Source organism: Odontesthes bonariensis, chromosome 15, assembly GCF_027942865.1.
Source record: "Odontesthes bonariensis isolate fOdoBon6 chromosome 15, fOdoBon6.hap1, whole genome shotgun sequence".
Lineage (NCBI taxonomy): Eukaryota > Metazoa > Chordata > Actinopteri > Atheriniformes > Atherinopsidae > Odontesthes > Odontesthes bonariensis.
The window spans coordinates 16,505,431-16,646,573 of record NC_134520.1 but is presented as its reverse complement, the minus strand read 5'-3'; the positions used below and the strand labels follow the sequence as shown (position 1 = coordinate 16,646,573).

The window sequence follows — 141,143 nt, the reverse complement described above, 5'->3', positions numbered from 1 at the left end:
TTCAGGGCCATGGGGAACATGATGCTGTCCTGACACTCAGTTAAACTAAACACATAGCGTGTAAATGATTGTGAGTTATTTGTTTCGAATATTTGTCATGAATATTTTGTGTTTGTTCGTTTGTATCACTGGTCTTCTAGCATCCATCCATCAACTCCGCTCACATCTTGTCGCTGTCGCTGTCTGAGTTGAGGAAGCAGCTGCAGGAAGGCTCACTGAGCACCGAGGACGTGTTTTACACTTTCATGGAAAAGGTGCAGTCTCCAGAGGATTTGTGCATCCTCGCTTCTGCAGATCAATTAATTTAACCAGCTTTTTTTAACGTGTGCTTTTGCACTTATACGTGTCTGAGTGCAGAAAAGTACGTCCTGTAAGAATAAAATGGCCACACAGAATCCCCTCATTCTTCGAGTCTCACTAAAAGAAGCCTTTTAAAAAGAAACCTGAACCTGTCTGTGCTGTCTTTTCATGTCGACAGACGCTGGCTGTGCACAAGAAGCTGAACTGCTGCACTGAAGTTTTGCTCGAGAGTTTTGACCAGCTGAAAACAGTTGGCGCCAACAAGGATGGTCTCCTGTATGGCGTTCCAGTCAGCATCAAAGACAATGTATCATACAAGGTGTTTGTGGTTAACTGACAGAGAAATGTGAATGTCCGTGTGAAACTGTTGCAGCTCTTTTGACGTTGCACGGGTGTGACGACACTGTCGTCTTTTCTTTTTTTTCGTTTTTACAACAAAGGACCATGACTGTACCTGTGGTGTAATCATTAATCTGGACCAGCCTGCCCAGAAGGACAGTGTGCTCGTTGAAGTTCTAAAGAGACAAGGAGCTATTCCCTTTGTGAAAACCAACCTGCCCCAAGCGCTGTTAAAGTAACGTTAAACTTGGGCCATCGTTGTCCTGGTGAAAACCGTGTGTTCTCTAATGTGTATATTTCTACTTATGTGTTTGTCTGCTCTTCCTCCTCCTCAGTTTTGACTGCAGCAACCCCATCTATGGGCAGACCTTGAACCCCTATAATCCCCAGAAGACTCCTGGAGGTTCATCCGGAGGGGAGGGGGCTCTCATCGGGGGAGGGGGCTCCCTCCTTGGTATAGGCACTGATGTAGGGGGGAGTATCCGCATTCCCTGCTCATTCTGTGGAATCTGTGGCTTTAAGCCGACAGCGGGTAGGCTGAGGTGTGTCTCCTTTTATGAAATTTTTATGGATGTTATTGCACAATCATTTCTTTGAATTTTATACGAGTACAGCTCGTCTTTATGTCAGTTCACAGGGTCTGGTTCCCATTTATCGAGGGCAAAAGTCTGGTAAGGCAGCATGAATATGTTCCACTGACATGTACACTAAAAGCAAAGTTGCATGTCACAAGCTTCATCTGGGACACTTGGTTGAATGTGTTATGTCTTGCTGTATTAGTGCTGTCATCTGCTGGGCCCATGGGAAAGGATGTGGACAGTCTGGCTCTGTGCATGCAGGCTCTCCTCTGTGATCATATGTTTTCCCTGGACCCCACTGTGCCACCATTACCGTTCAATACACAGGTGTGTCGTATGTGGTCAGATATGTGACATCTCACCGTTAGGTTTTTTTGCTTGTATGTAACGTGTTGCTGTCTTATAAGTGTGAAAAGGACAAGTGAAGACAAGTTCCAGGAATTAGTCTGGTACACAACACGCATGAAATTGTAATTTTTCATTTTGTGGTTTTTGTTGACAAATTCATTAATTTTCTTTGCCCACTTAATCCTGTTCAGGGCTGCAGTGAGTTCAAATTCAAGAATAGATGGATAGAGTTGGAGCTGTAGAAAACTATACCTACAGTGAAAATGAGTACACCCCTGTTGAAAAGTAACATTTTGAACAATATTTTAATACACACACAAGTTATTCCCAAAACGTGCATAGAGTAAGTTTAATACAACATCTGTTGAGCTTACAACAGAAAAGAAAGGTCAATAATATAACTTAAATGACATATTTGTCCATTTTTGTGAAATTATGCTGGTGCAAAAGTGAGTACACCCCTATGTTAAACTCCCTGAGAATGGGCCGCGTTGGCCCGAAATGTCATGAAATGAAAAGGCATTAAAAGGGAGGTCATCGTTGTGCGTTTCATCCTTGCCTTACATTGAAATTTTACATTTTGAGTCTGCACCAGGCTAAAAGAGACGTGTGTGAGATTTGACTGAAATCCTATGGAGAGTATCATGATCTGCTTCAGTAGTCACAGTACATGTTGACAAGCATGTTTCTTTTGGTGAAATTCAGCTTCCTACTGTTGATGGCATCCATACAGCCCCAAACCATGTCACTCCCACTACTATGCTTGACTTTAAGCATGGGGCACTTTTCTTTGTACAAATCACTTTTTACCACCACACAGGCTTGACACCATCTAAAGCAAATTTGTTCATCTTGGTGTCATCAGATCACAGGACATGGTTCCAGCAATCCATATCCTTAGTTTGTTTGTCTCTGATGAGACAATGATAAACAAATTTGCTTTCGATGGTGTCAAGCATGTGTGGTGGTAAAAAGTGATTTGTACAAAGAAAAGTGCCCCATGCTTAAAGTCAAGCATAGTAGTGGGAGTGACATGGTTTGGGGCTGTATGGATGCCATCAACAGTAGGAAGCTGAATTTCACCAAAAGAAACATGCTTGTCAACATGTACTGTGACTACTGAAGCAGATCATGATACTCTCCATAGGATTTCAGTCAAATCTCACACACGTCTCTTTTAGCCTGGTGCAGACTCAAAATGTAAAATTTCAATGTAAGGCAAGGATGAAACGCACAACGATGACCTCCCTTTTAATGCCTTTTCATTTCATGACATTTCGGGCCAACACGGCCCATTCTCAGGGAGTTTAACATAGGGGTGTACTCACTTTTGCACCAGCATAATTTCACAAAAATGGACAAATATGTCATTTAAGTTATATTATTGACCTTTCTTTTCTGTTGTAAGCTCAACAGATGTTGTTGTAGGAGCCATACATTGATTTTGAGTTGTTTTATTTTGTATTATTCTATTTTTTGTTTGCACATGCATGACGTCAGCAGGAGGCTGTCGCCGGTGTCTGTGGGTGGCACTTTGGGTGTGTTTTTCCTTTAAATGAGCAGGTGAGCTCAGCTGTGGGGGGATGAGCTTGGATCATGGCGGCTGGGTGAGCTTGGGGAAAAACTTTTTGTTGACCGTAACCGTAAACGTAAGCATAATATTAACTGCACTGTCAGAGGCATCCTTGCACAGCTCGTGAAATGCATCAAAAGGAAGTAAGTGTCTGTCTTTTATGTACAAGCTCGTGAGATGGAGCAATAAATAACACCATCGTGTGCAATAGTTCTGCGTGACGCGTCTTCAGTAGTAAAACCCCATGTCTTAGCCGGCCGCGGCGTTTGTATTGGTTTTTAAGTTTATACGCCGCAATATTTGTATTAAACTTACTCTATGCACGTTTTGGGAATAACTTGTGTGTGTATTAAAATATTGTTCAAAATGTTACTTTTCAACAGGGGTGTACTCATTTTCACTGTGCACTGTACATCCTCCTTTGTATCTGTTTTCTGTTAGATGCAAACATGGCATGGGTTTGTCAAGTAGTCAAGGGAGGAAATGTCCTAAGCTTGGTTAAAAACTCACTCATTGACTGTTTGTATCGCAGATATGTTTTCTTTGAGGGAACAGACAGATCTCAGCTGTGATGACGGTAGTAAGATTATTAACAGAAGACGCACGAGAGATAGATGATCATTTTCAAGGTTGTTACTGATTGAATTTAATGGTTTAAGAATAAATAAATAATTAAGACACCTGTAACAAATTTACAGGGGGGTTGTTTTCTTAACCAAGACAATTTTATGTGACTACTACAGTATGAGCAGATCGGGTTACCGCATGTTTAAACCAACAGGTTTTGTTCATTCTATTGGTTTATTTCTCTGTTTTACCTTGATGAACGTCCTAGAATAAGCAATAAAGGCCTTCATTTCTGCTCATAAATATCAGTTCTGAATAAAAAAGGAATCTGTTGGAGTGTACTTCTGCTGAAAAAAATCTCATAAAATAAAAACATCTCTCCTCCAGATTTATGAGAGTTCCAAACCTCTTAGGATTGGTTTCCTAGAAAGCGATGGCTACGCACACCCCGCTCCGAGCATGGTGCGCTGCATCCGAGAGGTTAAAGCTCTGTTAGAGCAAGCAGGGCACACTGTAAGACTGCACCACACACACAAAGAACTACCGTGTAGAATCACAGCCACCTAAGGTATGTGACGGATGCGTCTAAATGTGGCCCTTTTTGATTTTAGTTGGTGCCTTTCAGTCCTCTGAGGTTAGACGATGCCATCCCTGAGCTCGTGATAAAGGGTATATTTGCGGATGGAACTGCCAGCATGCTACAAAAACTGTAAGTTGTTCTTACCGACGCAAGTAATATTTAAGCAGTGACTTAACATGAAGCGTCAGGGCTCAGAGTGATACTCTGAAATATGGCACCGAGCAAAAGTCTTAAACTTTACATTTCCAGAAAAATGACTAGGACATGCTGTGATTCATTGAGACATGCGTACGCATCTCTATAAATGCTTGTGACTACTACAGAATGAGCAGTTTGTTCAGTTCTAACAGGCTTGAAAGTCGATATTTGGTCTGAGCACCATTTCTTTAAGTCGTCCTCAGGAATAGTTCTCCAGTTCTCTTCCTTGGATGTTTGCTGCCTTTGGTCCCGTTCTCCGTCGAGCTGATCCCACACTGCTTCAATAATGTTGGGGTCTGGGCTCTGAGGAGGATTCACCACTCTATAAGACCTGTTGCTACTTATTTTCAGTCCCCTTTTTTGAGTCATTTGGCATATCTCAGTCTTTTAGTCTTTAAGAATTTCTTCATAGCCACTGTTCCGTCCATCCATTTTCTGACCTTTATCCAGCTGTGGGGGCAACAGAGATCCCCAAGGACTCTGTCTTCTGGGGGTAGACCAAAGCTTCACCAAGCCAGCTGAAACCTGTAGGTTTTCCTACATGTTGAGTCTTGGATCTGAGCTTATGGGAGGGTTGGAACATAGATCGACTTAAATCAACCCTTAATCATTCAAGCCCTCTTTATGCTTGATTGATTCATAGGTTATTGTTAAGTTGCTTAAAAAAAGACAAAGAAACCTAAATATATTTAAGCACAAGGACTTAACCTATTGTTAACTCTTAAAATGATGTTGTGCCTACATGCAGCCACTCAGGGTTGCAATCGAAGTGTAAACGATGGCCTGAAACTGCTCTGAAACTATTGCACTATAATGATGCCTCATTGTTTCTGTTTTAGGGAGGGTGGGCCCGTGGACCCTTGTCTCAGGGCTCAGATTTTTTTGTACAAGCTTCCCAAGTGGTTGAAGAAAACCCTATTTTTCATCCTCAAACCCTTTGTGAGTTTTTCTGCCTCTGTGGCATACACGTATCAATAAAGATTAGAAACAAAGCGATTACTGAATTTGATGTTGGTTTGAAACTGATCTCAGCAGCTATTTGATAAACCCATTAATTGTGTGATTTCTGGAATGAAACATTGTGTATTCACTTTCATGTATTTTGCAGTCCCCTCGTATACCTGTCTGCCTCAGAGCCCTCTGTGGCATTGGGTGAGAAAGTATTCTTTAAGTTGATCATTTGTGCTTGATGGCTTTTTAATTTGTAAGTCCTCCTATGTGATGAACAAAATGCCACCAACTCTTTCTTTCCTTATTTTTAGATCTGTTCCAGATTTGTGGAAACATCATGGTGCTGTTGAGGTAAACTAGCTGTAAGCTAGTGATACTTGCACATATATACGAATGCATAACGGGGAAATGGAACTCTTGAGTTTTGTTTTTTTCTTTTTTTTTTTTTTTTCAGGACTACATATGTGAGACGATAGCAGAATGGAAGCGCTACAACATAGATGTGGTGCTGTGCCCTTCTATTGCACCAGCCTTCAACTTCCTCTACTGCGGCAAGCTTACAAGTACGCTATAGTGAGCAGCTATGTTGGCAACATTAGAGGGGATGTTGCGAATGATCAGAAAAGTAGAAGCCGTCTTCACCATTATTTTTTGTTAAGTTTGCATATACGTTTGGGTAATTTTTTTTATTTTCTTTTTTTTTATTTTAGCAAGGCTTTGTAAAGTCTGTAAAGTACTTTTAGAGTTGGTGTCTCGCTGCAGTAGACGGCAGTCAGAATGCTCTGTTTGTAGGAGAATCTGTTTTCTGACAGATTGATGTCAATCAGATTCTAACTATTGATGTTAACAGCGTGTTAAGGGTTGCATTGTGGACGATTAATGCGTCTTTTCTTTCTTTTCAGGTACTACCAGTAACACCATGATTTACAATCTCCTCAACTTTCCTGCCGGTGTTGTCCCCGTTTCCACGGCAACGGCAGAGGATGAGGAGGAACTTAAGCACTACAAGGGGATTCACCATGACACCTGGGACAAGCTCTTCCAACAGGTGATGGAGGGTTTGGGGAAAAAATAACGAGCACACAATGATATCATGCAACAGTTCTTCTCTACAACCTTCAGTAGTACCACCATTTGTTTGTGGAAGTCATATCATGTGTTTTTTCATGTTGTGTCAGAGGCATTAACTTGACCAGTATTTTCATTAAGTGACCCAGAGGAGGCAGCATCAAGCATAAAGCGTTTCAGCCTTTGTGTAATGTATAAACAGACGGGTGAAAACACGTTGTAATACTTCAGAGATGCATCATGCAACTTTTGATTTGTATCTTAACTGAAGCGCTCATGCAACAGTTTATTCATCAATTAATTAATTAAGGCAGCTTTTGTTTGTGTAAAAAATAAATAAATAAATAAATAAATAAAAAATTCAGCAAATAGTAAGGAAATAAACAAAATTTCAAGTTCGAGCCATCAGCTTCAAACTTGATATTACCTTCCACGCTTAAAAAAGCTCGGACACAGTGTAAAATGTGTATTAAAAAAACCCGCTTGCAGTGATTTGTAATTTGTTAAATTGTTTCTATTTGATACCTGCAATTTCTTGTGGCCACCACTCTGTCCACTCTCTCATCATTCGGTCTTTAGCGTCTCATTCGTAAAACACAAGTTCCACTTTTGGTCAGCAGATGGAGGCAGGTGACTGCAAAGCATTTAGTGACAGGAGTCTGTGTCTGTGTTCAGGCTGTTGCTGGAAGCGAGGGTCTGCCATTGGCGGTGCAGTGTGTGGCCTTGCCGTGGCACGATGAGCTCTGCCTGCGCTTCATGAAGGAGGTGGAACAACTAGTCAAGCAGAACAGAAAGTAGAGCCGTGTGCTGGTTCCCCAGAGGCGGGGCTGCCTCAGTTGGCTAACGGGCCTCAGGTAAATGTGAGGGCGCACAAACTTTTTTGACGAAGGTGCCTTTTTTTAGTTGGGAGTACAACAAAATAATTGCTAAGCTATTAGTCACTTTAACAAATGAATTATGCTTGATCAAAAGCTGTTAAATATTTGGAAATTTGTGAAATGAACTGAGACATTGTCTTTGCTCGTTGGGTTTTCAGAATCACAAACTTACCACTACTACTACTGAAAGAAATATTAACCAATTTTTGTGATGTCCATCTGCTTTATTTCACTCACAATCATTTTTAAAATTGGATTTTTTTTTTTTTAGGTAAAGTAAATCATACAAGTGTATTGATCATTTTAGACTAAGAGTCTAATTCTCTTCATGTTGTGACATTTTGGTTCCAGTTCGGATTTGCACTAGTATATATGAAATAAGTCTCAGTTTTGTTTTTCCTTCATCAGATATGTTTGATATTTTACACGGTACATAATGAACAGGATCTAAATCAAACCAAATCAATGTCTCTCTCTGGCACTGCAGCCTCATGCGGGAAAATTATACAAATTATGAATTTCATGATGTCATTGTGAATAACAAAATAATGTCTTCTTCACAGTGTTTGCTTTTTACAAGTGCTTTCTGTGATCTAATGAATGAGAATAAAAGTGACAACTGTCCCTGAGTAACAGTTGCTTTTATTCCCCCACATAAGATGATATTTCATAGCCATTCTAATGTGACACGCATGCAATAAACGCTGTGCTGAGACTCCTCCCCCCCTCTGTGCCATCTCTTGATTTTGTGTTTTCTAGCGCTGTAAACAATGCTCCTGAATTAAATTTCTAATGAACTCATTTCGCTTGGAGGTGTACATTTTCAAGAGGGGCCCAAAACCACCTCCTTTGCCTGTCGCCTCCACCTTCCTCAGAGGTGCCACAGATGAGCGCAGATCATTTTCATTCTTATTCAGAGTGATTGTTGCATTGACGCCATGGCAGGAAACAGAAAAAGAGATAAAGGAGGCTAATGACACATGGCGCCTTCATCTACAAGGCCAGTGCACCATGTCGTCATATTGTGATTACCCCGTGCTATTGTAAATATGTGTTTCTGTTGGGTTTACATAAATTTACATACGTTTGAAAACTTTCCTGGAATGGGAAACCATTAGAGACAACGTTAGTGTTTGCCATTACAGTCCTTCGCGTTTTTTTTTTTTTTTTTCTTTTCTTTTTTTTTCACTGACTGGAAATGGCCATGTGCATGCAGTGGAGGAAGGAGGGCACATTAGGCGAGCAGGAGAGCTGGAATTGAGAGGTTGTTCTTAGCATTATCAGCGGCACATAGAGAGAGAGTGTGGCTCTCGCTGTGCCACTCAGTCAGGGAGCATTAAGCCTTAAGAGGCAGTGAAGAGACTCGGGTCTTCAGAGAGAACTTGACATTGTTCATAAATCCCTCAGGATCTGAGACAGAGGTAATGACAAACTCACATAAATGCTCCATCACAGCTTACCCTCATTAAATAATTCAACAATTTGGTAGCAATATGTTTTATATTAAAATCCATATATAGATCATTCATACAGTGCAATACGATCACAGAGCTAAATAAGATAGTTGTCTTAAATTGAAAGTAAATCCCTTTTGGAAAATGTAACGTGGCACATGTTTATGCTTTATGGTAAGATTGGGGGGGGGGGCAGATGAAAATGTACTCTTTCTTTAAAAGTTGTTACAGATAATGAACATTGTAAGTGTATGTTGAGTAATTCAAATTATCTTTGATAGACAGGATATTAGATATTGATTGCAGCAGCCCAAATCTTTACCTGAATCAGTCTTTAATTGAGAAGTTGTTGTCAGCAACACCACCATGTTGAATCACCACTTCTTTTAACTACAGTGTTCTGAAACTTTGGAGAGAAATTTAAACAGGTTTTTTTCAGCTGTTTCCTTTGGGAGTTTTCTTTTTTCTTTTTTCTTTTTTTTTTTTTACAAAAGAGCAAATGTTTTTAGAAGGTGGCAGGTCTGGACTGCAGGCAGGCCGGTTTAACATCTGGACTCTGACCACTGAGCCATGCTATTGTAATATGTGCAGAATGTGGTTTAACATTGTCTTGCGGAAAAAAATAAAAGGCCTCCTCAGGAAAAAGATGCCATAATGGTGGCATGTATTGCTCAAAAGCCCGTGTACATAATTTAGCTTTTGATGGTGCCTTCGCAGACCTTATTGATTCCATGCGCACTAATGTTCCCTCATAGCATCACAGATGCTGACTTTTAGAACTGTGTGCTGATGGTCCCTTTCTTCTGTCGCTTGGAGGATACAGTGTATATTAATTCAACAAAGAATTTGTTTCATTTTCATTACAATTTCATTTGCCAGTTTTCAGCTTTATTTCAGTCCATCTGTATCCATTAGAATCTGAGGCGCCCTCAAAATATTAACAGATTTACACTCAAATCTTGCATCAAGTCCTAACAGCCTAAATCAGTCAGGCCCCAGAGAAGGTGGCATTCCTGCCACCTCTTTGTATATTGATCTTATTTAGTATGCTAGTATCAACTTGGAATATTTTAATGTAACAAAAAGCTTTTTCACTGGCACTAGTTTCCAAAGGGTTCCCAAATCAATGTGATGACTTTCCCCCACAGGATTTCATGTTTTACCTGACCCATATAATTCAATATGAACAAATGTAAAGAAAACAAAAATGTAATTTGTCGTTTTCAACATTATTCGCTATGTTGCAGCTATTTTCGCTTAAGGCCCTGTCACACTGTTGCGTATGAGAGAAGCGTATGAGTTGCGTATGAAAATTAATAATATAATTTTCATACGCACGAAAAGTCCTTGAAAATAAAGAATGACTAGCGTATGAGTAGCATATGAACTGCGCATGCCCAGCGTACGTTTCAACGCGCCTTTTGAGAATGAGGAGTCACGTGACTCCAGTCGGCCATGTTGGCAGAAGACGCTATTGGTTGCCAGGGGCAACGCCATTAACTCAGCAGCCTTTCCACATTGCTCCATTAGTGCAGTAGACGACGCGCTATCAACATCTCTCGAGACATTCATCTCGATCATGCCTCCCAAGAAGCAATCGTCGTTTGCCCGGGCCCTGGGCCGAGGAAAAGGCAAAAAAACACAAGAATCATTCTCACCCAAACCTGCTGAAATGCCTGATGCACCTGCGGCTGATGAGTTACATGCTTCTGAGCGATCAAGATCCCCAACTCCTCCTCCTGACCGCTCCCGTGAATCGTCGGTTGCCTGCCGCCTCCATCTCCGCCCATCTGGCGGAGATGGAGGCGGCAGACGGGCGGAGGCTATAAATACGCTAGCTGTACGGTACACCTTCATGCCAACATATGGCAATTTATGTCCAGCGTTCTCGACCTATCAGTAACGTACCTATATCGTACCTCTAGCGTATTCAGCGTATGCCAAGCGTATGCTTAGCGTATTAACCATACGCACAAAAGTTTTGAGCATGTTCAAAAATTTATTTCTGCCTCAGGGTATGCCAACGTATGCCAGCGTGCTTGAAACGTATACAACCTATGCCTAACGTTCCCCTGGCGTATGTCAGCGTATACCAGCGTATGAGTGATAATTTTCATACGCTCGTGCCATACGCAACAGTGTGACAGGGCCATCAGATCAGAAGATACAAGGTTTAATTTGATTTGCCAGTCACTGCAATATAACTTATTTAATTGTAGTATATAATGCACAATTGTTACAGTGCATGTTGTCTGATTATAGTGACTTTCATTATTTCTAAGTCACATTGGATAAAAGCCTCTGCTATATGACTACATTTAAATATTTTGGAGACAGTTAAGCAAAACAGAAGAATTATTCCTACTGTTATTAGCTGCCCCTGATACAGTGACAGGGTTTCCTTCGAGGATGACCTATTAAACATCCAGACAAAAGCATTCCAACACATGTGGACAGTTAGTACAAGAGAAATAAAAAAATGCACACTCAGGGTGCATAAAAAAAAAAAGCTAACCGTAAACAATACTTAAATTGGAGACCAAAATTGTTTGTGATTAGAATTATTCATGAACTATGAAAGCTTTAAAGCCAGCAAGAGTTTTGCCTACTTTGCTCCTTAAAATTTGAAGTCGTCACTTGTTACGTCAGTCCTATGACCCTGCTGAAGAGCATTATGCTGCTTATTTTAAGAAATCTTTCTTACTATTTTCTAATAGTATTTTATGTAAAAAATAATAGTTCAAACAGTATCATGTTGGAAATTTTTGCCATTATGTTTTCATGATGGGACGAATATTACTGAACCAGGATTAACCCTTCAACTCCTGATGAAACATTTGTGTGCTTCTGTGCCAGTGTGTTCAGTGGGCGCCAATGGTTTTGGTGGATGAATGCAAAAACTTGCAAAAGAAAGTACGCAACAGAGTTGGAGAAGTTAGCTGTTGAGAGCTTTCAGGGAAGCTGAGCCTGTTGTAATCATACAGCCGAGGCATTCAGCTGGCCGAGGTATTTTTCTCATGTAACGTCTCATTGATAAGAGCAGCAAACACCTCATTTACAGGAACCTTAGGCCATAAGATCAGGTACTTTAAAAGCCATCCAAACACATTCAGACCCTGCCTGTGTGCCAGCAAATAAAACACCTTGATATCACCACAACTAAACTAGGATGATTCTGTCTTAATGTCCCATTTCAGGGACCAAGGAGCCCATAGTCTTTATGGCTCTGTAGAATTGCAGCAAGTAATGTTAGACACAGCAGGGTGCCTACCTTTCAGACACAAAGTGACAAGTTCCCTCTGCAACCAGAGCCACTTACAGGCGACATCAAGAAGCAGCAAGATTGGCAGCTTTCACGTCTTTGGTCCATTTCATCAGCCATTACTATCAGCAGAGGCGACATGCTGTGGAGGAGTAGTGGGAGGAGGAGAAGGCAGATTAACAGACAGCTGATATAGGTGTACAGCCTGTATCAGAAAGCAGCCCTGTCAATACAGCAGGCTCCAGATTTCTTCAGATGGGGCTGGGATCCCCAAAGTGTGCACACTGATTTTACTATGACGGGATTAACTTGGAGCTCCGTATGATTTCCTCAGATTCTGTGACTCAACAATTCAGTGATCCACGTTCTATCGGCTTTAAAGGCCCCTATCCCAAGTTTCAAAAGCTTACTCTTCGGACAAGGTACATTCTTTTCTCCCATGCGGTTCCGCTTTTCCTTTTTTGCTGCATTCAGTTGTTCGCCAACCCCCACGTCCTCACCAACTCTCCCATCCTCCTTTCTCTGCACATCTGCTAGGTTTGAGTTTTCCTTTCTTCCCTCCAGCGCCTTGCTTGGCCCAAGGCCCTTATAGCCAAATTGGTTTACATTGGAGAGATAAATGCTCTGCAAATGCGCTTAAACACGTACAGAAAAAAATGCAGACAGTGCGTGTCAGGATTATCACCCAAGTCAGGGGGAGAAAGGAGAGCGTCTCTGTGGCACAAAGCTGGGGAGCCAGAGTGAAGCCTGCAGATACAGTCCGTCTCATCCACTTCTCAGGAGAAAGAGAAGAGGATTTAGCATTTGCATGCTACTCTGTAATTCCCAGCATTATATAACTTGTCGCCAGCAATCAAACTCCTGTGGTATTGTGAAAGTATTGTTTTACATGGGTGAGCAAAGTGTTGAGTTACACTTTGGGGGAAGGTGTTTCGGTGGCGCTGCCTGGTCCAAGATGGCAGAGACCACCCCACTGAAAAAAGGTATTCTGCAGAACAACGCTAGGCCCAGACCGGGAAGAGTCTTTGAAATAGTTCAAAATGCATATGCAAGATACACACTTTAGCATGCATTTTGTTGTTTTCTATTTACAAGTATTTATGTTGAAACTGGGAAATTCAATAGAAAAATATTTCCTCCTTTTGAATTTGATGCCAGCCGCATGTTAGGAACACAAGGGAATTTTTGGAAAAGTTGTGCAATGTTTAAAAACAAAAGCATTTTCCAAAAACTGATGAATATCTTAATACCTGAAGAACATCCCAGAGATGATGAATCTTGAAGAAGTAAAGATCAGGGGAGGTTTGCCACTCTCCGAAATAGTTCAAAAGGGTAATAGATTTGTGGTATTTACCATCATTAAAAGACTCAGATTATTCTGTGCATGGGCCAAGGCTGAAGACAAATATTGAATGGCACTGCATTAAAAACAGACTGGTGGAGACCACTGCATGGGCCCAGGAACACTTCTGAAATTTGTCCTCAGTGAGCACAGTTTGTCACTCCAGCCACAAAAAGACAGTTAGAGCTCGACCAAAGAAAAAAAAAATAAACAGCTCTAATATATGCTGTGGCCTTCTCTGCACCCAGCCTTATTAAAGATGGATTGAGACAAAGTGTAAAACTGTCTTGGGGTTTGACAATGTCTGATATTGTTTTCAGGGGTCATGGACACCTTGGTGAAGGACTATCCAGCTTATCGGTCCACAGTGCAAACGCTTTCATGCAGCATTTTATCAGAGTTTTAGTGCACCGTGATAAAATCTTGAATGAAATGCAGTTTTCAACATATGCTGCCATCCAGGTAATGTCCTCTTCAGAGAAGGCCTTGCTAGTCTCAGCAAGAGAATGCTAAACCATGCTCTACTTGTATTACAATGGCATGGGTCCAGGTGCCAAAGTGGCAGGCCTGCAGTTTGGAAATGTCCAATGGAAACACTTGTAGCACTGTGAAAAACATATAAATGAGCTGAAGTCCTATATCAAGCAAGACATCTCTGCCAACGGAAGCTCATCTGTGACCCTTAGCGCCCAGTTTCCTGACGAATCACATCAAAAGTGTTAGAAAAAGAAATGAGTCAAGATATAACCAAGTTTCATTGGAAATATGAGATGAATCGTATGTAAAGTGCAGTGCCTTTGAGGGAACACAGAGGAGTCATTTACCACGAATCAAGTTCTGGCCTTGAAACTAATTTAGTTAATGAGTTGTTATTAGTTGTGGATTTTTTTATATCATTTGTTGACAGTAAATGGTTTCACAAGAATTAGGGCTTAGTAAAAACTAAGCTAGTTGCTACACCGAGGTACTATTAGACTGAGAAGAGTCTACAAGTGTACATGAGACCCTCCCACATTTCAAAGTAGCTGTTCCATCACAAGGTGAGAGAAGCCTCACTTAGTGCAGACAGGCAGGGCTTATCCAAAGTGAATCCTGAAGAAACAGCTTTCTTCCTTCCCACCTGCTGCTGCTGTCGTCCCCTGGGGGCACCAAACTTTTGTCGCTGTCCACCAGCATCAGTGTAAAAAACCCTCCACATGCTCTTCAATATGGATTTGGATGTTACACCCCACCCCCTCCAAAAAAAAAAGGAAAAGAAAAAAGACCACAGTCATCCTCCAAACCGCCTCCGAAAGGTCCCCCTTTTTTTTTCATCCCCTCAACTCACCCCTTCCTCCAAATCAACGCAGTCCCCCTCAGACCTCCCAACACAAAGCCCCCAGAGCAAACCCAGCACAGAAATCATAGCTCACCATTCAATCATTGTTTTTTCGCCTCTCTCACCCCTTTTATGCTCCCACTAAAAGGTTTTAACAGGGCAGAGAAGGAGGGCTGTCACTGAGGAAACCTTAGCCCATTGATGAAGTGACAGGAGCTGCCAGAATATGATCCTAATCCTGTTTCTAGCATTCTTTTAGCCTGCTGGCATCGCAATTCCTCCACACATTCTCTGAGCTGTCAACTAGGAAAATCCCTCTAATAGCGCATTGCCCAGATACACATCAAAGAGCTCCTGGAAACCTTCAGCAGCTTAGCTGCCATAGACACACTCACACACTAACACACCATTCCCATTAACTCACACCCATATGAGCTTTGCAACCACACAAAACCCAGATTTTTCTCGACAAATTGACCACACATTTAAGGAGTACGTCTGAAATTAACCTAAGAGTTATAGGTAGGAATTATCATTGCTCCCCACAAATGATTTTTTTAGGGCCAATTTTCAACCACCTAGACCTCTCATCTAACTTTCTCCGTTTAGAAGTAATTTCATTTTTATGGGCATGGATTGAGGAAGCAAGACTGAGCAGAGAAGGAAGATGAAAAAAAAAAAACAGGTGTCTGAACTTTGCTGACTCCAGAAACCCTTTCAGTCCCATTTTATCTCATTCTATTCTTACTTAATCCATCGATATCCCAACCAAAGGTAATCTTCTTATGGCGAGGCATTCTGTTTCGGTGCAGCCAAACCTCAGCTGACAGGGTGGGGGAGGACGAGGGGAGCAGGGAGTGTGTGAGGAGTGGGCGGGTGCGTCGGAGACTCTTTAGAGCCTGACACTTTGCTTCAGTCATTTCATGTAGGATTAGTTCTTCAGCTCTGGGTGAACAAGTGGCAGGTTCACCCCTATGTGGTGTGTAAACCTCACCACTGTGGATGGTAGACCCCCTGTGTCTGAATTATTTACGGATCATCAAGGTGCCTTTAGTGGAACACAGAGACTAGAATTCAAGTTTTCACCACAAAAGCTTTCAATTCAATGTTTAGTTTTATTTTGACGGACTGAGAAAGGATGAGCTGGATTCTGCCACTGTCTTATCTAATCTCCTTGTTTTGCCGCTAAAGTTTTGAGGATAATTCTGGACACTCTGTGCGTGTTTGTAGGTTGGTTCAATTTCCCGCCAATGCGATCTTTTCTGGTTTAGAATGGGAATTTTCTGGCCCTCCTCTGACAAAAAGGAGCAGAAATCCACCAAAAAAAGAAAGAAGATTCCTCCACCTTTTATCTAAACATAAAGGAAGTTGATTGTTTTTTTTTTTAATCCATTCCTTTATCTGTGTTGCCTTCCCTCTGTGTGACGATGACTCAACTCATCATTAAATGATTTGCTTTAGAAAACTACATAGTGTGCAAGTACACAACCCAACCAATGACACAGTGACAAAGAGTCTTTCTCAAGTGTGATTTATTGTCTTGCATTGAACAGATAAATTACTCACATTTAAAACAACTGAGAAATACATGTCTTTAATCTACAGTGATATAATACATTGAGATTGGGCCTGTGCGTTTTTCTGCCGAAGACACTGGCTTGCGTTGAGCTCAGTCTGACTCCGGAGTTGAGTAAATATATGTCAGCCGGGCTCATATTTAATTGTCATCTGCAGATTCTCCCCCTCTTCTGTTTCCGTTTTTAGGTCCATTGCATGAAGCCCCAGATGCTAAATGAAATTGAACGCTTCCTCTCAAATCCTTTGCACAAAAGGAGACGTGGAGTTGCTCTGGAACCAGGCAGATGGTGGCGAACACGGAGGGATATTTACAATGATCCATGGATTCTTGCAGGCTGACATGAGAACTGTAACTTTAAACAAAGAGCCATCTCTCGCCTGCAAAAACATGTTTGACTGTTGGCTGATAAGACCTTTATTTGTGATATTGGGTCTTTTTTTTTTCTGTTGCCACTGCCATGACAGCTGCGTTGTCGTGCAACAGCATGCCTCAGAAGGGCACATGCATGCATAGTTCACGGTCAGAGGTTCTGGCAGGACTATAGGATGTGTCAGTATCTAATATCTATGTTTGAGGGAGTCAGCCTGAAGATGTTGACCAGGGGGAGTGAAATACAAGCAGCATCCAGAGGTGAACAGTACTGTTTAGTCACATCTGCAGTCCAGGTCTGTTCACCTATTGAGTCATAATCTTGTTCCGGTTAAGTCAAACAAGCAGAGGTGTTCTCTGTGTTTTTTGTGCTCCAATCAGCAAGGTGCAAGCCCATAATGACAAAGAGGCAACGGGGACTGTGGGTTTTAACAATCCTTACTGAGGTAGAGTCACAGTCGGTCATTCATTTATCTATTCATTTATTTTCACTTCAAGTAAGCTAATAAATCCTATACTGCTTAGAACTGCTCTGGTCTTTAAATTGGGTATATTTGAAATCTACAAAATTGAAAAAAAAACATTTCCAGTGGGTCAGTGGAATTATATATGAGCAAAATGTGGACAGATATTGAAGTCCCGACTTTAGAAGTCATCACGGCAGTCTTTTGAGCAGCGAAAATATTTAGATATTTCTGAAAGCTTTTGTTTTTTGAGTTGTGTCTGAATTCTGCATGGATACACAAAGTTGTTGTGAGAGGTCACGAGGAAGCTGGTGGGGGAGTCACTACGGCTTCTTGATTGGAAGCCAGACACGTAGGGCTGAGCGGCCTGGAGTCTCAGTTGGGGAGCGTGTCTAAACCCAGAGAGGCCGCATGCTGCTTGGCCCTCATACGGAGGTTTTCGATGCTGGTGGTCTTGCTGTTTAGGCTTCCCGGAAGGCTGCCTGGTGCTGCCTGCAGCAGCGGGCTGTTCCACACCTGCTGGGCCTGCGACAGGGTCTGGTAGTAGGACTGGCAAGGCAGCGAGCCCAGCGGGGAAGGCATATTGACATTCATGCCCAGGTAGGGCAGGGAGGACGGCGTGCTCATGTCGAAGGATGGATAGTGCACCATGTTGTTGGTGGCTGCCATGTGCTGCCGAAACTGCTCCTGCAGCCGGAAGAGGCTGAGGGGGGACGAGGCGTAGGAGTTGCTCTGCGCCAAACCGCTGGTTATGGTGCTGGAAGTCGGCAAGGCAGGGGAGCTCAACGGAGAGTCTGACACACAGGAAGAGAGGAGGTGGACATTAGTATGATTTGACACATGGATCTGTCTCACGGGGATGTAGTTTTTATCATTTCAATCTGAACCGAGTGTGCTAACATTTTTACCTGAAGTGGGGCTGAGTCGTTTGCAAGATGGAGAGCTGCTCCCCGCCTGTGCTGCCCCCTCCTCCTGCGCCTCCTCCCTGAGTTTCACCCTCGACTCCCCTCTCATTTCATCCTCCTCTCTGTCAGCATTATCCTCTGCTGCTGACTCGCTGTCCGACAGCTCTGGGGAGGTGACGTTTACTTCCACGCTCATCTCGCCTGGCTGGGGCCGTGCTGCAGCCAGCCGCTCTGACTCTGAGTGACAGGAGGAAGACGAGGAGGGAGGAGGAGGAGTGCGGGCATCGGGACCCACTGTCGTGGTGGTGGTGGTGGTGGTGGTGGTGGTGAGGTCAGGTTTGGAGTCGTCTGTGGAGCCCTCTGCAGATCCAGATGCTTCCTTCTGTTTCTGGAGCTGCTCCTTCTGGAGGCTGCGCTGCTTCTTACGAAACTTGGCCCGTCGGTTCTTGAACCAGACCTGGCAGAGGGATCGACAGATGAGACGACTTCAAGCCACAGCACATTTATATCACTTTAGCACATTTTTAGCCTTTAAGATGACCGATTTAGAGTGTAACAGGCAGGAGCTATTTTTACCTGCACGCGGGCCTCAGGCAGGTTGGTGCACATGGCCAGGCGTTCGCGCATCACCACATCAGGGTAGTGGGTCTTCTGGAAGGTTTTCTCCAGAGCCTCCAGCTGCTGAGCGGTGAAGGCTGTCCGACTGCGCCGCTGTTTTCGGTGCTGGGAGCCATACCGGGCCTCAAGGATAATGTCTTGAAATGTGCAACCGTTGAGAAACAAGAAACATGTTTAATTTGAGGACCAAGACAAAGACACGATGCACGAGCGAGCATTCAAAGTTTTAAAAAGCAGCTGTTGTGAGCGAGATGCTGGAAGCGTGGAAGTTGGAGTTGGACTGAAAATGAGCAACTGATTCTTACCAGCAAGTCTTTCTGCCAGAGTGAGCGCGTGCACCGAGGGCCTGTAGTCAGGCGCGTGCTGTGCCTGCTGCGCCGCCTGCTGGTGGAGGTTGTACATGGCGCTCAGTGAGTTCATGGCGTGGAGAGAGTAGCCGTTCACCCCGTAGTGCTGCATGACCGGCGAGCTGTGTGCAGAGAGGCCGAGCCGCTGCGAGTGATGGGCCTGTTTCACTGAACAGCTCCGTCTGTTTCCAGCATGCAGAGCTGTTACAAAACAACAACAACAACAAAAAACATGAAACATTTTCTTTCCTAATGAAGTCTCTGCTCCAGCCGGGAAACTGAAATGGCAACAGGTAAAGTGCAGCCATCAGAAACTGCGCTTCTGATTTCTTTCATTTGATCACAGAGTGGCAAAGTTATATATTTTTTTAAACTATTTCATTTTGACTAAGATTTGAGGTGAAAATTTTCGTGAGGGCTGTAAATCTGCTCAAAAAAACCCCAAAACCAAACAGAAAATGTACAGTAGATTTCAACAGCGCCTCAACATATAAAAAGCACACACACACACACACATACACACACATATATATAATCTGTAAACTGTTTAAATAAAAATGTATAAATCTCTCAGGGACAAAAAAAATCATGTTTGATGTTTTAAACAAGTTAACAAGATTTAATTGGCTATTTCAGTGAACATTCTACCGACACAAATATTTTGTCAATCAGATCCAACAGTTACGTTGTTTCTTTCATTTCAAACTAAATCTATATTTGATTATAAACGCAAATATATTTATTTTAGCCTGCAACACAAATTTAAAAGTTAATTGTCTTAGTTTCTTTTTTTTTTCTACTCAGCTGTTTTTTTAATATTACGGCATTATTTTGCCACCATCTGCTCGTCATTTTAACGTTCAATTTTTTTTATCGTTAAATTGGTCCACATTTGTGTGTGACCCGCGTTAGATGATAATAGTAATAATAATAATAGTAATCCTAATAAAAGGAATGCAACATCTGCCATTTCTTATTTTACCGCCTGCAGTAAAAAGAAAAAAAAAGAAGATTTTCAGTTTTTCATGTGAAACTCGTTGATCACAAGGTGCGAGGGACACATTCATTTGGGAGAGAGTTTGGCTGGTCTGGATGAGGGCGTTTATTTCAATCTACGGCGGGTCCCAGGTCACTTTCAGACGCCTGGAGGCTGACGGGGACGTGTGACAGATCGACAGTGAAATATGCACAGGATCCCCAGTTGGGCTTCTTTTTTCTTTTTTTTTTAATGTGGCTGCAAATAGGTTTCAACTCTACGAGGCTATTAATTTATCATCAGGCCTGACATGTGAAAGGTGGGCCACCGTGCGCGCGCCTGTGTGACTTGAGTTTGCGGAACGATAGGCTATAGGTTATATTTATCATGTGACTGCATTATTTTCTACCAAATAAGCCTCTGAATATATCCTGTAATCTGTTTGGTTTTCTTTCAGCTCATTTGCAGCTTAGAAAAAAAAAAAATCAACATAATGCTCCTCTTTCCGGACGATGTCACGATGCCTCCGGCCCCGATTTAAGCCTAATTATGCAAATTGCCGTGGATTTATGAGTTATACAGCATTTAGTAAAGACTGCCCCGGAGCTATGGCGTTCATGCGTCGCTTCGGCACCATTACCAAACTCAAATGGTTCAAAAAATGAACCGGAGTAATTGCTAAATGATAACAAAACAACAAAGAAATCTCCTGCAAACTAAGACTTCTGTGTAATCTGCAGCCTGTTAGCGGCGCGAGATGAACATTTTGGAGTTGGAGACTACTTTTAGTTTAACTTGAGGAAGAAACCTCGCTTTGTCAACCAGCTTGTTTTGTTTCTAAAGGAGACCTCGGGCGGTCGCCGGTCAGCACTTTGGGACAGTTTTATTTCCCTCTCATCGAGTTTAGAAGCGAGCAAAGCTCCGTGCGCGCGAACACAAAACACGCAAGTTCGCGCTAAACACGTCAGAGTTTGAAAAATAAACCACGGCTTACTGGTGCAAACATCACTGCAAAGTTCCAGCCTTCAATCAGCAAAGTTCTTACCACTTCCCGCTGTGTGGGTCAGTAAATTCTTCCAACAGTCGCCGAATGTTCGCTTCTCAATTGGCTTCTTCTTTAAAATCCGCGGGGCGGTTGTTCATCTTTTCTCCACTTCAGCCGTGATTTCCGTGAGTTATCCTGAGAATATTCCGCTGGTGTCCGCTCCACTGGCAGGCTCTCGTCACTGTGGGTGTGGGAGGATGCAGAGCTGCCATCTATCGGCCTTTAAAGCGCTCCGGGTGGGGTCACCGGGACGCGCTAACGGAGCGTCTCTGCGCCAATCACGTCGCTGTCCTCAATCTCCTCCTCAGCCCCCCCTCCCCTGTACTCCTCATTTTGTGCACCTTTATGGATGAATGCCGCATCCCAGCCGCCGTTACACTTATATCGGAACGTATACAGACATGTGTTTTACCAAGTAACGATTATCATTGCACCATCAAACTTATGATTGTTGCCTTTAGAGAACATAACTGTCCCAGGTCGTTGTTTATACCGAGGAGGCGGACTTTTTACGCAAATCTCAACATAAAAAAGCTCTTCAAATTATTAATTATGTTGACATATGACATGCAGGTTTATTTGAGCTGAAGTGGCTAAATATTGATCATGATAAACCTCAAAGTTAAAGACGGGTTCATGGAAGAAAAATGTTCTTATTTTTTGCCTCGAAATCCCCCGTTACCTTTAATTAAAGTAGTTTAGACTTGCTTTAACGGGTTGTCATTAAATTGCTGATGGACACTAGAATCGGTATAAGTTATACAACACTTTCTGGATTGATTTAAGAGTAGAGCAAATGCTAAGTTTTAACAGTAAACCCCTTCTATGGCTTCATCTTGTAACTCACTGAACGGTCGAATTCAGCCAGAAAGGGCCCTTCACACAGTTAAATTAAACGATATGCAAATGTGTCGGGGCTAAGCGCATGGCCTTTATACTCCTTTTTGCAGTGAATGCATTGCGGCGACTTTTGGGTTAATTCCGCGCTTTAATTTTATTTTGCTGCTGCCTCGGTGTGAGCGCAGCTTCTGTGGGAATGCAGCTGAGATGGAGAGATGCAGGCTGGGCTGCTCTGCCTCCAGCAGCTCCCCGGCCCCGAGGGATTTAGGTTAGGATTGGGTAGACAAGACGCCATTTCACCCTCCAAAAAATGTCTTTAAAATGACTGCTGGTAAGAGGATTAAAACAATAATGCCCCTCTCTTCTTCTTCAAGGTTTTTAGAAAAGATTTCTTCTTGCGAAGAAAAACCGTTTAGGCTGGAATTAAGGGCAGCGAGAGTAGCCTTTTAATGTAAAGCTTGCATATTTTGGTTGAATTTTCGTCGAGAGAGAAAGGGAGAAAGAGGAAGGTGGGGTGGCGGGGTTAAACTCCTAAATTTGATCTTTGGTCACATTCAGACCCAAAACTTTAGACTCCTAAAAGCTCTCTCTCTGTGTGTGTGTGTGTGTGTGTGTGTGTGTGTGTGTGTGTGTGTGTGTGTGTGTGTGTGTGCGTGTGAAAAGAAAACGTGATCCATGCGGCTTTAGCGCGTTTAAGCAAATTAAATTTCATATCGTTTGAGTGTTGCCGTGTTTCATTTTTCAAGTTGAGATGGGTTCCAAATGGTCGGGGAAATCCAAACTATAAGAGCAACAGTGTCGTATGATTGTAGCAACAAGTGGTTGTCAGCGCCTAAACAATTGTGTGTTTTTAAAAGAAAAAAATAAATTAAATAACATAATGTCACAGTTAGGCTATTCATTATCCCCCCTCATCTCTTCCAACCTGATGTTTTCTCCTCTTTTTATTGTCTGTTTAGCTGCGAAGCATTTTGGGCCTAAAGGAGAGAAGAAGAAAAAAAACGGATTAACTTGTGAACCGATAGAAATAAGAACTTAAACTGGAGGTAAATCTGGCCAGTGTCTCTTTGTGGGAACCGTTTCTAAAGCAATTAAAGCGAGAAGGAATTCCTCTCAGCTGCTTTCCCCTCAAATCAGCTTTTTTTTTACGCAACGTAATGCGGGCTAATGTCCAGCTTGGCCGAGGGCTTTAATGCAGGTGTCAAGAGGCCCTGCTATTAGAATGATATTAGGGGCCAGTGCTGGAGCAGCAGCCCCTCCTGACCGTGCAGCAGAGGAGTGGAGGATAAACTCACCTTGACAAGGTTTGCAATGCTTTTTAGTGTCCATGCACAGTCCTGTGGGAAAGTTTTAGCCACTCAAAGCGTAACTGATTATTATTTTTTTTTTATAAAAATCCCAGGACTTGTTTATTTTATTATAAATTAAATCTCAGGAAAGTTTGCAGTAAACTAAAATGAATAAATAGATAAATGTCGAATCAAATTTTTGCTTGGACCACAGTCACTAATCTTCCCATGATGCACCTGCCCACATTGCAGGTGTGTTGACTGCATCATTTATGCTGCGGACTGTGGATGTCTGTGTGTTTGGTCTCTTCATGCGACCCCACATTGACTCCACGACTATGAGATGTGAGGGTGATACCATCTGTTGCAGAAACCCTTGGTCTTTTTTTTTCTCCAGAAAATAGTGAATTCATTTCCCAGGCAAAATTCTTAGTAAAAATCTCTTTAAAAAGTTTCATATAAATCATTTAGATCCAAGCTTACCTTCACTGACAGCATGGCTATTTTGTTGTAAAGTTGTAAATGATCATTCTCACACAAAGACAAGTAAATACATCCAATGGAGGTATTGTAGGATATTTCATAAAATCCAAGGGAAATATTTACTATTTAAAAAAAAAAAAAAATTAATGCATTACTGCAAAGCTGAGATGAAGAAATGTGATTCTTTACATTTGTACTGTTCACCTGAATCCTTCAATAGAGCCAAAACAAGTGGTTTCAATTACCACAGATGGAGCCCCTGCTATGATCGAGAACATTATACTTATCTGCAGTCATACATACATGTTCAGTTCTATATTACGTGACAATAAATATTGTCAAAACGTTTTTGAATTGTACTGAATTCGGTTGATTTTTACCGTCAGGTATTGATTACATGCAGATGTTGATACAACTACATGGCTACTTAAATATAGATCACACTAAACTTAAATATATATCACACTAAACTTAAATATATATCACACTAAATAGTTAGACATGATCTTCCGGACCTTTGCTTCAAGAAATTTTAGTTGAATACCCCTGCCTTAGTGGATTATTGTGCCTCAGGGCTCTCTTCTGATGTGATGTCTGACTGGAGCAACGAATAACTATCATTGTCATGATCAACGAGTCTGATAATTATTATCTTAATCAATGTGTGCTCTCTTAATCGTCTAAAAACTGTGAAATCTTTGAAGGTGTCTTCAGTGATGTTGGTCTAATACTGAGTCAAAAATCCAAAGACTGTCAATTTGCAACAAGAGTTCATTCAGTCAGACTTTGGCAAATCATTGCTTTCATCTGACTTTGAAAGAAACAAACAGTACAATTCGTTTCTGCCGAGCTGCACTGGCCGTTTTGTACCCTAATCGTTCTGATTATCCTAAATAGAGGCCTTTCATCTTTATTTACCACTTTCACACCCTCAGGATGCCAGCACTGCTTGCTACAGCATAACTCTCCGAACTCCAAATTCATCTCAGATTTCTGTGGATTTCATTGGCACGCTCATTGTTCTCTGCACTCTGGCTACATCAGAGCTTTATCGTGTTAAAGCCCCTCCTCTGATGTGAGTTAACGTCTTTGCTCTCAATCAACCTCCTGCCTCAGAACTTCTATCCCTGAATCAGGACTTTGGCAGCCTGAATCAGCGCTCAGCCGAAGAAGCCGTAGAGATTTATAAATCATCTGCGGTTTTTAATCAGGTTTTTAACGCGTGAATGTTTGTAATTTTACCCCTCAAAACGCTCCCAGTCTTTCCAAGTGGAATTTTACATAAACTCCAGTAGAAAGTTGACGCATCCAGCCTTCAGAGCCCATTAACTTTTATCATTAGGTTGTGTTTAACTTCATGAATATATTAGGTTTCAAACCAGCTGCTGTGGCCGGCACATGCACATAGTCAAGGTTAGCTTGTGCTCATTTGGGTAAAATTAATCATTTTGATGCATGGTTCAGAATTGACTGCTTCCATGGGACTTGTGTGACTGGAGTAACAAAGCAACTTGCCATTAACAGTCCTCTGGCTGTGTATTAGTTGGGCATTCACCTTTAAGGCTGTCCCCATGCGTGCTGGAATGCCTGATTTTAAATGGACAAAATCTCCAATCGCACAGTCTTTTCCTTTCCTCAGATTTTACCCATCTTCACCCAGTTGGAGGCTTTCACTTTCATGCTCTGACGTTTTTATGTGATTAAAACACAAGACTATAATGACAAACGGCACTCTGTGTGACAAAAAAAAAAGAAGTCCATTACCGTAGCGATGACACAAGCATTTATAAATCCCTCAAAGTATTAAAGCTACTGCAGCTCAACCTCATGCACAGTTATGGTAACAATCTTGGTAAAAAACACCAATAACATTCAGTGAGTAAAACATCACATTTACGATATATTCGATCTGTCCACATTCTGACAGTTTGATCAGTTTTAGGCACAAAACTGGTGCTGTATGTCCTTCACGATGTTAGCAAACAGATGCATGCCTCACACCAGGCGGTTTGGAGTGGTCCCTTTGATCTCTGTTTTGGTTTCCACCAACTCCAGAGAAAAATGTGTCTCTTCTAAACGGTCCATTATATTCACCAGCTGTTTGCTAATCTTTAATCTAAGCATTTGGTTGGCAAATTTTAGATTATGAAAGCAACTGAATTAGATGATCGTAGCAACAGGTGGTTATCAATGATGGCGCCACAAATCCCATTTCCACAAAAGTTGGGAAGTTTTCTAAAAATGCAACGAAAACTTAAGTCTGTAGTTTGTCCGTTTGTTTGAACCTTTATTTAACGGGCAGAGGAACAAATTTAGTTATTTCCAGTGTCTTCACTGACCGGCCTTATTGTGATTAGAAAGTATGAAAACATCTAGAATTTGATGCCAACGACGCAATTAAAAGAAAGAGTGGATTGAAGCCCGTTTACCATTGTGTTGCATCAAGCTTCCTTTTAATCACACTTTTTAATAATTTGGGAGTTTTGAAAGAGGAATCTGTATCCATTCTTGCTGCTCCACAGTCTGGTTGGCATGTTCTGATTCTCCATTCTCAGTAGAAGACTGGACATGGACCACAGAACATGTCCGCTGTCTCTGTCCATCGGAGACGAGCTTGTGTGCAGTGAGCTCAGCGGCGTTTCAACATAGAGTTGATACATGGCTTTATCTTTGTGTGACACCGTTGGAGCTCATATTTTTGGATACAGTGGCGAACTTTGTTGAATGTAAAGGGTTTTCCAAGGTAATCCTAAGGTCATGAGGCTATATTGATCACAATGGCATGTACGTCTCTGATGCAGTGCCGCCAGAGGGCTCAGAGGTCATGCACACCCAACAGAGGTTTCCGTCCTCTGTTTTTATACGCTGAGATTTCCTCAGACTCCCTGAATCTTTTTACAATGTCCTACACAGTTACTGTAGAAAGTTTCTTTGCAATTTATTTAAAACATGGTCAAAGAAGCAGGTCAGTGAAAGCAATGAAAATCCTTTCCTTTGTGTCTTTATCTGTTAAACAAAGGTATAAATTAATAGACAAACTAGATACTTAAGTTTTTGTTGCATTATTTTGAAACTTCATACATTTTCCAGAAATCAGGTTTGAGGATCTAGCACAGTAAAATCGCAAATTATTGACCGTGGTGTTGGAATTAGGATTGGCTTCTTTAGATTTACTCATCCCTCTCCTGCAAACCTGTCTCAAGTAACAGATTCAGTACTCTTTTTGATTTCTGTATCCTTACCCGTGTGAAACTTTACTTTTAAATGATATCATGCCGTGTTACGGGACATTTGATTTGAAATGTTGATGAGAGGTTTACACTGTAAACCTCTCATCAAATGCTTTGATAGAATGACATATGGAAGAATAAACCTACTGAGGTAAAGATACAGTTACTGTCCAGATGTGAGGTTGACCACGAGTTGTTCCCTCTACTCTCTACCCCTGTACGATCCTGCAGAGGCAGCACCCAGAGCTGCTCCTCTGAGCGGTTTCTCAAGCAGACTTGACATATCAAGGTTGGCAGGTTTGTTTCCTCCCTCTTTCTCAGAGCTGGTCTTTGGTTGTGCCCCTCAGGCTGTGGCCTAGCACAAGGGTTCCTATTGTCAGGGCCTAATCCAGGGGCTACACAGCTTTAGCAACATGGTGGGATAAAAGCCCATCAAACCACTGCTTTATGGAGGCAAATCTTTCCTAATCCCTCGCTTTATCTAAACAAAAGGAGAGAAACAAGAGGATAGAAAGAAATTGTGCAGACACAGGGCAAGACTGGGAGCTACGATGCAAAGAAGTAGTCTCACTGGAGAAGCTAACCATTTTTGACAGGCTTTCACTAAAGGACTGACAAAAAACGGACACCAGGATTCCAGAAAGGGCTGTACAGGGTCTTTTTTTCCTTTTCTAAAGTTAAGCTTAAAGATCCTTAAGGGATATGTCAAAATTAGCAAGATTAAATTAAAAAACCCGAACTAAGAGTACTTGGCAACCGTCAGTTCAAGACACATTAAAGAGAGGGTTCTTGGTTTGGTCGGTTGATGTAAACAAGGAGCAACAATGTGATCTTAAAATCTATTCTTTGCTCTTTTCTCATACTGGGAAAAGGGAGTATGGGAATTTCTCCTTCCCACCTCGCACTTCTTAGAAAACCTGCTCCATCGCACCGACTGGGTGACCCAATCTTGTTTTCAAAGCACGAGGCGTTTGCTTTTAAGAAAACACAAATCACAGAGAATCTGCTTAATTTCATGTGTGGAGACTTTTCAAAAGACACAGAATGACAGCGACAAATTACACTCCTTGAACAGACCACCCTTGTTAATCAGGAGTTCCTCAAACTCACATGTTCTGTGTGGATGCACAAGTGAGTGTGTGCCAGTGTTGTGTGTGTCAGGGGCAAATCCCCTGACCCCATTTCATGTCTGCTGCCAGTTCCAATTTCTATCTTTACGCTGTGGCAACTCGCTTCGAATCCCAAGCGTCGCATCTGCAAATGACTCTGTGAGTTAGAGACTCCATTTTCTGCCACAGCCCAGTTGCTCCACAAGAGGACCGTTTTCAGCCCGGCGGTCAGAAAGCCGAGCAGAGATTGAGAGAGAGCCTGTTCTGGCGCTATGTACATAAACCACCACAGCTGGGGGGCCTCGCAGGTATGCGGACACGGTGACATACATAATTCACCACGTGACGGTAGCTACATTACCTTCATCCACACACAGAACAAAAGCTTCCACTTAGATTTTATGCACATCATGGAGCACAAACTGATTTCAGTCACCTGCATTTCTTTCTTTTTAACTGTACGCCCCCTGCTGGTCTGCGTTGCTGCCACTTGAGTGGGGTAATTAAGAGATAATAGGCTGGGGATGTTCATCAGGGACTGAGTGATCAGTCATTCATTACATGAGCTTAGATTTAGGAAGAAAAGAGCAGGGAAGTGGTAGGTGGGTGGGTTGGGTGGGAATGCTCGAACAGCCTGACAAATTGCCACTGGATTTATCCAGGGTAATTAACTATCACCCTGGGAAAGGGCTAGCACCGGGGATATCAGTAACCCACAATGGAGTCCCACAGCCAACACACAGTCGCACTCACTTTTGATTTAGGGAGCTGTATGAAGCACGGCTGAACAAAATGTCAAGTATTTATGCTGCATTTTGTCTTAAAACAATAAGAACAGTAATTTACAAACATCTTTCGTGTAGAATGTTGTCATCAGAAGATGAAATACTGTACAAGTTGTGACTTCATTGCATTCTGACTTATTGAGGGTTCTTTCAGTGGAGAAATTGGTGTCCTTGCAGTATATATTTTTTAATATAATTTTTAGCACAACAAGCCTCCTCTTGCACAAGTGCATTGGACGGTTTCATGTAAGCCTAAAGAAACACGGGGGCAAAAATATTAGCATCATCAATACTGAATATAAGATGTAAAATATATCATCTCCACTGAACAATAACTTTGATTTTCTTCGCAGACCCACACAGTTCCAATTAGAACTTTTTAAAGCTAAGTAAAATACAGTAGGCGGCACTCTATCATGCGGGGCAGTGTTCACTTCTACATTAGAAATGTAGACTGCTACAGTCACCATTGATACATTAGGGTAAATATGTAGTAGAACAGTTTAAACTATGAAATTCAGTGCCATTAGCCTTTTAAGGATCTTTGCATGGCAAAGACAAATGGCTTCCACCCACTATTTGACTGTCATGATCCTGTAAAGTAGGAACGTCTATATTCCCATCTTCGTAGATCTTCCAAAGCCAGCCTCCCATCCAGGAGTAATCCTCTCTGGTTCATATCAGCCTCACAAAGCACTGCACGCTTACATGGAGAAGTTGATTTTCTCTGTCTGTTTTATCTGATTTGGAAGCACTTAGAAACAGCTCTAAGTCTTTTGCAGATTAAAGGGACGAGAGGGGGAAAAAAAAAGTCAGTCGGTGTGATAACCACTTCCCATACGCTAGCTACCTCTCAACATCTGTCTATTGTTGTTAAATCTGCTTTAAAGCATCTGTGGGTCATCTGGATTCAAACATTTAGTGAATTGAGGCTCATCTCTTGAGCTTAAGTCACTCTTGAGTTGCTCTCCTCTCGTCTTTACCAACAAGAGCCTGTCTGAACTTCTCATTAGAATAACTGCTGTGTTTTCAAACACTTCTGAAAGTGATGCTTTCCCTGCCTGCTCTCTGATAAATAAGCAATATGAGGTAATAATTGGTTCTGCATATGTACACATCACAATATTAATACCACTTATTCATGCAGCTAAACGTCAATTTAATCCATTATAAACTCTTCTCTTGTCAGCCTGCGTCTCCGTGAGGTCATGCTGAACTTGTTAAGTCAAGCTCTACCCCCATAAGCTTTATTATACAGTGTTCTATGAAATGAGCATAAGGGATGGTTTTATTGTTGTTTGCTAATCTGGGTTTATACCTTGTTCTGCAAAAAGCCTTCTTTAAAAGGCTTTGGCTGGCTGTCGGGGCACAGCTGCATCTGGCTTTAAGCTACTGACCATTGTAACGCCAACCCAACGTGACCACTGCAACAGCAGCCAACAACTATTTAGCTAAAAGAAACCAAATGTTGTAGCTAGTCCACGTGCTTATGAGTTTACCCTTTTATTGCCGTTTTCACACATTAACTCATTGATGAGTCCTTACATTCAGAGAAACAATGGTCGGAGTCATCCTATCCCACATGTAGCACACAACAGCAGATGTGTTCTTACCAATGTTGGCAGGTTCACATTCAAAAGACATTTCATGAGCTACTGATCCATGTTATATGATTCTAAAGGTTTTTGTAAATGGGGACATGAAAATATTAAATGTACTGTATATACGAGTAACCTCACAACAATCACACTGTATTTTGTAAAATTGTCATAAAAGGAGTGTTATTATTTTCAACAGGAAAAAAAAAGCCCATGTTTGGAGGGTATGGCCTGCTTTATGAACTTTCATTGAAAAATAGCTGAAACCTGCCTGAAACGTTGCTTCATGCTAGCATATGAATGGCATCATCACATTGCGCTTTAATTCTGCCTAGTTTCAGCTGATATTGATTCTTCACATCATCTTGTCCTCAGACCCTTACTGACTTAGAGACGTATCATCAAACACATCAAACACAACTCTAATGCTGCCTCTGTACTTTCATAAATATGTCTGATGGGCAATGAAGGTGCATTGGCATTGGATCTGGTGTGAAAGTCCTATGTGTAAAAGACTTCTGTTTTCATGTCTCCTGTATTTTCAAACAGACGGATACTTCAAATAGATTTTAAAGAAAAATGTTAATCTGTAACACTACACAACATCATCTGTCAAAATCACATACATGTAAGTTACATCATTAAGTTAAAGTATAAGCTATTGACGAGTATATATATTTGAAGAGGAAGTTGTGATTTTTTTCACACTTACTGTTTTGATAAATGTAGTCATTTAAAAACTACTTGGTAAAAGGTTTGCAAAACACAATGTTTTGCCTTAAAACAGACTCGACATCGACCACATGCTTAAAAATCTCATTTTCCTGCCCTGCCAAATCCACAAAAACACACAAATGTGTTCCGAGCATGAAAGAAACCTCCAACTGCGATGTAATTCTTTGAAAGTTGTGTTGGATGCACAATTTGTCTTCATCTGCACCAGCAAAAAGATTTTTCTGTCAGAACCATTTAGAAATTTACCATGGCACCGGGCTTGTTTAGGCAAAAGGTGTTGCTGGGATAAAGAGTGCATGAGGTAAGACGTGATGAAGAAAGTATGTTGCAGTAACGTGGCTAAATTTAAAAATTATAATTATCAATTTAGCCTACAATCCTTACTGTCATCTCTCGGATTAGACATGTCTGTCTTTGCAGCCTTTGGATGTTTGTGTTGTTAAAAGTTTTCAAGCCATTAGAGAAATGTCAACAACAGGCAAAAACATTTTGCCACATTTTTGCAATTTGATTCAGTAGATTTTTTGTCAAATCATTTTTTTTTTTTTAAGTATATATTCTGTGTCTGCAGCATTCTGTGCAACTCATTGAAATTTATCTTGGACAAATTACACTAACCTTAATTATTGTGTGATAACAATGAGCGGCAAAGTTGAAACCGTATACTTTAGTGTTACCTCCAGATCAGCAGGTCTGCTCCCAGCCATTTGTCTCTAATTACAGTCTGGTGGAGGCCTCAGCAGAGACAGCCAGCTAGTGTGGAAATAAGTGCTTAAGAAATTACAGTTTTAGAAAAGGCCTAAAGGCTTTTGGATATCTCTAGGGTATCTGCAGCGGACCACTTAACCTAGATACCTGCGCACACATATCCCACCAATCAGAGACAAATGAAGAACTTCTTCCGATGTTTGAATAAAAAAGTAGTGTTCACATGAGCAGTTTGGCTGTCTAAAGTAACAATATTCCTTAAACTAACCCTACAAATTACAGATTGATGGGTGGACATGTGGACAGAAAAGAGTCTGAAGAAGAAGAAAAAGGGGTCTTGCTGGGCCCAACTGGCCATGTATGAGTCAAGCCGTCTTGCTTTTCAGATCTGGCTAAGAGACCCCAAGAGTGAGAGCTGCGGTCCTCTTGTTGGATAATCCCTCCAGCACACATTGGCAGCAGGAGGGGCAGCGAGAGTGTGTTAAAAAGAGGTGTGGATATCTGTATGTGTTTATCTGGTCCTAATGGGTGCTGATTAGCTGTTCACTGAGGTGGCACGTTGGCATGAGAAAACAAAAATGCAGGGCGAAAAAACACGACTCAGGATAGGAAATTATGCCCTTCTTTCCTCTCTTTATGCAGATGTATTTAAATACCTCAAAATCCTTTGTCACGTTTTCTATTTTAGAAACATAGCGTTGAATACCTCATGCTGAGGCTGGCTGTGGTAGTTTACCTACGTGTGCGTGTGTTTTGACTGTTCTGCCTCAGGGTCCTGCCGTGCACCCACACAGGAGCCCTTTGGCAGAGATCTGACTCGACATGAATATGAATGAGGGAGTTACACACAGAGGGAGCTGGGGAATCTGATGACAGTGCAGGAAAGGACCAGAGTATCTAAGGGGATATATGACTTCTCAGCCCTGCCACTGATATGATAAAGTGGTTGAATTTGAATAAATGTGTGTGTGTGGGGGGGGGTGGGTGGTTGTGTGTGTGTATGTGTGGGTGGGTGTGCTTGCCAAGGAGTGTGTCCCATCAGATGGATATGAATAATGTATTTATAGCCATCCCCCTGTGGTAGTCCATACAATCTCGCCTGTGAGTGTTGTGTTTAGCCTGCCCAGCTGGCAGGGCCACAGGGGATGCACACACATTATGTCACAGTCCCGGGAGAGGTGTGGGTGCATGTTCCCTTTTCATCATCAATCAACAGAGCAAACTGTTTAACAACAACAAAGAGGCAGTTAAGAGGCCCCTCAGTTCATGCCAGAAGTGGTGATAATTACCTAAACATGAAGTTGTCAGACCTCTCGCTGCATCTGCCTCTTTTGATTGTGTGCCGAGTCAGCCATGTCTCACTCCCAAACTGAGACAGACAGTAATTGGTGAGATTGATTTATTTATTTTTTTTAAAAGCTTAATCATTTGACCCATCTCGAGTCCATATGGATCGTTTTTATTAGGCCTGATAAACGCCTCGAAAAGGTTGTCTGATTCTTTCAATTTGGTGAGTTAATTCCCTGCACTTGCGTGTAAATTCCCAGAGTTAGCTGTTATTTCTGCAGTCACCCGTTTCAGCAGAAAGGGATGGCCAACCACACCTCCTGACAAAGGTTGTTTAAAGATGTCACATACTTACTCTGCAAGATTTGTCCACACTTGCATGATTTCTGGTATCCCCGCAACTTAAAATCCATGACTAAAAGGTTGCCAACATTAAATTCAATGCTTTTCTACGGCATTTGAGCAAATGAATACAAAGGACAAGTCAAAGGTGAGAAACTAAATCACAAAAAAATCCTGAAACATTTTAGCAAAACAACTTTGTGCCCACATTGGTAATTGATTATTAAGGTTTCAATAGGCACGTTTACCCGTTCAAAAGAGTTTGTGTAATGATCATGTTTTTTTTTCTTTTACCATGCAAGTTATATAGATTTATATTCATGATTAACGTCTGCAAGGTTACAAAGTCCTCATCAAGTGCTCCTGAAGAGCCTGGTATGTCTTGTTTGTTATCCAATCTTGACTTCCTTTACCTAATGGCATCACTGTGAAACATATTCACATAATTCCTGTCTAATCAGTAAAACAAAGAAAGAGCAGCAATCTTACGCACCATCACTTTTGAGCAATCACCTGACCTGTCAGAGCAGACCGAGCCTTTTAGAAAAGGAGATGCGAGCTTAAAATGGAGTTTTTCAGGGAAACAGACAGCGTCAATCTGCACACAACCAAACTAACAACACTGTCAGCACTCAGCTGATTTTGCAATACTGGCTCGATGTGTGTAAGCACACACCGATGCCTCTGTCCGCCATGTGTGAATCACCAAAGAGGAGCAGCGGCGGGTTAAGAAGGTCGTCTTTTCTTTGTTGACAAGCCGCAAGCAATATGTAGAGAGGGGTGATTTAACATGTATGTCAATACATTAGTTGTTCGAATTTTTGGAACAACTCTAATAATATAGTGGTTGTAATGAGCTGCTTTGCCTGCACATTGAGGGGAAGACAACAATGATGAGATCATTTATCAGTTCTTTTAGAAAAGTTGAACATCAAAAGTGTTTTACCCGTGTTCGTATGCACTTAGCCTTAGTCATGATTTTTGGACACCTTTTAAAGATAAGTTTAACAATTTGTTGGCATTTTCTCTGGTGTCTCTTTTTGGGAGAAATATATATACGGCTCATTAGTTTGGGTTTTTTAATTTGGCTGACAATTAATACTGCTGAGAGAATGGGTTGATCAGAACATTAAGAGACAACCAAAATCTTCAATAATGAAAGAAAAATAAGATAAGATATTTGTATAGGGCTTTTCAAAAACCTACACACTGTGGGTACATATATACATTTTTGGGAGTACAGCGAGCAAAGTTTGGTATTGTACTCTGTTTGGATCCAGGGGCCTTAAACCCATTTCCTCCATGACCTCTGCAATTTGGAGCTGTTAGCCCACCATCAATATCCGCTTTCTCCTGTCTTCCGACAACATTAAGTGATAGCTTGAATGGAGAAAGTGCTCTTGGTTCGATAGTATGAGTGACTCTCTGGGAAAGGTGAGGGTTAGGGTTCACCCTGAAAAGGAAGAATCCCTGCAGGGAAAGATGATAATAGGGCGCTACAGACAAACAAGGTCTGAGGGCTCCCTGGGGGGGGGGGGGGACTGGGGACTGAGGGCTTCCCCAGAGAACTACAGCACACAATTTCAAGAAATGTATTTCTAGCTTCGTTTGCACAACCTATAGAAAAGCTAAAAAAAAAACACTAAACATGTGATCAAATGTTAGTAACTAAAGTTATGACATTATTTATGTTGCGTAGATGAAATTGCGATGCTACACCGCAGAGCAGCTTCCAAGTTAAACTGTAAGAGAGTTCTTTATTAGCGCTGCCACGGCTTGCAAAGGCAGACTTTGAGGAATGTATTCTCAAAGAGTCACATAGCCTTGAAACACAGAAACTAATCCATGATATTGATCAGTGTGTTTCATATCAGCCCCTGTAATCCATCAAGCTAACAGTGTGGGATAGGCCTAATTTATATCATTTGAAAGGTGTAATCAAAGATGAATGAACCCCAGCGTGATAGAAATGTGCGCTGGGTCATGATTTCTACTACTGTGAGTGATGGTGGGAAGGGATAAACACAACAGCTGCTGTGGAAAAATAGGTAGAAATTAAGACAAGATTTGTAGTGCCAAGCTGAGTGCGCTTGTGTGTCAGACTACTTCTACCGCACAACCCTGAATACAAACTTTTTTTGAATGAAACCTTTACTTTTTTAGATACACACAGTGCAGAAACTGACCAAGAAAAGCAGTTACATTCATCTGAGGTCGTCCCCTGAAAATCTGTCCCCTCAGCCAAACTTATTGAATCACCTTGTACAAAAACACCATTGAGCAAAAGTCAAAGTATTGACCATACATCTACAGACATCCGTTGTTCTGGTGAATTAGCCAAGTGTTGCTGTTAGCTGAAACTTCAATAACATCTTTATCCATTGTACAATGAAGAAGCTTGTGTACATGGGTGACCCAGAGGGTAAATGATGGCCGTGAAGGAGCTTCAAGAGTAGCTGTGGAGAGGGAAAGAGGGTAGCAGTAAATATATGTGTAAATATATATAAATGTTTCCTTTTAAAAAGCCACTTAAGAACTCCAACCCTTTAAATAAGGCCAGGAATAATCTGTTCCCTCCGTTGCGGTAGATCCAGCAGGGATTTGCAGAAACATTCGGCAGTGACACAGATCTACATAATCATTTTAAGTTTCTACCCGCTCCTTCCAATGATTCTCCTGCTGTCACTTTAGATACCGCTAAAACTGATTTGGGCTCCTTAATCTCCCAGTATTTCTTAGACTTTAAAAATCTCTAATATCATAAGGAGATTATTTCATTTATAATTGATTGAGTGCATTTGCCGGAGTGCCACTTCAAAGTTGCTGAATTAAAGATGCATTTTAGAAGCCTGGTGCCGGGCGTTGTGAGTCGCAGGGTGGGGTGTGAGGTTATGCTGGGGATGAATATGGCAGAAGGGGGGGGGTTCAGGAACCGTGGTGTTGGCAGGGGGAGGCTTGTGTCTTCTCGGTAGAGCAAGCGGCAGCTGATCCATGGAGATTTATTAAAATGGGCTCTTGCATAGTGCCTAGCTTGCAGGAGGCATGAGAGGTTACTAGCCATTGGAGTCCTAGCAAAGGTGGGAATCAGTGTCTGAACTGGTAAAGAGGAACCTTTTTCCCCAGAGATACTGCTTCATCCTTTAAAGTTCTAAAAACACATCCAGAGGATGATGCCCAGGTGAAATCTGCTCTACTTTTAAGAGAGTTTACCCAGATATCTTAATTTCCTCTCATGTGAAACCGCTCTCATCAAAAGAAGTGAGCGTTCCTCAAAAGCTTTATTTCTTAAGCTCCATTTTCAAATTCCCCCACATGCACAACCCTAAAACCTTCACAGGCCAGGGCTGAAATATGAAGCCTCCTGATTCCCCTTCCTTTCCTTTTCTGAACTTAGTAAGGCTCTCACCTCATCATTGGCATACCAACACCTGTTCTCCTCCCTTTGGACCACTTTAGGGGTCTTCATTAACGCAGAGAGATAGAAAGTCTTTAAAGGAAATCTCCCCCAGACTGAAAGAACAGTCAGAAGATATGGCCTATTGGAGAGCTCAGGTCTGCTGGAGTGCTTAGTTCTGAGTAAATGAGTCTTGACAGTGAGCAGGAAGCTCTCCTCCTGCCCAGTATTGTGCCAACCGACTGTGTGCCCCCCCCACCTCAAGCTGCCTTCGAAGCTCTGACACCCCCTTCCCTACTTTCTCCACCAGCACAACCAGCCATGGCCCAACCAGATCATAATCCTCTTAACGCTCTGCCTTATTAACCACTCATCTAAATGACATGAAAGCAACTGGCTGAAGGGGGGGTGGGGGAGAGTAAATTATTTCCCCTGGAATAAAGTCCTGGCCCTTTCACCATTCAGTACTTTGTATTTCACATTTGATTATGTGACAAGTGTATCTAAGTCTGTTCGGAGCTCAAGAGAAATGTATTTCAGAGCCCATCAGGCACCACAAATTTTAAAGAGGGTCCAACATGGCCCGCGATCACACAGGCACATACACACATGCACACAGGCACAGATAAATTGAATTCCAATTAAGACGATTGCACAGATGATGAATAAATGGATGATCCATTTGGCTCAGTTTTTCAATTGAAGAAACTGTGAAATACTGATCCCTCTTACCCCCTGAGGAATCTCTTCATTAGGGTCCAACTGTGAATTAAGAACTCAGTTTCCATTTGCCTCCCTCTGCCCTCACACCCTTCATCGCCAGCCTCCCTGTACAACCTCGCGAACCTTTGTAATACTCAGTACGACCACCTGTAAATTAATTCTCAGTTCAACCATTTGACCCAGTTTTGGCTCCAGAGGTAATAGAGGTTTGTCCCTCGGTGTATTCGCAGACACAGGGTTATGCAGGACTAACAGTGGGAAAATAGATCAGGGAGCTGGTTACACACACACACACACACACACACACACCGTTTGATTCTGAAGTGACATGGCTGCAAGAACTACAAGTCAAGATTTCAATTGTCATATTTTGTGAGTTTTATTTTGTTCTTTGCATACTCCTTTTTTGTGTGGGATCTTCTTGTTTTTATGTTTTGCATTCTAGTTTACTTTTTGTCATCGATTTTCATCTTGCTCAGTTGCCTTGCTTCCTGTTTCACTTTGGAGAGCTTGCCCTGTTGTGCTTGTTGTTAGCTGAGTTAAAACTCCGGGGTTTTATACACTCTTTGCCATAACTGCATCTTGTTATTTTCTCCTTCAGTATTGATACGCAAGGTTTTCCTCTGTTTAGTGCGAGATCGTTTCAGTCTTTGCCTCACTTTGTCACGTTGTGTCCCAAGTTTGATTTTAATATCTGTGTTGGATTTTCTGTTTTGTTGTATGGTCAGGCAGACCTAATTTTTTCTCTTCATTCATCACAATATTTTTGTTTATTATCCTGTGTCTATCCAGATAAATATGTATGCAAGATTTTAAACCTGCTTCAGTCTGTACTTTTATATTTAATATGTTCCAACATGTCTGAGGAAGGTTTGTGGCTCCTGGGTGTACACTGCCTCTCGCCCTATGGCAGAAAGTCAGACGGTTTCACAACTCGCCGTATTCTGGTTGGTTAATGTTAGGGGTGGGAATATGAGAGGCAAAGGTAATCTGATCATAACCCAACCTACAGTCTAGCTGTACAATGAATTTATCTAGTTATTCTGGTGTCTGACTCAACCAACCGTATTTTGCTAAATCTGTTCTATCCTGTGAAACTGTTTCATTGGTATCTTTGTGTAAAGTATCCCTCTTTTCCACTCTAAAAGTTTTTTATCCTCCAGTTTTGAGTCAGTAACATGATAGAAACAGCATCCATACTCATCTGCTGAGAATTCAGCGTCCTCGTCTATCAAGAATAATATCTGATGTATTCACACAGGATCTCAATCCAACTTTCAAACTTTACCTCTCATTTGTTCTAAAGGGCTGACAAGGTAAATCCTATTCATTGTCTACGGTACCTAGGTGGCATTTCCACAACCTTTGATCTGTCCAAGCCTTCATCCGTTGCTTCATTTGCCACCACACTCTGCATGTCCCTGCTGTTTCATTTAAAAAAAGACTCAAACACACTCAGAGGGATAAGAAAGAGTCACAGAATTGGGATTAGCTGACCAGAGCATAGATAAAAGCTCAGTTCAGATCAATTTAAAAAAACAATAAGAAATATGTTTGAATCTGGTTCTGTTGACTGATGGTCTCCGATGTCCTAAATCCATCTACTAGAATATGTGAAAATATGGGGGAAGGGCTTTGAATAATCAATCTAATCTTATCTAAATTTGAATGAAAACAATTACTTTTAGATACCTTAGAAGCTTCAGTCTTTTTTATGATCCGTTAGTTGTTCGGCTTTTAAATTCCTCATACACGTCCTGCCTCTGCTAAGCCAGTATGTGGACTGTATTATCACAGCTGTGACAGAATCTCACACCACAGCCATAAATGACATTGCTTGGTCCAAGTCTGAATCACACTGCCATTCTCAAGTCTGTGTTTAGTCACACTGAATATTCCCATCATGTCACCAATGAGCAAGAAGTGACAGATTTAATTATTATTTGACTGGCCTCACTTGCTGAAAGCTCCCATATTACTACTTAAAATCAGCTTGAAAATCTGATGTTGATACATCATACATTTCAGATTTTCCCTCCATTCTCGGCTGGTATCACTTAGACACTTCTCGGCATGAAATGCAGCACTGGTCTGTGTTTTGACCTGCTGAGATAAACTGAGGCTGAAATTTGCCTTTTCCATTTACTCCCCCAAGTGAACACCATACTCTGGTTAAGTTGACTAAAGTCACCATGTCCAGGGCTTTGTAAGGTCTGTTTGGTTTCCCCACATCTTGTTTTCTTGTGGATCCTCAGCACTCTAAGTCCTTTTCAGGGAGTTTATGAGGGCCCGCCTTGTGGAGAGAAAGCTCTGGTTGTGTTTGCTTTGGGAATAGTCTCCTGACAGGGTGCTAAAGGAGCATGTCAGAGCACGGGTCCCAAAGTGTTTGGGTAAAGAGAGCCGCTACCTCTTGCCACTGAGGAATCCGCCCTTCTTCGGTAATCTGTCACACCTCCTTCTAAATAAAATGGCTCAGAGATTTTCACACAAGTCTGTCAGGGTTAATATTTACCCCTGCCCTTTGGTCAAGAAGGGGGAAGAGAGCAAGGGAAAGTTTAGGGTTTGAAAGCAGCGAGTCATCTGTGTGTTTTTTTCCATAGCTGACACTTACGAGCACAAAGAAAGATGTGGTTTGTGTGAACCAAATGTGTTGGCAGAATTACTTCACCATTTAGGAAATATGTTTAACTGGTTTCTAATAATGAGTTAAAAGAGAAGACTGGTGCTACTTGTGTCTGTAAAGTAGATTTAAAATTTAATCTATGCAGTGGTTACTTTAGATTAATGAACAAAGCCTAACTCGGAAAAGTCTGAACAATGTATTTGCCACAGAACATGGATCATTTAAGTATTGTCACTCGCATGCATCTAGATTTGGAGGTGAAATAAACAACCACAGTTAACATTTGGAGAAAGTGCAGAGCAACAGAGCGTTAGTGCAGAGCAACAGAGCGTTAGTGCAGTGACATGACAAAAAGAGTAACATAAAATCCAACAGCGGATTAATCAACTGGACTGGATCTCACCAAAATAACTTGTAACCAAAAAACTAATCCTCATTTATGGTACCCAGGGGGTGCAATAGAGTAGTGACTAAAGTTGCTCATTTAGTAATTAAATTCCACGATGTGACTAATTTGTGCAGCTTTTTTTTCTCTTTTCTTTTCTTTTGGGGGGGGGGGGGGACTCCAGAACTTAATTAAGTCGATGTGTTCCCTGAGATGTCTGAGTGATTTCATTTCAAAGATGATCAGCTTCAGGTGGCATGACACTACCAATTTACACAACTTTCTGTTAAAAGTAATATATAATAAATAAGTAATACATGAGGAAAGTTTGTGATCCAATCTTTACAAAATGTAAGTTGTTAATGTTACGTTACCATAAAGACTGAAAGCAAGGGGACCAGCTAGTTTGGCACTAGCCAAAGATAACAAACATAGCAGTACCTTTAAAATTATACAATAATTAACAATTCATATGCAATTTATGCAATTAGAAAAAAAGCAGAATGTCATAACTCAATTTGCTCTTTTAAAGGGAGTTACATGTCAAACCGTGTCTTCTTCTCAAAGTCAAGGAGGAATCCTTAAAAGCTAAAGTTTCTAAGATGCCGTGTCATCAAATCTCAACAGTTCAGGTGCGAAGGGTTGCTTAACGGACTCAGACCTTCTCTCGTTTAAGACTCAAAGATGTTCCGAGCATCCTCAATCTTCAAAGCGTCCACAATCCTTTGCAAACATCGAAGAGGGTGCAAGTAGAAGATAGTTAGTTTGGGGCAACATGCATTCAATTTATTTTGTTCACTTTTTTCAGAACTGAATTTGTGTGTCACTATAAATTTGTTTGCATTGGAATAGTTCCACCAAATTAGTGATTGAGCTGTTTCAATAGCTAAGTAGCTGGCTAACACTATTTAACAGCCGTGTTGATCAGGTGTTGTGGGTGTAACTGATGGTGAGACATTGTGTTTTACGAATGCAAAGAAAGGCTCTTTACAAGCCTAAGGATGTGCCCCTCCTACCAAGGAAGCATCCTCATGTCTCGCTGATGGAGACTTCTGTTTGCCCGGCAATTTTGCTGTAAAAAGGAAGTCCCCGTTTCTATTTAAGAACTATTTGTGCAAACGGTGCCCTATAAAATCACAGGCTGTCATTTTCTAATTTCAATGTGATATAAATAGAATGCATACATTTCTGAGCTTCAGAGGTGCTGGTTGGTGGGCTAGGAGGATAAGTTGGACATTTTCTGACATGTTCTGCTCCTTAACCTTTCAACAGCAAAGCAAGTAGTTATGTTTCCCGTGATGTTGACCTTTAAGAAAGGGCTACTGATTATTATTATTATTTTTTTTTTTACCTTAAAGATGATTCTAAATCTTTCCTTTATCAGTTTGTATCTATTTTTTCAGTATTTGTCAGTCACAGACTGTCAAGCACGTGAAGCAGTGGATAAATCAAGGGAGGTGCTGCACAAGAACAGGAGCAAGTAGGGTGGTAGGGAGGAAGCAGGGGGGGATTTAGCATGGCCCGTCGGAGGGCTAATTCCTGTGCTGGCGCTGGAGCTTCTCAGCTCCGCCATGGCTCAGATATTCAGATTTGGGCTGGGTTGCCATGTGGGCTCGGAGATACTCTGCAGCCGGCTCCTCCCCCGCTCTATTCAGGGCCTGCGAGGAGCCTTGGGATGGCGTTTAAAAAAGGAGATTAAGTTTCCTCTAGAGAGCAAAGCTCCTTAAGGGGGTATCTGTGTGTCTCTCAGCTGCCTGGTCAGTGAAGGATGCATATAGGGGGGCCTCGCCATGAACTCAACTGAGACACTGGAAGGAGGAGGAACAGTAACACAGAATAGGTGGGGGTAAAGAACTGTGGGAGGCTGACCTGACTCACACCCTACAACTGGCTCCAGCCTAATGCCAGCTGAAATGTTGATATCGAATCAGGTTCACAGCTTTGGGTGCTATAAGAAAAAAAATCCTGATAAAAGATATGTATTCAGTTAAGGGATTTTTCTTTTTGTCTGAGTTATTCAACCCAATAATTTCAGTTTGAGAATATATCTCGGGGGTTTTGCATGGCCATGTATGAAGGTGTGGGAGCAACACAGTATGTCAGCATATAGGCGCAAGTGTCATTCTAAGGCCTTCAGATTAAAAGCACATCGGTTTTCTCTGTAACATTCTCTCCTGTCTCCTGTGTCAGTGTAAATATAGACAAGCTAAACACAGAAATATCAGAAACTACCTTTTCTTTGGTTGATTTGATTCTGAGACAGATTTGAAAAGTGCCAGACACGTCCAGAATAAGTCCAGAATAGATTAAAAAACTCAGCTGCTTCCTATATAATAACACAATTTCAACAAGAAGCTTGCTCTCAAGAGGCACAATTAAAAGTATTGAAATTTGAAGGCTAAAGAAAGTGAAATCTACCTTTCAAAAGCCTTTGATTCATTCCTTTGAATCAAAAAAGACTGGACCATAAAAGCAGAAGGGAAAGCCCTTACGCATTCCTTTGGTTGATTAGCAATACTGATGACGGGGTTGAATGAGATGGGGAGAAAAAAAAATCTAATGACTCCTTCGGCTTTGCAGCGCAGCTGAAAAAGCCTTATCTGCTCTATTCAGCACTGGTCTCTCCTGGGAAGCGAGGATCACTGTGCTGTGGGACTGTCAGGTCCTGCCAATAGCCGTAATGGGTCCTAATTCCACATTAATGCAGTCTAAATGAAGTGTCAAAGAAAGATTGATCTGCTGAGGGCGTTGCCTTGATGAAGGTTGTTCTAGTGAGTGGGCGCCTTAGTGGACACCTGGTCGCTCTCCGCAACGCCCCCAGGGGCCTCATCGGGGGCCTGCAGAGCAACCTGTCAAGAAGGAACGTTCAGAAAGTCTTAAATATATTCAAAATCTAACAAAGTCTAAATGAGAGCAATTTTTCTTTATTCCCTGAAATACTAGCAGATGAAGGGATGGAGCTGTGATGTCGCTAATGTTTTGGAGAGCGTCTAATACCTGCTCAGCTTCTTTTCATGAAGGTACATTTTTCGTCATGTTCTGTTGTCTGACAGGTGCATAGGCCGGATAATGCTGCCAGTGGGAGACTTTGCAGGGAGCTTAAATACAACCAGTCCTCCTACTGTACATATCTAAAACCCCATTTTACTCCCTTCCATTAATAATTCTTGTCCATAGAAATGGATTTTTACTCACTGTCAAGTTTAAACTGCTGCTTTTCCTGTATGCAGAGTATTAGGCTAATCATGGAGTGATTTGTAGTTTCTCTATGCTTGTCAAAATATATATTTAGCCGGGCAGCCAGCTTTTTAATTTTTTTATCTTTCCAGTGGAGGACATAGACAGGTCAAATGATTCATACAATTGGCACATGTTTTCATTGGGACAATATTACAATATGGGATAATTATTTCTAATGTGCTATATACTGACTGTTGTAAAAGTACTCTAATGTTCCAATTTACCATATTTTAAAACTTCATACAGCAGCATGAACTTCTGGTCACATTGGGGCCCTACACGACATTTCATTGTAAGGATATTTCAAAATCTGCATTCAGAGTCAACAAGGTATCAGCTGCTCACATATCTATTGTCTTTTCTCTGTGTTGATTCCTCAAAAGCCAGGATTGTCAGTGATTAAGATGAGGCACGCCAGGTCGCCATCACCAAGAAACTTTAACACTGTCCTCCTCCCAAAACTGACCCCATGGGTCATTCGTTCATTCAGGCAAAAATCACCTATAATTACCCTCATTAAGTCCATTGAGGTGATTGTGACGTGATATAAAGGATGTATTTTAGTCCCAATCATTGTGTTTTTTTCTCACCCAAGAAATTTTGATTTCTGAGCCCAGCCAAGTGATGTTATTGCCAAACCAGCAAAATAGCCTCCAACAGTATGAACAAACAACCAATTTGATCATTCTGTTTGGAAAACAAGCTTCCCCCATTTTCCAAGGACCAGGTAGCAGCACAACTTAACTAACATGAACTACTTCCTATCTTCTTTTATATGGAACAAAACTATTCCACGAATCAGGAAAGAGTCTTTACAAAGACATGAAAGGAAGGGGGTTTGGGATTACCAAACTTCATTAATTACTACTGGGCTGCCAATGTACACAAAATCCAGTTCTGGATGTCATCTAAGCCAATGGAAGAACAACCATTGTGGGCATTGATGGAGCGTAGTGTGAGTGCCCCTGTGAATTTGGCTGCACTAGTATGTGCCCCGGCACCTCTTAGTAAGAAATATTTGACTACTAATCCAATAGTGAGTGCTACACTTAGAATTTGGTCTCAGTTTAGGTTACATTTTAAGCACAAGACTAGCTTACCATCTAGTCCAATAGTAGCAAATCCACTTTTCCCACCATCTTTGTTGGACACAACTTTTCGGGGGTGGAGTGCGGGAGGCTTAGCTTGTGTGAAAGACTTTTTGTTAATGGCACATTTATAACTTTTCAACTAGCAACCCAACAATATTCAATCCCACATTCACATTTCTTTAGGTATTTACAGGTGAGAGATTATATTAGGAAAAGCTTCCCTTCATTCCCAGACCAGCCAGATAAAGATTGGATTGATGAGTGCCTTCACTATGACCCATCATGGAGAGTGATATTTTTGATACCTACACCCAGGTTTTTATTAGAAAGGTAGATCCCGATCCTTTGATGGGTGTTTTTGGAATAACTCCTCTGGGATCGTCATTTACAAATTCACAGTCAGAAGTCATTGCATTTACATCTCTGTTAGCTAGACGACTCATATTATTAAACTGGAAGGCTGATATCCCTCCATCATATGGACGTTGGGTGGTGGATGTTATGGCCTACTTGAAATTAGAAAGAATGAGGATTGCCTTGAGAGGCTCAGAAAGGAAGTTTTGGAAAGTGTGGCAACCTTTTATAGATTATGTGGAAGATCATTTCAGACCTAATGTATAGTTCTGGGATGTACGGTGTATAGTAATCACTGCACCCCCCCCCCCCCCCCCCCCATTATTTGTTAAATTTTTTAGTCTTATCGTTTTTTTTTTAGTTTTTTTTTTTTTATGATTATAATTACTGTTTTTGTCTTGTATTATTTGTTGATTTTTATTTTGGTATGTGCGTTTGGATTTTTGTTTTTTTCCTGTAATTTCTTAAATGAGGTCCTCACTGTTCGACCTCTTTTGTTAAGCACATTGTGAAGTTTTTGGTGTGTTTGATGTGAGTTTGATGTTTGTTTGATGTATCTTCATGGACACTCCCTGAATGTAAAGATTGTAAGTCAACTTTTGACTCATATGGAGACCTGAAAAAACTCAATAAACATAAGTTCATATAACATGAACTACTTCCACTAAAGTGAGACTGAATTATGTAACAAACTCAACACATTAAAGACTTATTTTGACAACATAACGGATTGACACTGAATTCCACTGGCACCAGTGTGTCAATCACATACTGCAATGTCGTCTAAAATAGGTTCAGCTGCTCAGACAGTTTATCCGTAGCCAGGCAAGCTAATAAAATACATTTTCTCTAATTGCCTGTGATGATCTTACTAATTCAATTTAATTCAGCTTATCTGATGTTTTGAGCTATTTTATTAAATGAGTCACTTTTGTGTTTTCATCACAAATTTTTAAAATTTTTGTTTTTCATCTCAGAGCCGCCACATATTTGGAAAAAATGTGTCATTTGAATTTTGACCTAATAGATGTATTTGTTGAAATCACTAGAAAGAAATTGTATTGCCTATAAAGCATAAAACAAGCTTAACTCCAGTCGAGCTTGAATCTGAAGATGCCTCTACAGAATTTTTTTCTCCTTGTATGAGATATTCAAATTTCAACTTGACTCTCATGATTTAAATTGGGCCTTTAAATAAGGCCCATCGACCCTTCAAGGTCCCATTTGATGTTTAAATCACATTCTTGCATTAGTTGTATTTGGTCATGAGGCTTGGACACACTTCTCCACAGTTAATTGGAACTTCATAAATTATATTTTGTGTACTCGTGCTTGCAGAGACGTATTGAAATGAGCGCGTCAGTTTGAGAGTAAGTGTGTGCCACCGCACGTGAGAAAATTCATGGATACTTTACTAGTGCATCTTCAACATTAGAAGCAGCAGGGGCCTGGATGAGCTTCCCGGGTGACCCAGAAGACTGCAGCAAGTGTGTCAGTGTCAGTTTGATTAACTCTAATACCAGGGCTTTTGGCACATGTGGTCAGGTTAATGAAACTCAGTCAGAAGATACTTTTCCCTGGTCCCCTTCCTGCCAGGAAGCAGTGGGTGATGGGATGAGGTTCAGTGGCTGGCCCCTTCTCTCCCTCTGTGGCTCCCGCTCACCACCAATGGGATGGTCTGATACCCTGTTTAGGCGCCAGAGCTGTTTAGATGTGTTACTCCTCTGCTACCTCATCCCTCCTTCCCTGTCACATCCTGCTGTCTTTCATCCATTCAATTTACTAATGAAACAATATGTTTCGTCTTGTTTTTTGGGAAAGTACAAACACGACATACTCTGTGACAGAGAACGCTGGCAAATTATTTGCACTTCTATTCCTGTGCACAAAAGATAAACTCTGTACATCAGGGTGCACCAGTGAAAAAAGTTGAATCCTGGAATCATCCACCAATAAAAGAGCTTTCTTTAAACACAAAGAATTCAGTTAGGGTCTTCCAAGGATTGCAAAGGTTATACATGGCACCCGCTTTTCAAACCCTCAAAGTGTTTCTCCTAGCGCTCTCATTCTTTGTTGACAGAGAAGTAGGGCACACCGGAGAATGAGCAACACAATTGGGAGGCATCCTGTCGCTTTAAGAGGGGGACCCATCTAATCTCTCGCTATCCACTCAGGCCCCGGATTTATAAATTTCTTGCAATCTCGATATTCAAAGGCGTCTTGATTTTGAGAGTAAGTGTGTGTTTTTCTGCTTGTGAGAGAGGAAGTGTAGGTCTGGCAAGAGGTACTATTGGGGGTAGAGGGGGGAGGTTTGTTTGTGCTGTCCTTTAGAAAAAGAGCTTACGGGTTCAGCAGAAGAAACGCGGGGAGCTAATGTGAAGATTTAGGACTTTCTCCGAGGCTTGGCCTCGTCTAAGCTGTGTTTGCTTGAGCCGTTTGTGGGGTCCTGCTCACACTAAACCCAGATTAATATTCCCCCCATATCCAACCAGCCCAGACACCGACTCCCGGCCTCGCCGTCCTCTCCCCCCCCCCCACCTCTTTTCCCTGCCTTCACTGGCCATGATCGTCTCCCTTCCCTAATCCAAGTCCGCTGCCTCTCATCTTGCTCTTTATCTCGTCTAAGTAAGCACCTTTCTCATGGCTTCTTTCCATGATGGTAGGGGGGGAATCAGCAGGAGGAGCGTAAATATGTTTTCCCCCGTCCCTCCTCATTGCTCACTGACCTCTGTGAGGTGTTATTATCAGAGCGACAGCTAAGCCCTGAGATTGCTTTTAGCCAGGTTCACCAGGGGGAGACTAAGCTTGGCTTTAATGACTTTGTATTGGTTTACATTATATGCAATAAAAACAGCAAAAGATGGCAATTTACTGTTTTATTTCAACCACAAACAAAGCATTGTACCTGTGCTAAAATCGTCAGAATCTTACTTTTGTGTGATTTAAGCTTGCGAGTTGATATGTCTGTGAACCAAATTCAAGTTCTCTATTTTCATATTTTTCTCTTTGGTCTTAATCATGTTCATAGATTTTTAAATTCAGAAAAAGAAAGACACAAGAAGCAAGCATTGTAAACTAAAGGAGAAATGTATGCAGTTCAGTCTACATCCTCAATCAAACAGCCAATCATTTTAAAGATACTTTCACGCTTCAAAGTCATATTGATAAACTGTGGGAACTGGTGCATTAAAGCCATTATGAGTAGCAGACCTGCAAGCAAGAGCTTCCTACTGGACTTTACCACTACTGTCGTCCCAGACACTGTAGACTTTCTCACAAGATTGTCACTAAAAGCCTCCTCTTCCTCCTCTTCTCTTTCTCTCTTTCTTTCTATTCTTCTTGTTCCCTTTCTCCGGGCTGGATCAAGATTGAGGGAAGAATAACAAACGCCTTTTGAGCCAAGAGAAAAGGGGATGAATCTGGCGTGCTAAACAGGCAGGCTAAACCCATTACCTAAGTGTTCTTTATCTTCCCTTATGCTTTTGTTGTTTAATCAGCTTTGTATCTTTCCAAATCCTGGATTGAGATAACAAACAAATGGATGAGCTCAACATGCTGAAGTAAGAAAGCCTTTTTGCTGGCACCTACAGCGCCAGAGAGTATCCCAGTGCCGCACAGTGGTCAGGGGAGAAACTTGGTTTCTCTGATTTTTGAACCGGGCCAACTTCCAAATCTCCCCAAAATTACCTCCTGTACACCCCCCACCACCTCCACCCCTGCTGTAAGGGAGTGGGCCCAGGAAGGAGAGGGAAGGGGGAGGAAAGCCTGGGCTCACAGATTTGCAATCTTCAGCCACAATTTCTCTGTGCTTCTTCTACATAAGAAAAGAAGGATTCCAGATTATCTCTGGCATTCAGAGACAGTGAGAGTTGATACCCAGTGAATACAGAGAGGACTTTGCTGCCAGTACGGCTGTACAATAGCCATGGTCATTATCAGAGTTATTTGTGGGTCTCTAGGAACAGTATGTGCTTGTGTCTGTTGCTGCCATGTAGTCTTCAACACAGAAAGTGACATCAAATTCTTCAAACAGGACAGAAAGTCTTCAAGTCTTTCTGGATCATTGCTTTCAAGTCATGTCTATGGACAGCACATTTCATAATTAGCTGTTCCTAGTAGGTTATTTTATCTTGATCACACGTTTAACAGTCATCCAATCTTACAATGAGTAAGGGTTCAATTGAGTTCAGTCCAATCTTACGTATAGAAAAAAAGGAAATGATTTTCTCGACACAGATTATTGAAATGAAATATTACAGGATTCTTTGTGAGGTTTAAAAGCACTGATAGGTCAGACTTTGTCACTGTTGGATAGAAGTGGAAAGACATAGTCTCTAGTCTATCTGATTTATTGATTATTTATCTGATTTTTTAATCCCAAACATGGCTCTGAAATATGAGTAACAAAAAATACCAACTGATTATAATTTTCGATTAAATCATTTTTTACCATTGTTTAAAAAGTGTGTATTCCCTAAGACGCAGTCTAACCCTTTTATACAGGCCCTTTATATAAGTCAGCTTGCACTCAACAAGGCAATCACAGGGACTCCAGGTGCTGGTTCACTCATATGAACTGCTCACTTCAGGCCTTTCACAACTTTTTTGATGGATTAAGGTCCAAACTTTGACTGAGGTTGTTGTTTTGATTCAGCCTAAGGTCAGATGCTGCAAATTTACTGGCATACCTGAGAGTTCATAGTCTAGTGCAGTGTTTCTCAATTCCGGTCCTCTGGACCCACTGCCCTGGATGTTTCCGATGTTTCCCTCCTCTAGCACACCTGATTCAAATGAATGGCTCCTTATCAGGCCACTGCAGAGCTTGATGACGAGTTGATCATTTGAATCGGGTGTGCTGGAATTGAGAAACACTGGTCTAGTGAATGATGACAAGATGATTCTGGCCCAAATGTAGAAAAATAGGCCCTGAGTATGATACTACCACCACTGTGTTTCACAAATGACATGAAGTCCTTATCCTAAAAATGCAGTGTTTTTATTTCACCAACATAATGTGTTGGTGTGGGTGTTCAGAAAAAAAAAAGAATTTCCCAAGTGGTCCTCAGCAAAGTGCAGACGGGCACATATGAAATTTTTGGTCTTTATCCTTGCAGCCCTGCCATGCACACCATTGTTGTACGGCGTTTTGCCTATACTAAACATTAAAATCAACCAATGCAAGAAAGGCATCTAGTTGCTTTTTAAGTAACCCTAGCCTCCCCCTGTGTGACTTCACACTGTTACACATGCAGTATGTTCAGTGAACTTTGTTGGTCAGTCACCCTAGAAGAACAGTGATTCCCAACCTTTTTTACTTGAAAACCTCCTTAAAGCAACTACTGAAAATACGTTGATGAGAAAAATTAATTCACCAGAACACCTTCTCCTGCATACACCACTTACACTCTTGTTATCTTGTCTTTGTAAACTCCAAAGACAAGACTGTCGCTTTGGATAAAAGCGTCTGCTAAATGCATAAACATAAACATAAACATAATAAAAATTGCTTTTTTATATGTTAAAAAAACTTGTGACTTTCACCAACAGCCTGTCTGTGTTTTGTTTCCTGGTGTCATTTAATTTTGCTTGGCTACATGCTTTCATTAGCTAGCTTATCACCACAAATGATACATTCTGTCCGAGTTCTGTCCTGTCCATCGATAATATATATATTTTTGGATTCAATTGGCATTACTCAGACATGTTTCATTGATGTAATGGCGCATGAAAATCAAGGTTACCAAAATAGACGTAACCTCACACGGTGCGTGGACGAAAATTGATTAGCTGCACAAGTCACTGAGGTATGGCCTACTAAGTAGCTTTTTTATTTTTGACAAAGGATATATGTTTTAAGATATTGCTGTCTAGCAGATTTTGAGATTGAGATTTGAAGTCAGTAAAGGTTTTTTTTGGGCTTTTTATGCCTTTAATGATAGGACAGTTGGAGAGAGACAGGAAGCGGGGGGCAGAGAGAGGGGAAAGACATGCAGCACAGGGCTGCTCGGTGCAGGAGTTGAACCAGGGCCAGGACTGTAGCCTCTGTACATGGGGTGGCTGCTTAACCCACTACACCACCGACCGCCCCAAGTCAGTAAAGTTACCATGATTTTATCTAATAAGTGCTCATTTAATTAGCATTTAATTTTAATTAAAGACACTCACACAGGCTCTGTATAGTTAAAAACGTTGTGGACCCTATGTGCTCTTTGGTGTGCGTGCGTGTGTGCGTGTGTGCGTGCGTGCGTGTGTGTGTGTGTGTGTCCACAAACTGCCTTCCTTTGGACTGGTGAAGTTTCACAAGTAGTATCATGATCTGGGCTAGTTTTTCTACATCCAGGCCAGTATCATATTGCAGAACATAAATGTTTAAAAACTATTTGTGTGGAAAAACAATGTTTGGGAAAGCAGCCTCTCCAAGATCTCCCTCCCAAACCAAAGTTGAAAATGTTACAAACATGCCCAGCAAAGAGAACAAACCCAACACAAAACGAGTCAGTTATGGCATGGTCTTGCATCCTGTTTTTCTCTGAGCTCTCTCCAGAAAGTAAAAGCAAGCTGCATCTGTCTAGTTTTGTGTCAATTTTAGAAAAAGTGCTTTGTTATGTTGTTATTGGTGTGTGAAGGGCTAATGTAAGGCAAAACACAATTCTTGCACAATGTTGCCAGACTAGAAACCAGTTTCTCAGGCCTAAGGCAATCCGGGGAAGTTTTAGCTTACGACAAGCTGCATAATTAATATCAGTTTTTCATTAAAACAAGTCAGTTTTAAAAACTTGGAATTTCCTCAGAAAGACACCTAACCTCAGAGTTAAAAGAGAAAAAAATGTGCAGAAAAAAATGCTCTTCGGGCCAGCGAAAGTGATAAGAGTGGGTGCAGGCGACCTCAATGTGCATCTCACAGTTGAATTCCCCCAGGGTAGAGGGGCTCATCGCCCCGTCCTGTTCCTCCCATCAGTTAGACGCACACACACTCCTGCGACAACAGACTGACGCGCACATACACGGAGTCGGAAATGCCGAGGAAAATAGCCCTCATTTATTATTGCCACACTCCCCCGACTCGTCCCCTCGGTTCAGCGGGTGCGCCGCAAAAGCACTTCTTCCACCGGCAATGTCACACAATTACCTCTTAACTGTTCAAACAAATAGAGCGACCCAGAGAGTGACATCAAATCAAAACTGTCACAGGTGATTGAGTCTAGTCATCAAGGCGGCCCGCCCGCTACCTGTCAGGAGAGTGAGGGAATGAAGGGAAGAGGGAGAGAAGAGGCAGAATGTGATAGCTGCCTTATAATAGACCCCTAATAATGTATAAACACCCCCTCTCTCTTTTGCTCGATTCATATTAAAGTTGGGCACAGAGTGCACGATGCCCTCCTTTTCAGCCGCCTCGCTCCCTCTCGGGACTCAGGATACAGAGAAATGGCTGTGAATGGAGTAATGATAGGGAAAATGATAGAGGGGAGATTGAAATTTCCATCCTCTCTGAACCATGCCAGCTCTGCTCCTGAAAAGACATTGGCTGCTAATGGGGTTAGATCACACGCATAAGAGTTTGGGGGCTGAGTGATGCTGATACTCAAGTCACAGATTTAAAAAGAAAAACAAGATAACACAACAACATTTTTAAAAGGACAACTCTCAGGGTTTGGGCATAGAATGATGTCCCCTGAATCATCCAAACTGTCTGGGATACACTCTGCACAGGAAGTCACACATGATCCAGACAGCAACCGATGGTTGTGGTGTGTCTGTGATGCTGATAAGTGCAACGATGCATCTGAGGGGTGAAAAAATAGAGAAATAAAGAGCCTGTGCAAAGGTTTGAGCAAGAGCAAGCCAGGGGGACATTAGGGACATGATGATGTTGTCAGTATCTGATGTAAATTGGAGAATGACACAGTCAACAGACACGGTTGACTGCTCGACGCAAGAACACGTTGGGGCCGTGACACTGACAAATGGAATATATCAGAGGACTTAATCAGAGGAAATGGGGTTTGGTCTGCAGGTGACACAAGTCCCGCTTCAGTGCTCACAAAAAGAAAACTGATTGCCTGTCTTGAAACCCCCACCATCTCTCTATTTCTCTGCATCTGTCTGTCTCTCTGCTGCATATCTGACTCTCACTGTGTCGCCGTCCTCACCTGCCTCTGTCACGTCAAGTGGGTTTGCCTTGAGCGTGTACATTTAGGTCCAGTTAATGATATTCTGTGAGAGTTGTGCCAGTAAAATCAAGAAAAAGTTGAATATGCAGTAACCTGTATAGGGACATTTCAGTAAAAAGTCAAAGAAACTAAAGATTGTGTAGCAAAAAAACTTCTAGTGGCCCTCTGTCTCGTTATATAGCGAATGTTTATCTGCAAAAGGCTCCCTGACAGTTAAAACACACTCTGAATGCCTACTTGAATGTAAACCTGATTTCCATGATAGGGCATTGCAATCTGTGTCTTAAAAAAATCTGGGCCATATAAATACAAAGTTGTTTCTTATAATTCAGGGAATTTTGGACTATAATGAGCTTATCCTCCATTTTTTCTCCCACACCTGGCTTCCCTGGTCTGTTTCTCTTGACTGTTTGTATTGCTAGTGCAAAGTTCAATTTAGTTCAATTGCTGTCATCGTGTGAGGTCAGATAGAGAGACAGAAAGTAGTCAAAATCAACTTTGTGGTAGTTCCTGCTACGTAAGAAATGTTACCAGGAGCACATTTTGCGAATAACACACACACACATATGTACCGTAATCTGTATCAACAGTCTGTAGCCTGTGCTTAAAACACCAGGCTAATCCATAGTGCTAAAAACAGAAGGCAACTGGAAGGTTTCAATAAGAAATCCTATTGCCTTCTCTTTAAGTCATTACAATGAACTGGGTGACCAAAAATGTATACAGATAAAAAAATGTTAGCACGCTCACAACGACAATCCATGCTAATGTTCAACAGGAGCAAAGGCACAGATTCCCAAAGCCATGCTAACTGTACTGTGCTGAACAGCCAGCAAAAAGTCACATAAAATGTTACAAACTGAGATGTGCTTCGTGTATCGTACAAAAACTTTGTCTCAGCGCCCTGCTCTGCTTGTCCCACTGTGCCGCAGGTTACCACAAAGATGCACACAAACACCGATTTTCCAGCTTATAACCCGTGAAGAGGTGAAAGCCTCCTGGCTGATGCCGGAGAACAAGCAAGAGAAAGCGTGCAGGAGGAGGGAAGTGAGAACGAGTGAGGAGATGGAGAGAACAGACTCAGAGAGAATGTTGATGCGTCTTCAATAGTCTACTGAATTGTCTGACTAAGAAGGGAACAAAGTTAGTATCGATTCTCCCGCTGGTAACTAGCATTATATAAAAGTGCGACACAGAAATAAGCAGAAAAATTCCCAACAAACACAAAACAACAAATCCATCTCCTAACTTCTCTGTTTCCGGGACATGCCATGGCAGTGCCACCAAAAGCTGCATGCGAACATCAGATTGGTGATTTGGTGCCTGAAGTCCAGCAGTCCCACGCTGGGCATGAATCACAGCAAGGGCCCGGTGCCCTGTCACAGAGGCTACAGATCAATGATAATTACCACCTTGACATGAGTACGCTTATTACTGAACAGGATCAGGGACAGGGGCCCGAGCTGTGGTGGCCGTAGGGGCCGATCGATAGTCCAGGAATAATGGCTCTCTGGGGCCCTAGATTGGACTTTGCCACTAAACAAGCCATTACAGCTGCACGCATGACAGCTTAGGTCTAGAAATGCGTCCTAACTCTCCTTCTCCTGAAGGCTTCTCTCTCAGAGCCCGCCTCACTATGGCTCCCACATGCCTCGGCACTCAATCTTGTCATGGACTGTTATGGGCAGGCGAGACACATGCCTCTGGCTTTGAGACGTGTTAACCAGAAGTGAGTGATTAGGGGAAGCATGCTGCTACAACACAATGCACACCGGAGAAAGGGGCCTTGCAATGTGACCTGATGATTGCCACTGAGTATTGAGTTCAAGCACAGCTGCACCTGTGAGTGCATACACAACCTGCACGCAAACAAAACACACAGAAACAGGCACGTCAGTGTGCATAAACGATGCTGATCCGTCTATGGCAGCTCTCATCTTCTTTTCTCTTTGATTTTTACCATTTCCCTCCTCCAGATCCCTTGTTTTTTTTTTCCCCTTTCCTTTTTTAATCCGGTCATACCTGTAATCGCGCTCTGCGACAGGAAACTTCAGAGAATCAATTAGTCCTCGCCTCATCCGGGAGCCAAGACGATTCCTCTCGACTTGAGCCGCAAACTCCTTCTATCAGGAGTCATTCTGCCTGCCTAACACCCAGACTCCTCTCTCCTGAGCCCGGATAGGTTTGACTCTAAGCCTCTAAAACGTTGACAACCCAAAGCGCCTTTTTCTCTGCAAGCCCTAACCGCCTGCCTCACCCCGGCCCCTTCTCCTCTTTCTTGCCGTCATTGCTGCTAAATAAAGAGGGATTTGTTTTTACTCCACGGCAGAACTGTGATAATAGTGCTATGTTACAGCGTTTTCATCCACAATTAAAAAAAAGAAAAGAAAAAACAGCTCCTTTTGAGTTCCAGTAAGATGAGAGTGGATATGAGAGGTAAAGCTGGTGACTCCGGGCCTTCCTTTGTTTCACAGAAGTTAACCACTGAAGAGGCTGCTTTGTAGATGTTTTTAAATGCCGCCACATGTCACAAAGGAAACTGCAAACCTGGGACTCCTCTGCCGGCTCGAGCAGTCCCTTTTAGTTGAGTCTGGAACAAACAGAACATTGAGGGGTCAGATTTAATACTCCGCCCCTGCCTTTTGTATTCAGATTAAAGACTAAGGAGGATTTGCAGGAGCTTGGAGTCTCTTGTTAAAAGACTGTGTTCTCCACTTAACCTGCAATTTACCTGTCAGTTAAACCCGCTGCAGCAATCATCCACACCTCTGGAAGTGAAAGGGGCTGTTATTTATTTTCATCTTTTTTTTTCACAACTCTGAGGAACAGCTTTATGTTCACTTGAGCCAGTAAAGATGGTGTAATGAATTCTCTGACAGATGCTGATTAAAGCAGCGGCAGTTTGTGCGGGATACTTTAGAAATAAATAGAAAAGAGATTAGATTACCCTCGAATGCACACGCACGCACACACACACATATACAACACAAGGTATTTTTCTAATAAACCAGAAATGGCTTCTTGACCAGTCGGACTGCTCTGATGGGGTGGAATTCAGTGTGGATTCTCTGGAGTGCCATGAAAGAGATGCCCACAGGGCACGCAGCCGAAACACACAGTGAAGCCTCTTGACTTGATTTGTATTGCCAACTTTCCTCATCTGCTGTACTGAAAAAATCCTGCCACCGAAACCTGACCCTCTTTTTTTTTCTCCCTGCACAACCTCCTCACAGAGGCCGAGCGTGATTCATCTCCCCCCGCAAAGCAAGTCAGGGGAGTGAATGAAAACTGCCGTCATCATTCTACCTAACCTCATCCATTTCATCCTCTCTTGTGAGTTGTCTTGGCCTCGGACGGGTGGCCATATTGCCACTCTAAATCTTCCTCCTGAACAGAACTTGCAAGGTCCATAGTAGCAATAAAGTGGACCATTCGTTTTCAAAGCACAGGCAAAAGGAGTAATGGGAGTGATGTGGAGACATTATCAGTCACTCACTCGCTGCCAAAGCTTTGTGAGTCACTGCTGGCCCCCTTTTTTTAAGAAAAAAAAAAGCATGTGCAGATGCCCACCAAACTGCTGCACAGCTCTTGATGGAGCTTTACACAAGTCTTTGATACGTCCCTTAATCTCCACTAAACTATCCCACTGGTTTTAACACCCTCACGCATTAGCCTATGTCTTATAACTTTAGAGTTTATCGTTATGCACTAAATTTAGACCCCCTCACTTAAGACGCAAGGCAGCTCTGAAGCTGTGTGCATACAGCGTGCAAAATTTTAAACCTTACTAAACACAACAAAGGCAAAAAAAAATGTTCATTGTTTTAGACTTGGGCACAAGTGAGCCATAACAGATTGAAGGAACAATCATCTGGATGGAGGAGATACCGTAGTTTTCCATTTAGTTTCTGTGGACATTCAGATCAAAAGAAAGCAAATCTCTTTACAGAAGGACAGACCCAAAGACAAAAATCACTCATCTACTGAAACCCTTTTCTTGATTTCATTTTGTTAAATAGGCTCACGGTCTGGTGTGCTTTATTTTTAGTTCCCGCTCCTCTATTCTTTCCTTCTCATCCCTTTTTCCCCCTTTCTCAACAAAACACATTTTCTCTGGAGCCTATGAGAGTTGCCCTCTGTATTCTCGAGGAGCCCACCTGTCCGCCTACACATCAAGCCCGTTCCCAGTGGGGTTCTGTGTTAAATTCCAAAGTTAAAACCCATTACTGCGCTATCAGCCCCCTCATAACGCTGTCTAACGACCTCATTTCCCTAAGTGTCAGCCCAGTCAGTCACCAGAGGGCCTGTCAGCTCGGCTGCTCGTGTCCGAGGGTCCTGTCTGCTCTGAGGCAACACCGCCGTCGCTGCACACACCTCATCTCAGTCTGTCCTCATCAAAAACAGGATAGAATGCTCAATCTCTAAAAATGTGTCAAAGGAAAGTGACTGGGGACACAGGGGGTAAGAGACTTTGGAGTGAAAGTGCTGGGTATTTCATTTACCATATCCACTCTATTAGTCAGAGCGGCAAAGTCAATCACACCCCATTTTGATTCAAGGGGAGTCAGGGGAGAGAATTGGGACACGGCAAAATGGCTGACGGTCACAGCCTGGCTATTCCAGCTCAACCAAAAGCAGTTTGAGGAGTTGATGTGTATAAAATGGATTATTACCATCCAAAACGTCCCTGCCTGTCCTTGTTAACTGAGGAAGGCAGCACTGAGCATGTGCAGGGAGCAGAGTAACGAGATGGGGGGGCAGAGGCTGAGTTGGAGAGAGTCGAAGCCAAATGTGTGTCTTTAAGTGAGTGTGCACAGGTGTGCGGTCTGCTCACTGTCTCCTCTCCAGGTCTCCCAGCGTACCTTCCTGTGAAATGATTTGGTAAATATGGAAAGGGGCCCCTAGGCCACACAGTCCCGGCCCCTCTTTAGGAGTGGATAATTGACTCCTTTTCCTCTTTGATAATTCATTGCTTGCATATGCCAGCTAATACATCAGCTGAAAACTGCCCTGGCCCTCATCTCCCCTGACACACACATACACACACACCACTACCCAGAGGAATGGGCGTCTGTGCTGAAACTGAGCATAAAAAATGGGGATGACAAATGGGAGCACTTCTAGATCTATGAATGAATTATGCCTTCTAAATACCTTGAGCAGAGGCAACTGTCAGCCGGCGTCTATACTAATCTGGGACAAAATATGACCACCTCTGTATTAAAAAGAAGGGAGCAGGGCTGCAAGAGAATGAGGCGAGAAATGAACGAGCAATCAGGCCATTAAAATGTGGTGTCTGATTCAGCTTTGGTGGACATTTGCACATTTATCATGAGATAGAAATATCCTTCCCTTTTGTCATTTTAATACGGCCCCCTTCTATTCGAATAGATTAGGCTTATTCTAACAGAACAGAGATATCATTTGTTTTACAATGGCAGAGTCAGCACTCACAACAGTCAGTGGGAATTAGATGGAGCCGGCTGCTGTTTGGAGGGAGAGAGTTTGCAAACTGAAAAGACGGATAAAATTAATGGCACTTCATTTCAAGGGCTGGGATGTTAAGCGCTTGTTCCACAACACAACAGAGGTGGAGCGGAAAGACAAATGGCTTGTACAAGATGCCACATCTTTGTATAAGAAGTTCAATCTGTGTGAGACACATTGGGTCACTCACCTGGTAATGATTATGTTCACATGGGGGGAGGGAGGGTCAAAGACATGGTAACCTTGCTATTGTTCTATCTTCTGGTTATCTGGGAATGTAATGTATTACCTGTGGGAATACACAGGCATAGCCCGGGCCGCAGGACGATCATTGCATCCCCCTGAAACACAGGAGGCCCAAGGACGGCGAAACATAGCCAGAGCACAGTTGGGGGGCCATGATGCATTTAGGGCCTAAACACTGCAGATACAGGAATCTATAACAACTCATCCAACAAAAAGAGAAATAAATTGATTTAAAACATTACCTGTGCGAGTATGCATTTTAAAAAAGTTGAAGATGAGAAAGCCCTTACAAGAAAAATATCATTAATTCCAAACAAAGCTAAATATAGTTACTTTCTTAAAGATCTTTATTTATTTTATATTCCCATTAAAACCAATGTGACACAACAGTGTCCCCACTACAGACTATTTAAAGCCTTACAGACAGAAATACTGTTTTTCTCTGATTTAGTTTTTCTATTAAAAAAAAGTTAATAAACAAAATGAGAGACATTTTAAATGAACACTTTTGCTGTACCGGAGAAAATGTAATATTCCAATCAGATTTAGGGTGAGCAAAGATCTGACTTTCCCCTCTTCATCAGATGAAAGGGAAAACACCTCTCTGAGGTTAAACTATTAAATGACTCTGGGGAGCGTTTACTTGTCCCGCTTGAGAGGAATCATCATTGTTCTTCTTTTCACTTTGATCCAATTACAAAACATTTCTATCTTGTTAGGAGTGCTTTCTTCCAGGAGTCGGTTTTTTTTTCTAATTTTTTTATCAAAATGTATGTTGGACAGTGCTCTGAATCGCCAACGTCCAAACAATAAAAAAATGAGCCAAAGTTCAGCAGACTTGTAAAGTCAGTGCTAAAAATGTGGTAGACCAAAACTTTACCAAAATACGTTGTCTGCCTTTTGTTCCTTTAATTGGTCGCCCGTCTGCTCTAGAGAGGACCAAACATGTGAAAGAAATAACAAATAACACTGAACAAATATCCCACTGTCCTCAGGTAAGTGAACTTTAAAGCTATAGTTTATACAAAAAAAAGGGGACTTTTGCCAACTTAAAACTTGTGCATGTTTTTACAAGGGCAATTAAATCACAGACACACACACAGCATTTTTCTCAAATACTAATGTAAATATTATTTTCATAATCGCCCATTCTATGTCAAGCAGTGAGGAAAGACCGCAATTATATGAAATGGTCCCTATTTTTAACAAGGAGAACCTCTAAAGTGTTACAGCGTGTGACACAGAATTGGATTAAGAAATGTTATAATATGTATTGTAAGCGCATTGGACAACTTTTTGGCTTTAAATTGAATATCAACGCAAAAAGACGAAACCAAAATAAAACAAACGTGTTTTCTTACCTCGAAATAAATGACCGTTTGCACCCGAATGTGAAAAACGAATGAAGACACTGCCCCCTGGTGTTAAAACTAAACATTGCCACCATAGGACCATACTGTTGTTAAAATTGGGGAATAGTCTGACAAATTGAGTTTATTTGGTTTATTTTTATCAATTGAATCCTAAGCATAATGCTGACTTAAACAATATTAAAACATTAGAAGAGTCAAGCATTGTAATGAATGCTCATTCTCAGCATTCAAAGCAACAAGAGGCTTTTTCTTCAGGATTTATAGATCCAGGACAGTGACATTTCTGATTTCTGATATGATAACCTGTGCTGCTTTCTCTCCACAAGGTGGAGTGGTAAGACTATACGATAATATATATATACATGTGTATATATATCAGTAGAGCTGAAATATTTTGTAACTTTGTGTTTGGATGAAATGATGAAGCCTAGAATAATCAACTGAACTGTTAGAGAGTTCGCGTTCATAATTTGACAACTGAACTTGCACCGCTTTCTAATGGGAGCTATTTGCATCAAAGTAGTTGCCTGCATAATATTCTTTTGTGGATCACCGAGATCTCAGTGGCACTTATGTGATTAAAGGGCTTTTATCAACATAATTATATTCAGAAATCATTGCTTTAATGAGTGAGTTGTAGTTACACAAAGATTGCATCTCTAAATACAGCAGTTTTCTGTGGTTATCAAATATCAAGACAGTTTTCATTGAACGTGGCATTCGACAGATATACTGTGCGATTAATCTGAGGGAAAAGACTGGTACAACCCCAGCGTAATGGAACAGATTTAAAGGATTATGTAACCACCATGGAAAACGTTAGAATGAGGGGAAATAATCACGAATGCTCTTTTTGTCCATTTCTGTTCACTCTTTCTTCTCAGTAACATCACTTGTTGAAAGACATGTTGCCAAGACTCGTTTCCTTTGTATCTCTGACTATGTTGACATACATACAGTGTGACTGAGCACACACCTTTAAAAAACTTAATCTGGTCAAGTATGGCGTGAACATTCAGTGCCAGTCATGCCTCCTGTATCCTGCCGTGTTGTGTTATTGCTGCAGTGTGAAGTAACTGCATGCAGCTTTACTGTGTTGCTTCCCAGAGAGCTCATTTTTACACTTTCCCTTTTGTTATTTTTTATGCACATTTTCTATTTGCCAGGAAAACTGTCAATTCTGTCCACAAATTTTTCATATAAATCATATTTCAAATAAAAGATGATTTATTTTTCATACAGAAGCAAGAAAATCCTCAACTTGGGTGTAGAGATGCACAATTATATTGTCATCATCTGTATTAGCCTTTGGTTGTGATTATTGTCATTACCTGAGTGAAACTCATATTAGACTGTTAAAGCTCAATAAAAGATAGTTTTGTAATATAGAATGAAGAGTAGATATAAGAGTACATATTCCATGTTTTGCATGTAAGTTGAAGCAGTGCCCATGTTTTATTCAGAGATTGTGTACATTTGAAAGTGAATCGTCATCTTAATGGTAGGTAGATATCAGATTATATGATAAACTAAATTCATATAACGAATCAAAAGTGAAATGGCTTCAATAACTTGTGATTTATCATATATTTAATTCTAAGTTGTAGCTAAGATGGAAGCAGTTAGTTGCATTCAGTCGTTTCCAAAACCCACAAAATCATTATTGCGCATTAATGAGGGTGATTGCAAGATGTTTAATTGCTTCATTCCTCCTCCTCCTCCCCCTGACAGGGCTTCAGTTGCCTGAGGCACTCACATAGCACTTTGTTGTGTCATTCTGGACAGTGGTTCTGATGCTCTCTAGGATCAAGCCTCCCTCTTTGTGCATAGAGTACAGTCTCAGGGTGCCGGACTTGGGTTGAAACCATCCATGCATTGTTAGGAGCTTTCTTTCCCAGACATTGTTCTTCCCATTTAGCCCACTCCTGACCTACCGTAGGTACTTGGCTGTTTTTTGACTTCTTTGAGGCCTCTTCTTGTTTCTATTTGCTTATTAGCCTATGAGGCGTTTGTAGCTGTCCTGAACATCTGCTATGTTGCCTTTGGGTAATTCACCCTCTTCAGTTGTGATGCAGAAAATGATGTGATCACAAACAGAATATTCTTAGTATAAAAGCTGCTCCGCTGCAGTAACCTGCAGACTTTTAGAGTGAATCCCTTCTCAGAATGAATCCCATTGTGTCATCATTCGGAGCAGCATGACCTCGTTACTAGTTTATTAAAATGAGTTCAGGTTACCAAGACATGTCATCTCCCTTACACAAACACTATCAGTCACATTTCTGGCTCACTGGATAACTACAGACACCCACAGAGCCTGCCTGACAAAAAAAAATGACTCCAATAATTGCACGCAGCAGGTTTTATCATCTTTTCCAGCGGTTGAGCTGTGTGAGGCGATCACACGGTTGTTCTTGCTGTGTTTGTGGACAGCAGATGTAAAATGATGAGTAAACAGGGCTCTCGCTTTTGCGGCAGCTGTTGGGTCAGATGCCAAGTGATGGGCGACATGTTCGGAAGGAGCTGTTTGCACTGTCGCCGCTGGCTTCTCTCAGATAATGAATGAGTTACCCTTCCCAACCTGTGCACCTTTATTAACTTCGCTGGCATGTGTGCTTTTGCGTTTTTCATATCTTCCCTGTGTGTAAGCTTAATTCTTTATTACCACATTGTCTATACATTGCTGCTACAGTTTTAGAGAGGTTTATCAAGAGAAGCACAAACCTTTATTCATCAATTAATTTATTTCATTTACACGGCACAATAACACAGTAAAGATAAGACCATGAGCACTTACTTGTTACACAGCTCATGGCTACACTATTGCTTATCCCAGCTGATGCAAGCAAGTAGAAAAAAGAGTCACAGATAACAAAGATGATAAAGTTTTGTGAGAAATTGTGGCAGGGAAGCGTACACAGGAACAGCTTTCACCACCCAGAGAGGCTCTGCTGGACACAGAGATCCTCCCTGCTCACGCACAGAGAGGCAACACTAACCACAGTCAATCTGTGGGGCATGAATACAGAACAATCTGCTTTAACTGTATGTTTTTTTTTTTGTTTAATTCTTACAGCAATAACAACACAGGCAAGCTGTCATCTCCTTTCCTCTCTTTGTCGCTGGTGAGATAAGGTTCATCCTGGAACAGAGCAATAAACACGTAATGGTATCCTGTATCAAAATAAACAACCCCAGGGGCCACTTTTCAGTCTTCAGCAAAGTGGCCCAGTGGTACAGGAGAAAATAAAACCAAAAACCACAAAGGCATCTTAACTTTTCAGAGAACACAAAGAAACAGGAAACACAACTTTTCTGTTGTTCTTTTCTGAAATGTTTTCCATGTGTTTAAATACTCTTCACTTTTTTGTTTTGTTTTGTTTTCATAGCATTTTGGGAAATGTGGTTGCATTTTTAAATGCTGCTGTTAAATGCTACTCAGATGTTGTGTTCTCTGTTTCCTTTTTGTTCATCTGTTGTAAAGTGCACCGCAGGGCCAGCATACAAGAGCATCTGAGACTCGGTCCTGTCGGTTTCATCAGACAAATCCATCCTGTAAACGGATAAACAGGCGTTCACTCAGATAGCCGGCTGCAGAGGGAAGGTCCATGCTACGTAGAGGATGTGCTCTGATCACTCAAAGCTCACACTTGTTTTAACACCAGTGACACACACGTCGGACACCGCTGATATTCGCAGCTCACCGGCTCCATCCTGACAGGAAGGTGGAGCGGCAGCGTCCCCTTGGCTGGTGCTGCACTCATGAGAGGAGCTAAGGGAGTTGGTGGGGCTGAGCTGAACGGCCGTGGTGTCCTGCAGAGTGTGCTCGCTGGTCTCCATCTCAAAAACTGCTGTCCCCATCCCTATCAGCCCCCACTTCTCCCCTCCTTTGGCTTTATTAGCCATGTGGGCTGGAGGTCGTCTGCTCACCACACAGCAGGCTGTAAAGAAAGCCAGCGCTGTTAGTAAGAGGAGAGGCCCGATGACAATGGGGGGGTTGCCTGTAGGGATGAAAGTGCCAAAGGCGAAAGCTCCCACCAGGGTGATGTTGATTCCAGCTAGCATAATGCACAGGCCGCAGGCGCAGCACAGGGCCGGGGAGGGAAGGTTCTGGTGCCGCAGGGCACGCTGCTCTTGGATCCTCTTGGGAGCAGATGCCCTGGAGGTATCAGGTGGTACCATGTCTCATCAGAAGCCACTGATCAGATGCTGAGATGATGGGGCTGAAGGAGAGGAAATATGAAGCTGAATATATCATTTAATTTTCATTTTTCAGAATTCATCTGTGGCTACAATTCTTCACAACTATTTTTCAAATGTTAATTTTATCAGCGTTAAAAAAAAAAAAGAATAAAATTCAGAAAGGCAATTTTCAATAAATAAATAACGATTAGAAAAGTGATAAGTTACAAAGAACAAATAGCAAAGTGAAGTGAATAAATAGTGTCTCTAAAGTCACGTTGCCAGTTGTGCACAGAGGGAAAAGAATGACACAAACAACAACAACCAAAAGCCTAAAAACAATGATTCACCACCATTGTTAGAACCATTTTGAGTCACTTACCTTTTATCAGACCCGTAATCCCGTTGGATATTTGATCGCGTTTCGTTTCTCCATCGTGCTCTCAGGAGCCTCAGGGTAGATGTGATCTCTCGCTCTTGTGAAGTGAAAGAAGAGCCAGCCGGTGCTGCGCTGCTGATCACTGACCGCTGGGGGCGCTGTAGAGCCCGCTCCAATCAAACGCGGCTTATTAAGCGTGTGGGCACGGAAACCAATCAACATCTCACACACCGAGGGAGACACAGGCACGAATGTAACTACCTCTTAATTCGTTAAAAACCCATTACCTAATTATGAGAGAAGTTCGTCACGCAGGGCATTTTATGGTGTCCCATGCCTGAAATGAAAGCTCTCTCCTCTGCTCTCCAGGTAATTTATCAAGAACAGAGCATGTCAGAGGAAATCTGTCTTTCCACTCTGTGTGCAGCCACATACGTCCCCTTTCCTATCCTCTAAATCCTAATTTGGTACAAAAGGACCTTTGAATTTAACCATTTTATCTCTGATGGGTGAATCTTCTGAATAAGAGCTGGCGACAGACGGCAGTTGTCTGAAATGATGTAACACAAATAAGACGAGAGGTAAGATTTTTTTTTATTGAGAACACAACATGCCAATGAAATTGGCCCCACATATTAGAGCTTTATGCATAGGAGCTTTATGCATAGGACCCCTTTAGAGCCTAGTAGGACTCCCTAATTGCAAACCAATTACTGCATCTTATTTGCTGCCATCACAAAGAGACAGTGGAAACAAGTTCTTTTATGATTCATAATAGGAAAGCAGGGGCTTAAACATAACACGGCTGTTCCCTGATGTAGTCTCTGAGCAAATCTCTCTCAGTTCCTGCCAGCCTATGAAGGCCCGTTGTTGCTATAGGGATGAGTGTCCATGGCAACAGTGTGAACTAAGGTTTAACACAAGTTAACAGTATTAAGGGAAGTGGAGCTGATACATTGCCATCAGCGATCCCATTAAAACACAGACAGGATCCAAAAGTGATGAAACCAACTAGAAAATCATTTAAGGAAAAAAAAAAAGTTTCTTTGAAAATAAAAAAATCTAAAATCAAAAAGTTAAGATCTCAAACTCAATGAACTCAAGGAAATCTAAGACGGAGGATCCTTGGCTTGGTTAGTTCATCATTCCTTTCCTTGGCACGTTCACTGAACCACGAATACAAAACGTAATACAAATACTCTTATAAAAATAAATCCCTCCATTCACAGTATAGAATCCTTTTTTCCTCACCATCAAGTGTGACATCAGCAACAGACACATCCCTTTGAGTCTCCGTAAACTACCTAACAAGCTAAAATTAAATCAGTTCCCAAAGCTAAAAGTCGTCCAAACTGGAAACGACGCGCGACACAGAATCACTAAGACGATAAGAAACTTAGCAAGTCGTGTTGGATTCGTGGGGCAAATAAACTGAAATCCAATGACGACTGCAGTTACCCTTAAAAAAGGGAAATATGAGGTGTCAAAATCATTTCGCTCTACCAAGATTTACAAAACCGTTTTCTTCCCCATTTAGGTAAACTAAATTTTAAAAAAGCCCGTCTTAAAGTACTTAAGTGCTACAGGTAGCTTGTGTTGAAGTGAAAGCTACATGTATATAGTAAAAACTTCTATATCCCTTTGCTTAGTTCTACCTGTGCTCTCAGGTAAGTCATGGGTAGCTTAATGTTAAATGACTTTAACAGGTAATGTAGAGGAAACAACCCAGGCTTCTCCAAGTGTCATCCATTTCCATCCATTAAATAAATCCTCAAATTACATACACATACGTCATTTTTTTCCCCCCGCCCATCAGTAACTTAAGAGTTTTTAAATTACCATAAACCATTTCACAGCTGCACGATAAGACAAATAAAATCTACTGAGATAAGAAAATATTGCAATTGGACAGCAACAGCTGCACAGCTGTCTTGCCCCTCTAAAACGCTGTTTTGGTAATGATATGTATTTAAATAGGAACTGCTGGCATTAAGAGAGGTTTGTGTTGTTTTAGATCATCATAGGCTAAATAAATACATCTGTGAATACTTTATATTCATTTCTAAAAGCCAAAGCTATTCTCCCAGGACATAAGTCTTTGTTTAAAACTCAGACGGCTTAAAAGTGTTTTCGATTAGGGGGTGGAAGCCGAGGATTAACTGTCCCTCTGGCGCTCATACTCGGTCTAGATGATGAGATTACTGGCCATGTAGAGGAGCTTTAGCACCAGAAACAGTTAGTCACCTGTGGTACTGTGCGCCCGATCAAGGCATTCCTGTGAAAACAGAAATGCACTCAAAAGGAGCAGGCGGCAGCCGAAGTTAAGTCAGAAAAAACATGACGAGGGGACTCGCGCTGCTCTTTCAGGCTGCAAAGTCGTCGGAAGCGGGCGCAAAATCCCTGCTGCGCAGAGCACTGGACTGTGCCCGTCTGCGGGCCAGTCGGGAGTTGGAAGGAGGCGAAAGCCTCATGGAGCAAACGATGGCCCCGACGTCCTCCTGCTGCTCGTCGTGCTGGGACAGCTGCCGGTTGAAGGCGATGGCTTCTGCTGCAAACTGGGTCAGGTCTTTGGTGCTGCTGTTCCTACACCGAGAGGAGGCAGAGCATTTAATGAGAGACCCATCTACCCACTCCAGAGACATATTTTCTCAATCCTTCCCCTAATGAGGCTCTCCCTTTAATGTGGCTTTGCTTCCTCGATTTAAAATGCACCATTTTTGTTTCAAAGCATCTTAGAAGCTCACAAACTTGTAAGACAAACCTCTGTAGAACGCGAGGGGTTGGAAGACCTCTCTCCGGGGCGTTCTGTAGGAAAAGCAGAACAATTTACTCAAAGTTTAAAATAACACATGAATGACATTAGATTTAATACAGGGGAGGCAAACACGATCAGAGTAACAAGTACAAAACAGCTGGTGCAAAAAGACTTGATGATTAACCCACCCCTTGCACCCAGGGGTGCTTGAGGACCTGAGCAGCACTGAGGCGCAGAGTGGAGTCCCGGACCAACAGCTTGGATATGAGATCCTTGGCGCCTTCTGTGATGTGAGACCAGTCTTTGTCCGGAAACTCGTACTTGCCCTGCTGGATGCTCTCAAACAGGTGACTCTGTAGAAAAGATGTCGTCCGTCAGTGTACAAACCTTCTCCAAGTAAACATCTGGATCACAATTAGAGCCCCTGAATGTCACGCAGTGGGGTTACATGCTACTGAAAGGATCGGATAATTGGCTAAATTACAATAAGACTGAGTTATTAAGTGCATGTAGACACCTTAATCTGACAAGAAATTGGATCGGATCGGATTATTCGCGATCGGATTAAGACCCCGAGATAACTCGGTTGAAAGTAAAATTAAACGTGTTTGCAGACGGGTGAAGCACGTGGTGAATTAGACTTTGCGTGCTGCGCATGCTCGAGATTTTTTCCCGGGGTCGTGAACCGGAAGTCGGAAGAGACGATATTACAATTGTTGTCGCTGTTGGAAAGAAACAAACAACGCGATGAAGAATGCGCCGTTGTGTATGCCGTTAGTGCAATAAGCAGCTCATCACAAACGAAAAGCGGGACGTAGCGGGACGTAGCTTCATCTTCCTCATCGTATCGGGGTATGATTTGCTTTGTGCCTCCGATTCGATTCATTCACCGCCATATATCCAAGGATAATTACCCCTGCTCAACTCACTCTTATTGTAATTTAGCCAATTATCCGATCCTTTCAGTGCCATGTAACCCCACTGAGTGAGCACCATCTGAAATGAAAGCTGCTAATAACCAAGAGCCGAAACACATCGTGACTAAACAAAAAACTGTTGAGGAACCAAGCTCTCGTCTGAGAATACCTTGACTTCTCGAGTCAACCGTACGAAGTTAACTTATATTTGGTTTGCTATCAGAGAAGACTATAAAAACCAGAAATTACTCAGACTATCAAAGTTGAAGATGACTTAAATATTGATGCGCACTAACCGGTTTTTATTGATGTATTGATAAAAATTGGGAAACACTGCATTCCTCAGACTGTGCTGGACTCTAACAAACTGCAGCCTCACGGAGGCCGATGAGACGAGCGTACCTGGCACGCTCGGCACGCTTCTCCCCGGTCCCAGCCGCAGTTGGTGCCGCAGTGGCCTGTGAAGGGGGGGCTCCCACTCAGCAGGATGTAGAGGATGACACCGAGACTCCACAGGTCACAGCGCTTGTCGTAGAAGGAGGCCTCATCGGTGAACACCTCCACTACTTCTGGAGCCATGTACTCTGCTGAGCCACACTGAGAGGGTGGAGAGAAGACTTTTTTTCCCCAAAACACAGAAGAACCAAATCGGCACTTTGAATCGTTTTTAGGTGTGTGTGTGTGTGTGTGTGTGTGTGTGAGAAATGTCCCGTGTCTGTTACCGGTGTGGTGAGCTCTGGAGTGGTTATGGGAGTACAAGCACTGCTGAGCTTTACTCCACTCCCCAGATCAAAGTCACAGATCTTTACTGGCGACACCTGTGTGGAGAGAAACACACACGTTTCGTACCGTCTTGGTCAATACCTTAAGGGATAACTAATGTCCTTCTGAAACCTGTACTTACTTGATCGGTGTATTCGCAGAGTATGTTTTCCAGTTTAAGGTCTCTGTGGGCGATTCCTGTGGAAAGAACAGAAAAAAAAAGAAAAAAAAAATCAAAGCTCCTCTCTTTGGACTTTGGTAAAAAAAAAAAAAAAAAAAGGTTGTTTGGAAGCCAACTTACCCTTTGTGTGTAGAAAGTCAAGAGCTTGGGCAATGTCCCTGACTACCTTACTGGCCTCCAGTTCATCAAAGTGCTTTCGATTCTGGATGTGTGTAAGAATGGAGCCTGTAAGCAGAGAAAAAAGATCACCTTCTGCTATCTTCATTTATACTCAGTCATCCTAAAAAATAAATAAATAAATAAAAAATAAAAATAAAAAAAAAACTGGGTGAACGAGTGCAGACGGCAAGATTCTTGTTGTATTCATCCAAACTTGCCTCCGCGCAGCTTTTCAAACACCAAATAAAAGCAGGAGTTGTCTTCAAAGAACTGGATCAGCTCCAAAATGTTTCTGCAAAAAGGTATTTTCGAACCGATTAGAATCTGTATTTATTGTGCACTCATTTCAGTGAAATAAAACAATGGTCGGCTTGAATGCCCTCACTTGTTTCCTTGACACTGGTAAAGAGTCTCCACTTCTCGAAACACTCTGTTGCGGCTGTGCCCCGCACTCTTTTCAATGATCTTTGCAAGACAAAGCAAAGAAACCAGGATTAGTCTTCCCCCTTTTTTAAATTTCGATGAAATATAAACGCCTGGTTTAAATGCCTAACAGCAATAAGCGTCCTCACACACCTTCACAGCGAACTCTTGTCCATTCTGCAGGCTGACACATCCTTGGACTTTGGCATATGCCCCCTGACCGAGTACCTCGTCTGTCAGTTTGTAGAGATCTGAAGGAAAAGAGTTTGCAGCTGAGGTTTATCAAGTGGAAAAGAAAGGTTACACCGTCCTGCTTTTGTGCACACACTGCATGACTCTGGCTAAATAAATAGATCTGTAGTTGGATACTTGAATTATTTATCCAATTAAGAGTTTCATTTGCAGCAGCATTAAAACCAATTTCACCATCTTTGTGGCCGCTGACACGTTCCCCTACAGTTCCTCCTCACTGGCAGCTGAGCACACAGCACAGAGCAGCTGCTGTCAACAGCATAAAACTAACTCAACATTGTTTTTATCCCAGTGGCTTAGAAAAGTCTAATCGTGTGACCTTTTTAGGAAAGGACTGCAACTGTATACAGTGGCAACTTCAAAATATGCAAAGTTTTTTTTTTTTTTCTTAAAAATAATGGTCATCACACTTCTTATGAAACACCAGAAGGAAGCTGGAATCTGTGTGCGTTTTGTGTGAGTGAGAGACTGGGAGCTCACGCCAGCCTGTCTCACAGTCATAACAGCGCGAAGGGGAACAATTGAAACTGCGCAGCTCGTAATTTATTTGTGTCCATCTAGCAAGCAGCGCGCTGCCCTCTCATATAGCTCCGCACTTCGCTGTCGCTTCCTTTTTCATAAAAGCAATCGCTCAGACACAGCGGTCCTGAGCCAATAATGGGGATAAGTTGCACAAACAGTAGGTAGAGATCTGCTTCTGACATGAAACGGTTGTACAGCTTATAAAATAATATATATCAAAGCATCAAACATAAAGATATGAAAGACGGAGAGCTGCACGGGTGCCATGTACCATCATCACTGTAGTGCGCCGATTCGACCACAAACTTTAAACACGGGACACTTGAAGGCAACAAGACCTTTCACCGCCATCAGTTATGATGATTCAAAACACTGCAAGTCAATCTGAAAGGAAGCAATTTGTGTGCAGCTCATATGTTGCGACACTGATCTATCAACCAAAAAGAAAAACAGAAGAAAACATGCAACCCGTAAAATTCTTGTCTTGTGACAACCCGAGTTTCAGCCTTACCATCAAAAGTGCCGGTGGAGCTGTCGGTTGCTCTAGTCCTTTTCTTCTTCTTTCTTTTTGCTGCATCTGGGATGTTCACTGGCTGGCTCGCCTCGACCTCTGGAGCAGCACAGGGGTGCATAACGAATTTGTTAAAAAAATATATACATATACACAACTCAAAGATGCTGTGAAAAATAAGAAATAAGCCTGCTGGTGTACCTGCTGGGCCTTGGGAGAGGTGCAGTCTTCCCTCTGTGGTGTTCCCATTCTCCTGCATCCCCCCTCCTTGGCCCACAGCCAGGGAGTTACCCTGTGACAGAAAGACGGAGGCCGCATGAGAGGGACGGGGGGGAGGGAAAGTGCGAGAGTAGTCAGAGATCAGGTGGTGGTACAGCAGAATTCTCCCGCTTTGGACTGATTGTTAAATACTGATAAGTAAGCACTGTGCACTTTTCTGAAAAGAGTCTCTATTGATAGAACACTGTTCTCTAAAAGTCAAAACCACGTAGGTTTTGAGATTGAAAAAAAAATTAAATAAAAAAAAAACAAGTCCCACTGCAATTATATGTTTGTATCCCATAATAATGACAATCTTTGTCATTCTCTTCCCTTGTGGCAACCCGCCATAACAGAGGGCTGATGAGAGAACAGGAAACATCATTACGGGCCTTATCTTACCCTGGATATTACCAGAAGCGTTTACGCAACCATTGATGGTGCATGACTCATGCAGAATGATGAAATTTCCAGGTTTCCAAGCAGATAACTTTGACAGTGCGTGAACTACTTTCTGGCAGGAAGTGAAATCAGGGGTAATAATGGAGCATATCAAACCTGGAGAGAATGCTGGATGGTTTGCAGCTCCGTCATCACACTGTGCCTCACCATATCTGCCAACTGAGGGTACATCACAACAATATTCAGTCAGGAACACACTGCAGAGACTCCAATATATGAAAAAAAACAAAAACAAACGCACAAGGTGGTGGTGAGTCTGAGCTATTATAAACACACCAGAGTGTCACTCACCCACGTACGTCACTTCAAGTGTACCAAAAAGTAGTTTCGATAATATATTTCTTAATCATGTAATTATTTTGTGGCACATTTAGTTTCGGTTTGGCTGTGGTCAGTGAAAAAACAAGAATTCCATATACTATACAGTTTAAAATTTGTAGGTTTTAGCCTCATACCAAGTAAAAGTTAGCAACAGAACTGGAAAAATCAGTTAATCAACAGTAATCAACTTGCTCTTAACATAAGAAATGTTATTGCAAAAATCCACCGTTATGTTGACAGTACAATCTGTAAAAGATTCGCAATAAGGCCAGAGTCAGCGTTAGCTGCTCTCTGTGGAAAAGCAGCTTATGTTATTGTCCTTAGCCCCAGCTGGCTAACTAGCTAGCTAGCATTTGCCGCTTGTACTATCGATAAATATCTTTTTGCTTGTCTACATTTCGACAACGATCAAACAGCGTCCACATTAATCTAGAAGTACAAAAAAAAAAAAAACTCAAACCTGGGTTCCACACCAGCCAAATCCCTTCTTGTCACAGTCTCTGCCAGCTGATGTAAGCTCCCATTACAAACTGAGATCAATCAGTCAGACGACCAATGACGCACAGGGCGCGAAACACATCAACAGACGTTAGCCCCGCCTTCTTCTGCATTTTTCTTTCTCCCATTCGTTTGGAAGCAGGCAACCAATTTCACGTCACTTGGCTTGAGTTGCTACCACGCCCCCGTCCACGTAGCGGGGAATTTTGTTGCATGATGATGACCCTTATTTACACTCGTGCATTCATTTAACAGGTTTCACAGCTCAGGTCAGCACCTATAGTAGGCACGACTCTTATTATTATTTGATAATTATGATTATGATAAGAACTAAACAATAATAATAATATGAAATAATAAGAGGCATTCTAATCATTATTATTATAGTTATTCTACTTTATCTAGTCTAATTCAGTTGTATACTGAAGTTTCCAGCTTTTATACTCTCTGGTGAGTCATATCCATAAAAAAAAAGGGAAACAGTGACGGCCTAATTAGGCTCTCTGAGATGCACATTTTTATGTCCTTTTAAAAGAATGAAGAAAAGCACATTATGTAAAATGCAAACTCACAGTCATCACAGTAACCAAGCACTGTATTTCAAAACATATGAAGATCAAACAAATATGCACGGACAAGAGGAAAATCAATAAACATGTACAAGAAATGCTGGGTGGTGCCATAAACCAATACAGACAAGTATAAAGGCATCACACCACCATAATGACTGTAGGCAAAATCTTCTGTGACGGTACAGCGCCACCATAGGAAGAAAAGTGGTTATGCTTCGAAAACCACTCATACAAATAGATATAAAACTGTTCTTTGGAGTGTTTTCAATCTGATGTTTTCCCACAAGGCTCAGATAACGTCACAATGTAAACTCCTTTGTTGATATGGTTCTGTTCAGTTGCATATCTTCTCTGTCATCTCTCTCTGCAGGAAAAGGAAACAGTGGACGAGTTAACACTTTAAATCTATACGTACCGTTTATTTGTTAAGATGTGAAATTCAACTTTCAATACGAGACATTTCATTTCTTGTTGGCGAAAAAAGAACTTCCTGTTCCTTTAAAGTAAGCGACAACAAAAAAAGAACTGCCTCACAAACTGAGGGAGGACCAATAAAACATTGTCTGTTTACATGATTTATGGTCTCACGGGCCGCAAACAGAAATGTCTCATTTCTACTTCACTTTGCGGGAGGAATTATAAAGCATAGGTGTCACGATAATAATAAGTGAAGCTTTTTACGAGTGCTAAGAGAACAAGCCTCCATCCGCTCACATGTGATAGAGGTCCTTTTTTTGGAAAATAGCATCAACTAAGCAAAGTCTTTCCTCATAAGTGGACTCCACAAAGTCAGCAGATTCTCTTATGTGGCCTGTTGCTTCTAACCGAAACATTTTCCTCAAAGCAGTTAACGAGTTTCTTTTATGATGGAAAGTAGAGGGGAACAAACAAAGTCCATTCCCACTATCAGAAAAAAGTGGATGGAAAATTATTATTCTGGGACGAACACATTTCATGTGTTGCACCCCCACAATGAGGCGCAGCGATTGTTTAGTCTGAGTGGAAAATTGCAGTTATTTTCTTTGCTTTGTATGTGCTTAACCCCACCTAGCATGAACACAAGGTTAGAAATGACAGCCGAGTTATATATATATAGCCTATATACCCTTTCTCATGCCCCAACACTTCAACTTCACACCTGAGGTCACACAGACGACTCACCAGGGGCTCCAATTCAGAGTTTTCAATCAGGTTGAACTCTGAGATGAAGTAGTAGTAGTGTTTGTAACAGGTATTGATGTGGGCTTCGGCGCCCATGCTGCAGACGCTGTCAAAGTGATGAATATAAACATGCACAAACACCCTGAAGAGACGGCTCAGGATCTTCTTGCACACCTGCTGGAAGTTCTTGGGGAAAGGTACACCTAAAGAGAGGTGGGAGGGGGGGGGGGGGGGGGGGGGTGGGTGAAAGGACATCCACAAGAAAAAAATCTCATTATATTTAAGATGAAAGATAATCTTGTTCATTACTTGAAATATTTCATATAGCAGTGATGTAATGTCAGTAATATGAGTTCCCATCAACAGCTTTGATATTGCAGTGAGAGGGGAAATCTCCAAGACACAATCCCATTTTGAGACTGTCTGAACAAATGACAGATTTGATCGATTCAGCTGGAGAACTTGTTGTCATTTCAACTGCTACGTTGATGAATACAGACACAATAGAGACGAGGTAGGATCTATAACATCATACTCCGCTGTATCCTATGATGTAATTCATAAAATAACATCTTAGCTAAAGTATATCTATGCTTTGTGTTGAAGAACTGACAAACTTCCCCTTACCTGAACACCCTATTAGTAATATTTCTAAGTAAAAGTGCTATACCCCAAAGGGTACGTGGAGTTATTGTTGAATTCTTTGACCGATTAAAGAAAACACAAAATGCATCGAGTACTAAAAGGGCTATGAGGATTACTGTAGCACACTACTATGGGTCCTACTCTTCCTCAGGTTTGTGGGGGATAGTGACTACATTGAACAAAGGGACCTGAAATGATAGGAACTAATTGCCAAGAGTTCATGAGTAGAGTAGGCCCTACTTTGGTGCTGACACTGGGCCACTTTGACTTGAGTGTAAACTTGAGCTATTTCTCTCTTGTGCAGGGAATTCTCACCTCTTTAACTGTTAATTGTCAGATCTGTCACTGAGATAAAATAATGGCACCGTTACCTACTTCCCTCTAAATGTCAGCACTGTTGTCTAATTAACCTCTTATAGCATTCGATTAGAGAGCATCTGAAAGCTTAATGAAGGAGAACAGTACAGATGCAGCACCACATCGCTGCAGGTAACTCTCAGCCATTCCTAAGGTTGTGGACTCAATAAAAAACCCAAATAGCTTCATATCTACATTCCTCACACACACCTACTCTGGTGGGGAAGATGTCCTCATTATTGATGAGCGACTCTATCCAGTCCATCAGCAGATTCATGTACTTGAGAGCCGGCAACTTGGTGGGTTTTTTGTAGTCTTCACCATCCTGCCATCTGTACTCGTACCTCAGTCCCCCTGACATGATGGGACACGTTCGCTCTGTGCAGTACTCGCTCATGGTACCATAGATCAGGTTGATCCTGTTAAAGAAATCCACCACATGAACCGCTATCCAGTCGTTGAGGCTCTCTCCCTCCGGCAGCTGAACCACCTTCCTCAGGTCCAAGCCCGACTTCAGCGAGGCTTGGGCCTTCTTGTAGAGTTCGAAGCGCTGCGTGCCAGGCTCAAACCGCTTCCTCGGCCTGAATGTTTTGTCTTTGCTGAACACTTGTCCGAGACACAGCGCCATTGACTCAGTCGTTTCCCCTGAGATAAGGGGAGAAAAGGCTCTCCAGAATAATAATTAGGTTTGAGGCAGATAAAGCAGGGGAAACCGTCCGGTTGAAATCGGGTCACAGGGGTCAGCGTCTGTCATGTGAAGATTGCAGGGAGACCTTGTTTTAAGTTGATGGGACGCGTCTGTGAAAGAGAACAACAATGTGTTAGTGATCCTTTTCCTGTTCATTTACAAGTTCGGGAAGACCGGGAAAAAAAACCCAGAAAAATTACAAACTACGAATGAAACTCTCATACTGGACTGTTTACAAAAGAAGTTCTGTCAACACATCGAAACCAAGTCAAAAATGTGAACATGAGTCATGTGGGTCTGAGTGCAGTGCTGCAGATTACCGTACCCATGTAATATGGTTTAAATGTTTCTCTGTCAACACTATAAATAGCAAACTAACCCCTCAGAGAGGACAAACCAAAACGTGCCCTTAATGCCTCTTCTGGTCTGTGTGACCAACATGATATTATCACAAGACTTTCAGTGGAACCCATCGTTAAAAATAGTATCAAATTTCTGGGCTCAAGAATGAAGCCCCTAGATTCAAATTAAATTGAAAAAATAAATAAAATAAGATTGATCAGTCATTAGGATCACCAAGAGATAAATGTCCTCACTGAGAATAAAATGCTAAACACATGGAAAATAGACAACCAGTTGAAACAAAACAAATAGATAACTGGTTCTTCAGATTTTTCCAAAGATTTTACCCTTCCGGCAGTTACTAAAATATACGCTAATGAGGGAAATAACATGAATTCTGTGAGTCAGTGATTCAGATTGTTATAATAAAAAACAAAAAGCATTTATATTTTACAATAAGATGATAGTGGCAGTTTTGTTGAATAAAATCGAGGTTTTATGAAATTGTTTTCCAATAGTAGCGCTTGGTTGGAGTACACATTTTACATCAGTGCCTTGAACGCACATGTTGCCTTCACAGATTTGACACACAGTCACATTCGAGACTGTGGTTGCAACACGATACTATATCCGCATTTGTGTCCCATGTCCCATTTTGAAAAGGCAGGTCACCCCATTTCCTGTGGTCGCTCTGCTGTGACCCAAAGAAGCAGAAGCAGTTTCTGTCTCTTCATAATCATCTGTTCGCACACCATAGACAAAACACTGACGCTGGTTTTTATTGTGAGCTTTTGTCGACTGATTTCCAAAAGTCACAGTCCAGAGACATGTTAGGTGTTTGTGAAGTTTATTTTTCTGTAAGTTTAAGTTCTGTTCTGTGAGCCAACAGTGATCAACTACAAGGCAAGCAGCATCTACAATTTTTCCTTTCGTCAAGCTCTCACGGTGTGCCTGATCTGAAAACGCACCACTGGGGGAGCGTGAATACGTGGTCATGAGATATGCGCCATGCGCTATGCTCATAACAAGAGGGCTTTTTGGGGAGGCACAGTTACAGAGATTTGCTATGACTCGTGAAGAAAGGAAAACACAGAGCACTTCAACTTGAGAGTGAAAGACAAGTCAGCTTTATTGATACGGCACTTTTAAGCAGACATTGAACCCACAGTGCTACGCAGAGCAAATGTAAGACTTAAACAGGACAAAGGCAGGGGAATGGGAAAAAAAGTAGAATAGTTAACGATGCCAGAGTGACTCGAGCAAAGGGTGAAGCAATGTGGGTCAAAATGACATAAGTTTTGACTCACTTGATCATTTTCGTCTCTCTACATGCCTCGACAGCCTCAGGCTGAAGCGTGTCTGATCACGTACTGTGACTGGCAGAGCCTCTGTGCAAGCTTTGTTTTTTTTATTTCATGGAATTCATCACTGACACTACACACGAACAAAATGCAAAAGAAAACAGCAGCTCACACAGACAGGGTTCGGGAACCAGATGAAAAAAAAAGGAAAAAAAAGGAGGAGTTGGACATGACAGAATGGAAAAAAGCTCTCTGCACCGTACCTGACTGAAATCCTAGAGTGGAGAGTTTTGTAATGTGGCGGAGAGTTGTGGGAAGTTCAGTGATAAAAGCTCTCTGTGGTTGCCTGCTCCAGCTGTTCTGTCCCCTCTATAGTTCACCTAAAATCTTCTCTCTGTGTTGGTCATCAATTGTCCGAGTGGCTCCAACTTCACTCAGCAGCACAGACAACACAGTAAAAGGAGAAAAAATGTGTTTGGCTTCTCTTCCTGTGAATGATGTCACATCCTGACTTTGTCTGCTGGGCTCTGCTGTTTACGTGTGTGTGTGTGTCCGTGTGTGGGTGTGTTTCTGGAGAACCTACAAATTGAAAGAGAAGAAGGGCTGGAAAAAAGGCCTCCCCAAACCCAGACTCTGCCCCTTCCTCCTTACTACTTTTTTTTCTCTTCTTCTTCTTCTTCTTCTTCTTCTTCTTCTTCTTCCTTGTCGTCCCATAAGCAGAGCAGCCAGCTCACCAAAGCCCAGCCCTCTGGTAAAGGTCCGGAGAAAACAACTCCTTTTCCTGAGCCACATGTAGGACAGAGGGAGTGACGGATCCCTCAAACATTTTTTGGTGTCTTGCAGTCCACATGGCCATCTCTTCTTTCTTTCATTTTTTATTTTTTTTTAAGTCTCAATAACATGTCATTAACATTCTTGGCCCTATAAAGACATTGTTGTTGAACTCACAGCATTCCTTTAAATAGAAAAGGGCCACTCACCACCACATCTCTAAAAGCCAAACAAGGGGTGTCAGACTGAAACCCTCTACTTTCTCGCAGCCCTAGGGGCTCAGTGTTCTCAGGATAGCTCTCTGTTCCCTTTGTCTTGGCGTGAATGAGTGCCACTGAAGTGTGGAGGGTTCCTGTTTCTCAGCAGTAAAATGAAACCCAACCTGGAAATAGAAGCCCTCTGAGCTCGTTGTGAATGGATTCCCTCCTTTTCGGGAGGGTCAAAAGTGTGGATATACACGTAGGCTATAAGGTGGGCTAACAGCTTGAGCTTCAAGTTGCTGTCTCTGCAATGTCAATGTAAATATACTGTATATATACAGTATATATAATCACACAAACTGAGCTCAAAGATTCATGTTGAATCTAAGGAAGGAAAAGAAAAGCACACGTAATCTAACTCTATATCAGCAGGTTGGTGTATCAGTTTTTGTTATGAAAGTTGTCCACGTATAAATGGACACATATTGCATCTATGTATGAATATATAATCTTTGTATATGCAGGTATATTAAAGCGCTTATACAATTGATATCGATACTTATAATGAATGGGTGGGTGTGTCCAAACTTTTCTTTGTTTACTAAAAACAGGTACCAAAAACAAAGAAAAAATAGAACGTGTGAGTTGCAGTAATCCAATATATCCACTGGGGGTCACCATGATTATCATCAAAGGATTTCTTTTTGACACTCAAAGGCCTGGGCCATGAGAAAGTTAACAATAAGAGGAAAAAGCTTTTTCAAAGCAAACAGGTAATACTCTGTACATTTCAATCTCAGTAAGAAGTGGTTGAACAGCCTACTACTGTGCCATCTATCCTGTAAAATAAAGTAGCCTCAGGATAGGTGGAAGTGGTCAGATTACACCACCGCTATTATGCTCCTACAGCATTGTAACAAAGAAAACTCCTAAAGAGGAAAACAAAAAGGGACTTCTTGAATTAGTTTAAGAGCAGTTTTCTTCCTTTTTTATTTTGTAATCCTTGTCTTAGTTGAGCTGATTTGGGAAGTTTTTTTAAACTTTTTTCTCGTTAACTGTTCTTATCAGAGATCAGCATGCCAAGAACACCCCTGGTTGACTTTGTTAAATAATGAGTGCACAGGGGTAGAAACTGCATTCAGCGTCATCTTAGTAATGTGTTCAATATTGTGAAAGGAGATAGCTGGGACTCAGTTTAATTTGAACCAAAGATTCTCAGTTTCGCTCGTCTTTGAGGAATTTCATCTCTGGAACAGCCACGTGCAGGGAAGTACGCTAAAGGCGCTAAATGCACATCTTAAACAAATCATTTAGAGAGGTTAGTGGACTTCACAAGTTCATCAGCAAAGTTAATCATTTCAAGCCAAAGGACTTAAGTAGAATATACTTAGACTTGTAATTCTAAAACATATTTAGTTGCCAGGAGTTCATTTAAAATATATCCAGTGACTCCACCAAATGCCAGGGTGACATGTCACAGCAAACAAACCGTGCTATTTATATTGACAAAAACGTGGCAACACACACTGGGTGAATCACAACAGATTATAATATATCATAGATTATTCTGATGATGCCCTATGCTCTAGTTTTTCCTCTGGAGTGTCTGTCATTCATCACGAAAAATGTGACACTGGAGGAAGTGGAAACTAGTCAGGGCCCTTTGACTGTCACTCTGCACTTTACAGTGTTTTATTACTGTACACTGGCACCACTAACTGGATATATCACATAAATACTCAAACCAATCAACCAACCAAATCCCTTCCCTGTAACTCTTGTATTCTAAAGTTTGGTGGTAGAGCAAGTATGTGTCTGTCTGAATGAACAATTCTCGCTCCTGATTGATTAAATTCATCATCACTGTACACGCGTTACATAAAGTGACACCTGACATGAGGAGCATTTTACTGCGTTGTTTGTAAGACTTAAAACTGCTGTGGTGTGACAGCCGGGTACAAGGAGACCGTTATCTTATCTTCGTATCACCTTGTGTTTAATGAGAGCTCTTCTACCTAAAGTTGTGTCACTCTTTCATCCTACAGTTCAGAAAACGGAAACACAATTAAGCAGCAAAAAGGTATAGGCTAATGTGCTTCTAGGCTACCAGTGTGTTGTACTGACACTATTTTAGTCTTATAACTAAGTTAATGAGCTATATTGTTTAACTATATTATGTTTGTCTTGTATATGAGGGGCACAGAGTGGAATTTGATTTTCTTGTTTTTTTTTAATTTACCGTTATTTACTCAAATATAAGATGAAACAATGAACAACAACAAAAAGGTTAACTAGCTAGCAAACTTCGGTGTCAACATGACACTGACATCTGATACAGGGGGTTGATTACGTTCATATCAAGCGACTCATAGCGGTGTCGAGATAACTCCACCTTTTTCCAGCTCCATCAAAGGGTTGGGTCTGGAGGAAGAATTAAGCGGAAGGAAAGAGGAAGCTGAGCTAACTTCAGACCCGCGTTCGCTCACTGCCAGCTTTCGACAGACCGTGGAAGTTTAATTCAACAAGTGAGTAGTGTTTTCACACAATAACAGTTTGCTTCAAGTTGACTCTGTAAGCTTTGGTTTACTTTCGGATGCATTTTTTTTTTCATTTAAATTTAAAAAAAAAAAAATTTAATAGGGGGTTGGAGGGGGCGCGCGTACTGTCAGTTTGCCCAACGTCTTACTAAGTTTTTCATTTCGGCGGCTACATTAGTTGAAAATCTTTTTATACGTAGCATACAGCAAAACGCCGTCGCCGAATGCTAACGGTTCTTAACCGCTTATTAAGAGCTTGTCTATGCCTAAATTAGGCGTTCCCCTGAGCTCATGTCCGGTGTTGTGTCAAAACTTGTATCCTGTAGGGTGCGTGCTTGTACGTGCTCAGTTTGGCCGCCACTTAGCTTACTTACATGCATTGTTGATGGTATTGCATTTTCGCTGACAGGCGAACATTGGGTAATGTACACTTTGCTTTGAAGGTGGTGGTGGACTGTCACAAAATGCAGTTTCAAACTTCTTAATCTAAAGAGCCTGTTGGTCAGATACCTGTCGGTACCTGTGGCATTTGACAGTGAGTCAGAGTGGCTTTAGTTTGTTTGATTGAAGCCACTCTGTCCTTTGTGAGGATGCACGCGCTGTTGACCTACAAAACATCCAACGTGTTTGGATTTATTACATTTATAATATTATATCAGGTTTATTATATCTATTTCTGATGTGACGTGACTGCAACATGGTGTCAAAGTCTTGTTGACCTCAGTCAAGTGAAACATGCTTATAAGCTGACAATAAAAAAAAAAGACAGGGAAAAAGTATAGTTCATCTGATGGCTAAAACATAACGGTAAGCAGAGAAGCTGCACAACAGAGAATCCCAGTGCATCTGTATGTCTTTTATGTTTTTTGTTTTATGCGTTGACACAATGCATAGTTCTTGCAGAAAAATAAATGCATTTTGGACAATCATTTGTTTCTCGGCCGATTAAAGTACCACTAAAAAAGAATCGGACACTCTCACCCATTCATTTTCAAATGAGTATATTGCTCATATATATGCTCGAGCATTTGAGTGATGGTGTCAGTAAAAGTGGCGTGTATCACTACCGCTCTTTGGTTTCATCACTCCAGGAAGCAGAACCACATCCAACTGACCTGGGAAAGAGTTTGTCTAACCTTTGTTATTTGCAGTGTAAGGAACGAGTTATGCAGTTGTAAAGCTTCCTCAGTGGTTTTAATTACAGATTGTTGTGTTTTCATTTTTTTCATCAAGCAGACATGAGACACGCCATTACTGCTCGTCTAATGAATCAATTTAACGATTATTTCTGTGCACAGTTGCACAGTACAAGAGACGCCCACTGTTGGGCAGTAAAAATCATTTTAAGCACCATTTTGGACTAATGCAAAATGTTTAATGGTAAAGACATTGATCGGCAGTTACTTATTCGATACTCGATGCATTAGAGTATGTAATGAAACTTGCTTTTGTTGATGCATTGTGAAGTTGTACATATAAAAGACAACCGACAGCCTTTTACCTGTGAATAAAGCATGTCATTTGTGCTCTGGCAAGCCCCCATTAATGCTTTTTGTTTTCACTCCCTTATAAGCCAAGTTGGATCCACAAACTGACTGTTGACAATGCAAACAATAGCTGTATCTAATGATGGTGAGAGAGAGCAAGAGATAGAGAGAGAGACAGTCTCAAGGTCAACCTGCCCAGGTGTATCTGTGCTGGTAATATAAACACTGTGGCACCGCTGTGACTACCTCTTCAGTGTCACATATCTGTTATCGCTTCATCAGCCTACAGCTCTCTGAAAGTCTTGTATGTTAAGGAGAGCAATGAGCTGATGTCAAAGTAAAGGCCTCGGCTAGAGCCGAAGTGGTTTACCGTGGAAACTTTGGCCCTTTGGTTCAGTGTGTCGTGTAAAGTACAGACTGTAACCTCTGTGAATGGCGACGTCCCTCCTTTCAGCTTGTTTGTATTGGGTCTTTTTATTTAATTTCTTTCTTTTTTTTTATTGGCCTGTGATGTCACAAAACGAGAACTTTTGACAAACAGTTTACCTGGTGACAAGTTAGTACCACGTTGGTCATAATTGGGCAGCTATAGACTGCACCCCTTTTCATTTTTTGTGTTTTTTTTAAATGATAACTCCCCCGGAAACTGTCCAGGCCGTCTGAAACAACTATGACGTTCCAAAAATATCTCTGCTATAATGCACTTTCAGTAAAGGAGCGATCAGATACAGATGGTCATAACCAGTTTGTGACCAGCTACTGAAGACGGAGCTTCTTACCCTTTATCTTATCTTTTATATACCGAGCATTAGTTTGACATTCCTTACGATTATCAGATAGCTAGACGCACACTCTCTCTCATGCAATGAGGGCATTGTCCTTCGACATCACGATATAGCATGATATCTTGTCTGTATCGGACGGCATGTACAACCACCGCCATTTGTTTAGATTCTTGTGTCAGGTTGGTAAAGGTATTTGCACACTGACTGAGCACTAACACACTTGCACCAGCGCTGCTCCCGTGAACACGTATCCAGCCAGGGACTGAAATGTAACCGGTAAGAAACCAATCTTCTCAACTTGTGGGGTGGAGCTCGTCAGAGCTGGTGAATACGCTTAGTCTGAAATTAACAACACATTATGAGCTGGTCGCAAAGTACGCCAACGCTGAGGTGTTTGGGTGGCACTGAGGGTGAGCGGCAGCATCCAGGCGAGCAGTGACGATGGGCGTTCTCAATGTACGTTTTCTCTTAAATTCACGATGGAGGTTTAGACATGAGTAGATTTTTTTTTTTGTACTTAAGACGTACAATCTATTTTTACCTGTTTGTAAAAACCAGTCAAGTATTTCTCAGGAAGTGAGGTCACTTTCCCACTTAGTAGTTTTCAACAGCTCAACTGTCAGTCTCTGCAAAATGAAACAATGGGTCTAAAAAGCAACTAACTGAAACTGAAATAAGGAGAGACGATGTCGTGGGGTTTTCTTTTGGCTTCTCCCTCTTTGTAGAATGCAAGATTCTTATCAGAGTTGTTTATATGTACAGCAGTTTCCAGGCGCTGCACGTGGGAGTTATTGAAAAGGTATTCTTAACAGACATGGGAAGTTTCATTCCAGTCAAGTCAAGTCTTTCATCCTCCCCAACTCGTCTGCCAGGGCGGCTTTGCGCTTGCTGCCCCTGCAAGTCTGAAGTTGTTTGGTTTTGCATGCTCTGCTGTTATACACAAAAAGGAGCACCACTAGGGGTCTGCAGTCCGTCTCCATTGTGGAGACTGACTTAAATATGCGCTGAGCTGATGTTCCACCACGATCTGCATGAAGTTAAGCAAATTCATAGGGAGCTGGTGAAACGTTGCCGCTCGTGGAAAATTACAGACATCTGAGACATTCGTGGGTGACCTCCTGTAAAGGGGACGGAGACGGGAGGAGCAAGAAGAAAGACAGAATGACACTAGTGCTGACTTGTAGGCCTGGTTAGATTGCCCCCCACCACCAATGCTCATCCAAACACAATGGATGGTGTAAGCGTGTCAAGTTCAGCAACATTCCTGTGCTGGTTACTATAACTTAAATGTTTGGTTGTTCGATTTTGGTCTTCTTAAATCTGTTTTATAACAGGATGCTCTCTGCTCATTTTATTGATCATTGTCTCACAGTTATTCATCTGTGAGTTATTCATCCAACGGGCGGCTGAAAAAGGGAAGTATTCCTGTATGAGATATGATTTTTATCCGTGTTGTCATCTCTTCCAGGTGTTGTTGAAGATGCTCTAACAATGCTGAGGGTCGTGCTTTTTTTCTCCCCCATACATACACATGGATGGCTAGTTTTGTTTTCAGCTGAGCTCCTCCTTTGCTTTCTTTCCTTTTTGTCATCATGTAAATACAGTTTTAGTTCAATAAAAGATGCTATTGTCAAAAACTGAGCGATTTTGAAAACTTTTCAGAAATGACGTTGGCTCGAACCGGAGGACTTTGGAAAGTTCACGTAAATAAAACGGAATTGGATTGAGTTGATGTTGAATCGAAAAGACGCTCAGTAGCCACACGTGCTACAATTTGTTTATCATTGGAACAAGACTCCTAACTTAGTTTTACAACTGCTGGTATTAGTTATGTTTGGGTGTTCGGTAAGGATGTGCATATCCAGTGTAAATACTATTTGAAATCACAGGGAAGTAATCTGCAGCTTTTCTTTCAGTAAATAACAAACCTCGCCCAGTTTAGAATTTGAGTTTTAAAAGTAGAAGTGACGACAGTTCACACTTTTCACAGCACACGTTTATTTATTTATTCAGGTTCGAAAAATCGTCGTCTATTCTTCGTTGTGAATGAAACCTTCGATATTTCTCAGTATGTGGAAAGTTTCGAATGAAAATAACATTTTATATAGAAACTCACATTCTAAACAACTTGAGCTAATGCAAAAAAAATGATAATAAATGCATTACAAAACAGTGAGTTTATACATAATTTATATACGGAGAGTTCTTCATGACACAACCGAAGGGATAGATGCGTTGCATTCCACAGACCTTCCTGGTTGCGTAATAAGAACTCAAATAGTCCTCGCAAGGCTTCCCTGTTTGGGGAAAATATGTTGTAGCACATACCTGCGTACAAGTTCGGTAAGTGTTAAATGAAAGTCTCTTGATGACACACCAGCAGAACAACTTAGGATGAGACATGTGGTTGTAACCTGCGATGAGTGAGACAGGCTTGTTATCTCAGGACACTTGTGTTAGACATGACACAGAAAGGCTGGGCCTCAGGTGGTAGTTCTATACCCAAGAGACAGGAAGAGCATACTACTGAGTCCTTTTGTTTGGCAGTAATTCGTCGCCATGCGGGACTGACAGCAGCACGTGTTATTGTTTTTGCCAAGTGAGACTCGTGTTTACCTGACTACATACTGGCCACAAGTACTAAGATCTGAGTGATGCCACTAACTGCCTGAACTTCTCACCATAACTTTTGCATTTGTTTCTGAAGGCGGGTCTCAGCCATACGACCTGTTCGCCTCAGAATGATTTGTCGCCAATGCTTGTGTACAACAATTTAGCCTTTTTTATGGCTCGAACCGATTTGAGCACAGAGGTAGGGCCCCTGGTACCGTGTTGGCCTCATCACACGTATGTGTGACATGTGTGTGACACGCCGATGGAAATTTACAAAGAGTGCCGTACTAATGCATTTGCAGCACTCATTCCTGCACTTACACTTGCCAGTCAGTAAATGATTTACAAGTTTATGCCGTTTTTATTAATCAGTATCACTATTTGTATAAGAAAAGCATTGTAAAAACACGATGGCGCAGAATTAAACTTTAACTTTGGAGCTGAGCTGATTTCCACTTTCTTAAAGGGACACTATGTAATTTCTTCCCCCATCTAGTGGTGCAATTTTATTTTGCAAAGTTGAATGAATTTGCTCTCTAGCGCCTCACGTTTTCAAATGTTCGCTGCAACTTCTTGAACTACGGCATGCGGAATGTGTCAAGATTCAAGAAGCTATAGCTTCAGACTCAAGGTCCATACAAACAAAAAGAAATCAAGACACACAGTACAAAGGATTATATAACACACATACAACAACACTATGAATACAGATGACAGATAACATGTCAGATAACATAACATCTCCTTTGGTGTGCAAGCAATGCAATTAGTCATATTCCGGGAGTTACCGGAAGTGACGTAGACGCAGCGTTAGCATTAGCCTGCGTTAGCAATAGGAGCATTAGCAGCGGTAAATAAACTCCCGGTAAACTTACAAACTTTCTAATGCCTCGTTTTGTGAGTTAAGAGCCTATGTGTACTACAGCAGAAGTTTGGTAACAATCAATGCATTATTAGTGGGATCATTTACGAGATAAAATCTATTTAGCATTTTTTTTTTAAACTTTATTAGTAAATCAACAAAATAACAGTTTACAAATGTGAGCATAACGCCAAAAAGAAGATATCCAGGGGGAGCATAGGAATAATAATAAAAAGAAGAAGATGATGCACTTACAAAAAGAAAGCTAATGAACACAAAGACATATGTGCCAAGGAATAAAATCTATTTAGCATTAGCGGCTGTAATAAGCCATTTGGCGGAAATGACGTCACAATGACGTCATTTCTGCTTGTAGGCCTGGTGGGGAAATCGCGATTCGAAGTGCTTTATGTCCCTCTCGGCACTTCGTCATTTTTCATAGACCGGAAGGACATGGCAGCCTCCATAGAGCTTACCTGCTCTATGTAGATGCAGACAAGTTATTCTTCACTCAGGAGGATAAGTGAGATTTTTGACAGAGATCATTTTACACCAATGAGGACTAACTTATGTATGAATATGTTGATTTGAGCTAATAAATGACTTAATTTATTACATAGTGTCCCTTTAAGCATTTAAGTCACACTGTAGTTGTGTTCAGTCGGTCTTTGGTGCAGTGAAATGAATTGCAGGTTAAACTGTGCACATGTGTTATTTTTGGCACTTTGCCCAGGATGTAACAAGGTGTATGCACGACACACGTGTGTGGAATATAAAACTCTTACTTCTGCCTTTGAAAGGCCTTTAATATTCTCCCCAGCAGTTGTGAACGGGGACAATATGAAGATGTTGGATTTATTCTCTGAGGTATGACAGCTCATAGTTCAGTTGTGTTTCACTTAGGGCCATTTTGATGATTATCCCATTTATAAATCAACCATATCAGCAGTCAGGGAGTTAGCTACTTTTGTAAACTACCATAATTGGCATTTTCTCATCCTTCTATTTTCACTTTGTCTTCTTGGGGGATTGGTCCCGCAGAACTAGATGACGATCTTAAACAAAATAGTTCAGTCGCTGATTGCAGTCACAGATTATTGATTTTCTTCGGTGGGTTTTGTTACTCCAAGGAAGGTCTGAATTGCATTGGAGCACTGTTTACCCCCCCCCCCCCCCCCCCTTCATCCCCTCCAAGGACCTGTGACGCAGGTAAAACTTGCTCAGTCAACAACAACGCTGAAAAGTGCATTTTCATGACAAACTCACATGTGCCGGGTTTTTAAATGTCTGATTTGAAGTTCAACCCCTACTGAACAAACGTTGCTGGGTTTGTATGGCGAGGCTTTCTGGCTACATTTACACTGTCAGTTAAATGTTACCCAATTCTGATTTTTTTGCTCTCATGTGACACAGATCGGATATGTTTTTTGACCATGTAAATAGGACAAGGACGCATGCATTCGGATATTTTGAGATCGGATACAGGCCTCCTTCATATGTGGAAATTTATCAGATACGATTCGGATATGTGACAATGCGACCGCCGTGTAAACAGGCAGATCAGATATTCTTACACATTGCGTTCCACACGTCAACCTCGGAGGACGTGGAAGCTGTATGTACCGATGCCACAGCTCGTCTCTCACGACTTGGTAGAAGTTGTTTACAATCAGGCTGCAGGCACACTGATGCGTTGCTAATGCCAAATAGGTGAGCCAATGTGCGATAGCCTGCACCTGTTGCGAGCCACCAAAGAGCGACACCGACACGCATTTTCAGTGGAATCGCCCAACGAAATGTGGTGTCTTGGTAGGAGAAGAATGAGGACAAACTCTCGCACAGCATATCAAAAGTTTGTCGGCTCATTCTAAAATTGCTGACCCACTGCTCTTCATCAAAGCCCGCCACAACATTCTCCCACCAGTCCTGGGATCGGTCTCGGACCCAGACACTCCTCTGAACAGCTGAGGAGGCAATAATTGCAGCGTGTGCACAGGATGCAATAATGGCTATTTTCCTCCTTCTCTGCCTTAAAATCCTGCCAATGTTGGGCGAACTTCTCATGTACCGCAACACTATCATCACACCTATGTCAACGTCGTCCATTTGCCTCAGCAGTAGAGTTTGGTAAACACTTAAGTAGGCATGCGCGATGTTTCAGGTGATTGTCATCAAGTGTAATCGCGTGAATCAGATATGAGTCACATTATTAAAGTACATGTAACCACACGTTGAAAAAAATCGGATTTAGGCAAAAAATCAGATCTGGGCATCAATACTTGCAGTGTAAATGTAGCCTCAGTGTAGGATTTCCAGAAGTGACTCTTGTCTCGCAGACTTTTTCCCAAAAGTCTTTGATTTTAGGAAATTGAATACTTAAGCAATAGCATCAAGTTTTAGTCAGAGCCTATTAATAACAAGTTGTTGTATTTACATTATTGGCATTGTGAATGAAACTATGTGCGGTTCCCATGTTTTCTTCCATGTTGTGGGCAAGATACTGCTGATGAAACCAGGAGGATCTATCCCAATTCTTGTGTTATGTTCCTGCTTGCACTGGATGGGTGTGGCACTGAGTGAGTTTTTTTCTTATCAGAGAACGAAACCACCTAAAACGACTTGCATGGAAAAATTTCAAGCATTATCCTATGAGTCATGTCTACCCTATTCTGCAATAGCGCTTGTTTGCCTCAGGCTACACCATCAAAGCCTGAGTAAACATGAGTTTTACTTTCCTCCAAGTTGACATGTGTTAGATTTTTGGTAAGACTGTCCTTGTTTTCAGCACAAGCTGGGCACGAATGCTTGGATGCAAAGTAGGCAAGACAAAGTGCAGCTTAAACTAATTGTATCCCAGGAAAAAACATCAGAAACGTCTTTTTTGCTGCTTAAGCAAGCAGAAGGATGTCTCGTGGGATGGAGCAAGCCTTCTTTTAGGCAACAACCACTTGACCTGAGAGAGGCATTTTGGTCCCGACATTGATCATCCCTCACCAGAAGTAACAGAAATGGAGGCTAGTTTTACTTTATGGGTGTCGGCCGGGTAGAGAGTCGGGGAAGGCATAACAATGGCCCCCTTCATGATAACAGAGTCTCACTGATTTCTCCTCCGTGCCCTGTGAATAATATCATCAGCCCACCCTGAGAGAAAACTTAGTTGTGGGTGTGACTATGAGAGCAAAGTGGGGGTTTGAACTGTGGCTTGTTAAAGTCAGGGTGGCAGTCATTTACTTTCCAGCCAGTTCCTTGTCATTTAAGACGTTTTGCATTGTAGGTTTAAATAGGGGCCATCGCTTGTCCTTCTAAACCTCAGCTGTACTATCTCCCGAGGACGCTCTCGCACACAGCGCTCACACACTCGCTCTGGCTCAGCCTCTCTCCCTCCCTCTCCTTCTGAGAGGCGGTTATTCATCCACTCTGTGAGTCAGGGAGGAGGGGGGGATTTGGAAGACTGCTGTACCAGTCACACTTTGTCAGTTTACTTTCTCGTTCTCTTACCCCGTCTCTGTCTGTCTTTTTCTCTTCCTTCTCTGCTGCCTTCTCTTTTCGCTGCTGCCCCACCTGCGCTTACAGTCAACAGAGAAGCTTTCCCACACCGTGTGACAGAGGAATCCACTTCTGCTTTTGATGATTTTAGAGGAAAATTCAGTTCTTAACTAGGTAAGCTACTCAGTAATGGGAGTTTTTGAGGTTTGCCTACAGGCTTGTTTCCTTGGGTCACGTTTCTTTTTATTTGGTGTTTTGACAATTTCAGGGTGGTTTGCATTAGAAGTACATTTATATTTGTTTAACAAAGGTTTCATGGTGCTCCTTGAAGGGGATTTTTTTTTTCTCCCTTAATCTCTGTTCCATTTTGTTCATCATTAACTCCCTAACCCGTGAGCTCCCTTTTCCATCCCTATGATTCATTGACATGGTTCTCTGCGGAAATGCCCCCCCCCCCCCCCCCCCCCCACTCCTTTCCACTGTGTCTCTCCTTGGTGGAGAGTGGACCAGCCACTTTGTTGTCAAGGCTGGCTCATAATGAATGCGTGATTGTGTTGGCACATGCAGATCGAGTACATGAGATTTCTTTTTGGACTTGAGCTTGACTTTTTTAGTTTGGTTGATAGAATCGCTGCAGGTCACTGCTGCTAACTTACTTCTACTGAGAGGGACTGAGGCCATTTTCAAAGATGCTTTAGAGATCACATGTCCACAGTCATATTACATCACTGTGTCATGGGAAACATAGCAGACACATTTTAGACCCCTCTCACAGTCATGAGAAAGTCCTTGTCCCCTGGTGCAGTTCTTGTTACTGCTGCTGACACAGCTTATATATGACAAATGGCGTCAAACACCAGTTTCCAACATGCCACTGGACAAAATCCTGAGCTTAATGCATAAGCCTTTAATTACTGGAGATTAGAAACAGTTTAGTGTCTGTATGTGTGGGTTTACCGATTTCTACATGCGTTGAGGGACTGTTCTTGGAAAAAAAACTGTTGTTCTGGTTTTACTGAGCTGTAATGGAAAGGGGCCTAATTTTCTCTGAACTTCTGTCTGTTTGTGGGTTTCCAAAAATGTGAACCCTCTTTCCTCTTTTTGTTGTTGTTTGTAAAGCGTTGTCGTGATCACAAGGTGAACCCGCTGACTTGCATGATCGTCTTTACTGGCCAGTATTTCTTCAAATGTTTACTGTAGAGAATCACGTGCTACACATTCACAAATAAAAATAGTGAGATGTCGTTATTTTTGTTTTCCAAAAAGAAATCCAGAAATGAAGTCCTAGTTAACCTGTTTTAGGGTTGATCAGGCATTTATGACCAGAAAAGTACTTAATGTAAACGTAAAATCTGAGCTGTTTCATGTGGTTGAACTGCCACTAAACAGTTAGTATTTGGTCAGTAATATTATCACTGTCCAATGGGGCAGCTTCACCTCTGAAAGTAAAGCAGGTGTGAGCCTCACAATGCCCCAGATCTACTCGTAAAAGTAAGTCACCTGCGAGTCACTTTGGATGAACGAATCTGCCCAACAAGCATATGTAAATAAACCCATTATGATCCGAACAATCTTAATGTTCAGTATTTTTCCTCAGAACAAGACAGACTCTGCACAACTGACATGAAGGTACTCTTGTTGACATGTGAGGTGCATGAACAAATGCACCAGCAAGGAATCTAAAACCATCACAGCAGTTTTAAGTAAGAGATTTCTGAAATATCATGTACCTGGCCTGTTATGCAACACCAGAATGGGCACATGACAACCCTTGGACCTGCAAAAAGACAGTGCTCCGGTTTTCATCACACCAGCCGAAAGAAGTTGATCAATCATGCAGCCATTGCAAGTCAGTCTGGAATGCTTCCCGCCCGGGAAGCTTGACAGGAAAATCAACAGGGGAGATGCTGAAGTGTTGACAAAACTGAGAACAAGCCACATGGGGTATCCAGTTAGTGAGATACAGAATGATCGCTTCTAACTGTAAGCATTCGGTCATTAAAAATGAGTTCAGCGTTGATGCAGTGAATGTACGAAACAGAAAGATAACATATTTAATCCCACGGGATGTTTGTGGAAAATGATACATTACATATTTACATATTAGATCAAAAGCTTGTCAGATTAGAGGGTTTTTCTTTTATGCTTTTATGCTGTTGTTTTTCATTTTCTATTGTTTTTCTGTCTGTGTAAGTTGGTTCATAAAGTAAAATGCACTTTGAAGTTTTACGGTGGAAGTGGCCATGAAAGCAACAACAACAGCTGTCTTAGCCTTGCTCATACCATCATTCCACAAGATGGAATTAGGTTTAATGGTATTGGTTTAAGGAGGGCCTTGGGCAGTGAAAACTCAGAGCATTGTAGATTGTATATCAAACAATGGCTCCCTCTGGGCAGACCACACCCTGTATCTGATCTGCTTGGTGAAGACTCTTTTGAGTTAACACATGAGGCCATATACCTATGTCAACAGAATATATCCATATCTAAAAACCATATCAACATTGACGTGTGCAGACTGCATGCAGCTGGTACTTGTCCTTGTTAAAATCCTTGTTAAAGAAATCTGCTGACTAGCATATGTATGTCAGGGTTTTTCAGTTTATGACTCTAGGTCAGTGAACTCTCCTCCACTTCTTTTTTCCCCTCCCAGATTAGTTCATTTAAGGAGAGCAATTTGTGTACTGTATCCTTTAACCCCAGAGCTTGAATCCTGCACACAGTCAGCCGTATTGTGGGATGAGGGATGCCCTCCCAGCTCCCTGTAGCACCTCCTCTCTGATATCAGGCCATGTCTCATGAGCGGTTCACGCTGGGGCAAAGCATCCTGGGATATGTGGGAGTGTTTGTTTGGTGAGGATTGAGCTTTTCTGTGTCAGTAATTGCATTTCAGCCCTGCTGAAGCAGTAAACACTCCACCTCTAAAGCATTTATTGCACACAGGTGATCACCAGCGTAATGCATCTAACTTACGCTTGAAGGAGAACACTGAAGTTTATTTCATGTCTCTGAAAAGTCAGAAAAGAGTAACTCGGAGTGTGCTCACTTACAGGATTGATCACACTCTATCTGGGTTGAGTGATAATATGTGCAAAAGAATTGGAAGAAATATCACTGTGTTTGACTGAAAAACTAAAACTAACAATGAGCTTGTTGACATTCTTCACAGCTATTTGGCTCAGAGCAATAGAAGATGGCAACTATGCTTCGGGGGATGAAGGAAATTGGCTCGCATGCCATGGATATATATGATTTCCTCTTGGCAGGAATCGGTAGGTGCTTTACTCAAAAAAGTGGATCATTTGTGACTTTTTTTTCTCTCAGTTGATAACTTTTAACATCCGTCTTTCCTTTTAGATCCACGGCTGCAGGAGTATCCACTAATGCAGAGTCCTGTTCCCATGACTGCAATATTGCTGGGCTACCTTTTGTTCGTACTGTATCTTGGACCTCGCATGATGGCCAATCGCAAGCCCTTGCAGCTCAAAGAAGCCATGATAGTCTACAACTTCACGCTGGTGGCGCTGTCCATATTCATTGTGTTTGAGGTAAGAAGATGTCATTCCAAGCATTTACTTCATCATGTTAATACCAGCCTGCTCCCTCGATGGATTTTTGCTGCCTGTATGTAGCCTGTAACAAACGAGTCATTGTTCTTGACTTGGTGAAGTGTTTAAACTCCAAAACCGTCCACTTTTGTTGTCATTTTCAGTTTTTAATGTCTGGATGGGCCACAACATATACCTGGAGATGCGACCCAATTGACACCTCTGACAGTCCTCAAGCCCTACGAGTAAGTCCCCAAACTCTTCAGCTCCTACTCGTAAATGAAACGATCATTTAAAGGCCTTACACTTGTCTGCTGTTGAAACGAGTCTTCTGATCACTAGATGGTCCGAGTGGCGTGGCTCTTCTGGTTCTCAAAGATCATCGAGCTGATGGACACAGTAAGTCCAGGCCGTTCCATCCATTGTTGAGGTTGTGAATAAATGCTCAGTATTGTTCAGCGTTGCTTGGCATGGAATAATCGGCACTTTCTTTCTGATAGATCTTCTTTGTGTTGAGGAAAAAACACAGCCAGGTTACATTTCTGCACATCTTCCACCACTCACTGATGCCCTGGACCTGGTGGTGGGGAGTGGCCTATGCTCCTGGTGAGTACACTTAGCTGATTTGAGAATAAGTGATGGAGGGACAAAAGCAGCTGAAGGGTGCGGTGTAGTTATTTAACCCTGCATGCCATTCTATTACACATAGACCCGCACAATCAGCCACAATCTCTTTTGTGTGATCTCAGCTTTGGCCTTGTTAGATAGCCTTTCAGGAAGCCTTGTTTAGTCGGATTGTAAACCACTGATGTCTGTGTAGTGATGAGAAAATGATTAACCCTTAATCTCAGTTTTTTTTCTTTGGTAGATGGAAGGTTATATTGGTTACACATTTTAATTTAGTGACGTTTGTGTTATCACTTTAGGGGGGATGGGATCTTTCCATGCCATGGTGAATTCTTCCGTCCATGTCATCATGTATTTCTACTATGGCCTCGCTGCTGCTGGACCACGCTTCCAGAAGTTTTTGTGGTGGAAGAAATACATGACTGCCATTCAGCTGGTAATTATACCTTCTGCTCAGTACATGTATTTTCACTTGTGTGAAGCCAAATGCAATAAATGTGTCAGAAGAAATTAAGACATTCCTCTTCATTTATATTTTTATGTACCTTGCTCACTCCTGATTTTCTACCCAACAGACCCAGTTTGTCCTGGTATCTCTCCATGCCACCCAGTATTACTTCATGGACAGCTGCGCCTACCAGTTCCCCATGATTATCAACCTCATCTGGATGTACGGAACCTTCTTTTTCATTCTCTTCTCCAACTTCTGGATCCAGGCCTACGTGAAGGGTAAGCGGCTGCCAAAGCAGGATATTAAGCAGCATCAGAATGGCTCCACTTTATACACAAACGGAAAACAGCATGAAAACGGCAAGCGTCATGAGAATGGAAAACAGCATGAAAACGGCAAACGCCACGAGAACGGCGGCATCCACGAGAACGACAGCATCCACAATGGCAAGATGAAGAAGGCCTAGAGACTCTGGAAGCAAATTCCCAAGAAGCACGACCCAGTCAACCTGTTAAAACTACTACGGATTCCAAAGATAATTTGACTGTTTGTTTTCCAGTTTTTAGTTTCTTGTGCAAAACACGGGAGAACGATGTGGTCAATGATTTCCACAGCTGGGGTTCCACATTCGGTTGGTCGGTCGGGCGGTTTCTTTGCATTGGGGAACCATCTATGAAACACAATGTATGAAGAGAAGATGTTTTGACCTAAATCAGTCTTCACTGATGTTGCAAGAAAACGCCTGGTTCAGTATCACTTTCGTGGCCTTTCGGTCCACATGCTGACATATCTGACACCCCCCCACACACACACACATACCCCCCTCCTGTGGACAGATGACTGTACAGTTTCTATCAAACTTGAAAATGCAGTTTTTTTAAGTAGTTTTACAATAAACCAACAAAAAAAATATGTAACTAATCATATTCGTGTGCTTTAGACTTTCTAAATTTTGTTACTTTGTATTTAAAATTTAATTGCCAATAAATTCTGTTGTAAATGATCTTGCTCTATATTTTGTGTCCGGTGTTTCTGTCTGTAAGTGGTTTCTCTGTGCGTAGCTCGCTGAAAAAGGCCTTCAAATTCAGGGTATCGGGGTCATTTGGCTCCTGCGCTGTGCTGCGCTGCAAGAGAGAAGAAACTATTTGCGTTGCTTGCATGTGCCTCTTTCTAGGCTATCCCAAGTATGTGAAGTAAGTGGGAGGTGAACAAAAGATCCATTATTCTTTGTTTGAAAGAAATTCATGGCACGAGGCAGAGAGAAGGCATCCTGCAGACCGGATCTATGTCCGCCCAGCTCGCCCATCAGTTGCTTTTCAAGGGTCAGAAACGGGGTCGTATTGTGATTAGTACGACAGAGAGGCTTTCTGTTAAGTTATTTCAAACAGCAGTAATCATCCTTTAAATGTACCTTTTATGAATCTGAGCTTAAGGAAAGGCGGTGACTTTGTTTGAGATTGTTTCTGTGTAAGATTAATCTGTTAGGGACGTTCCTAATAGCGTGATTAAAGCTGTTAAGTTCTTAAAAGGCGAACGCAAATGAAACAATCTGAGAAATTCCTTTGTACATTGTACATGTACCTGATCTCTTAACGTGTCATTTCATTTGATGCTTTGAGTATATTCCTGTTAGAAAGAAAAAAGTGCAAAAATGTGTCCTAAACTGTGAGGCTTCCTGCCATAGTTGCAAGTTTAATTCCAAGCTGTCGTTACACTTCATGAGCAGTCAATTAAAATACATCCAGTATGAAAACATTCTTTAAGCATCCATTCAAATTGCTACAGATCTACTACGTACAGTTCTGAAAGTCATTCTCTTTTTCTCTTTGCTTTTAAAGTCATGGGGCTGGAGGCCCAGCTCACCCTTTAAGGTACTCTCCATATAGAAACATGTGCAGGCCATGGTGACATGAATGACAATGAGCTATGAAGATGCTGCAACAGTGCAGAAGTTGCACCCTGATCTGATCCGATGGTCCATCGTAGGTTTCATGCATAGCCAGGTTATCTGTGGCTGGAGTGAGATCAGAGAGCCGCTGAGAGTCAGGCAACTGGTCTTGGTGAATGGATGAGATCCAGGCTCGGCCCTGAAATGCCTTTGCTGCTCTAAAACTGATGGTCGTACAGTGAGAGGTGCTGGAGACAGAGCTGGGACGTGTGAGTTCTAGGTGATGTTCTCCAGGATGTAAAAGATGAGCTCCATCACAATGGGCTCGTCACCCCTCTTCCGCCCCCTGCTGTGGATGACGGGAATGAGCACGCTATCGAGAGCATTGAGGTACAGGGCTGGGAGGGGCTGTCCGTTGCTCCCCGCCACAAACCCCACCTGAAATGATAAAACAGGCCACGGATTACTTTAATGCAATCACACACAGGGGATTGTTTCATAAACTTTGCTGCTAAGAACCACGTAAGTCAGATTTCACAGACCATATTTGAAACTTTACAGAAACACTGGACAATCTCCATGTTAACAAACTTCTTACCGTGTGAGTGCTGGGCCATTTATTACATAACATAAAAACTTTGCATGCTACAGAGAAATTTAAAAAGTCAACAAAGGAAAAAAAGAAAAACTTAAGCCTTGAACGGGAGTTTTCAAGTTTTTGCACTTGCAAACATACTACATAGCAGAGGTTGAAATACTGTCAGCTTATGCTAGTAATAGCTGAAATTCAAATGTGCAAAGTAATCACCACATAGCATACATAATAATCTGGCATAAACATGCAGATACTTCGCTCTGTCTTTGAATAATCTCAACAGAATTCTGTCTTGTTTTAATTACTACTTCTTTTACTGTCCTCCTCATGGAAATTAACTATATTTCATCAATTACAGTCCATAGACCATAGGAATGAACTGTTATCTGAGACTATGAGACTTTGCCTACCCACCTTAACATCTATTTCAGATACTGTTTTCACAGAAATGACACATTTCTGTAGCATTGGGGTTTTTATATTCATCTTTTCTGACCTCTTGAGTGTCAAAAGTCACACGCAGCCCCAGTTTGGCCATCCCATCCTCTTTCAGCAGTTTCAGGTGGGGACACAGTGCCAGGCAAAACGCCCGGGCGATCCGCTCCGTTAGCCGGTCGTGCTCAGCAGAGTCGGCCGCTCCTCCTTTGGGATTCTGGCCCCTTTGCAGGAAGAACACCTGCACAAAAGGTTCGGATAAATTATAGAGGAACTGGAGGAACTGGAGGAACTTATTCACATTCACGTTATATTGATCATTTTAGCAGATAAATACTTCTGTCCAGCGGATGATCTTCCCGTTTTCTTTGTATTCTGATTTCTGGAACATCTTTGTACTGCTGATAGACTCCATGGATTTCCCATCGATGGGGCTTATGACGCTGGAGAGCACAAATGTATTTTTTAGGAGACTAGGTGTACAAACAGCTCACTACAATGGCCAGAGAACGACGTTTGTGTAACTGTTATTACTCTTTTAAAGCCTGGGTTCTTCATTGGAGGGGACTGGCAAGAATAATGATAACCTCAAACAGACTGTTTTCATGGTCATTTGTGGATTGTTGTTCTTTTCTAATCCTTATCTAGTGATAATGTGTCATTTCAATATTCAATTTACTCTCTTTTGATCGACTTTGCCCTGTTGAATTGAGCACAATAGCCACGTGAACATCAAACCGGTGTGTACACACACCCCTTATTCACAGTGCACTTCTCCTCCACCCACTGTAAACAAACAAGCTCCTGGCTCTCTGGTTGGTCAAGCCGTCCACACGTGACGGTGTAGTCTTTCATCTCCCGGAGCGACCGACGGATCTCCGCCATGGTTTCCACAGTGACCTGTACGAAAAGCCCATCTGGGGAGAGGGGACACCGATACAGGGGAAACACACAGACACCAGTGGGGAGACGGAGACACATACACATACACACACACATTCACATGCATCAACATGTACACACGCCTTGACAAACAGTTCGTTAAAATGTACACAGACACACAAAGATCAACACATTTGGAATGAGCCGGTTTTGAGTCAGGGATGCTGAACTTTTGAAAATATAAGCAACACATTTCCTGTGAGCAGGAAGGTGAAAGTAGAGATCAATTTGGCTTCCCTTCTCATCTGATATCCTACCCTCTACGATGCTGGACTTGGCCAGGTATCCTGCGGACGCTTTCAGGGCACTACTGAATATAAAAAAGCATGATCCAGTAACTGTAAGGAAAGAAAGAGATTGCAGTTTGAGTCTAGTTATAGTCAGTCAAAAGACAAACTTGTTGTGCCACCTGGTGTTATTTCACTGAAACACATTTCCCTGAACTGCATCATGCCATGTTGATTGTCTTCGGGCAGATTGAGATTTAGTTTCTTCGGGGAAAAAAAATGTAAATTCAAAATCTATTCGAAAAGGTATATACCTCAGAGTGTATATGAATAAATAACAATAAGCTAAAGCTTGTGCATGAAGGACTTTTACTGTCAAAGATGTGTGTTTTATAATCCTTCTCCCTCCCAAAAAGGTTTAAAGAAATGACTGAAAGAACATTATCGCAATGACTGTATGTAAACTTTGTGATAAGAGCATAGAACAAGTAGATCTTAGTGTGGTTACATGCACAGCTGAGTGGAGCTCCTAAGACCCTGATCACATTACATTAGATTCAGACTGATATTTTGATGCCCTCCACGGCGTTCAGGGATGTACCTTTGCGTGGCTGATTGTGGATACTAATGGCTTGGGTCTGGTACTGGCCGTCATCAGTTTGCACACAGATGAGGTGGGAGTCTGCAGTCTCATTGAAGCACGCTCCTACGGCCAGCACGTGCTCATTGGACTTATTCATAGCCCTCATTAGCTAGCATGAGACAAGTGGGCAGGAAAGAAGCAATGACAACTGAGCAGAAACATGCATACATTTGAATGTACTCTGAGGGTTAGTCTTACCTCGTTATACCCAGTAGTCGGTATCTTTATGCGGGTTTTCTGAGCCTCTAGATCCACAGTGAGTCCCGGCACCATTGGAAGGCTATATCGGTAATTCCTAAAGTCCTGAAGAAGAGGATAGTAGAAAGACAGCTGGGTCTGCTATGGGAAGTTTGGTAAAAGCTGTGACATTAAACTTCCTACTGATGCCGGGAGACATGGTTTTGTAAGAAATGAAGGGTGTTCCAAAATGCCATACTCACCACTAACAGTCTCATTATGGTGTGACCTATTTCTCCAAACAAGGGCTTCCTGAAGCGCACACTGTACAGAGGACACGGGTAAACTGGACAAACATGAATGAAATGGGTGACTGAAAGGGAAGCCTGTAGCATTGCAGCTGTCAGATTTGATGGAGACGCTTGGCTTACATCTGTACTCAGCCCCTAGTCGCAGCATAAGGCGCAGGGGAAAGGCTTTGGCCCAGGCCACCTCTGCTCTGTGGACCAGCAGGCCAAAGAGGTAGGGCTGGTTCGGCAGAGGGAGACCTTGAAGGGACTGGAGAGTGGAGCGGACGTACAGGAAGCCTGCGTGCTCCCCGCTGCCGACAAAACGACTCCCAAACAGGAACAGTGACAGGTGTTTTACCACCTTCCCTACAGGAATAAAGATCAAGAGGACAGAGGAGTGAGGATGTGGGGGGGTACTTGGACTGTGTAAAAGCATGCAAAGGTGTGCGACTCTGACCAGAGAGGGTGTCCCTGTACAGCTGGATGAAGTGACTGAAAATGTCTTTGGGGAAGCTTTTCTCTTCAGGCAGGCACTGAAGCAGCACCACCACCTCCACCTGGCCCACGGCATGCATTCCCTTTGTTGTCACACACCAGCACTTCCTGTTGACATCTATCACACAATCAAGACACAACCTCAGGGGTCGACGAGGACATTTGATTTGAAGAAGATGGATTCCAAAGTAGAGCAGAACATACATTCAGCAGGCTCGTCTTTAACTGGGCATTATTCTCTATGCAGTTTATGAGGCACAGTGAAAAGAAGCAACAACAAAAAAAAGAAACGGTACATACAGTTTACAAGCTTGACCATAGCAAGCAGGTTGGCATTGAGAACAAACACCAAGGGTTTGGGCCTGCCGCTCTCCAGCTCCTGAATGAGCAGCATCTCAGAGGGCTTCTCCTCCACAGTGTAGTCTCAGGGAAAAGAAAACAACACATTAACACAAACATTAGATTATCTTCAACAAGTGCTTGTGCTTTGAGCGGATGCAATATTGTCTTTTTAGAAACGTCTAGCGCATCTGCTGTAACAGACCCGAAAGAACCGGCTTCATAAATTCACAAGTAAATAACTTCTCAAGTGTAGCTCTAAATGAATAAATAACAATACTGTGAATACTCTGGTGTGCAGAGGAGGTTTTTTGATTTTTTTATAGGAGTCTGGTGTTTGTATTGTAATATTTCAGGTTACAATTGTTGCATACACATAGTTACATGAGAAATCTTTTAATTATGATAATATACATCTTAACAGTACCTGCAACAGGAATCATGGATGAACCAACTAAAAAGCGTTTTTTTTTGTTGTTGTTGTCAAACAACTGCTGGTCAGAAAAATGCTTCCTTCTGCAGTACTGACAAAGAAGAGGGCACAAATTCAGTTTGACTCTCACTCTCAAGTTGTAAACGTACCTCCTTTGACTCCTGTAGAGGTGAGGATGGGCGGCAGCCCGTCCAGGGGAATGAGGTTGGCAGAGCTGCTCACAAAAGCTGTGGTGCCCCAGCCGTAAGGACCACAGGCCTCCTAGAGATGCATTGAAGCAGGCGAGCAGAACCATAAAACATCCAAATCTAAATGATCTCACAAGCAGAGGACCTAAACACCGACAGGAATTAATTTCCCACTAAATCAGAGAGCTACAAATATCCCCATTCACTATATTTGCAATGCTTCATTTTGGGTGGACCGACACTAACCGTTGTCCCGTGCGGCTTCATAGATCTCCTGATCTGCGGTGAACCAACAGGACTTTCAACAGGCCCCCCCAGCGCTTGTCTCATCAGCGGCGAGAAAGTGGTGCCCCTCACTGGTGTAGTGGGAGCGGACTCCGACTGCCGCTTGGTGAGGATTTCGTCCGCAAACCACACCCTCCTTTTTCCCCGCGGGGGTGTCCCTGAGAGCAAAGAAGTGAGAGTTGTTTTTTTTATTCTTGTTTAAACACAACTCTGACTTTAAACAAGAGTGATCTGTGCTCACTTTTGATGAGGGTTGAGTGACAGGAAACACAAACCCGTCCCTCTTTGCCATCCAGATGTGTAAGTCTGAACTTCAGATTGGAACAAAGTGCACAAAAAACCTGACAACACACACATGCACATGTACCCGTCACTGAAGGACACAGACACGTTCCACACTAACTATGTCACAAACCCAACTTCACTTCCAATTTAGTTACAGAGAAAATATTCGACTTATGACATTTTCAATCGTCCTCACCTTCCCACAAGCACGGCAGTGGTGTCTCCTCTTGGTGAATGTAAACTTGGCTCCACACTTCATGCAGACCACAGCTTCAGCATCAGGGACCCACACTGGAGCTACCTCACCAAGGACAGCGCCTCGTTCCTTGGACAGAATTCCAGTAGGGCTCATTTGGGACTCATTATCAGGGTGTGCAGGAGGAGCTGCACACTCACCCACTGCACCCTCCCCACTGGCGGCGTGAGCTTTGTTGTCGTCTTTCATCTCATCTCCTCCCTTACATCCGGCCATATTAAACAGGCTTTGAAACTCCCTGGCCCCCCTACCACCCGTCTCCTCTTGTGAAAGAGCGGAGGGTGAAGCAGTGGCATCTAAGCTGCAGGACTGCTCCGGCCCACTTTCTTCCAGCTCCTTCTCCTCAATCACAGAGTCCTCTTTCGAAGGGAGAGCCTCAGGCTTCTTGTTCTCCACCTCCTCTTCCTCCTTCTCCTCCGGCCACGCAGCCTCTGCTGGGCTCAACATCAGGGCACTGGAGGACTCCCTTTCACCCCATGTGGAGATGGCGGTCACAGTGCAGCTGCCCTCCTCCAGCTGCGAGAGTGAAGCCGTTTGGGTGGGATGCTCAGATGGTTTCTGCTCACATGGGCTAAATGTGCTTCTGATTGTTGCAACTGAGGCGGCTTTCGATGGAGATTCTGGTCTGATTTGACTACCGCCCAGTCCAGGTTTTGACACATCGCCATCTTTGAGTACCAGGAGGCAGGGCCTGTTCAGCCAGTGTTGCTTGGTGTCCTGCAGAGACGGATTGTCTCCTTCATCTGTTTTAAGCACAATGAAGCCTTTTTACTATTGAGCATATGCAGACACATTTACACAGACCATGATGAATGCTTGCTTTTTAATAATGACACTTTCGGAGGAAAGCGTGTGCTAATATGCAGCCATTAAAGGTAATGTGCTGATTTATTTCCCCACCTTTACATATCCTAGGCTTTCAATCATGGATATAGGCAGCATTAGCATGTCGCTGTCCTTGAGGAGTGTGTCTGAGTTGTTCACAGAATAGACAACCAGTTCTTGTTCCTTCATGTCAAATACTGCATGAAGTGAGAGTGGACTCCAGCGGACAGCGGTGTGCAGATGTTAGGGCATCCCTGCTCAAAATTTCCATTACTATGAATTGAGTAAAAGATTGAGCTGAAATGATTGTTATCGTCAATTTTTTTAAATTAATTTATTGTTGTGTGCATTTTTAAGGAGAAAGAAAAGGAGAGACTCACAGTGGATAAGTCTGGGCAACTCAAGAGATTTGAGCTCTCAGAAAAGTTCTTGGAAATGTAAAAACACTAAAAATTCTGATGCCAAACTTTGTGTCAACAATCATCACTGAAAATGTTTCTGAAAAGATGGTGCCCACAATGTAGGAGGTGGGGGGGGGGGTTTAAGGACAAGCATTCCCAGGTGGCCAAGCCGTTTCATTAATTGGTAATGAGGTCGAGATCAGGAACTCATTTGGAAGACCAATAAAACCCAGGTTTGACTGCAAAAGACGAGCCTGATGAAATTGTGGAAACATGTCTTATGGACAGAAAAACTGAAAGAACTTTATGGCCACAATGAGATGAAAGGAACACCTCTTCATCTGCTAAGCACACAGGGATGGCTTGACCACGCTGCAGGCTTGTGTTGCAGAGAGTGGGACGATAAAGTTAAGCAAATTCTGGAAGGAAAAAAATAAAGACAACTTCAAGAGCCTCTCTGTAAGTAAGTTTAGGGATTTTGCCAAATATTTAAGTTGTGTCCTTTCCCTCTTTTTTTTGTTACTTTAAACAGACACAAATAAAATAACTATACAATATTAAAATAAAGTAATCATCTTTAAGTCCTTCTGGCAGCTGGTCGACTTTAACACCAGAAGTTATAGTTCAAACCTTTTCTAGGTTCTGTTCTGTTTTGGGTGAGATTGATGACAGTATATAACCAGCGCTTTCCCTGACAACAAAAAGGATAAACGCCATATTGTGCTTTACTGGCTGTGCACAGTACATCTGTACAGATGTTACAGAAGATCAGACCAAAACCTTTGTTGGCTCTTACAGATCCAATTCCATTCATCTTTAACATACAGGTACACACACACACACACACACGTACTGTTACTCAAATCAAAGTTATGATAACCAAAATGTGCACTGGTTACTTGTGTGTTTCAGTGTAAACAAGTAAGCCATTGGCTACTGAATTCAACTCCATTAACCATTTCTACATTACGACTCTACTTTATGATGACGCAACATTGCTGTTTTCAAAGCTCCTCTCGGGAGTTGATGAACGCATCAGCCTCTCAACCAGTGACTTATGAGCAGCTGGGATACAACTCAGAGGAGGACCAGGCTGTTGATTTTATGAGAAGATGTTTGATGGCTAGAATCAAGTGTCATGGCAGGTTGAATTATTCATTCAGTAGTTTTAACAGCGCTGCAGCTTCACTGGAAGAAGTAGGGGTGGGGGGGTTGGTATCACTCCCGCTGCGGACAACCGAGTAAAGATTTCCCGAAACCAGCCGCGGGGCCGCACCGATCCGGTTCCCGCCCCTCCCGCCGGGACAGTGACGCATTCGGCACAAGTGCAAATATCTAATCCGCTGACGGGCACCGAGGCCAACGGCGGCAATGCGACACCCACCCGGTTACATCACATCGAGCCGGATACCTCAACTGAGGCAGCGATCTCCGGACAGCGCTGGCATGTGAGGGGGAAAGTGCGCAACACGCTCACACGCGGACAAACTCGCGCGCGCGCGTTTCCAACGATGCGGTGTATACTCGCAGCCAAATGCTGTATCAGCGTTTTTCTGTGACAAACACTGTAATCATCAGCCTGCAACGCACACGCAATGAATGGAATAGTAAAGCCCACCATCCCCGCAGAAATCCACCCAGTCTCTTACCCTCAGTTATTCCTCCCAAAAGGCTTTCATTCTCGTCATCCCGGGCAGAGAAGAACTTCAGCATTTTATCCCGTTACATCTGAGTGCAGGGGAAGCAGCAGTGCCTCGCTCACAAGCGGAGAGAGGGATGATTTCTGGCCCCCCTCTTTGAGATCTCCCTCCTCCCCTGTGTCTCTGCAGCTCTTGAAGAAACTCAAGAGGTGTGCAGAAAAGTCCCTCCCCAGTTTGCTGTCCACACAGCCCGCAGGACAGTGTGCAAGCCAAGAGCTGAGCTATGCTGCCAGATTCACAGCATAAAACCAGCTGCAAGCACAATCTGTCCTCTTATAGAACACGGAGCTATGAGCCAGTCAGAATATCAGAATTAAGGAATTTTTCAAGGGAAAACTACAGAAACATTTCCGTTTTGTGGAGAAACGCTAAGATTAATCAAACCTCGTCAATGACCACCGCAACATATATATAAAAAATTTTTTATTTGCCTTTATTTTTGAGTAACAAACAAAAAAATGTCTGAAGAATTGCTGTAACGACCACCGCAATCCTGAAGATGACCGACAATGCAGCTGAGGGGCGTTGACAAGGTTTTTTTTCCCACAAGTGCACAAGCCAGTCCGAATCGGTGGGGTCAGTAGAAAAGTCTCTGGGATTGTTGAGGAAGTTCTCCGATATGTCTGGATAACTGGACTTAAAAACACAGAGGAGGGTTTCTGCTTCGTTGCAGTCCAGTTCACGGGCACACAAAGCTCCTGTGTGTCAGTTCGCCTCGTTCTTTGAGGCCTCATCGAAGTTCTCCACCAGATCTACACAACAAAGAGAGCAAAGTGTTAATAAAATAAGGAATACACGACAAGAGGAAAACAGTGGGTGCACGATACTCTTGTTGCTCCAATACAGTGAAAAAATTATACTGAACCCGCGCCATCTACATTTTAAAGGACTACAGCAGACCAAAGGCCATTCTTTTCCCCTTTATCCGACTAAACAATGGGACATTTACCTGGAACATCATCATCATCCTCTTCCTCGATATCTTCTGGTTTCGGAGGATTGCTGTCCAGAGCTGAGATGAAATCGACAAAGAAAATAAAGAAAAGTTTTAGCTTTGGCTGTTAAACGGCAGAAAACGCCAACGTCATATTTTCTTAAAAGGAATCTAACAATCAACTGGTAGTAATACAGCACAATCTATGTTGGCAAATTATGTTGCTGGTCCTAAAAGCTCATTAGCTGAAGAGCACAGGAAATTCAATTTCTGACTCAAGTGCGTTCATAGGAGGCCATTTTTTTTAGCGCACAAAGATGATCAAGAAGTCAAATTCCTGACGCTGAATGATGCCACTTTGAGATTACTGAACTACAGAGCCAAATTTCTTTACACTTGCCGGACAGCTGAAAAATGGACGAATGAAGACCCTGCTGGATTTTGGCGCAATCTGGTGCAACTTTTGTCAAAGTTGTGAAAAAAAAAGCATTGGTCTTGGTTGAAGATGAGCATTCCCTACTGAAGCGCTTTCGTTGATTTTTTTTTTGCCATTTAAACTGCTCCAAAATTCTAAATTGTTTCAACTGATTCGAGAAATGTACAACATGGACGGCACAAAACATCAAAAGACAAGCTTCACAAAGACGCTGCGGCCACAAGAAACAGAGAGAAGGTAAAAGGCAATCAGGAACAGCAACAGAGGAAAGATCTGCCTATCAGAAGTCAATCAAGCTTCTTTTTTTTTCCCCCTTCTAGATTATGCATAAGGCTCTATCTAACATGACATAATAGCAGGTCGGTTACAGGCACGCATGTTTGCACCAATTCCAAGCTGGTGCACAGGCTCCGACACCTAAAAGCAACAATTCACAGCTCAAAGAAACAGGACTGACCGATTTCACCTGGCAACCTCTCATTCTCTGTTCTGCTGTGTGCCAGCCCCTGGCATCCAAGGTCTAGTCAAAAATAACAAACTAGTCTAATTATCCCAGAAAGTTGCGCGCATCAGAAATTGTTGTCCAACACAGCCTGAAGCATATAGTGCAATGCCATCCCAAGACTGCAGTACACAGATGTGTGAGAGGATCTAACACGAAAGACAAGATCAACTCCATCTTATGTGCATAAAGACTACAGATCTATCAAGTAATGCTGTAATTGCTGCCAAACGTGCTCCTATAAAGTCTTGCAATAAGGGTCCGATTACTTTTGTAAGTGAGATACTCCAGTTTTAAATGCAATCCATTTGAATGTTTTTATTTCTATATTTTCATTAAGGGTGTAGATTTATCCGTCTGAAATTTGAACTCCTACACAATAAACTGAGAAAAACCCTCAGCAAAGAACACTTTTTTCTTTCCAGATGCAAGTAAATTCATCAACAAAACCTCCCAAACCGCAAAGTAAACATTATAAAAGCTCATCTTTCCGAGGAATGACGGAGTAATCATTCTTTGGGTTCAAACCCCCCCAACGGGAAGTGAGTGAATGTAAAAGTTAACCTAAATACAGCCATGAGCGCTTCACCCAGCAGCAGTGAAACTAGACTTCCCTTATTTTTTATTCCTCTTTTAAAAACGGGTTTCGTCAGCAACCACGAACGCAGTTCCCAACTTAGTCACGTGAACTGCGGAACGCCTGTGAGGAGGTCGGACGGCCCCGCCTGCACCCACCTTGCCGAGGGAAGTGCTCAGCCAGCTTGCGCAGGCTGCTGAGGCTGTCTGCTCCCAGCTGGCTGAGGATGCCAGGGAGCATCTCCGTGAGCTGCTTAGTCTCGGCGTGACCCGTAACGGCGAAGGTGTTGGCGGACAGGGAGGCCTGGACTTTGGGGTTGTTAAAGTGAATCACACTGCCGTCATCCTTGATCATGTTGACCTGGTGAAGAAACCCACAAGTCCCCAAGGGTCAGAGCTAACGTGCGGAGGCCAGCAGCGTGAACGCTTGGCTCATTATGAAAAGTCTCATCGGTTTACCTCCTCGATTCCAGCTATGTTGTTGACGGCTAACTTCTTCAGTGAAATCTGAAGCTTTTTGTCGTCGGCTGTTGCAGTTCTGTGCACCACCTTCCTCTTCCTGCGCGCTGAGCCCTAAACCAAAGCACACGGGAGACCGTCAGCGCGGAGATAACTGGACACTTTCACGGTTTCTGTTTTCTTTTTTTCAGTTTAAGGTTTTCCTTTAAGCTTCCTTGAGATGACTTAACAGGTAGAACTTTAAAATCACACCCGCGCAACAACAACAACAAAAAAAGACACCACTAAAGAGAAAACAAAGAATGGAAGAATCAATTCATAAACTAGCAGAAAATCAACTGACACCTACTGTGACGATCATTCAAATTTTTCAGGTTTAAATATTGCATTAAAGAAGTAGGATTTTTCAGCTTTTTAGCCACATTTTTCAGATAAATAGTCAAATATCGTTTGGCATTCAAAAGGCATCACACCTTGAGGCAGCTCTACTGATTAAAAAAAATAAAAAAAACACTTAGTTGATAATCCAATAAAAGCCATTTTTAGTCAATCAAGCATTTGGTGCCAGTTCAACACTTTCACAACCAAAACAACGCACCACTTCCTGGGTGTCAGCTTACCTTTCCTCCTATCCGCACCTGGGCTTGAAGTTTTGCCAGTTTTTCCTGATTCATGTTTCCACCTGTCAGAGAGAGAGAGAGATAGAGAGAGAGAGAAATCAGTACCAGCAACATACAAAAACAAAAAGAGTTGTGTCATACGCAGAAACAGCCGCGTGCTGCTGTTTTCCATGTCGTTCATGTGGTGCAGCAGCACGAGCTCCACTCTCCAGCAATGCCTTGTCCCCATCAAAACACATCAATAACAAGCCCCCCACAAAAAAGGGTGCCACAGAAAAAGGCAAAATTAGACATAACCGATGCGATATTATTTCAGAACAACCCCAAGACAGTGTGTGTCACTCCGCTTTGTATGTGTGTGTGTTTATCAGCTGCGGTGATGAGAAACCACACTTTACTCGTGCTCTGCTCCGACCACACAACAACACGACCCACATTACCCAGAACAAACCTGCTGAACTCTCCTCAGAGGCGTGCGGCACTGAAAGATGGATGCTGTGGGGAAGGCGTGAAGTCACATTCCATGTTGTCTTCTCTTCTTCGTCTCCAACAAGCAGGAGAAACCCGGTGTTGTGCTGCCACCTACAGGTTACTTTATACATTACAAAAATAAACGCCGGTTGCCCTGGGAGGTGAGAGCACGCCTGCTGATTTAAGTGTGAAAACCAAAAGCGCTGGTGCTTAGCAGAGTGCATTTCCTCCTCCTGGTCATGATGCTATCATCTGCTTCAATTCAGCTCTTGGCGCTCATATTTGCTCCAAATGTTACTCTTTTTTTTTACAGTAAAGTATGCCTCCTTCATTGATTTAATGAATTATTATTTCAAAATGATGTATATACGGTTTTTGCCTTTCTAAAATAAAACACAGTTGCAATTCTGTAATTGTAATTATTGTATTCTTTCTGTTTAGATTATTGCATATATTTTTTTCCATTTTTCTTCTTTATTTTTATCTCTTTCCGTGTTTGTATTCTGTTCCGTAAAACATTTTGAATGACCTTTGTGTACAAAATGTGTCACATAAACAAACCATGCAGTGCCATCAACATTAGTTGTGAACTCATTAATGTATAAATCAGTGTAATCCAGTAATTAACTACATTGTTCTCATTATTTTTACTTTATTTAGGTACAATTGATACCAACATGCCCAATGCATAATTATTTTTTTTTATCTCAAACAAGATTTTGGAAAGCAGGACTCCTACTTGCAAATGCTTATTTTCATGCTGTGGCCTTATTACTCTATATTGAGTAAAATGTCAGAGAACTCGTTCTACCACTTAAGAAAATCTCAGCGTGGACTATAAAAGTTAACAAGTTCCTTCTCTGCAAAGACAATTTTAATACAGTTGAAGAATTTATAGCGATAAATGTGTGAAAAGATTTAAAGACATCATAAACCACTCTCACATGATATTAGGTTGGAGTGAAATACCAACATTTTCTGTCTGAATATAAATTTCTGAATTTTGAAAAGCGACTTAACTGAAGCAATGATGAACTCTGTAGAAAAAAATGCTTAGCTGTGATTTCCATTCTTATTCTTTAAACCATCGGTGGATTTAAAATAAAAACTGATTAGGGCTCAATTACCTTTTGAAAGAAATCACAATCAGCATTGTAGCTTATTTAAAACTCCATGGAGTCAAAGACAGCAGAGCCATTATGGGGGAGAGTACAACTTTCTAACCAACACTTTGAATACAATCCATTAGATCTGGGTATTCCTTTTTTCTTTTGCAGTTTTGCTCTTTAATGTTTCTCAATTTTCACTCTTTACAAGACAAACACTGAATGGACTTTGTGTAAAAGATACACATATATATATATATACAGAAGCAATGATCCTTGACATCACATTTACAAAATAACGATATGCCGACAAGTAGAGCATTGAAACCTCAGAGAGATCTCTCTCAGTTGGCACTCAAATACTTTGAACCTTTGGAGCATTTTAACCAAAACATCAAGTAGTTTTCATCCTGCGGAAAAGATGTAACAGATCAGTGGATTATGATTACATGATAAAGAAGCGATATGGACAGCCCTTCCATCATAAAGGCACAATCTGGACCTTGATCATTCTATATGATCTCTGTGTTAATATAATTCAAAACTATCTGTTTCATTTACAGTCCAAACTGTAGACTGAAAACAAATGACAATAATGATAAAAAAAAAACAGTTTATATTAGGCTTCAGCTATCTTACATCATGCTGGACACTGCTGTAGATGTTTGTGTTCTGCTCAACATACATTCCATATTAGCCACCTTGACAATATTCTATTGTAATCCAGAGAAAAGTTGGTATTTTACTAATTTCAGCTGAAGTACATGATCATTATCTATGAATCCACATCAAATTAGGCTTACACTTATGAGGTCAAAACTGCAGCTAGTCCTGTGCCACAGTCATTCACACATTCACACGTTAAATATCAGTGCAACATAACATGCCACCGTGTGAACAAAGCAGAAGAAAACGGAACCTCTGAAACAGATTTTGATCATTTCACTGTGATCATTTCAGACAGATTTTGTTCAGAGCTACTGAAGAACAAAGCAGACCGTTTAATCCCACCTTACACAGTGTAACACAATACTGCCAATTCATGGTAATGACGTGGAGACACACCTCCCTTGTTTTTTTTCATGTGTTGTCAGATCACACTTTTCAGATCAGGGCTCAGGTAATGGATTTGATGGCAGTGTCTGGTGGGGGTAGTTTACCAAGGCAGCGGCAGTCAGATTTGCTGGTCTCCACTGAGCTGCCGAGCACACTGCACTGCCAGCGGTGTAGGTTATGGCGCCTTGAGCCCCAGCAGCTGTGAAACAACATAAAGATTTTCCTCAAAACAGCCTTCCTCAGCAGGATGTAGACCCAGGGGTCCAGGATCTGGTTCCATGTGGCCATGCGTACCATCGTCAGCAGACCGAAACACGTAGACTCACCTTTGGCTCTGGTAATCAAAATGAGTACTTGGATCTGTGAAGTGATGAAAACGTTTGTGTCACTCGGCTAGAAAAAATCTTTTTTTTCATTGAAGATTGTTGGCTAATTGTTCAATAGGTACCTTCATGGGCAAAGAGACAAAAGATACAATGAGGGAAAGGTTGAGTAACACAAAACTTTATGCAAATAATTCACGTCTTTCTCTTTTTCGTAAGTCCAAATATAACTTTAATTAAAAAGAAATGCTTTTGCAGTGAGTTCTTTTTTAAATTAAATATACAGTTGAATAAAACATTATAGGCATAGTTATAGAGAAGAGTGCTGGAGATGGATATCACGGTGAATCATTGTGATGCTTGTCTTTAGCAACTTAATCATTATTTCCTACATGTATATCAAATGAAATTAAATGATTCTGCATCAAATATCTCTCACAAACCCAATTCCAAACAAGTTGGGACTGAGTAAAATGTGAACGAAAACAGAATGCAATGATTAGCAAACCTCATAAACCGATATTTCATTCAGAATATAACATGGAAAACATGCCAAATATTGAAAGTGAGACCGTTTACTATTTCATGAAAGATAAGAACTCATCTTGAATTTGATTGCAGCTAATCTGATGGGCGTTGTCTCATTCTTGTCCGATGTAGGATTCTAGCTGCTCAACGGTCTGTGGTCTTCTTTGTCGTACTTCGTGTTTCATCATGCTCCAGAGGTTCTCAGTTGGTGAAATGTCTGGACTGCAGGTAGGCCAGTCCAGTCCCTGAACTCTTCTACTACAAAGCCATGCTGGTGTATTAGATGCAGTATGTGGTTTGGCATTGTCCTGCTGAAATATGCAAGAGAATGTGGCAGCATATCTGGATCATGTTCACATATGGCTTCTTCGTTGCATGATAGAGCTTTCACCTGCATTTGTGGATGAACTGTGTTCACAGAGAGGGATTCCTGGAAGTGTCCCTGAGCACATGAAGGGATTTCCGTGACAGAATATTCAAAGCTGTGGAACATTTTTTTTCTGAAATTGCCCCACAATTGATAGATAAAGACTTTTTACAGTTTGCTCATGTGTATTTCTGACAGACTCTGCCTCTCTAAGGTGCTGACCTGTTATTAATCAACTAGCTGCAACATGCCACTCCAGTACCACTTACTTTTGTTGCGTCTTTCCCACCTTTTTTTTTGATGTGATGCTGCCATCAAATTTAAGATGAGTTCATATTTTTCATGAAATGGCAAAATGTCTCTTTTAAAATTTTTGACACATTTTTTATGTTCTATCACGAATAAAACATTGTTCCCAGAGCATTGGGCCAATTCATATCTTGAAATTGCCCTGATGGAGTGGTCTGTTGCCCGTGTGCACGGAGCCAGCCACAAGACTTTGCAGGGCTGGGAAGCAGCATACAAGCTAATTAAAGAAAGGGTGCAGCACCACTGACCTTGATTTCTTATTTATTTATCTATTTTTTATTTATTTTTTCTCTTGTTTGTTTTATTTTGTGGGAGAGATCCTGGGTGGGAGGTTCATACTGAGTCGCCAGGGGTATGGAGGGTTGTTATGTTGTTGTTCCTCTAAAATATGTTGGTGATTTCTTGTTAAGGAATAAAACAATGCATTTGATGAGAACATACATATATCTGTAAATTTCTCAATAAAAAAAAGAGGTGCCATTGTGACAACATCATTGATGAAGGGACTAACCTTCACATGTCAGTGGCTTTTAATGTTGTGTCTGACTTGTACCTTTCCTCAGTCACTTTCCTTTCAACATAACAGACTATGAAACCAGATTTTTCTGTTCTTTCAAAAACCCACATTATGGTCCTTTCATAATCCATCACAGACAACTACATTTGGTTTAAATATCTGAAAAGTAATACTAAGTGGGAATGTAGATGTAAAATAAGAAGAAGAATTACAAAAAAATTTGATTAACAGGTACATGAACCATGACTTATCAAGATTTTCATCCCATTCTCGAGGCCTTGGATTGGAGGGTTATGGCTAATCCAGAGCTTTGGAAAGCAGTGTCACTGTGCACCTTTTAATTCCTAAAATGAAATGTAAAAATTGACTGAGAAGAAGTTCTTACCAGCAATGGGCCCCAACACACGCAGGACACCAACATGATAGCCAGGAGCTGGCAGATCATCTCTATGTGGTAGGAGGTGCCTCTGCAGCTTTGCTTGCGGCGCAGTCTGCCCTGCAGCAAAGCACAACTTGCAAGTGCATTGCATACAATGGAGAGCAGCAGCGCCAGTAGCCCCATCACAGAGAAAAGCAGAGGCAGCATCACATCCAACCAGTCTTTGGGCTCCTCCATATGGAAGAAGCACCAGCTCCTCGAGCTCTGAACCTCGTAGGGCCTCTGCAGCAGCACAGGCATCAAAGCCACCAGGGCAGCAACTAGCCAGGTGAGCACCAGCAGCCTTTTACTGTGATGGGAAGCCAGCGCTGTGGAGTGGAAAATGGGCCTGGTGACTCCAATACAGCGCTCCACGGCCATGGCACTTCCCAGGAATAAGGGGCTCAGGCCATAGAACACCATACATGCCCCAAAGACGCTGCAGACAATGCCGTGGGGATCAAAAGTCTCCCACTTCTTTTGGGAGCGGTAGACGTAAAGCACCAAGGAGCCATTCATTAGGTGACCCAGCAGGTCTGTGATCACCAAGCTGCTGGCAAACAGCAGGAAGGTCGGATTGGACTTGATGCGGATGCGGTTGTAGGATTTGACCAGAATAAAGAGAGCGACACTGTTGGAGAGGATGCCTGCAGTCATGGAGATGACAGACGCTGTGACAGACAGTTCTTTGTGACAGCAGGTGTTGTTGGTGGTTCTGATCTCTGGTCTGCAGCCTGTATCTGAGCTCCCATTGGCTGACATGACTGGACCTAAATCTGAGGGATAAGTGGGCAACTGATATTCATTTGAACCAAAGTGCTTCATTGGAAAAACAAACTTGTGAGGTACCAAATGACTTTTTTTTTATAAATGTGCTCCGGTGTGGGAGTTACGTAATATCTCCATCATGATTTAACACAGATTTTCACCAAAATAAAGAATTACCTTTATTTTTCAGCTTCGGGTCTAGATCTCGATTAGCTCTCTTTATGATGGTGAATATCCGCGAGAATGTTCAGGAAATTGATAGCAAACAAAATAGTTGACGTTATCATTTAAAGTCCAGTAAATCATACTAAAAAATGCAATCGATTGACAAATTTGTTATGAACGCTAAACAGTCAAAATAAGGTAAAATTCCTTACCTCGGGAGTGCTCCCACCTCTGGCAAGCAGCCCCCTAACTCTGTTTTGTTTTTCTCTTTTTAGATAGTCGTCAGATGAAAGCAGCGGAGAGTCAGCTCCAAAACTGCTCTCCTCCAAATCCCCGTCCCCGTACAGCTCGCGCTCAGCAGGTGCTGAGTCTCAGTGAGCGCGCGCAGAGGAGCTGGGAAGGAAGCAGCTCCAACTCGAACGCACCTTGCTACATATTGGTCCTGTGGAGAAAAAAAAAGAAGCACGTGTTCTCCTTTTTATGTGCCAACACTCTGGCTCAAACTAGAAAATAATCCAGTTCTAATAAAGAGTTCCCAAAATACGCATGCAATATGTCCAGGTTTGGGCAAATTTGTTTAACAGGTCATTTTTTCCGTACCCCACATATGTAAATTATATGTAAATTAGGTCAGACTGGCAACTTCCGACGACCTCTTACTTGCGAGATCAAGAAAATATTCCGATGATTTGGACCAGACCAGGCGTTAGACTCTTAAAAGCGTCTTTTAATGGAAATGCGTCGGAATAATTTGTCACAAACACATTCTTTTTTTCCAAAGACAAATGCAGCACTTAAAGTACGGCACAGACTAAATTCACTCTTAAAACAGACGCTGGTTTTCTGGTTCAGTTGATGTTACTGATTTCCACATTTAGAGGTTGACTGAATGACTCATTCTTTCCCTCATTATTGAATGATAAAAAAAACCTCTGTTTTATGTATAAAGTTACAGTTGAATAAACCTTTGACAGTTGCCCTAATACACCTAAAACACCTCTGCTTATACTGAATGAAGCTATTAGGGGTTTGAGTAATCACTGATCAGGCCTGGGACCTGTTTTTGGTGAGCAAAGGCTATTTGGCTGATGTCCAAACCAGTTTCACATGAACTCTTCTGTTCATAACAACAAAGTGTCACACCATGATATAGTAGCTGGTCAACAGCAACAACAGAGGTTCAAAATTGGAAAGTCAGTACACTTTCTGGGCTATAGAACCTATGCCTTATGTAACTGTGAAATTGCTATGATTTTATGAAAACAAACAGGTTGGATTCCTAAATTTTTCTTCAGAAATTGTGCACACATACACAGACCTACAAAACAATGCAAAGACCTATGGAAATAGATTAAGCATATGTTTACTGAGCCTGACCTAAAAAGTTTTATGGAGGTGGCAATGAAGAGGGGGAAGATGGGTCCCAACTTTTTTCAGACAGGTACCTGCTTTCAAATTCAAGATGACCCAATATGATTCTTGAAACAGTAAAATGTGTTGCTTTCACCAAAATTGGTAATAAGAGGGAAACGTTTGTGGAGGAATACATTTTAAATACAGCCTTTTTAATGGTTTACAAAGTCCTTTTTTTGTTAGTTGTTGTAATTTGGGAGAGCTTTGGTCCATCCCAGAATGCTTTTTTTGCTGTCCATTGAAAAACAATTGAATATTTTTGCTATTTTGAGTTTTCAAATACATTGAATAGTTTTTTTTTTTTTTTTAAATATTTCTGTTCTTTGAATAGCTACACTGGTATCATTGCACTCCTAGAATTTTGTTTCCCTCAGTGGAGTTCATAGAGAATTTGTGTGATTATTAATCCATGTAGTGATTCCTTTCACTTAAAAAGAACAGCATTTACCACAGCATTCATGTCCATTTGAGTGTATGTTAACTACTAAGCAGCACTGAATAGAAGTGTAATAATCCTTCTCGCACTTCTAGTTGCGACATATTTCTGAGAGCAGGGTTATGGTGCTGGCCCGGCTGTGGGGAGCCCTAGCTATCCGACCGACAGTGTTGATTTGTGAGTCAGAAGGAAACTCTGAACTTATTAATGACGTGTCTGCTTTTTCTGATAAAGAAGCCGACCTGCCTTCTCACTCAAAGTGCTTCACACCTCTTGGTTCATACGTCACCAGAAAGGAGCTTTAAGTTGATGGATAAGGAAGGTGATGGAAAGAACGAATAAGTTTCACACATGTGATATAGAGCATCCGTCTCATCTTATTAGCTCTACATTACAGTCAGGGACTGTTGAATCGGACTCGGGCGTCAGTATGTCGATCACTCGTCTCCTGACGTCAGTCCCGCACCTGGAACAGCTTAATGAAACACTTGTTATTACATGTGCTGCCAGTAAATTTAGTCAGACAACCTCTGGGTCGTGGCCCAAACTAAAAGAGAGTTTGTACATTTGTAATTATTGTGTCCATGCTTCATTTGCATATGCGGTATTTTTTCACACATAAGGTTCATATAAGGTTCTTAAATTTCCCTCGGGATTAATAAAGTATCCATCTATCTATCTATCATTCTGGATAACTTTTTTCATCAAATGTAACTGCTATGTATTCATGTGATTTTACTGCATTTCCATTATATCTGGGGTATTGATCAGACTTTTACATGAGGTGTTAATTTCTTCAATTAAAAGTTTCACTGAAGCTGAATTTTGATTCCACTTCTGAAGGGCTTTTGTGCTTTGTCATGTTTGGAATATGAAGACATCATCTTATTCACATCCTTAAAACACTTAAATTCCTCAGGAATTCCTTGTCAATAGAGGATATTATATGTCCTCTTCCCTCTCTTGTCGTTTCTCTCTGCAATTCTAGCTCATTGGGAGAAGGATGAGTGTGGTTTACACTGGAAAAGTGCAGTTCTTGTATGAATCTAATAAATTCTGTACATTGCTACGAAGAGATCGTGATTTGTTCAAGAGCAAATGTGCTAGCATTTGGACTAGGCTTAACGTGACTCAGATTGTTAACTCAGAAGTAGTTTTTCGGTCAAAATAGACGCAGAGATAAGTACCAACAATGATGGGATTTATTTTCTTGTGCAATCAAAATTCCATTACTTTCTTTCATTGAAACTGCCTTTGTATGTAAATATGTAAAAATGGTAAGTGGTCATTATTCATTCATTCCTTGGAATAAAGTTCTTTGCTACAAGTCCCACTTTCTGTAAAGATTCAGTTCACAAATGTTCAGATATTTTCCTTGGAATCCATCCATCCATCCATCCATTTTCTATACCCGCTTAAACCAACTGTCGGGAGCTGGAGCCTATCCCAGCGGTCATTGGGCGAGAGGCGAGGTACACCCTGGACAGGTCGCCAGTCCCTCACAGGGCTTCCTTGGTTTCATGAACTTAAATAGTATCCAATGAGACAAAGGATTTAAGGTAATTAGAAGTCAAACTGGGTTTCTTATCTAATTCATTATTACTGTTGGGCGAGCGATGCTGAAGAGAGCGACAGTATAGTCGTGAAACAACTGACTGGTTTGGGTTTGGTAGATTCAAGGCCTTTTAGAGATGTCTTTTCTAACCTTTTTCTAACAACATGATGCGCATGCACAGCATATTATGAGCTCCTCAGAATTATTATTATTAAAACTTTCCTTTGTGTATAAATTGCTAAGAATAATATATTTGTCTGATTTATTTAACTGGATTATCTTCGTCTCATTTTAGAAGTGGCAGAGAAATCTGATGACAATTTAGATTAAATTCATGTAGATATGATGATAATTCAAAGGTTTTCACAAACTTTTAGTCACGTCTTTTCAATCGTTTTGTGATTAAAGACTCACATGTGCATGGATTTTGAATGCCTGGTTTACAAGTCAATTTTTTTGCTTCAATTCCATAAAACAACCACATCGTACAGAATAAATACTTTGTTCATGGCACACAGCTTCACAGAAATAATACTGTAGAAAGCGTGTAAACACTGGCAGGAGATGTAGCTTCATAAAGCAGCTCCTAAAAGAGAGGAAAAGACCAAAGAAAAGAAATGCATTCTCTTCTTTCATGCACACAAATGAGCTTTTTTCTCTTAGTCTGAAATTGACAGCAGAAGTCTGTTCTCATTGTGAAAACAGAATGTCTTCTCATCTTCAAGTGGTAATGAAACTGTTCTTATAGCTATTTTATTTGGCCTTTCTGGACTAATTACCTGATCAGGGGTCTCCTGATGTAATCCTCTCGGGTGACATTGCACCTTCAAGTGTGGTGTCATACTCTCAAAGCAGCAGAGATGCTGGTAACAATGCGAGCTGAGCACAGGCATGGGAGCAAAATCACATTCTTTTGTTGGCCGCACCAAATGGGCCTGCTCTAATAGACTGGCTGCCTCAGTAGGTTTCAGATGGAGCCAGGAGGAAATTGAGCAAAATGGGAAAATAACCCATAATGCAGGCTTTTTGTCAGCAGGAGCATTACTTCCTTCTTCATAAATTCATCTAATCACAAAAGACACTCCAAAGTGAAGATTCACAGGTAACGAATGTACTCTCTGTTCTTGGACATTTTCTTTTTCCCATCATTTCTTTTCTCATCCAGTCTCTGGCCCCCTGACCCAAATGGTTAATTGAGCAGAGTTGATTCAAAGTGGCGAAAGATGGAAAATGTGTCATTCCGAACACACATTTGACGATGCAAGGTTTCACTTGAGTGAAAACTTGATCACCTGACTAAAACAACAGCTGGCCTTTCCTGCTTTACCCACTGACTAACAACACATACATCACAATACATCAGGAGTACTTCAGAAAGCATTGGATTGTGGCTGTGGGCGACTGATTCAGAGTCCATGTTAGCCTGAGCCTAACTTCTTTCTTTGTTTTTCTCAGAGCGTGAAGTCTGAACATAGGTGTCATTTAGACTGGGGACACAGAGGTAACAAATGACCGTTAAACATATGTCCAATTTACTGTTCACAATCACAATTGGGGAAAAATAATGTCCTGGACATAGACACAGACACACAAAAAACACACTAAACACACTAAAAAGGCAAAATTCACTGCACACAGGGAAGGGTTTTAGAGTATTTTCTGATCTGTATTCAAAGACGGAAATCTTTTTTAAAAAGGTGATATCATGTGTACTGGATACAAAATATTGATACAATTTGCTGCACCTCTACCCAATGTTACACTTCCATCATAATCATCATCAAGCGTCATCTGAAGCAAGTTTTGTTATGGCTTGAAGAGCATGAACAAAAAATGTAGAGAACAGAAGAAGCCACCAGGTGGCAGTGCAGGTTCAGACCTGACAGTCCTGCACTTTAAATAAAAGATGTTCAGCTTAAACACATGATATAATGGATTCTGGCTCCAAAAAAAGAAAAGACTAACTGACTGTGTAAAAGCTTCTGGACATATTATATTTGATGTAATCTCAGATGAGTCGCTTATGAACTCTTATCTCTAAACTGTTTTAACTCCATAGGACGGTGGCATTTTGCAGGCTTGTTGAAAAAGCTCAGCTGTAATGAACTGCACTGATACGTAATGCGGCCAGCGTCAGATGTTGTGCTTATCAAAAGCAGGTGTGTGGTTACAGCATCTGGGATAGGAACACCTCCCGCCATGTCTTTCACAGCTTTTGATGGTTTCAGTCCAGACAGTAAACCTGCCTTTAAACTTTACTATCAGCTTACAAGCAGTTTCCGACCAAATAAAGTTTTTACTGATAAAAGATTTATGACAGAAGATTGATCCATTGCAAGGCTGAGAAACATTTATAATCTGCGTGCTCAGTCATTCAACATCTATAGGAATAAAAGTTTTTGGCAATTCAAAAAACTGGATATAGCAAAAAGGGAACAAATGTTTCGTTTCCAAGTTTCCAATAGACTAAAATGACTGTCGAATATTGTAAAATGAAAATGTAAAGCCCCGTGAAAGCATTAAATGTCAGTCACCCTCATGAACTTGCACATTTAAGCCATTTTTATTTTGGTCCATTTGTCACATATTGAACACGAACAAACATATAAATGATAACACATAGGAGACAAGATTGTGCTAAAGACTCAGGACTCTGACATCAATTTAGTTCATTTGACCACTTTTGCAAGTTCGGCACTTTGCGTACTTTTTGTAAAGATTATTTGGGTAAAATAAAACAAACAACCTCTTGCTTGAAACTTTCTTTTAGTTCTGTTTGTATCAGATTTCAGACATTTTGTCTGATGCCTTTACATCAAAGCTTTGGTTTGCATTTGATCTGCTTGAAAGGCGCTCATATATAAATTAGCTTCAAGCTGGTTGATTCTAATCTGGGTTTTTTTTCTCCCAATCTGGCAGATTGTTTCTTTAATTAGGGTAATGATGAGTTTAAATATTTGTACCTGTCTTATAATGTATATAAACCTAATACACACATTAAGAGCCTCAATATGGATCTCAATTTAACCCAAAATGCCAGCATCCTTGTTGCACTGAACACTTATTTTCTCTTAATGTTTCCAATGTCAGTGTGATGATGATGTTGCCTGGGGCTTTCATTCAAAAAAGTAATGGCAGTCTCATTTTTAAAATCCTTTAAAATCCAACCTTTTTACCTGAAGTGCCTTTAATTGGTGTGCTGCACAGTGCAGAGCCAAGGAGCAGCCAGTGCACTTAGCATGACAACCCAGACTTTCCTCAGAGCACCTGAGAGCATTACAGCATTAGTATTCCACCTGAGTGCAGGCGTTTCTGTTAAAATCGGAATGAAGACAGGGACAGGCAGCAGCGTCTTTTGCAGCAGCTCTCCCACTCTGCAGGACAGCACATCTTGAATTCTGCACGAATCATTCACCACGCTTCACCCAATAGAGATGTGGTTGGATAGCTCCGGGTAATCCCTTGCCAACAAACAGCTCCTCCCTGTATGCCGAAAAGGCTGAGACACAAGGTTGTGGGTGAGGATTAAACAGATTGCCTGGCTGGGACATTTCTGTGTTATCATTTGCATTTGTACGCTGTCATTCTTGCCATGTATTTCAGCATAAGATCTTCATGGCCTTCTTCTGACATTTGGCTTTCATGACAACAAATCCTGGCCAACACTACAGACGCATGGGCTGGCAAGGCGCTCGTGAGGAGATTCTGTTAGCAGAAAAAGACCTCATGATTAATACGTTCCTTTAATCTGAATCGTGTCTAAGTATGATTAACATTAAGATGATTATGTTCTATGAACACATTTGAATACGTGGCATCCCAAGGCTGCACGATAGAATTATATCTTTTCTTTCTTAAAGGGACACTATGTAATTTTTTCCCCCATCTAGTGGTGCAATTTTATTTTGCAAAGTTGAATGAATTTGCTCTCTAGCGCCTCACGTTTTCAAATGTGCGCTGCAACTTCTTGAACTACGGCAAGCGGAATGTGTCAAGATTCAAGAAGCTATAGCTTCAGTCTCGAGGTCCATACAAACAAAAAGAAATCAAGACACACAGTACAAAGGATTATATAACACACATACAACAACACTATGAATACAGATGACAGATAACATGTCAGATAACATAACATCTCCTTTGGTGTGCAAGCAATGCAATTATTCATATTCCGGGAGTTACCGGAAGTGACGTCGACGCAGCGTTAGCATTAGCCTGCGTTAGCAATAGGAGCATTAGCAGCGGTAAATAAACTCCCGGTAAACTTACAAACTTTCTAATGCCTCGTTTTGTGAGTTAAGAGCCTATGTGTACTACAGCAGAAGTTTGGTAACAATCAATGCATTATTAGTGGGATCATTTACGAGATAAAATCTATTTAGCTTTTTTTTTTTTTTTTTTTAAACTTTATTAGTAAATCAACAAAATAACAGTTTACAAATGTGAGCATAACGCCAAAAAGAAGATATCCAGGGGGAGCATAGGAATAATAATAAAAAGAAGAAGATGATGCACTTACAAAAAGAAAGCTAATGAACACAAAGACATATGTGCCAAGGAATAAAATCTATTTAGCATTAGCGGCTGTAATAAGCCATTTGGCGGAAATGACGTCACAATGACGTCATTTCTGCTTGCAGGCCTGGCGGGGAAATCGCGATTCGAAGTGCTTTATGTCCCTCTCGGCACCAGAGAGTCTCTATTATGAGGAGAGGGAAAACTGGTGGCTATTTCCGGGTGGTACTGCACTCTAGGGGCGCCAACGAAGCAGTGCAGAGCACGCCGAACTCTATGGTGGTACTATGAAATCCACCTTAGATCCAGCCATTGCTTTGGATATAATTTTTTATATTTTTTCATTTTAATTTTCCTAAAGGCAGGATAAATTATCCTTTCAAACGGCACTTGGTTTGATTTTTTAGACTCACTAGATTTGTTTAAAATACACATTTATTGTCAGTATTGCATCCCGAGTGACGTCACGCATGTGGCATCACTTTACGGCATGATCAGTCCTAGCGCTGAGCTAGCAGAGAGGTGTTAGCTCAAATAGTTACAGATTTCAGCACAGCCCTTTTACATACTCTCTGACTAGCCTCTGGTTTAGCTTTGGTTGTTGTTAGCAGCACCAGGTTAGCACTCTGGCACAGTGGACGAGTGCCGTAAAGCAGCCGGTCGTAATCAGCCGTGCGTTCTTCAGATTCCGTTAGCTAGATGCTAGCGGATACTGACTCGCAAATGCCAGACCTGTAAGAAAACAGAAAGCTATAACTCCCAGGTTATTGTACTTTCGATATAAATCCACATCCCTCTGTCAGAAATCACAGTATTATTTTCAGGTTTCAGCCGCTAGCGGGGACATTTTTTGAGTTATTAGCGCCAGCCCTATGGAAAATGGTCATTCTGCACTCGCTCGCCAGCGCCCCCAGAGAAAATCAACTGAACTGCGGCCAAATTTTTTATAATGGGGTGAATAGGAAGTGGAACGGCTGTCTGTAAAAGGGCTGTGTCGGCACTTCCTCATTTTTCATAGACCGGAAGGACATGGCAGCCTCCATAGAGCTTACCTGCTCTATGTAGATACAGACAAGTTATTCTTCACTCAGGAGGATAAGTGAGATTTTTGACAGAGATCATTTTACACCAATGAGGACTAACTTATGAATGAATGTGTTGATTTGAGCTAATAAATGACTTAATTTATTACATAGTGTCCCTTTAATCTTTTTTCCATTTCAATCTCATTGAACTTTTTCTTTATTTTCTTGAAAACATCTCTTTTTTTTTTATCTTGTGACAGAAAGTGCAATTGCCAAACTGACTCAAGATCATCAATGGAGTAAGCCAGTGTTAAGACCTTGAGGATATTTTAGAATATCAGTCTGTTTAGATTTTACAGGTGTAAAAATTCAGTGGGTTTTTGTAGTGGTTTGGCTCTGTTACACTGTTAATTTGTTGTTCTGATTTCCATGTATTCTGTGTTAAGTTTGTCTAAGTTAAAGAGTACTGCTCCTTGGGTTCTCTGTTCGTCTTGTTTTCTGCTCTCCCTGTACACCTTGATTCAATCACTAAATTACCGCACTTACCCTTTGCTTTCCAATTAGTTCCTAATGAATAAATACTACCTGGTTTACCTTGTTGTTGCTCAGTTGTTTATTATGCTTTGCCAAGTTTAGTCCACTTAATGTGTTTATTGTACATTGCTCATTGTACTAACTGCAGTAGCAGTTTATCCAAGATACAATAATACATTTGCAATACAATGTGTTGTTTCATTTTTGGTCAGTACCAAAGCTATAAATGCACATTTGATTGTTCAACCAAAAAATGAACATATATTCAACCAAAATTCACATGGATATTGTTTGGATACTAGAGATCACACATTTCAATGAGTTCACACTGACACTCATTGTCTTACTGTAATTAATAGTGGACGCACTGCATTTTCTATTTAAAAAATATATATATATATGATCAAACTTCACCAAAATATCTACAGATGACGTAGAACCAGCAGAATAGAGTGTTATTTCTTTTTTCTTCTTGTTACAATTTTATCCATTAAATTATTTTACCTTTTAAAAAACCTTTTAAGGTTGAACAGACAGAAAATACCCCTGTTTTTGCCCCATGTGATGTCTTTGCCTTAACTTGTGCTGCAAAGCATGTTTCTGTTCATCGTGTTGTCTGGGGATTCAGAGGTGCAGGGTTTAATGGCTCAGTTACTGTGAACTACGAAACAAATAAATCAATTTATGCCATATCATTGCAGCTATATACATTTTTCATTTGGTTGGTTTTTTTTCCCATTCTTTTTACATTTCTTTTGCCAAACTTTGGCATAATAAATATTACCTCCATACCAGGCTGATCAAAAAGGCCAGAACACTTTGAGAAGCTCTGTCATCCATACTGAAATACCAATAAGAAAATACTTGATGAATCACAATAATATTGGGTACAGACTCCCAGAGGAGGAACTTTAGTTTATCATGACTATGAAACTGACATTTATTATCATGAGAAACATTACTAGGTGGCTTTGACTCAACTATCCATGATTCTTTTAGGCTGAAGTAATCAGTTGGTCAAAAAGTAAAAATGACACAAGCAACCAGCACAGTACTATTGGTTTTAGTGTTACAACAAGGTATCTGTACTCAGTTTTGGATGACTCTTCTGTCATTTTTACAGTAGTGTACCTTCCCCATTGACCGTCACCTCTCTGACTGCAGTGTGATTAAAGCAGCGCTGCACTGCACAAAAACAGATTGGAGACAACCTTTCTATTAGAGTTGCATTTTCAAAACTTTTCAGAGGCTCTGTGCTGCTATTGTGAACTGACCCCACTCTGCAGAGCTGCCAAGACAAGCCGGCTAACAGTCACAAGCAGCTTGTTCTGTCCTTCTGCCATCTCATTTATTCAGAATAGTCAGAGAGGCAATCCGTGCGCAATAAAACTGTCCACACACACGCGTCTCACTCTTGTGGGGATCATCTGTGGAGGGAGACTGAGGATGCAGCTGGAACCGGCGTGTACGAGCTGTTTGCGCTGGTGACGGCTGCAGGGGGCTTCCAGTCTGGCTGGTAAAAATGGATGCTGAGAGTTCGAGCCCAGTTTGAAAACACCGTTTTCTCTGTAATGAAACGGTGATGGCTTCCTCGTCGACTTCTCTCATGGGTAAGGTACATGGAGCACTCGTCAGGCCCCGAGGGCTCATAGTAATGATACGGCACAGTGGGATGGGAGGAGGATCTTCACAGGAAAAGAGGGGTAAAGCATGAAAAGGAAAGAAAGTCAAAGTGCGAGGGAGGGATGGGGGAATAGTGTGGAGATAATTATGAGATGCAGGGATGGAGAGGAAGCGAGTCACAGTGGGGAATAAAAGGAGACATGAAGACAGGAAAACAGATTAGAAGAATCTGGGCTCTCAGAGATGCTCATTACACACTGTTTTATTCCTCTGATGCTCTCAGTCACGTCAAGCTCAGCGGAAGAGTTTGGTGTGACTCGAGAGTCGCTCCAATCTGCCCTACATATTTCAAAATGTCCTTTGTAACCTTGTTGCTTGATTTAAGAAATAGCACTGACAAAAAAAAAGAATGAAAGACCCTGAATGCTACGCGGGCGTATTATACAGCTGATCTTTGTGTTTCAAAACCGAGTGATATGTTCATTTTATAGTAAATGACAAGATGAGTGTTTTCAATGGTGTTGGAGTCACAATCATTCATCAGCCTGACTGCATGGCAGTTACGGAAACCTGAAGTTGTCACAGCAGGTTATACGTGATTTTGTCATTGCAAGTTAGAGGCATCATTAAGGATGCACCAGACCAGAATTCAGATAGAAACAAACCCATGTTGCCAGCACACAGTAAATCACAGAGTGGAGCTGCAAAAGAAGACTTTGTTCCTTTTGTTTCATGCACGATTTGGCCAAATTATTCAAAGAGGAAGTGACAAACTGAACCCATCCAACTTAACAGCTGAAACTGCAAGTCAAGGGGAGAAAATATTTTCAAATCTTTTTATTGGTAAATATGATAATATGATACGAGCAAACTTTTTATAGTTACAATTATTTGCTCTGTGTGCCATTTTGCCATTTACCCTCTTAACCTATATTTCTAACTAACTAGTAAACTAATATTTACTCTTGTATGATTAAAAACTAATACAAGCCCCGTAGAAGGAACTCGGCACTCAAGTTGGTGCCTTCTTTATAATTCATATTTCTGGAGAAACATTTTTATTATTTCATCAGAAAGACTATTTCAGCTACCCTTTGCTGGAGGGGTGTAATGGTCTCCTCACTTGATAAAAACTATATGATCTTTTTTTCATGCCGCAGCAGTCAGTGGAGACAAACCTGAAGAGTTATTGAGACACCTGGGCCCCGAAATTGAGTTGTTTTTCTATATCTTTTCTCGGCCGGCTTTTAAGCCAAAGTGTGACAATGGGCTGTGTTACCCTTCCTTTCTCCTAACATCCACTAATTTACATTATTTTCTTGTTCTTGAACAATGTTACCATTGTGTAGCAAAGACCAAGTAAGTTTTTTTCTTTTTTTTTTCTTGCCTGAGCAATCACAGAAATGGTGCACGTGCCCATATATTTTTCCGGAGCTAGATTGTGCAAGTCGAGCATAATTTGTGGAGTCATTTTAGAACGTCGACCACTGCAGCTACAGTTAGTGCACACTTCCCCTCCTGATTATTTCTTACTGTAGCTCTACTGTTATATTTCTGCTTTATGCAAAAGATAAAAACTTTGATGAACTACCACCTCAGCATCAGCAGCACACAGGCTGAGTAGAGATCTTAGTTGCTGTTTTCTAAATTTTTTAATTACGCTCACTACGCTTGAATTAAGCTCTAAAGTGGCTAAAAACCATCTAATGCAGGATCAAAGCTGAAGTTGTATTCAGTAAGAACATTGTGTTCACACTTAAGTAAATTACTTTTATTTCATTTCCTCCCTTTCATAAAACGACAGACTAACCTGTCTCACAAATGCACAAGTTTTACTGTGATTTAACAGAAATATGAAGTATGGTGGGTGTCTTATTTAACTTCCCACGGTATCTGTGGAGATTACCGTGGGAAGTTAAATAAGTGGGAAAGCAGAATGAATTGCTAAGCAACTCGACTTCTGGATATAAAAAAATACAGATTCAACCTGCAGAAATCCGGCGGCACCATGCCGTACACGTTGATCCTGTCACACAGCTCAAGGGCTATAGCCATGGTGAACCAGCCAGTGCTCAGCCAGGAGTTGGAGCTCTTCCTGGAACAAAGACAAGAGAGGATCCGCACAAGTAAAAACCAGACACATGTAGTTTAAATACAGTGAGAGCAATGGCCATCTACTGAACGTTCAGTTAAAGGTTTGGAACCTTGTTTTATTTCATTTCACCTCACTGATCATCCAAGTTGGAAGAAATATACAGTACAAAACAGGAGCTATAAATGAGTTAGCTGATCCCTAGACTATGCAAACAAGGTACGCCTTTGCAGACTCTCTAGTATTTTCTATGCATTTTGCTTGATAGAAAAGAGGACAACAACAAAGAAGACATCTATTCTGAGATTGGCTATGGTCACATAATAGCTGAAGTGACTGGATTTCCATTCAAATACAACTTCCGCCTTATCATCCTGTGGACATATTGTTCATATGCAAATTTGTAATTTGTATGAATAACTGGATTTGCGTCAGTCAAATGTCTTTATCTACTTCGTTTCTTCAAGTAGTCATTATCAGTCAGTATTTTTTCCATTGTGCACACAAATACGCATTAAAACAAATATCAGATATTACATTAAGACCAATGTGTGCAGTATCTGATCAAATTTGTTCGGTCTGGTCCAAACTAAGCAACAACTCTGCTTCTGAAAACAAAAACCTTTTTTTCTTTTTACTTCCTTTCTGCTTCCTGGATGACAATCTAAATCATGTTGCAGTGCAATCTGTGTATTGGCTTCTCCATTCAAATAATAATAAAAAATACTGAGTTATCATGCTGGCTCTTCTAGTCTTCTTTCACATATCACATTTTTGGTCACATAAACATAAACCTCACAAAGGCAACATACATTCTGCGAACATTTACCTGTCAATGCCCGTTTCTTTATTAAATAATTCATCAAACTTCAGCATCTTGATTCGGGTAATTACGTAGATTTTAAGTTTGGGGAGTAGCTGCTTTAAAAGTCTGAGGTTGTTGAAAACATGGCCTCTTCCATCTCGTCTCATGCAGCTGCTCGGTCCCCAAAAGATGAACACAGTGTCTTGGCTCCCGTTGAGCAGCTCCTGTCTGCTCCGCAGCACCCTTTGGAGGCTGGAATGAGCTATAACACGCAGGTTTGTGCGCCGGCCAACGTCCTGCTGATACCCGGCGCTGGGAGCATCATTCATTCGGATAACACACTCAGAGCGGTCGATTTCTTCCCCCTTTTCGCTTCCAGTCAGCTGGCCAGAGCTGGTCACCAGGGCACAAGTTTTGCAGTGCATTTTCAGAGGCTGTGGAGGTGAAAGGTCAGAATTAATTGCAGTTACATTCAGATGGTTTTGAAAAGGTGCCGTCAAAGAGGGATATAGTTTTCAAGACTTTTGAGTTCCTCTGGAATCATGAACTTAACACTTTCTCAATCCCAACTCCTGACATCCTGCCTTTTGGTCCCTTGGTGTCAGTTTTGAACGCATTGGGTACCCGGTTACATTTACTTTCCCACACACATTGCTCAACAGCTGCATATTGCCAGATATCCTTCCATAGTGGTAAGTGATGGCCCAGCTGGGCCAAAAAGGAACAGAGACAGGAAAACATAGTTTTATATTTCTGGCTGATAAGAAATGAACAGCATTAGGATGTCAGAGTAGAGGAGGGGCATAGTCACCTGACTCCCATGGGACTTCGTTTGCTCTGCTACTTTACTGTTTTGTCCATAACAATTTAAAATGTGTCAGCGAAGCTTTCCACCGTAAAACATAATTAATTTTTTAATTTTGTATTTAAACACTTCACCATGATGTTTTCTGTTCTTAACCAAGTACTATTATTGCCTAACCTTAATGAAATACTGCAGTTTGTGTTACTCTTTAAGGGAATTCATGGTGTCTGTGTCCACAAACTGACAGATGTGCATTTGCACACAAGCTTTTGGATAATATGGGGAGCAGTATATTCAAGAGATGTGGATAACAAAGATTCTACTGTCTCTCCTCAGAACATGCACTGATGTTGTTTCCCTACTCATCTTCGTCGTCTTCTTTTCTGAATCAAGGCGCATTCAGTCTATCCAGTTAACAGATATTTGGGCTGCACATGGTCAGCTGCAGAGGGACCCGGTGAATCCTTGCAGAGAGGGAGAAGATGAACATATTTGCATGACACAGGCATCAAGGTTGAGGATTCCCTTGAATTCCCTTTTAAGTTACAAGCTCAGTCATCTAAAAGCTTTGAAGAGGTGGCTGTTTGAAGCTGCCAACGACCATGAAAACATGAGAGCAACAGGATCCGTGTGTTCAAGGACTCCACAAAATATAGAGGCAGCACGGCAGTTTACAAAATCAGTAGGAAAGCGCTGACACACAAATTAAGATGGGTAAAAATGTTTCAGCTTGAGTAAAAACTTTGTTAATAAAGCATGAGACAGCCTTGTTGAAAATTAATTAAAACTGTTAAGCTAGCTCAGGGCACTCATCTGTATGGTGGATTTGTTGTGAAATACTTTTTATGCATGCACGGTGGAGTCTACGTGCTCATACTAGCAATGCCAACATACATAGTTGGCATATATGATATTCAACACAGTTTAAGCGCCCTAACATTTACTAATTAGCTGCACAGAGCACAAAATGTGGGTTAATGGAAATGTTAGGAAAACCAATGCTTGGGAGAAATGATAGATTTGACCTGATTAAAACATAATAGGAGAAAATAAAGCTTGAATGTATAATAAAGCTTTATTCGAAGGAGGTCACGAACAAAACTAGAAATTTTTAATGATATTAGAATCCATTTGACCAATATTTGTGTCAGGTTGGGGTGAGGAGGGAGGACACGGATGCGGACTTCAAAAGCAAAACAGGGTTTATTCTCAGGATACAAGGGATCAAAAAGCAAAGTACAAACGAAAAGCGCGGCTGAACCGGATATCAAAAAACTCAACTATGGAAAAATACTGGGAAAACAAAACAAGGACTTAACATGGCAAGGATTAATAAATAAATACTTAACTTGGTCAAGCCAGATCGTGGCATGGCATGAAGGGGGAGTAACAAACAAAGCACTGACAAACTGAGAAGGGCAACTGGAAACTAAATAGGGACAGTGATTAGTGACTGGATGCAGCTGGAGGGGAATGACACAGGTGAAGTGAGTGAACTAATTAACAGAGTGCAGGGAAACTAAGACATAACTAAACTAAACATGGACTAAGAACCAAAATGTGACCTAAAACATGATAGCTAAAACATAAAACTTAAAGTCCCATGGCATGACAATTTGTTGTCTCAGACCTCCAGATGTTAACGTTTTGGGAAATGTCAAGCGGTCACTGAAGTCAGTACAATCCAAGCGGTGATCCAAGCTTCTATACTTTATGCTTTGTCTGTATGATTCAAATGCAGATTATCATGGTTGACATGTGAGCAGAGCCTATTCTACTCAGAACTTTCATTCCGCATCAACATCATGCAGTCAAACATAGCCTCAAAGCAACACTTAAAACAAGGGCTACATGCATTAGAGAGAAAATGATACATTATAGAAAATCCAGTGCTCTCAGAGGTCGATGGATAATTCATATTGGTAAACTTTGTCAGTGTTGCCATGCAGTGTTGTGTCATATGGTGGCGCTGTTGTATGATTTGGATTATATGGACCCGTTACTGATGTTGTTGTGTCCCATGAGGTTTTCAGAGTTGAAAGAGGATAACTCAGATTGAATGATCCTACAGCAAACACCCAGAGACTCTTCACATGAATTATTCCCAGCTTTAACGGAGAGCTACATCGGCATTCTGAACCATCCTCTGAGCGTCACACTCCATCAGGCTCCAAGGTAGGGATGCGTGTGTGTGTCTGCATACACACAGGTGATGTTACCAGGGCCACAGGCTGTGCTGCTCCCACTGCTATATATATGACACACTCCCACTATCTCTGACCCCACACTGAATGATTGCCTGGTGTGAGTGTCTGTTTCTCCGCTTGTGAGCGTGCGAGCGTATGAGTCTGAGTGAGTCCTTAAATCCCTATGCGGAGTTCAATGCGGCTACGAATATGTAATAAAATCACGTTTTTTCTGATGGGATTCTGCAATTGTCTGAAGAATGCATAGATCCAACCCCACTTATTTCTCTTTATACAAACGCACATTCATTCACAATCTCTATGCACCGAGGAGCACTTATTTCCATTTTCCAAGGCATTTCCCAAAAGAAACCAATTCTTGTCTGGATGTGCACTCTGTGTAAGCAGACACTTTCCCTCACTAACAGGTAGGTAGGAACAAATTACACACTTCGCTGCACAAACACACCCTACCTGCCTTAGCTGGGAAGAGTGAAAGTCCTTTTGGCTATTTCCTCTCCTGCATACAAGAGATATATATAGTATATGGAGCATTTCATCCCCTTAGCAAAGTCCAAGTAATTACATCCAATTAGGATTCCAACATGTTAAACAAATGAAAAGCAATTGGAAGCTGTATGCTTGAAGTGCCTGTGAAATACTAAAAGTGTCCTTGACAGTGATGTTGCTGCTCCGTCCTCCTGAGCCTTTGACAACTTGATGTTGCAGGGAAATAGGCCCATATAGAGTCTGAATCAAAGTGAGAATAGCTTTCAGAATCAGATGGTAGATATTTCGGGAGCCAGGAAACTGAAGAAGTGACGCACAGACTACTGAATAAATGAAAGACAACTGTACTGCCTGTTACATGCAAATTTCACCCATTATCAGGCTCATATTAACACGACTGTCCTTTCGTTTTTTGAACAAAGTTCTGCTTCAGCATTTGCTGTTAATTTCAAGGATTATCACAATCTGAAAGTGCAACAGCTACAACTTAGAATAAATGCTTAATCATTTCTTATCTGAATTAGGCACCATTGAGAAGAGCCACCGTTTTAAGAGAAGCAGAGGAAGCAAGTCAGAGTCTTGCACCAGTGAATCCCGTCCCCATCAGTTAACGCTCTAACACTGACTTAGACATCAGAATGATCACTAGTTATAGGTGCACTTTGCAGTGGAACCCCAAGATCATAACTGCACCGAGAACAAAGCGCATCAGTCAGCCTCTGAAATTGCACAAGAGCTTCCATTGTGGTTCTAATCTTCCAGCCTCATTTTTACACACCCACTCAGTGTAAATAGGCTGGCCAGCACAAACTTAGAGGAAAAAAAAGCTTGGCATGGTTGAATGACTTTATATGAAGGTCCTGACTAAAGGAAAAACTATTCACTGCACAAGCAATAAATTCAGAAGTTTTAATATGACCACTGTTGTTGGTTTAGGCTTTTTTTGTGTGATATAAAAAAGTATTGTGTTATTGAACAAAAGAAAGAATGAAAAAAGACTGCACAAAGACACCAAATAAACAGAAGCAGTAGGAGACTGTCTCCCTCTGAGAAGGCTGGATGAAAAAAGATCCAGATCGATATCAAAAGTTAGCTTCGCACAAACTTCACCAGCTTTGTTCACCCCTCTAAGTAAAAGGACGTGGCAGAATAAAACATTACAAGTGATATATAGTGAGAGTTTTTTCTAAATCCTTTCAAATGCCTGGATATTTCGAATAATATGTGGGATCCGGACTTTTTTAAAACCTTCTTCCTGTATTAACATGCTGAACCTGTCTGAGGCTGATTGTTATCCAACTTAAATCGTAGTCTCTTTTCTTAAATCCACATTGAGGTTTGTCTGCCTCTTTTCATAATCAGCATGTTGGTGCAATTTTCTGATGTTGTTGATGTAGAAAATGAGCAGATTTTTTTTTTCTTTCTTTCTTTCCTCTTGGGTCCATGTGGATAAATTAAACCATTTCCCCTGCAAGAGAAAACATTTGTGTTAAAAAGTCATCCGACCCCCTTCTTTTTCAGATGCTGGGAGGTTGTTTTTTTTGGCAGCAAACACCTACAAAATGTGGCTTTCTGCCTTTAATACTTTTTGAAGAACAAAAGAACTCCTACTGCCAACACAGGAAAATCTTACAAATGACAAAAAATGTACAAATTTACCAGCCATATCTTTCAGTGTTAACAATCCTCGGATTTGAGCAGTGCTGCTTGAAGACTGCGGCTTACAGTGATAGAAAATTATTTACTTGTTATAGTAACTCTCCGAAGTGCACAGAATTAGGCTAATGGCTCAGCTGAAAGCAGGAGTATATCAAGAACCGCCTGTTATGTGCTGTGAGGGCTTCCTGATCAGTGATGCTATTCTTTTCTCAGGGACTAGTTAATTACAGCTGAATCCTCCTGACAGTTCCTGCATTCAGCTCATTAAGACCCTGCCAATGACACACACACACACACACACACACACACCCGAGTCCCACTTCTGAACGTGCTTTGTTCTAAATTTGAGGGAAAAAAGGCAAAAATGATCAAAGTGCCTGTCTTCTTCTTCTTAATCCAGTCAACCTGAGACAGAGAGAGGCGGAGGGCACAAGCACTGATCGCAGCAAATTGATGAAAGATGCAAAACAATGTTCAGCTGCTTCCGAGACAATGATATTCATAACTTCCTGTGGAGTCCTGGCATTCCCCTCATCGGTCTGGGTTTCAGCTCTTAAGGGAGAACACAGTTTTAAGGTAGATTAACCAACAAAACAGACTATAATTTCACTCTTAGCATGACAGCTCATCCCTCACTTTAAGTGGAATTAACATTTGCATATCCTGGGAATTTATCCATTAAGTAAGCTCAACACTAAGCTGTTATATTCTAATATTCACACATTCTTGTTTTTTCAAACGTTTTCTTGTAAAAGTTTTCTGGTAGACCTGCCGCTGTACACAATAGGACAGCTTTGAATTTAATTTTAGCAAGGTGAAAGAAGCTTTGACTTTCTAATGGCTCAAATTTCCTCAAGGCTGACTGCAACAAAGGCTGTGAGAGCACAGAAGGGCATCCCTCATAATAAGTAGACACATCATAAAACTGCACATCTACATTCATGCTCTCGCAGAAATTTTGTCCACAGTTTATGAATGCCAACGTGTACCGATTCTACTGACAGTTATTCAAAGGTCAACATGTCTTTAACTAGAATAGGCAAAACATCAGACAAAGAAAAATTGGGCAGCAAAGAAGAAGGACGCAGTAATTCTGTGTTAAGGAATCCATTCAACTCTCCTATTACTTAAAGCCTCAAAACATGAAGCAGCATAATCTCATAAATAAATATGTGTACTGAGTGCTCTGCCCAGTCCTGAGTGATAATTACATGAGCAAAGTTGCCACAGACCACCACCCACCTTTAGAAAAATCCCAGCCCATGAAAACAAGAAATGCTCACATGGTGATAAAGGCCATAAACAGGGTCCAGAGCACTCCTCATATTTTCAAGCATCTCTGGAACTGACGAGGGCATAAAATTTTAACTGTGTGTCACAGAATTTGCATGAGGTTGTCTGCCTTAGTGCTCCAGTGATGCGTGGATGTGCGTGTGTGTCTGAGTGTGCACTTGTGTCAAAGCCAAGATTCCCCCCGGCAGCAGCAGAAGACCTCAGATGACACCAAAGGGAACCATTCAGACGGATTCCACCCACTCTACAGATGGCACAGCAGGTCCGCTCTGCTTAGTCATTTTTGGGCTCCGGCTGAAGGTGCAGGGGAACAAAGTCACACAACACCAGGCAGAACATGTTGCCCTGCGGATTCATAGTTAATCAGCTGCATGCTAATAAGAAGTGGAGGATCAAATAGGGTGTGATTTTTAAAGTGCTTACAGAGCAAAACGCTGTCCAAGCTGAAGTAACTACTTCCCATTTATCTTAAGAGATTCTTTCTGTGGATTAATGTTGCTTTTTCATCATCTTTAAAGAGATCTGATGAAGGCTATTTATAACATGAGCAGAGATGGGTCCAACAGCTGGATCAAAAGCTCTTTCCAAACCAACGTCAATCCCATGCTCTCATCTCATTGATTATTTGGAAGTAAAAGGTGAACTGCAAGCACATTTATGTTTCTGTAAATCTTCTCCTTGTTTGCTACTGCCTTACCACCATAATGCCACTCTGTCTCACTGTATCATTTATCTTACTGATGGGACATGATGTGCCAACACTCAGTAAAAATATACTGGGTTAGAGTCCACATTTCATCCCGAGTGACTGTTGGTGCTGACAGGGCCAAAAGATCTCAGTGATGATGTCTTTAGTAGCCGTTCTAGAAGATATCCATCGTATTTAGTTTCTAGATATTTTAATTATTAACACATTAGTTATGAATCATTGAACAGATTAAACTATAGAGAGAATTTAGAGCTGGTGCTATTACAGGAAATTTACTTTTGGATTTCAGTGCTCAATAGATGAGATTATACCGAGACAGAAGCCTTAAACAGACTCGTGCTGAACTTTTTCTCATTAACAGAAATTAATATCAAGTTTGATGATTTAGAAAATTTTACTATTACTGATGAAAATGCTAAACTGCTTTAAAAACATGAAATGTCACAAATAATTCAGATGAAAGCGCCTGTATAAGAGCTGGAAATAAAGAAACAATGACTAATCTGATTTATTAATGAAGACAGGCAAAAGGTTTTCATTTAGCCAAAACATTAAAGACACAAGAGCTCTCCCTGAAAATTCAATTTTACTCCCCATCCCAACTGTACATTTACATGCAAGCCTGTTTTGTTTGCCTGGTTGTCTGAACGCAGATGAACTGCATAAGACCAAACGATTAACACCACATTCTGGTTTCATGTTAAAGGAAAAGCTTGACAGTGGACAAACATAATGAAAGCAGATCCTTCCACTTTGGTTAACTGCAGGTGCAGTTAAGCTGTTAACGTCAAGAATAAAATGATGCCCATGTACTAAACCTACATGGGCATCATTTTACAGGTTACCATGCCTTTATACTATATATTATGTACGGTATATATAACATGTTACGGAAAAATTTGTTGGCTTTAGGGTGTAACATCCCTTGGTCAGAGTTAGAAATCAAAAACTACTTGTTAAATGGATGGTGGATCGAGCTAATGGACATCATTTTTACTCTTTACACACAGTTGCTCTCACGACCACAAGAGTTTGCATATTCTTTAAACATAATTATGGTCTGTATTTGTCTGCATGCATGCACATCCACCTCATGGGGGGAATCTCTATGCAGGACACAAACTGTCTGTCAGCAAGAACAGTCGGACACATGAAAAAATAAAGAGAGGGATAACAACTCTAAATAATAAGCTATAGAAATGTGGAAAAGGTGACTTGGTCAGACGAGTCATCTTTCACTGTATTCTCAACAAGTAGGGCAGTACACACGTACTGAGAGCTCACATCTGAATGCTGAAACACAATGACAATGACCCCCTTCACAGGGCACAGGGGTCACTTAATCAGAAAATTAAAATGACGTGAATCAGAGTATCTCAGAACACTTTATATTTGGTTTTCCAATCAAACCGTTACTGATTAAACACAAGTAATTCAAACTCCTGGCCAAGAGTTTTGACTAGAAGGTGATAAAACTATTTAACTATGAAACAGTTTAACGTTGTGAATGACTGAAGATGCTGAAACTGACTTTCCTTTTATTCATTTTTTTCTCCCCGTTTGGGTTCCTAAAAATGTTCCATTTTGAAATTCTGTTAATTTTTTTACTTAAATTTCCAGATTATTCAGTCACTTTGTCCGGTCATATTTGACACGAGTACAAACATGGTGGTTTATCATAATGAACATATATGTTATAATCTGACTGTTTATGCCATGATGCTGCCAAATATTTGTCAAACTATTGTAAGTGAACAATGTTATGAATAAGCGTAAAAAAAAAGTCTGCTAATCTGCTATTAATCAGTTTATTCAGTTTATTGTTCACAGTATCGAGGAATGCAAATGTTAAGCCTTCCGAAGACAGTCCAGCATATTGAGAAGCCGTGGGCTGAATGAAAAATATTGCAATTAGAGGGCAGCCCAGAAATCCACCCGAGGCACAGCCACCCAGGGCGCTCTTCAACTGAATGAGTGTGCCGGGTGTCTTTGGCTTCTCAATCAGCGACGCAGAACACACTGTCTCATGATATAGAAATGATCTATTTGAAAAGTACCTTCCTTGTTTCATCAAGTACATTCTGGAAATGCTTTGCCTTTTGAAAACAAAAAAGGGAAATATACCCATACTTGTTCGGACCTGGAAAACATTCAAATAAAATTCCGTACTTTTCAAGACTTCGTTGAAGCCTTGCAGTCAGGTTGCCTCTCAAGTTCACCAGCAATTACTTTGCACTTGGTATGTCCTGTTTTCCTGGACCACTGCAAGCTGCATTGTCCTCTATGTGGGCATCCAGTCCACTGACAAACACTCACATTCCCTTTGTTGGAACACACAACCAAGGTCTCTTAAATGATGGGTGGTGCTTTAGCCTTGCCTCAGTCTATGTCACATTCTTGCATCTTTGCTATCTCCAAATGGGATGGAAAATATATATTTCAAAGAACCAAATACAGCATGAATACTGCCTATGACGCTGCAATTAGTCAGATTACCCCACAGTGAAGACAGATAGTGGATGCTTACCTTATGATCCATGACACCTGCGTACCCCTCCAGAGTCGATCGTGGAAGTCTTCCTGGTTTTTTTGTGGCTGGAACAGCAAAGTCCAAACGGTGGGAAGGCAATGATGATGAGGAGGAAGATGACCTGTCAGCAGAGCTGCTGTTGTATACAAACATAATGCTGGTAACCATGGTAACGATGATGATGCCACCAATCCATTGGCACTAGAAAGTCACATGGTCAACAACGTCAAGTTAGAGTAGGTTAATTACTGAGTTCCAAGACAATCCACAGGCATTAGGACTCCTGCATCTATGGTAAAGTAATTTCCACAACTTAAATGTCAGCTTTCAGAGAACTCAGTAGTAACACCTGCGCTTTATGTGAGGCTGAAAACCAAATGTCAGCTCTGCCGCTCAAATGCGTGCTCTCAACGTGCTCTATTAACAGGGCAGCATGTTTCAACAAATGCTGCAAAAATGGCACCAGGCGGATCTATTCAAACGCGCCAAATTTGCATCCACACGCACAAAAAACTTTTGTGAGCCCTTAAATGAATGTATTTTACGAGTGTTATAAATATGCATCCGCAAAGTGCAATCGGGGCACAGTGGATGACAGAGATCAGTCTGCAACTCATGTCTGAGCAGCAAAAACACTCAAGCTCCACACAAAGGAACAGTACAATCAACTATTCCCCCCCCCCCCCCCCCCCCCCCGCTCTCATTCTTAATTACCACTCTTATCTTCATCTTCATTTCCCCTCGTTTCCACGAGCAGAGCGACTCTTCATCCTATCGGGATCGAGCGTCGGGACTCCTCGACACGCAACACTCAAGCGAGTGGCAGCATCACCCGGATCAGAGCGCAGCCACACAAAACGAAGCTCCACTATTCTTTCCCCATGCTCTCCTCTAAAGGGATGCTCTGCCTCCATCTCCATCGCGCTCCTCATGGTCCTAAACACCCTATTTGCCCATGGCAAATTGACTCATGATTTTGATTGGGCTCATGATTTTACCATGATGTATCCAACAAGTCTTCCCAGAGCTGCAATACAGAGACTTATTTTTACACATTTCCATCCATCCCATGGGTTTCAAACCGGTGCTATATGCAGGATGAGCCTGGAGAAATCACCTGCTTTTAAAAGCACTACTGAAATTGCTTATTTTCCCTCAAAACAACACGCAGCATATATATTTTTTCATTGATTTCATGCAGAGTAAAACACAATAATTTCAGTTAGTGTATTGATGCTCTCAGTAATGGACCTTTTCTGATTAAATATATTTGCAAACGTGGTAATCTTTGTGCACACTGCGTTTGTCTCCTTGGTGAAAAAAACAAAACAACCTAAATGTCATACCATTTGTGCCTCTTAAGTCTCAGAAAATACTGTTATGTCTGAATGTGAAGTCCATTTTGAAAAGGCAATCCTCAGATTTAGACACTCTGAGTTATTGTAAGAGAAAGAGTCTCCCACTCCACTTGCAATTTTTCCGTCCAGTTGAGTGCGTCTGCTCTTCATGGTAGGCAGGTGCATAGCAATTGTCCTCGTGATTATACATCTCTGCTTGGAGCAATGACTGCAATGCATTCTTCACCACAGCTCTCAGATGTGAGGTTGCTGCTAAACTGCTAGATTTTAATTTCTCCTTAACTGCATGCGTCACTGTAATTGAGCCATTTCTAAGTTTGACGCTCACAGAGCATGTATCATTATTTGAGTACAAAAAGGAAACTGGTGTAATGTGTGAATAAGAATTTGTGCGGCACAAATTTCTAATGAAGAATATGTGATGACACTAAGGAACAGATACAGGTCCTTAGGTTTCATGTCCTACATAATGATAAAAGGACGTTTTATTTTGGTAGCAGCAATGTACTTTGCTTGTATTTTTAATGCTGTCATGAATTAAATATATTTTAGGGAACGCCACCCTTTTG

General features: G+C 41.7%; 10 protein-coding genes across 12 annotated transcripts in view; 2 read left to right on the top strand and 8 right to left on the bottom strand.

The window, feature by feature from the left end:
- faah (fatty acid amide hydrolase) overlaps nucleotides 1–8,130 on the top strand; it is a 9,175-nt gene extending 1,045 nt beyond the window's left edge. Inside the window, exons 2-15 of the mRNA XM_075485230.1 lie at nucleotides 141–254; nucleotides 479–619; nucleotides 741–874; nucleotides 975–1,181; nucleotides 1,270–1,310; nucleotides 1,420–1,544; nucleotides 4,093–4,218; nucleotides 4,317–4,414; nucleotides 5,323–5,422; nucleotides 5,592–5,635; nucleotides 5,746–5,785; nucleotides 5,889–5,997; nucleotides 6,337–6,482; nucleotides 7,178–8,130. Of these exons, the coding sequence (XP_075341345.1) occupies nucleotides 141–254; nucleotides 479–619; nucleotides 741–874; nucleotides 975–1,181; nucleotides 1,270–1,310; nucleotides 1,420–1,544; nucleotides 4,093–4,218; nucleotides 4,317–4,414; nucleotides 5,323–5,422; nucleotides 5,592–5,635; nucleotides 5,746–5,785; nucleotides 5,889–5,997; nucleotides 6,337–6,482; nucleotides 7,178–7,300 (1,548 nt within the window). The 3' untranslated portion in view covers nucleotides 7,301–8,130. The remainder of the gene's footprint in view (nucleotides 1–140; nucleotides 255–478; nucleotides 620–740; nucleotides 875–974; nucleotides 1,182–1,269; nucleotides 1,311–1,419; nucleotides 1,545–4,092; nucleotides 4,219–4,316; nucleotides 4,415–5,322; nucleotides 5,423–5,591; nucleotides 5,636–5,745; nucleotides 5,786–5,888; nucleotides 5,998–6,336; nucleotides 6,483–7,177) is intronic.
- Nucleotides 8,131–16,833: 8,703 nt separating this feature from the next.
- LOC142399795 (diencephalon/mesencephalon homeobox protein 1-B-like) lies at nucleotides 16,834–19,150 on the bottom strand. The gene is made up of 4 exons (XM_075484336.1): nucleotides 18,997–19,150; nucleotides 18,650–18,828; nucleotides 18,077–18,530; nucleotides 16,834–17,962 (listed from the first exon to the last, which is right to left on the bottom strand). Exons 1-4 carry the CDS (start codon nucleotides 19,148–19,150, stop codon nucleotides 17,544–17,546), a joined length of 1,206 nt encoding a protein of 401 aa, XP_075340451.1. The 3' UTR covers nucleotides 16,834–17,543.
- A 44,450-nt stretch (nucleotides 19,151–63,600) lies between these two features.
- LOC142399794 (transmembrane protein 275-like) lies at nucleotides 63,601–65,230 on the bottom strand. Its single transcript, XM_075484335.1, has 2 exons — nucleotides 65,117–65,230; nucleotides 63,601–64,775 (listed from the first exon to the last, which is right to left on the bottom strand). The coding sequence occupies exon 2, from the start codon at nucleotides 64,732–64,734 to the stop codon at nucleotides 64,186–64,188; it is 549 nt and encodes a 182-aa protein (XP_075340450.1). The 5' UTR covers nucleotides 64,735–64,775; nucleotides 65,117–65,230; the 3' UTR covers nucleotides 63,601–64,185.
- A 460-nt stretch (nucleotides 65,231–65,690) lies between these two features.
- mknk1 (MAPK interacting serine/threonine kinase 1) lies at nucleotides 65,691–73,206 on the bottom strand. The gene is made up of 14 exons (XM_075485229.1): nucleotides 73,097–73,206; nucleotides 72,412–72,474; nucleotides 71,797–71,887; nucleotides 71,596–71,694; nucleotides 70,464–70,561; nucleotides 70,273–70,352; nucleotides 70,106–70,179; nucleotides 69,849–69,953; nucleotides 69,690–69,745; nucleotides 69,508–69,603; nucleotides 69,188–69,382; nucleotides 68,057–68,221; nucleotides 67,875–67,918; nucleotides 65,691–67,696 (listed from the first exon to the last, which is right to left on the bottom strand). The coding sequence occupies exons 2-14, from the start codon at nucleotides 72,463–72,465 to the stop codon at nucleotides 67,477–67,479; spliced, it is 1,377 nt and encodes a 458-aa protein (XP_075341344.1). The 5' UTR covers nucleotides 72,466–72,474; nucleotides 73,097–73,206; the 3' UTR covers nucleotides 65,691–67,476.
- Nucleotides 73,207–73,615: 409 nt separating this feature from the next.
- Nucleotides 73,616–78,713, bottom strand: mob3c (MOB kinase activator 3C). Its single transcript, XM_075484334.1, has 4 exons — nucleotides 78,464–78,713; nucleotides 76,080–76,667; nucleotides 74,868–75,070; nucleotides 73,616–74,070 (listed from the first exon to the last, which is right to left on the bottom strand). Exons 2-4 carry the CDS (start codon nucleotides 76,495–76,497, stop codon nucleotides 74,041–74,043), a joined length of 651 nt encoding a protein of 216 aa, XP_075340449.1. The 5' UTR covers nucleotides 76,498–76,667; nucleotides 78,464–78,713; the 3' UTR covers nucleotides 73,616–74,040.
- A 2,871-nt stretch (nucleotides 78,714–81,584) lies between these two features.
- On the top strand, nucleotides 81,585–96,570 carry elovl1b (ELOVL fatty acid elongase 1b). Of its 3 annotated transcripts, XM_075485227.1 has the most exons (9): nucleotides 81,585–81,696; nucleotides 91,029–91,115; nucleotides 94,111–94,213; nucleotides 94,299–94,489; nucleotides 94,654–94,734; nucleotides 94,832–94,888; nucleotides 94,990–95,095; nucleotides 95,416–95,552; nucleotides 95,692–96,570. In XM_075485227.1, the coding sequence occupies exons 3-9, from the start codon at nucleotides 94,135–94,137 to the stop codon at nucleotides 96,031–96,033; spliced, it is 993 nt and encodes a 330-aa protein (XP_075341342.1). In that variant the 5' UTR covers nucleotides 81,585–81,696; nucleotides 91,029–91,115; nucleotides 94,111–94,134; the 3' UTR covers nucleotides 96,034–96,570. The 3 variants fall into 3 exon arrangements, with proteins under 3 accessions (XP_075341342.1, XP_075341341.1, XP_075341343.1); XM_075485226.1 differs by lacking the exon at nucleotides 91,029–91,115; XM_075485228.1 differs by lacking the exons at nucleotides 81,585–81,696; nucleotides 91,029–91,115 and adding an exon at nucleotides 84,166–84,256.
- Nucleotides 96,571–97,230: 660 nt separating this feature from the next.
- On the bottom strand, nucleotides 97,231–106,186 carry zfyve9b (zinc finger, FYVE domain containing 9b). Its single transcript, XM_075485225.1, has 16 exons — nucleotides 105,921–106,186; nucleotides 102,986–103,788; nucleotides 102,746–102,845; nucleotides 102,466–102,662; nucleotides 102,181–102,292; nucleotides 101,560–101,682; nucleotides 101,222–101,377; nucleotides 100,906–101,130; nucleotides 100,738–100,820; nucleotides 100,496–100,600; nucleotides 100,256–100,406; nucleotides 99,685–99,765; nucleotides 99,240–99,402; nucleotides 98,823–98,928; nucleotides 98,547–98,726; nucleotides 97,231–97,893 (listed from the first exon to the last, which is right to left on the bottom strand). The coding sequence occupies exons 1-16, from the start codon at nucleotides 105,982–105,984 to the stop codon at nucleotides 97,732–97,734; spliced, it is 2,811 nt and encodes a 936-aa protein (XP_075341340.1). The 5' UTR covers nucleotides 105,985–106,186; the 3' UTR covers nucleotides 97,231–97,731.
- Nucleotides 106,187–106,379: 193 nt separating this feature from the next.
- On the bottom strand, nucleotides 106,380–110,049 carry btf3l4 (basic transcription factor 3-like 4). Its single transcript, XM_075484333.1, has 6 exons — nucleotides 109,950–110,049; nucleotides 109,499–109,560; nucleotides 108,879–108,992; nucleotides 108,579–108,780; nucleotides 106,921–106,983; nucleotides 106,380–106,723 (listed from the first exon to the last, which is right to left on the bottom strand). The coding sequence occupies exons 2-6, from the start codon at nucleotides 109,550–109,552 to the stop codon at nucleotides 106,677–106,679; spliced, it is 480 nt and encodes a 159-aa protein (XP_075340448.1). The 5' UTR covers nucleotides 109,553–109,560; nucleotides 109,950–110,049; the 3' UTR covers nucleotides 106,380–106,676.
- Nucleotides 110,050–112,133: 2,084 nt separating this feature from the next.
- ptgfr (prostaglandin F receptor (FP)) lies at nucleotides 112,134–115,355 on the bottom strand. The gene is made up of 2 exons (XM_075484332.1): nucleotides 114,561–115,355; nucleotides 112,134–112,491 (listed from the first exon to the last, which is right to left on the bottom strand). Exons 1-2 carry the CDS (start codon nucleotides 115,353–115,355, stop codon nucleotides 112,192–112,194), a joined length of 1,095 nt encoding a protein of 364 aa, XP_075340447.1. The 3' UTR covers nucleotides 112,134–112,191.
- A 9,296-nt stretch (nucleotides 115,356–124,651) lies between these two features.
- On the bottom strand, nucleotides 124,652–140,077 carry st6galnac5b (ST6 (alpha-N-acetyl-neuraminyl-2,3-beta-galactosyl-1,3)-N-acetylgalactosaminide alpha-2,6-sialyltransferase 5b). The gene is made up of 5 exons (XM_075484331.1): nucleotides 139,931–140,077; nucleotides 139,214–139,417; nucleotides 129,549–129,958; nucleotides 128,615–128,722; nucleotides 124,652–126,689 (listed from the first exon to the last, which is right to left on the bottom strand). The coding sequence occupies exons 1-5, from the start codon at nucleotides 139,949–139,951 to the stop codon at nucleotides 126,428–126,430; spliced, it is 1,005 nt and encodes a 334-aa protein (XP_075340446.1). The 5' UTR covers nucleotides 139,952–140,077; the 3' UTR covers nucleotides 124,652–126,427.
- Nucleotides 140,078–141,143: the final 1,066 nt, after the last annotated feature.

Coding starts and splice junctions, on each gene's coding strand:
- LOC142399794 (XM_075484335.1), bottom strand. CDS start 64,734: ATGGTACCACCTGATACCTCCAGGGCATCTGCTCCCAAGAGGATCCAA.
- LOC142399795 (XM_075484336.1), bottom strand. CDS start 19,150: ATGCAGCACTACGGGGTGAACGGCTACTCTCTCCACGCCATGAACTCA. Junction 18,829..18,996: donor TCTGGCAGAAAGACTTGCTG/GTAAGAATCAGT, acceptor GCACATTTCAAG/ACATTATCCTTGAGGCCCGG. Junction 18,531..18,649: donor TGCCTGAGGCCCGCGTGCAG/GTAAAAATAGCT, acceptor TCCCTCTGCCAG/GTCTGGTTCAAGAACCGACG.
- mob3c (XM_075484334.1), bottom strand. CDS start 76,497: ATGGCGCTGTGTCTCGGACAAGTGTTCAGCAAAGACAAAACATTCAGG. Junction 75,071..76,079: donor CATCTTCCCCACCAGAGTAG/GTGTGTGTGAGG, acceptor ACCTCTCTTTAG/GTGTACCTTTCCCCAAGAAC. Junction 74,071..74,867: donor ACTCTGAATTGGAGCCCCTG/GTGAGTCGTCTG, acceptor CTTTTCCTGCAG/AGAGAGATGACAGAGAAGAT.
- st6galnac5b (XM_075484331.1), bottom strand. CDS start 139,951: ATGAAGATGAAGATAAGAGTG. Junction 139,418..139,930: donor TGAAGATGAAGATAAGAGTG/GTAATTAAGAAT, acceptor GTGACTTTCTAG/TGCCAATGGATTGGTGGCAT. Junction 129,959..139,213: donor CAGGTGTCATGGATCATAAG/GTAAGCATCCAC, acceptor TCACCTCCACAG/CCTCTGAAAATGCACTGCAA.
- ptgfr (XM_075484332.1), bottom strand. CDS start 115,355: ATGTCAGCCAATGGGAGCTCAGATACAGGCTGCAGACCAGAGATCAGA. Junction 112,492..114,560: donor TGTGTTGGGGCCCATTGCTG/GTAAGAACTTCT, acceptor ATCACTTCACAG/ATCCAAGTACTCATTTTGAT.
- zfyve9b (XM_075485225.1), bottom strand. CDS start 105,984: ATGCTGAAGTTCTTCTCTGCCCGGGATGACGAGAATGAAAGCCTTTTG. Junction 101,378..101,559: donor TATGGTCAAGCTTGTAAACT/GTATGTACCGTT, acceptor ATTGTGTGATAG/ATGTCAACAGGAAGTGCTGG. Junction 98,727..98,822: donor AGATCATCCGCTGGACAGAA/GTATTTATCTGC, acceptor CCTTTTGTGCAG/GTGTTCTTCCTGCAAAGGGG.
- mknk1 (XM_075485229.1), bottom strand. CDS start 72,465: ATGGTGAGGCACAGTGTGATGACGGAGCTGCAAACCATCCAGCATTCT. Junction 70,180..70,272: donor TACCAGTGTCAAGGAAACAA/GTGAGGGCATTC, acceptor ACCTTTTTGCAG/AAACATTTTGGAGCTGATCC. Junction 69,954..70,105: donor GTTTGAAAAGCTGCGCGGAG/GCAAGTTTGGAT, acceptor CTCTGCTTACAG/GCTCCATTCTTACACACATC.
- btf3l4 (XM_075484333.1), bottom strand. CDS start 109,552: ATGAATCAGGAAAAACTGGCAAAACTTCAAGCCCAGGTGCGGATAGGA. Junction 108,781..108,878: donor ACATAGCTGGAATCGAGGAG/GTAAACCGATGA, acceptor TTTCTTCACCAG/GTCAACATGATCAAGGATGA. Junction 106,984..108,578: donor TGAGCACTTCCCTCGGCAAG/GTGGGTGCAGGC, acceptor ATTTCATCTCAG/CTCTGGACAGCAATCCTCCG.
- elovl1b (XM_075485226.1), top strand. CDS start 94,135: ATGGCAACTATGCTTCGGGGGATGAAGGAAATTGGCTCGCATGCCATG. Junction 94,735..94,831: donor ACAGTCCTCAAGCCCTACGA/GTAAGTCCCCAA, acceptor TCTGATCACTAG/ATGGTCCGAGTGGCGTGGCT. Junction 95,553..95,691: donor ACATGACTGCCATTCAGCTG/GTAATTATACCT, acceptor TCTACCCAACAG/ACCCAGTTTGTCCTGGTATC.